The sequence below is a fragment of the Eupeodes corollae genome, chromosome 3, assembly GCF_945859685.1.
Source record: "Eupeodes corollae chromosome 3, idEupCoro1.1, whole genome shotgun sequence".
Taxonomy (NCBI): domain Eukaryota; kingdom Metazoa; phylum Arthropoda; class Insecta; order Diptera; family Syrphidae; genus Eupeodes; species Eupeodes corollae.
Window position 1 is genome coordinate 87,159,291 of NC_079149.1, and position 107,004 is coordinate 87,266,294.

General features: G+C 35.3%; 9 protein-coding genes across 11 annotated transcripts; 6 read left to right on the forward strand and 3 right to left on the reverse strand.

The window, feature by feature from the left end:
- Positions 1–970: 970 nt before the first annotated feature.
- On the forward strand, positions 971–26,346 carry LOC129952964 (lipase member H-A-like). 2 transcript variants are annotated; one of them, XM_056065950.1, is made up of 7 exons: positions 971–1,179; positions 24,802–24,865; positions 24,938–25,004; positions 25,068–25,475; positions 25,550–25,764; positions 25,834–26,002; positions 26,068–26,346. In XM_056065950.1, exons 2-7 carry the CDS (start codon positions 24,841–24,843, stop codon positions 26,207–26,209), a joined length of 1,026 nt encoding a protein of 341 aa, XP_055921925.1. In that variant the 5' UTR covers positions 971–1,179; positions 24,802–24,840; the 3' UTR covers positions 26,210–26,346. The 2 variants fall into 2 exon arrangements, with proteins under 2 accessions (XP_055921925.1, XP_055921926.1); XM_056065951.1 differs by lacking the exon at positions 971–1,179 and adding an exon at positions 1,865–2,138.
- A 5,264-nt stretch (positions 26,347–31,610) lies between these two features.
- On the forward strand, positions 31,611–33,022 carry LOC129952963 (mitochondrial ribosome-associated GTPase 2). Its single transcript, XM_056065949.1, has 2 exons — positions 31,611–31,849; positions 31,908–33,022. Exons 1-2 carry the CDS (start codon positions 31,715–31,717, stop codon positions 32,913–32,915), a joined length of 1,143 nt encoding a protein of 380 aa, XP_055921924.1. The 5' UTR covers positions 31,611–31,714; the 3' UTR covers positions 32,916–33,022.
- An 86-nt stretch (positions 33,023–33,108) lies between these two features.
- Positions 33,109–34,297, reverse strand: LOC129952965 (WD repeat-containing protein 82). Its single transcript, XM_056065954.1, has one exon. It carries the CDS (start codon positions 34,118–34,120, stop codon positions 33,167–33,169), a length of 954 nt encoding a protein of 317 aa, XP_055921929.1. The 5' UTR covers positions 34,121–34,297; the 3' UTR covers positions 33,109–33,166.
- A 5,892-nt stretch (positions 34,298–40,189) lies between these two features.
- On the forward strand, positions 40,190–43,701 carry LOC129952959 (alanine--tRNA ligase, cytoplasmic). Its single transcript, XM_056065944.1, has 3 exons — positions 40,190–40,353; positions 40,622–41,620; positions 41,679–43,701. The coding sequence occupies exons 2-3, from the start codon at positions 40,623–40,625 to the stop codon at positions 43,585–43,587; spliced, it is 2,907 nt and encodes a 968-aa protein (XP_055921919.1). The 5' UTR covers positions 40,190–40,353; position 40,622; the 3' UTR covers positions 43,588–43,701.
- LOC129952966 (haloacid dehalogenase-like hydrolase domain-containing protein 2) lies at positions 43,589–44,776 on the reverse strand. Its single transcript, XM_056065955.1, has 4 exons — positions 44,554–44,776; positions 44,198–44,491; positions 43,926–44,145; positions 43,589–43,867 (listed from the first exon to the last, which is right to left on the reverse strand). The coding sequence occupies exons 1-4, from the start codon at positions 44,769–44,771 to the stop codon at positions 43,697–43,699; spliced, it is 903 nt and encodes a 300-aa protein (XP_055921930.1). The 5' UTR covers positions 44,772–44,776; the 3' UTR covers positions 43,589–43,696.
- An 8,780-nt stretch (positions 44,777–53,556) lies between these two features.
- Positions 53,557–54,458, forward strand: LOC129952968 (uncharacterized). The gene is made up of 3 exons (XM_056065957.1): positions 53,557–53,715; positions 53,801–53,971; positions 54,036–54,458. Exons 1-3 carry the CDS (start codon positions 53,677–53,679, stop codon positions 54,291–54,293), a joined length of 468 nt encoding a protein of 155 aa, XP_055921932.1. The 5' UTR covers positions 53,557–53,676; the 3' UTR covers positions 54,294–54,458.
- A 7,571-nt stretch (positions 54,459–62,029) lies between these two features.
- Positions 62,030–70,452, forward strand: LOC129952967 (CKLF-like MARVEL transmembrane domain-containing protein 8). The gene is made up of 4 exons (XM_056065956.1): positions 62,030–62,473; positions 69,261–69,403; positions 69,577–69,843; positions 69,902–70,452. The coding sequence occupies exons 2-4, from the start codon at positions 69,272–69,274 to the stop codon at positions 70,037–70,039; spliced, it is 537 nt and encodes a 178-aa protein (XP_055921931.1). The 5' UTR covers positions 62,030–62,473; positions 69,261–69,271; the 3' UTR covers positions 70,040–70,452.
- Positions 70,453–82,193: 11,741 nt separating this feature from the next.
- On the reverse strand, positions 82,194–84,058 carry LOC129952962 (COP9 signalosome complex subunit 4). 2 transcript variants are annotated; one of them, XM_056065948.1, is made up of 7 exons: positions 83,846–84,058; positions 83,713–83,792; positions 83,406–83,661; positions 83,160–83,345; positions 82,814–83,100; positions 82,556–82,741; positions 82,194–82,466 (listed from the first exon to the last, which is right to left on the reverse strand). In XM_056065948.1, the coding sequence occupies exons 1-7, from the start codon at positions 83,926–83,928 to the stop codon at positions 82,339–82,341; spliced, it is 1,206 nt and encodes a 401-aa protein (XP_055921923.1). In that variant the 5' UTR covers positions 83,929–84,058; the 3' UTR covers positions 82,194–82,338. The 2 variants fall into 2 exon arrangements, with proteins under 2 accessions (XP_055921923.1, XP_055921922.1); XM_056065947.1 differs by having other exon boundaries at positions 82,556–82,759.
- A 3,560-nt stretch (positions 84,059–87,618) lies between these two features.
- Positions 87,619–97,598, forward strand: LOC129952960 (T-cell activation inhibitor, mitochondrial). The gene is made up of 9 exons (XM_056065945.1): positions 87,619–87,793; positions 87,863–88,010; positions 88,072–88,198; positions 88,265–88,523; positions 96,138–96,358; positions 96,440–96,531; positions 96,595–96,839; positions 96,909–97,040; positions 97,099–97,598. Exons 1-9 carry the CDS (start codon positions 87,771–87,773, stop codon positions 97,325–97,327), a joined length of 1,476 nt encoding a protein of 491 aa, XP_055921920.1. The 5' UTR covers positions 87,619–87,770; the 3' UTR covers positions 97,328–97,598.
- The last annotated feature ends 9,406 nt before the right edge of the window (positions 97,599–107,004 follow it).

Below are 107,004 nucleotides of genomic sequence, written 5' to 3' on the forward strand. Positions count from 1 at the left end.
ACGTACACACGCACGCACAGACATCTTTCTAAAAATCTTTTATTTCGACTCTAGAAATAACGTCGAGAAATTTCAAAATTTTCAATTCGACAAATTGGACCCATTACAATAACTTCCTATGGGAATTTAAAAAGATTTAAGTATGGAGTACATTTAGACCCTATGAATGACGTAAAGCAGGGTTATTAGACTTCCAGAAATTGCATAAGAAAAAAATACGCCAAAAAAGCCCTCAAATAAAATTCTAGATCCTTAATCCTTTCCTTAATCACCCAAAAAACCTATTCTATTGGAAATCTTAATTTTCAATAAAAATTTAATTCCGTCGAAAATTCATTTAAATTTATATCGATAAGAAAACTTTCTCTTGATTTGATTTAACTATGAAATTTACTAACGAGTGCAATAAATTTATTTGTTTGAATATTGTTCATGAAAAAGTCTATTTTTATTTTTAAAAAATGCGCCTATGTCCTTCTCATAGATATTCTGAATAGTTTAAAAAAGAAACATAAAGTTAATTGATAAAACATTACACGTAAAAACACAAAATATCTTTTTTTTCTCAAATATCTTTCCTCAAAGAGTTTGAACTCTAAACCTACGCCACTGTCTAATATCTTTACGATTTGAGAGCCAAACAATATTAACGTATAATTATTATTTTTCTAAAGCAAATATCACAACCAAAATTGATCGAAAATAATTACGAAAAGCTTTTTGTTTCCATAAATCTATACAAATCTACGTTATAAGCACAAGAAAGACTACACTTATCATTCCCAGCGAGATCTAAAAATGTAAAAGCTAAAAAAGTCTAAAATAAACATATTTAATTGATAAATACCAAGCAACCTGTTTCGATAGCCCGGCTTTTTGCTTTTATAGCTTCTTGATTGTAATTCTGTGTCTTGTGTGATCGCTGCTGGCGCTCTGTTTGATGACTGTTGTAGACGGTATAGCTCTCGAGTTTATAATAAGACTTCGTTCAGATCGGTCGTTGCTTTTCTATCCGCACATGGTCATACTCTAATTGAATTAATTAAAAAAAAAACATTTTCATTTCATAAAAAGATTATGAATTAAATTTATCAAAGTTAAACGTTGAAATCTTGTGAAGTCAAGGAATTTAATTAATATAGAGTTCAAACTTTAATAGTTTATTATTACAAAGTGAAGGTAAAGGTTCATTTGAAACTTTGTTAAGACGTACCGTAGATATAATACGTTTCTTACATAATGAGAAACTAAAATAATTGTCGGAAAATATTGTTGTTTTATGTTTTGTTGTTGGTTTGCAGCGGAACTGCTTTCCTGTTACTATTATTAAGCTCTTTACCACCTGCAGAGTTTGTTTTTATTTTTATTTTCTGATAGCGAAGCACAACTTTGTTTCTGTGTTCTCGTTTTTTTTTTATGAAAACTAAAATAAGCTTACAAGTTATTCATTTAAGTTATAACATAAAATTTCTAAAAGTATTGTTTATGTTTTTATCAAAATGATTCTCATTGTTTAAGATGATGCTTAATACAAGTTTACCTTTTTATTTCCAAGTGCGTGCTAAAAATACAAAAACTGATGTATTGAAATATTGATTGACGATCAATTAAATATAAGCAAACCAATTGCTTCACAATTGATATTCATTTAAAATTATTATTAGAAGATAAAATATTATAAATTTTTGTATAGGTACAGTGTTGTGGAGTGAATTTATCGCGTGTAAATATTGGCATGGTGGCGTGATCGTGTTACAATATAAAAATTTGAATATTTAGTTATTGTTGCGAAACTGTTTGTATAGCTACATATAGAGTGAAACAAGTTTGGTAAATTCAGCATTTTCGTAAGGTGTTTTAACCCATAAGTCGTTGCTGATGCAACAAAACCTACTTTTTCCATCTAAATTTCGCTCATCATATTCAAATATAATGCAAATATTTACAAGTCCAAAAAGGTTGCTTCAAATTGTACCATCTGATGATGCTGAGTCAGAAGAAGATAAGTCGGGTTTTTTGACAAATACGAACATATTTAATGAACCTAAAAGTTTATAGTTTTATGAACGACTTGCGTTTAGTCATGAACATGATTTTTGTGAAAAAAAAACAATCAAATATTTTATTACTTTTCCAAGGTGAGTTAAGGGAGCGTACTTAGTTTATAGGTTCGTACAAAACTTAAAGCCCTTAGTTTCATAAAAGATTCATTTGACAATGTTGAGCAGCCCCTCGCCGCCACGCCGGGAAGAAATAATAACAAAATAACCTTAGTTTTGATTTGTTAAAGAAATTACAACATTGAACTCTTTTTGAAGATCGTGAACGCCCGCACAAATAAAAGAATGTATAAATTATTAACTTGACTGAAACTGCAATTAAATAAATCAAACAACAAATGTTGTATTAGTTTCCCGAAGTAAGTTTGAAGTCGCTTTTATTTTTGGTGATATTTTTTACCAAACTGGGTTATTTTTCCAAGAGTTGAAGAAATGTTTGCTAATCAGCCTTATAGGAATTTTTACCTTACCGGGAGCAAGTTCCTACTATCAAGAATTCCCCCCGAATTTTTTTTTCTTGGGAACAAATTTCGCCAACATTAGAATAATGAGTTTATTTTTGAACATAGTTTTGGAATGATTTGACAGTCGGTTCTTAGTGAAAAAATGGTTTGTTTTCGTCCTAGACCTAATCCTTAGTTTAAAATGCAAGGTATTTTCTTTTTATTATTAATCCATAAGCCGATTTCAAGTAAATGGAACTAGAGCTTTGTTTTAACCCTTGCTTTAACCTCCTTTCTCATCGCTTCCATTTCAAGGTTGTGCCTTGAGGTTTCATCCAACATCTTCTTTTGTAACTCACTAATTTTGTGATTGGACCTTAATGTTTTCTTGAAATGGTATTCCATTTCTTTTTGAAGTTGCTTCATAGCCTTAACTGCCTCTTCAACCTTATTGCAGAGTTCTTTTGGGATTTCAATTTCTCGTTCCAAAGCGACATCACAAGTTATTCCTTTTTCTGGCTTTTTTCTAGGAATAGGAGTTGAAGTTCTGTTTTCAATGTTTAGCTGGGAGACCAAAAGTTCCACCGATTTTTCTAAGGCACAAATTCGTATTATCGTTTCGTCCAAGGCACTCAATTTATACTCCATGTTTTGGCCTCTAACGCCGGTTGCTTTTATTGTCTTTTGTTTTCAGACATTTTCTTAATCACTTACTTTTTTTTATCAAGCCATACCTTAAATTTAATGGTCATCAACTTATCACCTACTTTTTTCCATTCAGAAATAGATTTTGTTGGTGGGCCCAAACTGTTAAGTTCTTTTTCTACTTCTTTCCAAAATTTTGATACATCTTCCTTAGACCGATTTGTTGTGAAACCATCATAAGCAATATCTTGTTTTTTTTTCCATAAAACTGATCAAAACGTGAACTTGGTGAGTCTTTGTTCATTTCGACCTTAAAAAGATACATTTTTATTAATATTTTCATTATTATTTTGTTGAGAATTGCTTACGTTGTTTGCTCCGCTTTCAATTCCGACAACTAAATGACAGGGAAATATTCAGAGAGAAAAACACAAGATTTTCCCATGAAAAAAAGTTGCCGATAGGTATTTTTCCACAGGATTTTTTTTCCCAATTTTAAAAAATTCCCGATATCAATGTTTCGAATAAGGAAACAAATTCATAGGAAAAAAATTTCCCAATAACCCCAAATGTGTCAACCTTTATAGCTAGACCCTCAAGGCTAAGTTTACTCAATGGCTTATAAAGATCTACGAAATTGATTTAACATTGTTGTATATCGATTAAATATCAGTTTTTCGAATTAAACCGTGATCGATTTGTTTTTACAAAATACAGACCATTAGATTAATCTCAAAAATAACGATGAAGTATCAAAGTCATAACTCTTGAGTTCGACACGATTTGTTTGGATGTCCACCATGAATCTAGCACCTCTGAATGGGTCGAACCGTTAAGCAAAAAAGAGGCTAGTTAAAACTTTAACAAAATATTCATAATAATTGGAAGTCAACATCTTCCTTTTTTTCCTAATACTTGGGTCGAAAACCCTTTCTTATTAGCCTTTTGTTTTTTTTTTTGTAATTTAATAAAATAGGTTTGATATTTACATATATGTATCTGTTTTATTTTCCGGGGTTTTCAGTTGAAATTCAATTTTTGACAATTTTAGTAGTATTTTTTGAAAGATTTTTTTGAAGTCATTCGAATATTTCATCTTTTCTCGAAATATGTACTCGAATCGGACATCAGTTTTTACCAAAGTTTAATATACAGGGTTATCCATTTTGGAATTTTAAAAGTAAACGTAAATAAAACATATATATATATAAAGTTATTTTTTTTTGCATGATATTACTTACTTACTTACTTAAGCTGGCGCAACAGTCTGGGGCGGACCTGGGCCTCAACCAACATGCGTCTCCAGCCACCTCGGTCCCTAGCTAGCTGTCTCCAGTTTCACACGCCAAGTTGGTTGAGGTCCTCTCCCACCTGGGTGCGCCACCTGAGTTGCAGTCTTCCTCTACTGCGCCGTCCCTCCGGATTGGATTCGAATACCTTCCGGGCTGGAGCGTTAATGTCCATTTGCTCTACATGACCTAGCCATCTAAGCCATTGGACTTTAATTCTGCTAACTAGGTCAGTGTCGCTGTACAGCCCGTACAGTTCGTCGTTATATCTTCTTCTTCATTCTCCATCTATACCGAACCGAAAATCACCCGAAGAATTTTTCTCTCGAAGCATCCTAAGACTCTCTCATTTTTCTTTGACAGGGTCCAGGCCTCGGGGCCATAAATGAGAACCGGGATGATGAGTGTCTTATAGATGGTGATTTTAGATGCTCGAGAGAGGACTTTACTTCTCAATTGCCTTCTAAGTCCAAAGAAGCTTGCAAGAGTTATTCTTCGTTTGATTTCAGCGCTGGTGTCGTTGTCTCTATTAATAGCGGTGCCTAGGTAGACAAAGTCTTTAACTACTTCAAAGTTATAGCTGTCCATGGTGACGTTTTGTCCAAGACGTCGTCTTGGACAAAACTGACATCACGCTTTTATCTTCCAATTATGTCAATATCATCTGAGTATCCGAGTAATTGGATGGACCTTTGGAAGATTGTGCCTCTAGTGTTGACGGTTGAGTTTTGCACAATTCTTTCCAGAACGATGTTGAAGAAGTCGCATGACAGTGCATCGCCTTGTCTAAAACATTTTTTGACATGAAATGCATCGGTGAGATCTTTTCCGACCTTGATAGAGCAGTGTGCATTCTCCATCGTCATTCTGCACAAACGGATAAGCTTGACAGGGATGCCAAAACTAGACATTGCTCGGTAGAGCTCTTCCCTATAGATGCTGTCATACGTGGCCTTAAAATCGATAAAGAGATGGTGGGTATCGATTTGAAGCTCCTGGGTTTTTACCAAGATCTGCCGTAGTGTGAATATTTGGTCGATAGTGGTCTTTCCTGGTCTAAAGCCACACTGACAAGGACCAATTAGGTTGTTGACGATTGGCTTCAGACGTTCACATAATACGGCAGAGAGGATCTTATACGCATTGTAAAGGAGACTGATCCCTCTGTAATTGGCGCAGTTAAGAGGGTCTCTTTCTTATGTATGGGACACACTATGCTTTCTTCCGACCATATTTTGCAGATGAGTTGGTGCATGCTCCCTACCAAGTCATCGCCTGCTGCTTTGAATAGTTAAGCAGCGATGCCGTCAGCTCCAGCAGCTTTGTTTCACTTAAGTTTAGATATAGCTATCTTCACTTCGTCAAGGTCGGGTAGGCGGAATTGTTGATCTGCGTCGCCTAGTTTGAGCGGTTTTATTTCCCTTACAGCGGAATTCGGTTCGTCATCGCCGTTATATAATTTGGAGAAGTGATCTTTCCATATTCTCAGCATCGACTGCGGTTCTACTACGATGTTCTCCTGATGGTCTTTACAGGCTTCGGTTCGTGGCTGGTACCTTTGGGAGGTTTTTTTTACCTTTTGGTAAAATTTACGAACCTCATTCCTGTTGTGACATCCCTCTATCTCCTCGATCGCGCCCGTCTCATGCTCTCTTTTTTCCATCTAAGAAGCCAGTGTTCCTCTCTCCTCTTCTGCTCGTAGAGCTCGCTACCAGCTCTGGTCCTTTTGTGAAGCGCCGTTTTGTATGCCTGCTGTTTCGCTGCGTGCGTTTGCCGGCATTCGTCGTCAAACCAGGGGTTTCGCTGTGGTGGCCCTGTAAAACCTAGCACTTCAGAGGCGGCATCTCTGATGGGTGCAAGGCAATGTTGCCACTGGTTTTCAACGCTTAATGCAGGAAGCATAGGACTCCTTAGGAGGTTATTAGAGACTCGATCGGAAAAGGACGTGGGAGTCTCTTGCGATTGTAGCCGTCTAACGTACAGTACTTCCTAGGATCGGGATATCCGTAGCCGTACCTTGGCTACAACGAGGTAGTGGTAAGAGTCAATGTTGGTCCCTCGGAATGTTCGGATAGCCTGTATACTGGAGAAGTATCGTGCGTCAATCGCAATGTGGTCAATCTGGTTGACGGTTGATTGATCAGGAGATTTCCATGTCCCCTTGTGGATATTTAGATGTGTGAACTGTACTAGCTAATAGAACGTCTCGCCCCGCAGCGTAATCGATCAGCCTAAATCCGTTGTCGGAGGTGGTGTTGTGCAGGCTGTATCTCCCTTGGCATTAAAATCTCCTAAGACAATTTAAATGTCATAGCCACGGCACTGCTCATATGTCTTGTCCAAGAGCTCGAAGAATATGTCTTTGGGGGCTTCATCTTTCTCCTCTGTTGGGGCATGCGTGCATATTAGGCTTATGTTGGTGAATTTAGCCTTAATGCGGATTGTCGTGATGTGCTCGCTCACACTGTTGAATCTCACGTCTTTTTGCCTGAGTCTAGTTCCAACAACAAATCCACACCCAAATAGACATTGTCTTTGTTCTAGGTAGCAGTCGCCGTAGTATATATCGCAGTCTTTTAGTTTGTGTTTGCCCGGTCCATCCCATCGTACTTCTTGGATGGCGGTAATAACTGCCTTGCAGCAGTTTAGGGCTTCAGCTAATTGTTCGGCTGCACGTGGTCTGTTAAGGGACCTAACATTCCACGTACAGATCCTAAGTTCGTTGTCCCTATTTCGTTTGCGTGGCTTGTTGGTGCCTCGCACTAAAGGTATTTTGTACGTGGGCAGGAAGTCGCCCTGACGGCACAACCCCAACCTGGTGGGCCAGATTCTTAGTATAACTCCAAGGAAGGGGAGCCGGAGAAACCGCTCCTTACAGACCTGGGCTCCGAATATGTCGAAGAAGCCCTATAAGGGGTTCACTAAGTAGTTAAACTAACTGGAACTGTAGACGCCACCGTTGATTCCATCTCGGGAATTCCTCCGCTGCCAACTGGATAAGGAGAGGTGCCTTAGTGGAAACACCTCTCTCCCTCTCTCTTTTGCAACCCCCAACAACTTTCCACTGGGGTTGGAACCCAATCTCCAGTTGAGGTACTAGGCACCCGATGTTTACCACGGGGAGGTGAGAGTAGGAGTTGATAAACAGAGGTGGGTTTTAAGAAAAACCAGTGGATGCTTTTGTCCTCTTGAATGCCCATGTCCACCATTTAAACATGATATTACTTTTTTATTATAAAGTTGAAAAGTTTACATTATGTGTAAAATACTACATGGTTTAAATGACCACCACGCCAATTGTTATAAGCATCGATTCTTCTGAGGTAATTTTCGACTACTTTTTGACACATATTGGGTGGTATTTTAGCTATAACTTGACGAATTTTGGTTTCTAACAGTTAAAGGTTTATCTGCATAAACACGGTCTTGCACGTAACTTCACAAAAAAAGTCCAACGGTGTCAAACCGCATGATTTTGGTGGATAGTTGATATCGCCACCACGACGACGTCCGAGAAATTACGCAACCAAGAAATGTCTCTTGCAACAAAGCCATATTCGCTCGAGTTGTGTGTTAGATCTAATGGCGAATGAACCATATGAGGAAATTTAAAGCATATGTATAAAAGCAAAAGTTTAAAAAATAAATTAAATGGAGTAAAACAAAAATTGAAAAGAAAAGTAAATACAAAGCTTAAGCGTTATGCTATACTTTAAAACAGATTTTTGGCCATCGAACTGTTCATTTCAAGGAGCCATCTTTTTACTGATTTCAAAAATAAATTAGGATATTGAAGTGTTTTAGTTTCAAAAGGCAATTGAATAAAAAGTTAAGGTGCTGTTGCAATGTAAAAATTCGAGAATTGAGTTCTATTACTCATTGAAATATTAACTAAAAAAAGAGTTTAAATTCTTAAGCTATGTGTATTTGAGTTTCTGAGTACCTGACTGTATCCACATCTTATGAAATAAACTTTAAGAACCTTATATACATAAAGGTGTTTCAACGGCAAGATACGACGATCTTTAAATAAAGGCCAACTACTTGTTAACCTTGATTTCGTACAAATGATTCGGACAATATGTTTCTGCGATGTAATTATGGGATCAAGCGTGCTTTGATATGCAGCTTCTCAACTAGTTATTCCATACTGTAGCTTAGAATGAATGAGCCCAAAGTATATTGATGTTAATAGCTTTTTATTGAAGTTTGTTTTAATAAGATCATTTTACGTGTTACGGACATTTAGTATTTTTTTAATTCCCCAGTATGTTGTTTCCAATTTAAATAGTTGTCAATTGTAACTCCTAAATATTTAAAACTATTAACGAATTCGATTTCAAAACAATCATTGGAACAAGGTGTCATATGTTCAAAGCTGGATTTTCCACAAGAATGTGTAGCTAAGCTAAGTTTCTTACATGTTCCTGAATGGAAGATAACATTACAGTAAAAGATTGGAGCTGTTTGTTTTAAATTTCAGGCCATTATTTTTGTTTTCTCACTTAGAATGAGCTCATGTCTAGAAAATCATTGTCTTTGTACATTTAAATCTTTTTGTTACATAGCGATCAATTCAAATAGCGAATTGCTAGCATTTGTCAAAGCCATATCATAATGCTGTTTTTTTGCTAATTGATGATTGTTTGAAGACAGAGTTTGTGTATATCAAAAACAATATTGGACCTAGTACAGATCCTTGAGGAACACCGGTAGTAAGCTCCTGAACATCGCTAAATATTCCATCGATTCTAACTCTTTGAAAATGGTGTTTCGCCTGTTTCGACGTATCTACAACGACGTTGTGAATGGGCAGCTGGCTTCAGTTGTTGTGTGAGCTGGACTTTATATTAATAAAGGGTAGATCCAAATACAAAATACGCCATAATGTGCCGTAAAACAGTTCTAATTCATGAGGTTTTTCGGTAACACTTTCACTTACAGCAGCGACATTTTCAGCGGTACGGACGAAGCGATGACGCACAGTCCTAACAATATCTGTAACCAATCCAGTCTCTTCAAATTTCTTCACAATTGCTGGCGTAGTTGGACGATTATGTAAACCATAGTTTTCTCTTAAATCGCTATAATGTGGCTGTGGCAGAATCACCATTTTTGTAGAAGGTGTTATGATTTATGATTTATGTTTGACACAATTAAGGGTCACAATCGATTAAAGAAATTAAAGATGATAAATTCAAAAGTTTTTCGGGACACCCTATGTCTTTTAAACTCTTGTCTAGTCGCTTTTTTGTACAACTCTCACTATGCAATCTTGTCTGTTGAAATAGTAAAATGATAAGAACTTATGATCTTTTCAAGGGGCCACATTCTATGTTTAGTTGATACGCCTCTTCGAGATGCAGCATTCTTTAATTCCAAAGTACACAAGAAGCGCACATCATCTTTTACCAAATGATTTATTTGTTTATTTTGTTTGTCAGATAATTACATTTGGTTTAAATAAAGGTTAAGATGTTATCATAAAATTTCTTATCATCACAGATAAAAGCAAACAACAAGAAATTGTATTTAAATATATTTAACATTTTTTGTTACTTTTTGTATATTTAAAGCTTTACACAAATTTGTATTCGGTGAATAATATTTGCATTGTGTTTGCATTGTTTGTTTGAACAATAATTATTTATATAATTTTCGTGTATATTTTTGTTTAAATTGTGCCTATGGTTAAGTTTTTGAGTTTAAAATTGTATTTACATATTTATCTTAAGCCAATATTTGTATGTTAAATATCTTTTTTAACGATACTTGTCGTAAAGGTTTTCTTACTGGCATTAAAATTGCACTTTTCCAATGGTTTTTTATGGCGCTAATTCAAATCCGACTTCAAAACTAATGTACCACGTCAAGTTTTGAGATATCACTTTTTAAAATGAAAAAAAAAAAACAAGTATATAAGGCTTTTTGAGTCTGTCTTAATTTATGAAGCAGCTTTTTTTTATCTGTGATGGTTTTCCAAATCTATAATCTTCTTCAATACTCAGTTAAAATATTTATATTTTTTCAAAAGTTGTTAGATTTTACCAGTCTTACAAAAATCTAAAAATAGTTTTTAATAAAAATAAAAAGGCAAAATTGTTTGAAAGTAAGTTTGGATCTTATGACGAATCTGTTGTCTACACAATTCTGTTATATTAAGTTTTTGAAATATATACAAAAATTAGAGTTTGGATTCAAAATCAGCACTTAAAATTAAGTCCAAAATGTATTTTCCAAAACTAATAAAATATCAAATACAAGCTAAAAACTTCATATGAATTCAAATAAAGACTCATAACTAATAAGAATTTCTGGAAATTATGCAAGGTACTAAAATGCTATAAATTGTATCTTAAAGTGCAAGATTTGTACTTTTTAAAATTTTTTGTTAAGATATATTTTGAGTTTTAAATAAGGATTAAAATCACAGTCTTTGGTTTGTGTTTACCATTTTTATAAAAAACGGACTGTTGGATTTTTATAAAAAACAATTCTGAATATCGAATACAATATTTTCTGTGAAATTAGAAAAAATTTAAACAATATTTTAACGTTTTAAAAAGCTATTTAAGTCGAAAGTAAATTTTGACCAAGATTTTTTATATTTTAATTTTTTTTAAGAAAACTGTCAATTCGATTATTCTCAAAATTGTTGCGAATGTTGAAAACAATATTTTGTATAAGTTAAAATTAGTTAAAACCATAATCCCAAATTTTTAAAAAGATATTTGTGTCGAAAATCAATTTTTACGAACTTTTGTTAATTTTTAACTTCCCATAGGAAGTCCGATTTGTCAAATTGAAAATGTTGCCATTTCTCGACGTTTCAAGGTTCCTAGAGTAGAAATAAAAGATTTTTAGAAAGATGTCTGTGCGTGCGTGTGTGTGTACGTTTGTGCGTCCCTACGTTCGCGACGTTTTTTTCGTCCTCCATAGCTCAAGAACCAGAAGAGATATCGACTTCAAATAAATTTTGTTATACAGATAATAAAGCAGAAAGATGCAGAAAGGGCTCTCAAGAAAATTTCGTGGGTGGTTTTTTTTAACCATAGCAGTTTGAAAAAAAAGGTGAATATTTTGGTTAACCCTAAATATCTTACGAACCCAAAACGCTAGAGACTTGAAATAAATTTTATATAATAAATTGTAACGTGATACCAAACAGGTATATTTTTTAAAAAAAAATCAATATAACGGTTTTTTTTTTATAAATCAATAAAACTGAAAAAAAAAATGTGTCACCTCCAAAATTTTACGACTGAAATATGATTTCATCTCTAAAACAATTTTTTGCAACGAAAGATAATGTTTTTGACATCTGATAAAATTTTGAGAAAAATCGAATTGACAATTTTTTTTATAAAAAATAAAAACCTTAAAAAAACATTACTCAAAGTTCGTAAAAATTGAATATCGATTCAAATATCTTTTCAAAAACTTGAAATTTAGGCTTCAAGTTTATTTTATCTTATAAGAAATATTGTTTTTAATATTTTAAAAAATGTTGAGAAAAATCGAATTGACAATTTTCTTACAAAAAAATAAAAAACTAAGAAAAAATGTGCAAAAGTTGGTAAAAATAGATTTTCGACTCAAATATCTTTTCAAAACTTTGAGATATTGACTTTAATTTACTTTTATCTTTTAAAAAATCTTGTTGTCAACATTTAATTAAAGTTTGAAAAAAATCGAATTGACAGTTTTCTTACAAAAAATTAAAAACCGAAAAAAAATTAACAAAAGTTGGTAAAAAATGATTTTCGACTCAAATATCTTTTAAAAACTTTGAGATAATAGCTTCTAACTAATTTTTTCTTAAAAGAAATATTATTTTCAACAATTGGTAAAATTTTTAAAAAATTCGAATTGACAGTTTTCTTACAAAAAAAACAATACTAAAACTTGATAAAAATTTACTTTCGGCTCAAATAGCTTTTCAAAAATTAAAAATATTGGCTTCAAACTTATTTTATTTCACAGAAAATATTGTTTTCGATATTCAGTAATTTTTATATAAAAATCCAACAGTCCGTTTTTTCATAAAAAATAAAATCTACAAAAAATAGTACGCAAGTTTGGTAAAAATTGATACGAGCACATATAGACAAACTTTTAAGCAAGACAAATCGACACACGGGATGGGAAGTTATCAGTGTGGGTCGCAGTACAGCCTCTTTTTATTTTTTGTGAAAAATCTGTCAATTAAATATTTCTCAAATTTTTTCCGAATATTGAAAACCATATTTTTATAAAATAAAATTAGTTGAAAGCCATAATCTTAAAGTTTTGAAAAGATATTTAAAACGAAAAATTATTTTTTTTTCAACCTTTGTTAAATTTTCTTTTTGTAAAAAAATCTGTCAATTCGATTTTTCTCAAAATTTCTCCCAATGTTGAAAACAATATTTCTTATAAGGTGAAATAAGTTGAAAAGATATTTGAGTCGAAAATCAATTTTTACCAACTTTTGTTAAATTTTCTTTTAAGTTTTTATTTTTTGTAAAAAACTGTCAATTTTATTTTTCTCAAAATTTAACCAGATATTAAAAACTTAATTTTTCGTGGCACAAAATTGTTTGGAGATAAAATTATTTTGTATTTGTAAAATTTTCGAGGTGATACATTTTTTTTCGCACGCACAAACATCTTTCTAAAAATCTTTTATTTCGACTCTAGGGACCTTGAAAGGTCGAGAAATGTAAAAAATTTCAATTTGACAAATCGGACCCATTACAATAACTTCCTATGGAAAGTATATATGCCTTTTTTAGGCTATCTAAATTTATGAAGAGGCTTTTTTTAAATAAAATCTGTAATAGTTTTCTTAAATCTATAATCCTTTTTTTCAATATTCAGTTGAAATATTTATATTTTTTTTTTGTATAATATTAGAAAACATTTGTCAAAAGTTGTTAGATTCTACCTGTCTTACAATAATGGAAAAGAAGCAATAAACCCTATTTAATTAAATGGTTTTTAATAAAAAAAAAAGGCAAAACTTTTCTAAAGTAAGTTAAGATCTTGTGACGAATCTGTTGTCTAAAAAATTCTGTTATATCAAGTTTTTGAAGTATGTATATACAAAAATAAAGTTTGGATTCAAAATTTGCACTAAAAATTGAGTCAAAAATTTATTTTCCAAAACTAATAAAATATCAAATTCAAATTTTTCTCGAAACTTCATAAGAATTTCCAGAAAATAAACAACGTATTAAAATGTTTTAAATTGTATCTAAAAGAAAAAGATTCGTGCTTTTCATAATCATCATACAATTTATTGTTAAGACATATTTTGAGTTTTAAATAAAGCTTAAAATATCCGTTTTTGGTTGTGTTTACCATTTTTAAAGGGTTATATTTTAAGAACCTGATGTGATAGACAAATTTAAAGGCGAGAATTGAATTAAGGACATCTTAACCCTTTAAAAAAAGTATTATTTTGTTTGTGCAATAGAAAAAAAGCGTAATTTTGTCGACCAGTGTAAATAATTAAAAACCAGACAGTATTTTAGTACCTACTGATTTAATTTGTTTTTAAAATTTCTTTTTAATGGTCATTAGGAATTCCAGACAGTCTTGTTAATTCATTCAGTAAATAATCTTATCTTATTCATAGAATCTATAAATTATCACTTGTTTCAGTTTGAATGCATTCACTTTACAACTTATTGAAAGCAACACATAAATACACGATTGTGTAATGTTAAACTTTATTGCTTACAATTGTCAATACAAAAATAAATCATTTAAAGTGTACTTATGCACTACCATGGAATATATTTGAGTATTAATACTTGTCGAAAAACAAGTTAAACTTCCTGGGGTAAGCCTCTTCTCTCTTAACATTTCATTCTAAATTAATTACCTTTAACTTTTTATTAAATATATACATGTTCATAAAGCGACCCAATTTAATTTGTTTAGCAAATAAATTTGAATAATTCAGCAAAACCAGATTCTGCAATAATTTTTGTTTTGTAAGTGGACACAAATCATACGAAATAAATTACAAGTTTGTTGCAAAATGTTGAATCGATGGAAGTAAGCGGTTCAGCACACCTGCACTTACCATCGACAAAAATAGTCCGGTTGTTAAAGTTAGTTTAAAATAAAACATTATTAATTCGACCCAATGACATTAGCTGGAGCTGTAAATATTCAAGTACCAGGATACCGTGGCTGGAAATTGAAAATCAGTACTCTAATATTTGTACTTAAAAATAAGTTAAAACCGCCAAGTGTAGGGTATTTACAAACTACATTCTACTAGCCCAATATTTTCTTTTCATTACTTATTAAATTTCCATAGGAAGTTATTGCAATCGGTCCGACTTTTCGAATTGAACATTTTGACATTTCTCGACTTTTAAAGGTACCTAGAATCATCAAACAAAAAATAACGTATTTGAAAATTTTGAGAAAAATCTAATTAAAAGTTTTTTTACACAAAATTAAAACATATTACAAAACATTCCTAAAACTTGATAAAAATTGATTTTTTAATCAAATATCTTTTCAAAAATTTAAGGTATTAGCTTCAAAGTAATTTCAACTTGTAGAAAATATTGTTTTCGACATCTGGTAAAATTTGTTCATACAAATTTAAATCTACAAAAAATAGTACGCAAAATTGGTAAAAATCTATGTTCGATTCACAACGTTGGGTGAATAAATTAAAGTATTGCCTTTAAAAAATGATTTCATTTTGTGCAAAATTTGCAGGGAAAAATTTAATCTTCATTTGTTTATATAAGAATTAAAAACTTTCAAGAAATGCTTATTAAATTGGTAAAATATTGTTGGTAATTTTAAATAAATTTCTTAGACAAATTTTTCCAACACCTTTTTTAATAAAACACGAAAACTTCCAAAAAGATTCAAGCATTAGGAGAACAAAAAAAGATATTGACATCAAATTATTTATCTCACATAAAATATTGTAATAAAAATGTTGTTAAAGTTTTAAGCAAGACAAATCGACAGACAGGATATGTGAGTTATCAGTGTGGGTCGAGTCCTAGCCTCTTTTTCATTTTCTTAGCACAAACTATAGTTCCTGAAACTCGTCTTCAATTTCATCTTATTTTTACTTGCGACATGTAGGAACTTTATGGCAAGATTTGCATTCGTAAAAAATTTGAACTCGAGGTTTTGGTCAAACATGACATTACGATGTTAAAGAAGTCGAAAAAAGTGGGTCTCCTAATTCCGTTCGTCTGTCTGTCCCAGCTCCTACAGCCCAAAGCATTGGGTTAATTGAATTCAAACTTTGAAATTAAGGTTTTAAGCTGGTTTTGCAATAGACGTTTTTTTCGTGTTTTTAAAGGCTAAACATAACAGTAGTCCACATATAAATTTGTTGGCCAAAAACCGAAAATTCAATTTTTCTTAAAAAACAAAAATCAAGAGATGTTTACTAAACTTACTACAAAACTTTAACTTGGCTTCTTTAAATAAAAAACGAGTATTTTTCGATTGCTCTAGAATGGGGATACCCTTCCGTTATTAACTTCCCATAGGAAGTTACTGTAATGGGTCCGATTTGTCAAATTGAAAATTTTGACATTTCTCGACGTTTCAAGGTCCCTAGATTCGAAATAAAAGATTTTTTAAAAAGATGTCTATGTGTGCGTGTGAACGTACGTCCGTACGTCCGTACGTTCGCGACGGTTTTTTTGTCGTCCATAGCTCAAGAACCAGTTGAGGTATTGACTTCAAAAAAATGTTGTTAAACAGATAATAAGGCAGAAAGATGCATAAAGGGCTCTTAAGAAAATTGCGTGAGTGGTTTTTTTACCAAAGCAATTTGAAAAAAGGTGAACATTTTGCTTAACCCTAAATATCTTACAAATTATATAAATTTTATATAATATATTCTAACGTGATATCAAAGAAGTATATTTTTTTTAAATATCCAATTACCTTTTTTTTATAAATCAAACAAACTGAAAAAAAATGTGTCACCCTCCAAATTTTACGACTAAAGTATGATTTCATTTCCAAAAGAATTTTGTGCAACGACAAATAATGTTTTTGACATCTGATAAAATTTTTGAAAAATCGAATTGACAGTTTTTTTTATAAAAAATAAAAATCTAAAAAAAAATATTACTCAAAGTTGATAAAAATTGAATATCGGTCAAAAAAAAAAATTAATTTACTTTTATCTTTCAAAAAATATTGTTGTCAACATTCAGTAAAATATTGAAAAAATCCAATTGACAGTTTTTTTACAAAGAATTAAAAACCGAAAAAAAAATTAACAAAAGTTGGTAAAAATTGAATATCGATTCAAATATCTTTTCAAAAATTTGAGATAATAGCTTCTTACTAGTTTTTACTTATAAAAAATATTGTTTTCAACATTAGGACAAATTTTGAAAAAAATCGAATAGACAGTTTTTTTTTACAAAAAAGAAAAACCTAAAATAAAATGTATAAAAGTTGTTAAAAATTGATTTTCGACTCAAATATGTTTTCAAAAATGGTAGATATTGGCCTTAAACTACTTTTATCTTTCAAAAACTATTGTTGTTAACATTCAGTATAATTTTGAAAAAAATCGAATTGACAGTTTTTGTACAAAAAATTAAAAACCTAAAAAAAATTTAACAAAAGTTGGTAAAAATTGATTTTCGACTCAAATATCTTTTCAGATATTTGAAATATTGGCTTCAAACTAATTATATCTTATAAGAAATATTGTTTTCAACATTCGATACAATTTTGAAAAAAATCGAATTGACAGGTTTTTTTACAAAAAATAAAACTCTAAAAAAAAAAACAATACTAAAACTTGGTAAAAATTTACTTCCTACTCAAAACTTATTTTATTTCACAGAAAATATTGTTTTCGATATTCAGTATTATATAAATTATTTATATAAAATCCAACAGTCAGTTTTTTCATAAAAAATAAAATCTACAAAAAATAGAACGCAAATTTGGTAAAAATTGATACGAGTACATATAGACAAACTTTTAAGCAAGACAAATCGACAGACGGGATGGGAAGTTATCAGCGTGGGTCGCATCCCAGCCTCTTCTTTCGTTTTTAAATTTTCTCAAGAACAAATGAACTGATTTCAATTATTTTGTTTTCTGATAATAATAAGTAACACTTTTATTGAACTAATGACTAATTGAAAAATGTCATAAACGTTTCATATCTATTTTAATAATTTAATATAAAATGTTTGAATGTCTTGAAAATTAAAGTGAGAAGAGATTCTGCCACTTGTAATTTTTTTAAATGCCACATTTTAGTTTCTCTACAAATTATTATTTTAAATTATTTAATTAAATTTAAGATATAAATAAATTTCTTTCTTGATGTTTAAGTTTTGTTTTTAATTTAACTTTTTGCGAATTTGTTTTCTAGCATCATTTTCAATCTAAGCAGAATGAAAATGATATTAAAAATAAACTCTCGGGAATTACGTCAGAAGATAATACGCCAGAAAATTGTTCGTTCTAGATTCTGTTTTAATTTCCTAGGAAAAAAGATCAAATTTTTCTGACAAACCTTTTCATTTTCTGGCTTTTCATATTTTTTTAGCATTTTTCTCATTTATTAAAGTAACTGCGTTTTTTGGTATTTGTATATACAGTATAGAGAGAAATTGCCGACAATACGATCAGCAGTAGCCAGATTTTTGTAATTAAAAATTGGTACAACTGCAAGAAAATCTGTCAAAATAATAATAAAAATACACAAAAAAAAACTAACTAAAACTAATAAAACGGACAATTTTCAAAAAAAAAATGTTAAAAAAACATCTGGAAATTGAGATTCTATTAAAAAAAGTTATTTTACCAATTGCTTCAAGCAGGGGGCTTGTTCGTAGACTATAACATTAACATTTGGTGTTGAAACGATCTTGAAGCTTGCCTCAATTCCTAATATACCTGAATCGAGTTGAAATGAGCTTTGATTCGCCTCGATTCTGGTCGGGGATCGGAGTCGAGTCAAAATTTGCGAAGAAAAACATTTGTGGAGGAGTTGGTTTTACATATAATGCGTCATGGTCTGTTTATTTACACGTTTGTGTTCAAAAAATATAGTTTTGGTTTAATCAAAGTAAAAAAAAATTGCGTATGGAGTAGGTAAAATATTCTTATACGGTGCTGAACTATTCCGTTTTTCGTTGTTTAACACGAATCAAAGTATCTCACTTGGACTTCATAAGAAACATCGAAACACAATTTGCATTTTAGAAAGTGCTGTCAAACGTAATCATTTTTAAATCTTCTTGTGCGGTGAAAACATAATGAAGATTTATTCTTAACTGAGATAAACCTTTGGTGGTAACATAGAAAAATTTAATTATCTTAATTATCCCAGTTAATCCATTTTCACTAACAAAACTAAATAATATCAACAGTAACAGATTGATTTTTTCTCCAATGGAAAACACACATAATTCCAAATGCACAACTACTCAACGAACACAGCCATCGAGATACAAATGCAATCAATCAATCGTAACAACATTTGAGAACGAAATCACGGAAGATCTATTCGAGACTCGTATAAATGTCAAAAACCCATCCATAGTAAGATTCTAATCTAAGTTTTATCGGTGTGATTCATACTATGGATATTGTTTTTGTTATTCGTGTAAAATCCTACTATACTATGGATAGATTTTTCATAAAAACACGGGTAATGACAACAAGATCAGAATACATTCTGGCCTGGTCACATTAGTCCTTAAAATATGTAAATGCAAGGTTAAGATACACATGATGTTATTTTAATTTTGTCAGCGCCCTTTACAGAACATTTTTAAGCGGTGCCTAAAAACTCTTTTTTTATGTAAAGAGTATGACCCCTTCCTAATTTAAAGTCTAGATCCTACCTTGCCAGAGCTTAAGATAACAAACATGCATATTTTAACACATTTTTTGGCTACTGATTTATGCAGATTAATGGATAATTAATATAATCAGTGAATATTTTAATAATTAAATTGATAACACTCATACAGAAATGTTTTGTATTTTGTGCCTACTTACTTTAAGAATGTGTTATGTATTTTAAAACAACTTCGTTTATGGTGATGACTTTCTATTCCATTTCATTCGTGGTTGTTCTTTTGATAGTAAATATACTTCATATACTAATCTTATCTCAAAATCTATATTACCCTCTTGGTGCCTTCGAAATAACAAGTTCAAGTGCACCTTCGGTTTAAAATAAAGATATGAAAACGTATGATCAACATTAGTCATTCCTCAATTTGCAAATTAAACGGTCTTTGAACTCTAGTGAAACAGATTTCTTCATATACATCATGCAGATACGATTTTTCAAAATCAATGTGTTACGCCACAGTAGTTTCAGTGATGATTCAATTTGAAAAAAACTCATTTAATGTAGCGAAATTGTGATAGCAATAAATATGGACAACCTTGACTTGTTAACAGCTGTAAAATGAAGTAAAACTTGATTTCAAGGCTTGTTTGCTTCGAGTGTAGAATTGTCAGAGATGACCGTAAATTTAGCTGATAATTTTTCATGATTTTTTGTATGTATCTCTGGTCTATGACTCTGCGCCCAAAAAGAAATAGAAGATTTATTAGGGAAGCCTTAAAGTGTATGGACGTAATTAAAGCCTTAAGGAATAAAATAAGAAAAAATCATAAAAACCTACGTTGAATACTTTCTATTCTCTCAATATGAACGAGATAGTATAGCCTCAATTAAACGTAAGCGTCTTAAAAATTGCCCTGACAAAAAAAAACATACAGAATTATAATAACGTATAGATCCCAGAACTCACGGGAAAATCTTTTGACGAAACCAAGTGTTTTGTAAACGTAAATTTCGAGTCTAGTGGAATTCAAATGGTAGACATGCGCATTCAAGAGGACACAAGCGCCTGTCTATCAACTAATACTCTCACCTCCCCGCGGTGAACATCGGGTGCCTAGTACCTCAACTGGAGATTGGGTTCCAACCCCAGTGGAAAGTTGTTGGTGGCAGCAAATGAGAGAGAGGGGGGAGAGGTGTTTCCACTAAGCACCTCTCCTTATCCAGTTGGCAGCGGAGGATTTTCTAGAGATGGAATCAACGGTGGCGTCTACAGTTCCAGTAAGGTTGAACTACTTAGTGAACACCTTATAGGGCTTGTTCGGCATATTCGGAACCCAGGCCTGTAAGGAGCGGTTTATCCAGCTCCCCTTCCTTGGAGTTATACTAAGGATCTGGCCCTCCAGATTGGGGGTTGTGCCGTCGGAGTGACTTCCTGGCCACGTAAAAAATACCTTTAGTTTCGAAGCACCACAAGCCTCGGATACGGACGGATTCACCGTTGGCAACCCACGCAAACGAAATAAGGACAACGAACTTCGAATTTGTGCGTGGAATGTTAGGTCCCTTAACAGACCACGTGCACCCGAACAATTAGCGGAAGCCCTAAACTGCTGCAAGGCAGATATTACCGCCATCGAAAAAGTGCGATGGGATGGGCCGGTCAAACGCGAACTAAAAGACTGCGATGTTTACTACGGCAACTGCTACCGAGAACAAAGACTACGTCTATTTGGGTTTGGGTTTCTTGTTGGAACTAGACTCAGGCAAAAAGTTTTGAGTTTCAACAGTGTGAGGGAGCGCATCTCGACAATCCGCATCAAGGCTAAATTCGCCAACATAAGCCTAATATGCGCGCAGCAGTGCCCTAGCTATGACATTAAAATTGTCTTAGGAGATTTTAATGCCAAGCTAGGAAGAGAAGACATCTTTGGTGGGATAATCGGGAGATACAGCCTGCACGACACCACCTCCGACAACGGATTCAGGCTGGTCGATTTCGCTGCTAGTACGCAGTTCACGCATCTTAATATCCACAAGGGGACATGGAAATCTCCTGATCAATCAACCGTCAACCAGATTGACCACATTGAGATCGACGCACGACACTTTTCCAGTATCCAGGATATCCGAACATTCCGAGAAGCCAACATTGATCAGACCACTATCTCGTTGTAGCCAAGGTACGGATTTCCCGATCCAAGCCAAAACAATGAAGTACTGAGACTGCCATGTCCTTTTCCGATCGAGTCTCTAATATCTTCTTATGGAGTCCTATGTTTCCTGCATTAAGCATTGAAAACCAGTGGCAACATTGCCTTGCAGCCATCAGAGATGACGCCTCTGAAGTGCTAGGTTTCACACGGCCACCACAGCGAAAACCCTGGTTTGACGACGAATGCCGGCAAGCGCACGCAGCGAAACAAGAGGCATACAAAACGACGCTGCACAAAAAGACTAGAGCTGCTCGCGAGCTCTACGAGCAGAAGAGGAGAGAGGAACACCGGCTTCTTAGATGAAAAAAAAAAAGCATGAGAAGCGCGCGATCGAGGAGATAGAGGGATGTCACAACAGGAATGAGGTTCGTAAATTTTACCAAAGGGTAAAAAAAACTCCCAAGAGTACCAGCCACGAACGGAAGCCTGTAAAGACGATCAGAAGAACATCGTAGTAGAACTACAGTCAATGCTGAGAATATGGAAAGATCACTTCTCCAAATTATATAACGGCGATGACGAACCGAATTCCGCTGTAAGGGAGATAGAACCACTCAACCTCGGCGACGCAGATCAACAATTCCGCCTACCCGACCTTGACGAAGTGAAGATAGCTATATCTAAACTTAAGTCAAACAAAGCTGCTGGAGCTGACGGCATCGCTGCCGAACTATTCAAAGCAGCAGGCGATGACTTGGTAAGGAGCATGCACCAACTCATCTGCAAAATATGGTCGGAAGAAAGCATGCGCGATGAGTGGAATCTCAGCATAGTGTGCCCAATACATAAGAAAGGAGACCCTCTGATTGGTCCTTATCAGTGTAGCTTCAGATCAGGAAAGACCACTATCGACCAAATATTCACACTACGGCAGATCTTGGTAAAAACCCAGGAGCTTCAAATCGATACCCACCATCTCTTTATCGATTTTAAAGCCACGTATGACAGCATCTATAGGGAAGAGCTCTACCAAACAATGTCTAGTTTTGGCATCCCTGTCAAGCTTATCCGTTTGTGCAGAATGACGATGGAGAATGCACGCTGCTCTATCAAGGTCGGAAAAGATCTCACCGATGCATTTCATGTCAAAAAATGTTTTAGACAAGGCGATGCACTGTCATGCGACTTCTTCAACATTGTTCTGGAAAGAATTGTGCAAAACTCAACCGTCAACACTAGAGGCACAATCTTCCAAAGATCCATCCAATTATTTGGATACGCAGATGATATTGACATAATTGGAAGATCAAAGCGTGATGTCAGTGGAGCGTTTGTGAGCATTGCGACGGAAGCGAAGAAGTTTAGTGGTCAAGGAGGGCAAGACCAAGTATATGCTGTCATCAAAAAAGGACACTGAACAACAACGTCTTGGACAAAACGTCACCATGGACAGCTATAACTTTGAGGTAGTTAAGGACTTTGTCTACCTAGGCACCGCTATTAACACAGACAACGACACCAGCGCTGAAATCAAACGAAGAATAACTCTTGCAAATCGCTGCTTCTTTGGAATTAGAAGGCAATTGAGAAGTAAAGTCCTCTCTCGAGCATGTAAAATCACCATCTATAAGACACTCATCATCCCGGTTCTCATTTATGGCGCTGAGGCCTGGACCCTGTCAAAGAAAGATGAGAGCGTCTTAGGATGCTTCGAGATAAAAATTCTTCGGGTGATTTTTGGTCACGTACGCATAGATGGAGAATGGAGGAGAAGATATAACGACCTAGTTAGCAGAATTAAAGTCCAACGGCTTAGATGGCTAGGTCATGTAGAGCGGATGGACATCAACGCTCCAGCCCGGAAGGTTCTCGAATCCAATCCCGAGGGACGGCGCAGTAGAGGAAGACCGCGACTCAGGTGGCGCACCCAGGTGGGAGAGGACCTCAACCAACTTGGCGTGCGATACTGGAGACAGCTAGCTAGGGACCGAGCTGGCTGGAGACGCTTGTTGGTTGAGGCCCAGGTCCGCCCCGGACTGTAGCGCCACCTTAAGTAAGTAAGTAAGTAAGTGGAATTCAAAATGTATGTAACCATATTGTCTTACACTTGTCAATATTTAGAATAGAATGGTTTTTATTGCACCATTCCTAAATTTGATGCCTTCTTGTAGCTCTTTACAATCCTTGTTGGAGTTAATAACTTGGAACATTTTAACATCATCTGCATAGATTAGCGATGTAAAGTTATTGAAAATAAAAGGCAAATCGTTAATAAATAAAATAAACAGCAATGGACCAATGGACCAAGGACCCTCCCTTGAGGTACACCAGAATTGACTTTAACTTGACTTGACATAGAGGGTTACTCCTGAATATATATGGAAAATATGACAAAATCGACTTAAAGAAACGGTCGTGCAATCCAATTTGAACTAATTTATTAAGAAGAATTGTATGACTTAATTTGTCAAATGCTTTGCTAAAGTCTGTAAAGATGTAATCGACCTGTTTTTCAAATGCTTCCAAACAAAAAGAAGAGTATTCTTATGAATAAGTACTTGTAGATTTGTATTTACTAATCCATTTTGATTTTCACATAAAACAAAACAAAACGAAAGAAACATAAATGGATCCATGCAACTTCGGAATAGCAGACAATTCCACTATAGGACCTTATGATTCCTGACTAAATGTTAGAACCTTTTTTATGGACTTGAATCAGGTATCAGTCTTTCCAAAGATCTGGGAACTAAACAAATTTCAGATACTCGTTGAACAGAAGAATCAATGTATAAGAAACATAAGGTACACGTTTTTTCAGTATAAATATGGTATTCCTTTAGGCCCAGAACTAAAACAAATTTAGCTTTAAAATGTTGAAACCTATATCAAAAAATTGATTGATATAAGATGACTATAATCTTTTGTTAGAAAAAATAAGAGAAGACTTGCTTACAGACGAAAAATCTTCAAAGACAGTCTTAAAATAATCTGCGAACATGTTCAAAGTCCATTTTGAAGAACTTTGAAAGGTCGTACTAGCTAGATATCAGTCAAATTTAAGTTTACTCTTAACGCATCTCCAAAACATATTAGGAATCATTTTAAGATAACACTCACAATCAGTGTTCGAAGTGAATTGAGAGTACAAATAGTTTGAATAAGTCACAAAGTCGTATTGCAGTTTTTGGAAACTTTAAGCGTCTCATTACTTTTCGATACCTCAATTTTATAGACTTTCTGTTTTACTCAGAAAAAAAATATGAGGGATCCTATTAAAGGTTTTTAAGACTTTAAATCGTATTAAAATATGAAAAATATATAATTAAATTTTCTCAAAACATTATAAATTTCCTTTTAAAAAATTCTAGCTTCTTCTTTTATTTTCAGTATTTTTCATATGCCTTTTGGACTTTTTAAAAATCCAACATGAAGAGTATTAAAATAAAATCAAGTAAGTACCCTAAAGTTGTATATTTAAGACAAAATGTTAAGGAACATGAATTAAAATACATTTTTCTTTAAGGATTATTTCTTGGAATGGTTAAGGCGCATGCTGATCTAACTCAAGCCAAATTTGTATTCTTCTATGGGTAAGTTTTTTATTATATCTTTTGTAAATATAACTTTTAACAAATATTGTTTATCATTTACAGACCAAATTTTACAGATTCAGCAACATTTGAACTAGATGACGGTATTAGTTTACTCAAACACGAAAAGTTCGACAAAACCAAGAAGACCGTCCTCTATGTTCATGGTTATCTAGAAAACCTAACAGTTGAAAGCATAAAAGTTATCGTCGAAGCATATCTACAGCGAAAAGATGTGAATCTTATCGTTTTGGATTGGGGTGAATTGGCTGATGGAAATTATATGCTTGATGCTGTTGTAAATGCAAAACAATTAGGTCCAGTTCTAGCAAAGAAGCTTATTGATATGTTCGATCAAGGCTTAGACATTAGCAGTTTCCATCTAATTGGACATTCGTTAGGTGGACAAATGTCTGGAATTGTTGGTAGGGAGGTCTATCGACGGTCGAAAAAGACAAAACGGTTAAGGAGGTAAGTAAATAAAGACTATAAGGCTTTATGTACGTTTCCTTTCAAGGCTTTTACATATGTTTGTATGTCCTCAGAATTACAGCTCTTGATCCTGCTTTTCCACCATTTTATACTTGTATCACAGCGCATCTTAATAAAAAAGATGCAGATTTTGTTGATGTCATTCATACAGATGCATGGATTTATGGAGCTCCAATTAGTACTGGAACCGCCGATTTTTGGCCAAATAGTGGGAAAACTCTTCAGCCTGGTTGCCCTAAGAGAAATTACAAGATGCTCACAGACAACGGTAAAGTATACATGAAAATGAGAAGCTATTTTATTTTACTTAAAATTAATCTATGTCATTTTCAACCAGATCTCTCAAGTCATCGAAGATCGTGGTATTTTTGGGCAGAAAGTGTTGCTGGAAAATATAACGAACAGTTTGAGGCTGTAAAGACAAAAAATTGGAACGACTTTAAATCTGGAAAGATCAATGAGGATTCCGATTTAAAAGTTGTCATGGGGCATGATTGTCCAATAAAGTAAGCCAAAAATATTTTTTGACCAAATACATAACTGTTTTTTATTGTCTCTTTGATTCTTATAGCATTAGTGGTGATTATTACTTACAAACAAACGGGCTTCCACCATATGCAAGAGGGAAATCAGGTACTGTTTACATTGATCCTAATGAACTTCCGGGAAATTCTCCAGCTGAAATAGCACAACTTGCGAAGGAATTTATTTAATAAAATTGTAAATATTAGTTTCATAATTTAAACTTAAGATTTATTTAAAATTAATTTTGATAAAATGTAAATAGCAATAAGTGAATGGTAAGGTTACATTACCCAATAAAAGAGCTAATAATGAAAAATTTAAAATATGTCTTAAGGTGATTTTAAATATAGGTCTTTTCAAAAAGGGTAGGTGGATGTTGTGTGTAGATGGCGTGGCGTTTGCTGTGTAGGACGTAGTGCCATCTTGTTGGAACCACATGTCGTCTATAGGTCCATATGGTTTAATTTGTTCCATAGGAATTTAGTTATCATCGTTACGTAGCGCTGTTGACGGTGACAGCCTCTTTAACGTCGCTTTCAAAAAAGTACGGCCCAATTGCGCCGCCGGCTCGGTCCCTAGCTAGATGTCTCCAGTTTCCCGCTACAAGTTGGGTGAGGTCACCTTCCACTTGTGCGCACCACCTGATCCGTGGTCTTCCTCTACTGCGCTGTCCTGTGGGTGTGGATTCGAAGACTTTCCTGGGCCGGAGCATTGGTTTCCATGCGCTTTAAGTGACCCAGCCATCTTCGTTGTTGGACTTTTACCCTTCTGGCTAAGTCTACGTCGCTGTACAGCACGTCGAACTTTTCTCCCGAAGCGACCTAAGGTGCTTTCACCCACTTTTATAGTCCATGCTTCTGCACCGTATATCAGGACGGGAATGATAAGGGTCTTACATAGCAACACTTTGGTCCCTCGAGAGAGGATTTCCCACTCAATTGCTGTTTTAGTCCAAAGAAACAGCGGTTAGCAAGAGTTATTCTGCGTTTGATCTCAGCACTGGTGTTTTTTCTGCGCTTACAGCGGAGCCTAGGTAGGTGAAGTCCTTGACTACCTCAAAGTTACGTCTGTCGATGGTGACATTTTGACCAAAACGCCGGTGTTTTAGGCCCTTACTTGACGACAGCATGTACTTTGTTTTGCCCTCATTAACCGTTAAACCCATTTTTGCCGCCTCTGCCTCAATACTCACAAAAGCCCCATTGACATCACGCTGAGTTCTTCCGAATATGTCAATGTCATCAGCATATGCCAGTAATTTGACAGACTTTTGAAAGATAGTTCCTCTAGTGTTGACGTGTGAGTTTTGCACTATTCTTTCAAGCACGATGGTAAAAAAATCACATGACAGCGCATCACCTTGTCTAAAACCTTTTTTGACATCGAAAGGTTCTGTTAAGTTGTTTCCAACCTCTATGGAGCAGCGTGAATTCTCCATGGCCATCCTGCACAAACGGAAGAGTTTGACAGGGATTCCAAAACTAGACATGGCTCTATACAGCTCGTCCCTGTATATGCTGTCATATGCGGCCTTGAAATCGATCAAAAGATGGTTTGTGTCGATTTGGTGTTCTTGGGTTTTTTCCAGGATCTGCCGTAATGTGAATATTTGATCAACTATGGACTTTCCTGGTCTAAAACCACACTGATAAGAACCTATCAGGTTGTTGATGATAGGCTTTAGACGTTCACATATTACGGCAGAGAAGATTTTATAGGCGATGTTAAGTAGACTGATTCCTCTATAGTTGGTGCAGTTTAGAGGGTCTCCTTTTGTCAGGATCGAGCAAACAATACTGAGGTTCCATTCATCGGGCATGCTTTCTTCCGACCATATCTCACAGATAAGTTGGTACATGCTTCTCACCTACTTATCTCCAGCTGCTTTAAAGAGCTCGGCATTCAAGCCATCCGCTCCAGCGGCTTTATTAGACTTCAGCTTAGATATGGCAATCTTTACTTCGTCTAAGTCGGGAGGACGGGATTGTTGGGTTTCGTAGTCTATGTTGAATGGATCATCCTGCCTGACAGCGGAATTCAGTTCGTCGTCGCCGTTATACAGTCTGCAGAAGTGGTCCTTCCATATCCTCAGCATTGACTGCGGTTCCACTTTGATGTTTCAACTTTCGTCTTTGCAGCCTTCGGTTCTAGGTTTATGCACCTGTGAATTTCGTTTCACCTGTTCATAAAACTTTTGAACTTCATTACTATTTTTAAACCTCTCAACATCTTCGACCGCACGCTTCTCATGCCCTCTCTTTTTCCTTCTGAGAAGTCGGTCTTCCTCTCGCCTCTTCTGCTCATAGAGCTCATGAGCAGCTCTCGTCCTTTTATGCAGCGCCGCTTTGCGTATCTGTTGTTTGGCTGCATTTGCCTACCGATATTCCTCATCAAACCAGGGGTTCCTTGTTGGTGGCTGTTTGAAACCCAGCACATCAGAGGCGGCTTCTCTGATTGAATCTTGGCAATGTTGCCGCTGGTTTTCGATACCTTGTGTTGGCAGCAGAGATCTTCGAGAGAGGTTACTTGTAACTCGGTCGGAAAAGGATTTGGCGATCTCTAGCGATTGTAGCCGTTCGACGTTGTACCTTCTCCCAGCACCTCCCTGTTTTGCCTTGGGTGTGGAAATCCGAAGTGCTACCTTGACTACAATCTGGAGAAGTTTAAGTTCCTTTGTGGATGTTGTGGTGTGAAAAACGCGTACTGGCTACCATGACGTTTCACCCTCCAGCAAAATCTATGAGCCTGAATCCGTGTCGGAAGTGTTGTCGTGCAGGCTGTTCTTCCCGATTATTCCACCAAAGATGTCTTCCCTTCCTAGCTTGGCATTAAAATCGCATAGTACAATTTTAATATCGTAGCTAGGACACTGCTCATATGTTTTGTCTAAGAGCTCGAAGAACATATCTTTGGTGTTGTCATCTTTCTCTTCCGGGAGGGCGTGCGCGCATATCAGGCTAATGTTGCCGAATTTAGCCTTGATGCGTATGGTCATGAGGCGCTCATTGATGCACCAATAGCCCAAGACTTCTTGCCTAAGTCTGGGTCCAATGACGAAGCCGCATCCAAATATGCGCTGTTGGTTTTCGTGATAGCAGTCACCATAGTAAATATCGCAGTTTTTTATCTCTTTATGCCCATCCCATCGTATTTCCTGGATGGCGGTGATGTCTGCTTTATTGCAATCTAGGGCCTCCGCTAAATCTTCGGCCGCACGTGGTCTATTATGGGACTTAACATTCCACGTGCATATCTGAAGTTCGTTGCCCTTAATTCGTTTACGTTGGTTGTCAACAGTTAATCCGTATGTATCCGAGGCTTCGCACTCTATAGCTTATACAAATGGTGTAAGAATATATTGAGTGATTTTTTTTAGAGGTAGGCATACAACTTTAAGTTACCAACTGGCAGTGATTTTGCCAGCTGTCAAGTAATATATTTTTAGTTTGGTTTGGTATTTCAAGAATTGAAGCCACAGGCTCAACTGTCAAAGCGTATATATATTGGATGAATGATCCTCATTTTCCCAAGTGAATAATCCTTAAGTGTATGGTAAAACACTGCTTGGTACGATTTATGGCTTGGTGGAATAAAATAATAATACAAAAAATGATGTCCAAAATGTTACAGTTACCAATACTGACTTTTTCATTTATAAATTGGACGGCCATTTTAAATTGACGACGTACTATGTGACACAGCTCATGCCACAATGAATTAATTAAATGAAACTTTAAGTAGCTGCATGGTTTCAAATTACGGACCCGTAATTTTGCCTCCAAGATCGTGCCATTTAACACTTCACTATTTTCTATGGAGATTTGTGAAGTCACGCCGACAAGCCCCAAACGATTGACTGCTTGGAGGACACTATTCGCCACGTTAATACCGATGTACGACCACAATTGTGTCCAGATAAGACTACATTTGAGCCAGCAGTGGCGATCATCAGGCAAAAATAATATTTAAATGCCAGATAATTATCTTTCAAATAAAAGTAAATTTCATGTCAATTAAAAAAAAAAAAAAAGCACCCTTTTTATGGTTAAATACAATTTTATTTAGAAAGAAGAAAATGTTTTAAGCGCTTATGGATACAAATTCGTGTATGAATCTCTTTCCCCTGACTAGAAGTCTTGTTCTAACCCTACCTTCAACATCAGTAAAATGTTCAAAATCGGTTGATTTTTGACAACCATAACCATTACCTTATGGTCGAAAATTGTCTACGTTTAAATCCCCACATTTGTTTTTACCATCTGAATGATGTGTTCTTGTTAAACGATTCACTATCGTAGATGGCAAACATTTAACTAATAACGTGGCAAATGACAGCTGAGTTTGACAGATGTCAAACTCAAAACGCTACCAATTTGAATTTACAAAGCTTATATCAATCTATATTCCTGTTCTTGTTAAACGATTCACTATCGTATATGGCAAACATTTAACTAATAACGTGGCAAATGACAGCTGAGTTTGACACATGTCAAACGAAAACGCTACCAATTTGAATTCACGAAACCAATATTTCCAGTGTAGGTTTGTACAAAATAATTTGCTTACATACAATTTTACTTTGTGGCGATTTTCTTAATTGATTTTTAAAATAGGTTTTTCAACAAAAATAAAATTTGATATAATGTATTTGTATAATTCTTGTTTGTTAACGACGAAATATGAACTGGCCCCAAGGAAGGTGGCCAGAAACAACGTTGTTCTTGATATTTATAAAATGTCAGTGGGCTTAAAATTAAAATGCCGATGATTATTGTTTACGGATCTTCATCTTGATTTGAATCTTTAATGATTTGACGTTCCAGATATGGCCTGCTAAACCTGCGCCAACTTCGCGTTACTGTTATCTATTTCTCAACGCTAGGTTCAGCGGTAAAATGGGGAAACGTTTGAACTTTATTTTTAGATTTTGTTTATTTTGTCAGATTTTATAATAAGTCTCTTCGACAAGAAAAGCTTTTTGAAGCAAAGAAACAACAGATGGCGTTTGAAAATGAATTATAATTTTTTCCGTCAGATATACAAGAGGACAAGCATATAGCAAAATAGGTGATATCAATTTTAAGGGGGGTTTCGTATGAGAATTGTGGTGTTTCCCATGGGTGAATTTAGATTCCTTCAAAAATCGATTTTTTTTAGTGGAACACAATTGGATCTGTGTTTTTGTTTGTCATTATATTTATGTTTCTTCGTGTAAGCGGTATGTGGTGCAGTACTGCTGTCAAATTCCAAGCTTAAGATTTTTTAAAATGTAGACCTACAGATTTGATATTAAAAATAAAAATTAATCAATTTATTTTGCTAAATCGAATGCAAAAACAGTGAAAATATTTTGTTTTGACAGATCTAGATCATAAATAATTTGATCTATTTTCCACATGAGGTTTACCATGTTAGTATCGATTTGAAGTTCATATCTAGTATATCAATGCCTCAATGCATTTAACGTTTCTTGACCACGTTTTCTGTACAACAACCCGCTGTAGATTTAGCAAAGCTTATGTTTTTTCTTAAACGAACAGATCTTTCTATGAACAGCTGATTTGAATTAAAATTTGGCATGACTTCACTCATAAATATGAACACCATGCAATTTGTTTGTTAAAATTGTTTTATAAGTTTGCTTTTTTTATTAAACAAAATAAAATATTTCACTAACTTTATTATATATCGAGATGTTTGGAATAATCTCCAAGAATCTCTACCGACAATTGTATACAGCTGACATTTCACATAAGCTGCTAACTTCTGTGAAATATTCTCAAAGAGTTGCTCTACGTCCAAAAAAATCCAAATCTGACCGAAAGGAGGTAAGAAGGCAATTTTCTTGTCCAACCAACAACAAGTTTCACAAAGTTTCCAATTTAGATTCAATATTTTACTGATGCAAAACAAGTCCGGGTATTGGGTGGCAAAGGTGGTGACGGATGTATAAACCTGCGTCAAGTGTGGTGTAACGAACGAGCTGGCCCCGATGGTGGTGACGGAGGAAATGGTGGTCACATAATTTTCGAAGCTTCAAATGACGTGAGGAACTACAACCATGTCACCAGTATACTCAAAGCCGACGAAGGAATTCGAGGCAATACAAATGAATGTCATGGCAGGAATGCTAAACACACTGTCATCAAGGTTCCTGTTGGGACAATCATACGGGATGCTGATGGAAAAGTTGTCGGAGATCTGGACAAGGAAAAAGTTATGTTTGTGGCTGCCCGAGGAGGCAGTGGGGGAAAGGGGAATAAGTTCTTTGCCTCTGCTCTGCATCAAACACCGAGGATCTGTGAATATGGGGCAGATGGAGAGGACTTAACCTACACACTAGAGTTGAAAAGTATGGCTGATATTGGATTTATTGGGTTTCCGAATGCTGGAAAGAGTACCCTCTTAAGAGCGATATCTAGAGCCAAGCCAAAGGTAGCTTCATATCCCTTTACGACCTTGAGACCACACATTGGAATGATACAATACGATGATTACGAACAAGTGGCAATAGCAGATCTGCCAGGTCTCATTCCCGATTCCCACAAGAACAAGGGTCTGGGTATACAGTTCCTTAAGCACGCCGAACGGTGTTCGGTGCTCATGTTCGTTCTAGACGCTTCCGGAGAGGAACCCTGGAAACATTACGAGATTCTCGACAATGAAATCAATCAGTTCAGTAAGCAGTTGGGTCAACGGCCGCGTATAATCGTTGCCAATAAAATTGACGAACCCGATGCGGAATTTAATGTCAAGGAAATTGAACAAAAACTTAATCAACCCGTGATTGGAATCAGTGCAAAGATGGGAACAAACCTGGCGCAACTCTTAAAGGTTATTCGAGAGTACTATGACGCTCAGAGGCGGAAGAACATGGAAGGAAAATCAAATTAGTAGCACATAAAAAACTCTTTATGTAATTTGAATCTAGGTTTTTAGTTATTCGTTTATTCTAAAAAATAGGAAAATAAAGTATTTGAGAAGAAACGTTTGGCAGAGAAGGTGTTTGTCTATTTGAACTTTAAAGTACCCTTTTTAATCACTTTTGATATTTTTATGGGAAATGTTAGAAAAAAAAAAGATCAAGTCTTTTTTCTGTTTTTGTCATTTTATTAGAAAAGTAATAATACATATTTTTTTGCCGTTTACAATCCTTCCTCCGAAGTGGGAAGCCAAAAAGCCATATTGGTACACGCCGAAGCCAACATCATGTATTTCGGGTTAAATTGTACACATTGCACCGGACCCGGATGATCTCCGTTGAGTACGCACATTTTATAACCTGTGTCTGCATTCCAAACATGCACCCGACCGTCAGTGCTTCCGGAGAATATAAACTGTGAATCTGGGCTGAAACTGGCCTCGATGGGGATGCCTTTGTTATTGGGATAGCCTGTAAAGGTCTGCAGAGGTGTTCCATGGAAGGCATCGACGAGGCGGATGATAGAGCCATTAGTGCTTATAAGAATTGTTTTGCCGTCACGCGAGAACTTCAGTCCTGTCCAGTCGCACTCTTTTTCTTGATTTAGTTTAAATGTCACAAAGGGTCCTTTGTCGAACGAACGCAAATCATAAAGCTTGATTGATTCGGAATTGACACCAGCTGCAAATATAAGACCCTCGGGATCGTAAGCAGCTACAGGTCGACCGGAAAGATGCATTAAACCCTGACAATTGGGCGAACGCAGATCCCACAGACGCAGTGTCTTATCTAAGGAGCCAGACAGAAATGTGTCTTCTACTGGAGATATGCACAGTGAAATAACTTTTTTCGTATGGCCTGGGAAGTAGCGGAGGTATTTGTTGTCATGAAGACTCAAATACCGAATTGTGTCATCGACTTTAGTTGAACTGTGGATGGCTGTGTTATTGGCGTGGGTAAAGTGTATCAAGTCGACTCCGTATTTTTTCGAGTTCACTGTTCTCGATTGTGTACCTTTTTCACAGTCATAGATGACGATTTGATCGTCTTCGCTGCACGATATTAAATGTTCTCCATTTGGACTGAAATCGATGGCGTTTATTTTGTCGGTGTTTTCACGAAATACCTTGGCCACTTTGAAGGACCGCACCACCGGATCGATTAATTTCATCTTCATTGTGAATGTTTGTGTTTGGAAATTGTGTTGAGAAAAATTTTAAGGAAGATTTGTTTTTGTATTTTTATGGAGTTTTTCCTCAATTTGGATTCTTTTATTATTTTGTATTGAACTAGAAAATTTCGCAGCCAAACAAAATTTTCTCACTTCTTCGTTTTCTTATTTTTCTTTAACCAGTGTGAGCACGGATAAGAAGAAATGTCAGTAGAGCAAAAGTGATGCCAAGAAGACTTAATTTTTTGCGGAGTTTACACTCGGGGTATATTCAAATAATGTTTTTCGTTTTGTATTCTTTTTTGTATGTATTAAATTATCTATTGACATTCATCTGTTTTGTCTACTCCTTATTAAAAATAGTTAAAATCCATATTTCTACTAGAAATTTGTTTCCGTTAACATCTTTTAGACTGTGTTCACCACGGGTACTACTAAAATGTCAATTTATAACTGGTAGTAAATGAGAAACCCAAAAGCTTTAGGGTTCAATTCGCTTGTGATGGCTTTTAATGTTATTAACTTACCCTGAAACCCCAGATAGTGTTAAAACTTAAGTTTCAGTACATTACTTTTGAGATGTATTTTTTAATGTTAAATAAGGATGTTAAAGCTCAAGTCCACTTTCTCCTTATTTGCTGAGCTTGATACGGTTCGGTTATCTAACAAGGACAAAAAATCTTCACATACGAGAGCTTGCCATGTTGGCCCATTTATAATAGTTTTGTGAGCGGATATAGTGGAGAATAAGGTCTGTCCAGCAGATTTTTTTACAGAAGACCTAGGGCCAACACAAATTTGTATATAATACTTATAAATTTAAATTATGAACACCTCACCTAGATCTGCATTGATATCCAAAGTTTATAGAACTGTGACATTTAAAAGGCTCCAAAGTTTATAGAACTGTAATACAGGGTGTCCCACGGGAACCGGACGAAAAGAAGGGGCCCTTTCTCCTCACTGGTGGGCTCGTTTGAAACCTCAGGTAGTGCCGTTTAGTTATTACAATGGATCGTTGGGAAGCGGTTCATTGTGTCTTTGCACTGGAGGAATTTATTGAAAATAATGAATCGGTGTTGGCAGTGCAGCGGGCTTTTCGAATCAGATTCGAGCTGCAAAGAGGTTATCAAGGAGAAAGAGGTGAGCTTCCGGCGTTTTAAAGCCAACCCAACTGAGGAAAACCGGAAAAAGTTTAAGCAAGCCAGGAAGGCCTGCAACGCCTATATTCGAAGGACCAAATTTTTACATGACCAAAAATTACGGCGAAAAATACTGCAATGTCCCAAAGGCAGTAAGAATTTTTGGTCATTTGTAAAAAACATGAGGAATTCTTCCTCTTCCTTGGTTCCTACGCTTGTTGTCAATGACACTCCTTTAGTTAGCTCTATTGATAAAGCTAACTTATTTGCAAGGCAGTTCGCCGAAAATTCCACCTTACCAGATAGTGTCATGACTCCTCCAATTCTTGAACGCGTAAATGAGGAACGGAAGCTTCTTAATGACCGGCAATACGGCTTTCGTAGCAATAGGTCCACTGGTGATCTCATGGTTCATCTCACCGAACAGTGGAACAGATCTTTACATCGTTTTGGAGAAAGTAAGATTATTGCACTTGATATTTCAAAGGCATTTGATAAAGTTTGGCATCTTGCTCTCTTATCGAAAATGCGTGCTTTCGGTATCGACGAATCTCTTCTTCGTTGGATTAGAAATTTTCTTTCGAACCGTTCAATACAAGTTGTTTTGGACGGATTCAAGTCTGAAACTCATAAAATAAACGCTGGTGTGCCCCAGGGCTCCGTTTTGTCTCCGACCCTCTTCCTCATTTTTATAAATGATCTCCTGTCTGCTACTTCTAATCCAATACATTGTTTCGCTGACGATAGCACTCTTAGCTTTTCATATTCGTTTCCAGACTCACAACCCTCCTCTTCGGATGTGGAACTGCAACGACAAAATATGATTAGCTCATTAAATTCCGACCTACACAGCATTGTACAATGGAGAATAAAAAATCGTGTGTAATTTAATGCTTCGAAAACGCAATACTGTCTTGCTTCGTTAAAGCGAGATAAACCGTCTTTGCCACTATCTTTGAGTGGCACTTGCATCAACGAAACAGAAAAGCTTGACATCCTCGGAATGTGCATCAGCAACCACCTTTTGTGGAGCGATCACATACGCGATGTTGCCAAAAATGCCGCAAGATGTCTAGGTTTTCTGAGACGTTGCAAGAAATTTTTTTTCTCGGTCTGATCTGGCTACAATCTACAAAACCTATATACGTCCGAAACTTGAATATAACTCTCATCTCTGGGCTGATGCTCCAGTAACTTATTTAAGCCTCTTGGACAGTATTCAAAGAAGAGCTTTTAAAATGATTGGTGACATAAACACCATCAACTCGTTTACATCACTCGAACATCGACGCAAGGTTTCTTGCCTCACCCTTTTTTACCGTTATTTTAACGGACTATGCTCTAGTGAAATAGCCAGTTGCATTCCTCCCCTTAAACAATTTAACCGTAATACCCGCGCTTCTAGGAATGCCCATCAGTTTACCCTTGAGCCCAACTTCGGACGTACTATGAAGTACAGAGATTCTTTTTTTAGCCGTACTACGCGAATGTGGAACGCCTTGCCACGCTCTATCTTTCCCTGTCATTGCAATGTTCAGAAATTTAAAACCAATGTACACCGACACCTCCTATCCAACCCTTCCCTCTTTTCCTAATGCTCACACTGTGTCTTTGGCATATTAAAGGTATAAAAAACCCTTTTAGTGTTTGCTAATTATAAAAAAAAAAAAAAAAAAAAAGATTCAACATTGGACGTCATGGTGCTGTTCCTTCAAGAAACACAATTATGGGAAAGGTAACTTCTTTTCGGAGTACGGGCAATGTAATGAAAAAGAAACCACCTGGCCCCGTACGGACAGCTCAACTGAACAAAAAGTTGACCGAGTGAGGGTAGCTGTTCTCCAGAGCCCTGGCTGTTCCGTGCGCAAGCGAGATCAATCACTGCATATTTATACTCTTCAGTAAGTGAAATTATCAAGCATAATTTAAAGTTTCATGCGAACAAGTTGGCAATCGTTCAGAATTTGCAACCTACTGATTACGCACAGCGTTCTTCATTCGCATTGAAGAGGCTCTCGTTGTTTGAAGTGAATGATGATATGTTGCTGCTCATGAGCGATGAGGCGCACTCCCTCAATGGTTCTGTAATTCGACAGAACTGCCGCTATTATGCCCCTCAGAACCCTCAACGCCTCCATGAACGACCACTGCATAGCCCTAAAGTAACAGTGTGGTGTGCAATGTCAAGAAAATTTCAAGAAGAAGGAAACACCGTCACCGTCAATTCTATCTGCTACATGGACATGATAAATAACTTTTTGAGACCCCAATTACGCAGAAGAAGACGAATTGTCAACCAAGTAGATGTTTGGTTTCAGCAAGATGGGGCCCCCTCACACTTCCAGACCCACAATCGCCCTCTTGCGTGAGATGTTCCCCAACCGCCTTGTGTCACGCTCTGGGGACGTGCCATGGCCCCCGAGGTCCCCTGACTTGACGACGTGTGACTTTTTCCTTTGGGGATACCTAAAACACGCGTTTATGAGTCGAAACTCCCCACTTTGGAAGCCTTGAAGGAAGTAATAACGTCTGAAGTTGCGTCAATTGAACAAGACTGCGCGTCCACCGAAACTTCTTGTACCGACTTGCCACCTGTTAGGAACAAGATGGACACCATTTGTCCGACGTTATTTTTAAAACTTGAAATGGCATTTAAATCAATACCTTCTGATATTAATTACAAACATTTAAGACTTTAACTTTTGAAGTAACATTCATTTGTTTTTGATCCGGTTCCCTGTATCTTAAAGGCTCCTGAAAATTTATTTCGATTGACATTAACTATTTCTGGCTGTGATTGCAAAAGTCTAAAATATTTCACTAAGAAATTATAGGTCCAATCACACCTCCGTTCCAAAGAGCGTACCAAACCGTGACTTTTTGTGGATGTAATGGCATCTCTTCGTAGTACCCGTAGCATGATGGTTAGTGCGTTGGACTGTCATGCAAGGGGTCTTGGGTTCAATCCCTGCCTGTGCCACCTTAATTTAAAAAAAAAAAAATTTTCTCGGGTACTGCCTCTTGCGAGGAATTGACAAATCCTTCAAGAGTAATTCTTGTCATGAAAAAGTGCTTTCTCAAATTATTCGTTCGGATTCGGCCTTAAATTGTAGGTCCCTTCCATTCCTGACAACAGTTCTCGCACACAGGAATGGTTGAGAGTTGTAAGTCACTAGGCCCTGGTTCACAACGGACTGTTGCGCCACCCCATTTGATTTTTGAATGGCATCTCTTCAATTACTCTAGGATTCTCAGAACCCCAAATAAGACAATTTTGTCTATGGATGTAGGTGTAAATCCAAAAAAAAAAAACAGCATAATGTGAAACCCCAAATAAGACAATTTTGTCTATGGATGTAGGTGTAAATCCATAACAAAATACAGCATAATGTGCAGTAAGACAGTCACAATTCCTAAGAACGATGACGAATCGACATATTCGGGTCTTTGGTAACACTTTTACTTACTTACTTTAGTTTGCGCTACAGCGCATTGTGATCCTGGGCCTCAAGTAATAACTTTCGCCAGCTTACTCGATTTTTAGCTTGCTGCCTTCAGTTTCGAATACCAAGTCGAAATCTATCTCCACCAGAGATGAAGCTTGCCTCTGCTTCTTTTTACCTCAGGGTTGGCGTTGAATACCTTACGGGCTGGAGTTTTCATGTTCATTCGCTCGACATGCCTTAGCCATCTTAAACGTTAATCAGGTTTTGTACAGTGTCTCTTTGGTACTTCTCAATGGAGCGCAATTCCTCAACTGCTTGCTTAGGCCAAAGAAACAGCATTGGCAAGGGAAATTCTACGTTCGATCTCCTCACTGATATCATTTACAGAATTAACAGTGCCCAGATAAACAAATTCGTTTTCCACCTCGAAGTTACGCCTTTCATTTGTCAAGTTTTGGCCAAGTCTACAGTGTGAATCGACTCTATTTGACGACAGTAAATACTTCGTTTTGTCCTCGTTAATGTCAAGACCCATTTTCTTCGCCTCAGACTCAATATTAGAGAAGACACCCGTCACTGCTCGTTTGGTTTTTCCCATGATGTCGATGTCATCTGCATATCCAAGGTATTGTGTGATTTTTTGTAATATGAAGCCACTTGTATTGTCATTGGTGTTACGCGCCACTCTTTCAAGAACAATATTGAAGCAGCTACATGACAGCGAATCACCTTGTCGAAGTCCTCGGGATGTTTCGAATGTTTCGTTCAAGTCTCTTCCCGTTTTGAAGCAGCAACGAGCATTTTTACTTACAACAGCAATATTTTCAGTGTACGAGCAAAACGATGATGAACGGGCCTTAAAATATCCATAACCAATCCAGTCTCTTCAAATTTCTTCACAATTTTACCAATTGATTCCGTAGTTGAACGATTCTGGAAACCGTAATCTACTGTTAAAGCACGATATGTGGATGTGGCAGAATCGCCATTTTTGTAGTAGATTTTAACAATTAGTATTCATTGTGCGATCCATTTTCGTTAATGTTAGATTTTCAACTAAACAAAATTGGTTTAACAACTTAGTTTGATAGATGTCCAAATCTAACCATATACTTTTGAAAATGAAAAATGAATAACCCGTTATATTAAATTTTGAGTTATCTCACGAGACATCAAATTTTAGTACATAGATAGATGTTTAGTTGCGTTGGTGATCTTTCCTTAATTTCAATAATACGAGAAATAGTCACTTCTCTATATCAGAGTACCATGGTCTTATATTCGAAATAACTTAACTACTTTATTATGATAATATGTCAAAATTTCACTTCGAAAAAGTGTCTTATGTGAACACGGTTTACTATTATGAGAACTTGGCATCACTCTTAATGAAGTGTCAATCAAAAATAAAAAAATGTTTTTTTTCTATCTCTTCCTCCTGTCATTCCGAATTCCGATTTTACTATTTCAAAATTCCGATTCAAAATTTGTCATCACTTTATGTTCACCGCTCTCTTCTTGACTGAGGGACTGTGGCTCTTGCACTTTGATAAAAAACGTGTTTGTTTTCAAGTCCTAGACTGTGAAAAATTTCAAAATTAACAAAAATAATCATTTGTGAATTTTTGTAAAATTAAAAGAAAATCAATAAGTAAGTTTTGAGTTATATAATTTTAAGAACTTTGTTCGTTTCTCGATTGGCGATTGGTGAAAGTAAACTCGACGTGGCTTCGATGCACAAGAGAACAAAAAAGAAAAAATCAAAAGCAGGAGGAATAAATCTGTCGACTTGGCTTAATCTCTTGCGTCTTAACCATTAGGTCGAAGTCACCCGACAACTTAGATAACCTCCTCACGTACATCGAGTCTGTTAGCGTGTCATTGATTTGTTTTCTTTTCGTTTTCTATTTAAACTTAAGCATGAAGACATCACTCACAGCCAAGGAAATCCGATCATTCTTCTTGGATTTCTTCAAGGAGAAGGAACACACTTATGTCCACTCGTCCAGTACTATTCCTCTAGATGATCCAACGCTCCTGTTCGCCAATGCCGGTATGAATCAGTATAAACCGATTTTCCTGGGTACGGTCGATCCGAACAGCGAAATGGCCAAATGGGTTCGTACGACCAATACCCAAAAGTGTATTCGTGCCGGTGGAAAGCACAACGATCTCGACGACGTCGGCAAAGATGTCTACCATCATACATTCTTCGAAATGTTGGGTAACTGGTCCTTTGGAGATTACTTTAAAAAGGAAATCTGCACCTGGGCATGGGAATTCCTGACGGAACGTTTGAACTTGCCGGCTGATCGATTGTACGTTACCTACTTTGGTGGTGATGAAAAGTCTGGCCTCGCTCCTGACAACGAATGTCGTCAGATTTGGATTGATTTGGGCTTGAAGCCAGAGCATGTTTTGCCCGGAAGTATGAAAGACAACTTCTGGGAAATGGGAGAAACCGGACCATGTGGACCGTGCTCTGAATTGCACTACGACCGTATCGGTGGTAGGAGTGTCCCAGAACTCGTCAACATGGACGACCCAGATGTCTTGGAGATCTGGAATTTGGTGTTCATTCAGTACAATCGTGAGCCCGACAGCAGTCTCAAACCGTTGCCCAAGAAGCATATCGATTGTGGAATGGGATTTGAGCGTCTGGTGTCGGTGATTCAAGACAAGCGATCCAACTACGACACGGATCTGTTCATTCCTCTCTTCGAAGCAATTCAGAAGGGAACCGGCGCTCCCGATTATCAGGGACGTGTTGGAGCTGACGATTCCGATGGCATTGATATGGCTTACCGAGTCTTAGCTGATCACGCTCGAACCATTACCATTGCTCTAGCCGATGGAGGTATGCCCGATAACACTGGAAGAGGTTATGTCCTGAGAAGAATTTTAAGACGTGCCGTTCGGTGAGTACAAAATAAACTACTAACAACTTTTGATAATTTAAAAACGTGTCCTTTTTAGGTACGCAACTGAAAAACTCAATGCAAAGCCAGGATTCTTTGCAACTCTTGTTAACACTGTTGTGGAACTGTTGGGCGATGCATTCCCTGAGCTGAAGAAAGATCCACAGCACATCATCGACATCATCAACGAGGAGGAACAGCAGTTCTTGAAAACACTATCACGCGGTCGAAACCTTTTGAATCGCACCATAACCAAACTTGGTGATGCCAAAATCATTCCTGGCGATGTTGCTTGGCGTCTATACGACACCTACGGTTTCCCTGTCGATCTAACCCAACTAATGGCCGAAGAGAAGAACATGGAAATAGACATGGAAGGTTATGAGGCCGCCAAGCAAAATTCCTACATTCTTTCGCAAGGCAAGGGGTCGAGTAAAAACGACGAAATCAACATTGATGTGCATGGAATCTCGGAGCTGCAAGGCAAAGCCATAGCACCTACAAACGACTCATTCAAATACCAATATTCCGCCAAGTCGGATGAACGAGAAGCTGAATACGAATTCAGGCATTGCAACGGCAAAATCGTCGCTATCCGATATGAGAATCAATTTGTCAACGAAGTTACATCGGGACAGAAATGTGGCCTCGTATTGGACAAGACGAATTTCTATGCCGAAAGTGGCGGACAGATATTTGATCAAGGTGTCATGGTCAAGGTCGACGAAGAGGAGAACGAGTTCTTGGTCGATCGGGTGTACAATCGTGGTGGGTACATCCTGCACATTGGAGTGGTAGAGGGAACACTCAAAGTTGGAGACAGTTTGAATCTTCAAATTGATGTGGCCCGGAGAAGTCTGACCATGAAGAATCATTCAGCCACTCATGCTTTGAATCATTGCCTGTTGCAAGTGCTGGGCAAAGACACCGAACAGAAGGGTTCTCTTGTTGTGCCCGAGAAGTTAAGATTCGATTTCAATACCAAGGCAGCCATGACCATAGAACAGGTTGCTAAGACGGAGCAACTGACTCGTGATATGGTCTACAAAAATGTGCCCATCTATGCAAAGGAATCTAGTTTAAGTGTCGCCAAGTCGATTCGTGGACTTCGTTCTGTATTCGATGAAGTCTATCCGGATCCAGTGAGAGTTATTTCGTTCGGAGTTCCTGTTGAAGATCTGGAGGCCAATCCAGAAGGTGACGCTGGTGAAAAGACATCTGTGGAGTTCTGCGGCGGCACCCACTTGCGTCGATCCGGCCATATTGTGGACTTTGTTATCAGCAGTGAAGAAGCCATCGCTAAGGGAATTCGCCGCATCGTAGCGCTTACTGGACCCGAAGCCGTAAAAGCACTCAAAAAGACTGAAAGCTTTGAAAACGAAATCAACTCCTTAAAGACGATCATTGATGCCGACAAAGAGGGCAAGAGTTCCAAGGATCACGTGAAGAGGATTGTAGAACTTACCGAGACCATCTCACAGGCCCTCATTCCGCACGTCAAGAAGGACGAGATGAGAAATGTCTTGAAAAACTTGAAAAAGACCCTCGATGACAAAGAACGCGCCGTCAAGGCTGCCGTTGCAGTCACTGTTGTCGAAAAGGCCAAAGAAATTTGCCAGGCCAATTTGAATGCTCCAGTGATTGTCCAGCAGTTGGAAGCATTTAACAACACTAAAGCTCTCGATGCTGCCCTCAAACAAGTACGTGCCTTAAGCCCAGAAAGTTCGGCTATGTTTGTTTCAGTGGATGCTGACGCAAAAAAGATTTTCTGCTTAACGTCGGTGCCAAAGGCTGCTGTCGAAAAGGGTCTCAAGGCAAACGAATGGGTTCAACATATCTCAGCAGTTCTAGGAGGCAAAGGAGGTGGCAAGGCTGAATCTGCTCAAGCATCTGGACCCAACTACGAGAAAGTCGACGAGGTACTTAAGCTAGCATCGGAATTCGCACAGACTAAGTTGAGCGCTTAAATTCTTATCAAAATATTTACCTTCTGCATTTTATTTTTCTCAAAAATTATACACAATACACAGCTTTTACATTGAATAAAATTCGTTAAGGCTTTTCTTTTATAACTATTTAAACCTGAGCGTTCTGATTTTCTTCAAGCCATTGTACGGCTTGGGCGAAGTTATCTGCTAATAGCGTCGGTGGGGGATCTACCACGACATGGGGCAGGTATTTTCCAGTTTTTACGAGGATGCTCTTCATTCCAACGGCGAGGGAACCTTTGCAATCGTCATTTGGATCCTACATGAGAAACTAACGAAGAATCTGTTCGAGATACAAAGACTTAAGGTAATCTTACATCACCAATCATAACACATTCTTCGGCCTTGACTCCCTCCGGTATTGCACTCTCGAAGAAGTACCGATTTGGTTTGCCAATGAGGACCGCATTGACGGAAGCTGCATATTCGAGGCCTTTGACGAAGCACCCAGGACCGAGTGCTAAACCGTCACCGCGTTTGTAATACTTCCCTTGGTGAACTGCAACTAGTTGGCTGTCTTTGTTGTCCATCAAAATCCTAAAGTGATGATAAAATCTTATCTCTGTTTCTCAAAACATATGGAACTTACCTAAATGCCTTGTTCATATTTTCATAGTGAAATTCATTCGGTGCCAGTCCCACAACCACAGCGTCGTAATTGTCACTTGTTTCTGGAGGGAAGTCTTTCCTTGCATCCGCACTGACCAGATAGAAAGGATTGAGATTCTTTGTCTTCACGTAGTTTGCTGTGGCACTTAGGGAACTGTAGATTTCTGCCTTCTCTAATTCGAAACCCATTTTGGTCAAACGATTGTAAAGGGTTTCACCAGATTCTTTGGTAGTATTGGTAACGAATTTTATGTGGATTCCGGTCTTTCGGAGTCTTTAAATTTGGAAACTTAGTTGAGCAATTAATCTCTTAACTATTTGTTAAGTAAGCAATACCTTTTTAACGCTTCGACGGCATCGGGGGTCGGATCGTCTTCTACGTGCATTGTACCACTTAGATCGATAAGAGCAGCTTTAATGCCCATATTGATAATTCTCTGTCTTGCAATGTAGAATCTTCGAAATGAAATAAGAAGATTTAGTTGCCTTGGATAAGAAGTTCCAGTTCCAGCAGCTGATGCTTGAAATGAAAATGACCTTGCCAAACTTAACATGACAACATAAGAAATGACAGCTTATGAATTATGACAATTGTGTTTTTGAAGTGAAGCCAATATACAAGTGTTTATAAATATTACTGCAATACAGGGTATGTTGGACTTAACGAAGAAAATATATTTTTCTAAAAATCTAATTTGCTTGTATAGGGTCCGTCATCTAACTTTTTTTTTTTAAGAAGTGCTTATTTCTTGAATAGTAACACTAAGCTCATGTTTGATTTAACAGATAATTAGTTTTATCTTTCCGCAGAACGAATATGGTTAAGCATACGCTTAAACAAAGTGGAAACAACGCTTAGAGAAGGTGCCAATTTTGCCAAGCTAAATCATTTTTTCAGTTGAAAATCATTTTGATCTTGGAGGGTAAGTAAACAAGTAAAATTGTTTCGTGCGGGGCACTAAAAAACCCGCACACATATATTGAAAAGTCGATGCACCCTAAACACATATATTGAAAAGTCGATGCATCCTAAACGAGTCACCATTGCCATTGGTGCGAATTTTGGCCAGAGGTATAATTGGGCCATTTTCATTCGAAAATGAGCAAAGTGTGTGGCGTTTGCATTTAATGGCGATCGTTATCGGGCCATGTTAAGCGAATTTTTGTTCACAAAAGGAGGAAGAGAATATTGGCAACATTTGGTTTCAACAGAATAGTGCTACGTGCAACACAGCCGAAGCTACACTCGATGTTTTTATAGCATTTTCAAAAAAAAAAGTTATTTGGTGGACCCTATATATACTTTTATTATACATATTTATTTGGCTACAAAACACTGAAATAAGAATTGTTTTGTGCTTAACCAGTTCTTGACATTAAAGGTGGGCTAACGCTGTTCAATGCTTAATTAGGTTTAAATAAAAATGGCGAAGAAACCATTATGGGAGAATGGCTACGGTAATCGAAATGAAAGAGGTAGTCGTCTTATCCAATACATTTGGCAACAAAAACTTATAGTTGGAAACTCGTTATTTAAAAAGAAACCGCAAAATCAATGGACCTGGAATTCACCAGGCCAAAAGTACAAAAACCAAATAGATTTTATTCTTTGCAATAAAAGATAAATCTTTAAAGATGTGTCCGTACTTAATAACTTTCAATTCGAATCAGATCATCGGATAGTACGCGCGGAGTTGTTAATCAACCATAAAACTAGACAACTTCATAAAACTACAAGAAAAGTATTAACAAAATCGATAAGTACAGATATCATCAAAAGTTATAATGCTGATCTTCAACAACGATATAACATTATATCAAGGTTAAATGAACCTACTCAAATAGCATATAACAAAATGGAAAAAACTATAAAATAATCTGCAGACAGGTATATTCTCACTGCTGTTTCTCAAAAACCGCAAAAACTATCGAGTGAAACTCTAAATATGATAGCACTTCGTGATAGTATTCGAAAAAAGACCAATCTGAATGCCCAAGAAAAACAAGATATGAAAAATATACGGAAGAACATCAAAAAACGTTGTTAAGAAGACATCCAAAAATTCAATGACAACCTCTTAAAGACAGTAATCGAAGAAACGAGATCAATAAAAAAGGCAAAGAACGCTATCCAAGATTATAAAGAGTGGATAACAGCAATGGCGGATAATGATAAAAGAATTCACGAAAGGAAGAATATCAACCAAATAGCTACAAACTTCTACATTCATCTATACAAAACACGCATAGTAGACACTGATGATTATATTTCTAGAGCGACAAAACTAGGAAGAAGATTTTCCACCATTTCTTAAAAGTGAAATAGAGCGAGCAATAAATAGTTTAAATAATGAAAAAAGCAAAAGAAACGATGGGATATTAGCTGAATACCTAAAGTTCGGCAACTTTTCACTGGCCAATTGGTTGACTACTATTTTCAATCAGGTTTTGGTCACCAAGGAAGTCCCAGACCAATGGACGAAATCGGAAATAATTCTCATACATAAAAAAGGGAACAGGGACGATATCAACAATTATCGCCCGATAAGCATAATATCATCGATATACAAGGTTTTTGCGAAGTTTTTATTTGAGAGAATGAAAACCACTCCTTATTTAAATCAACCTTTTGAACAAGCCGGTTTTAGATCAGGTTTTTCAACAATAGATCATTGACAAACCGTTAATCAAATACTTTGTCTTCATCGATTTTGCAAAAGCGTTTGACACAGTAGAGCAGAGATTTATTTGGAAGGCGCTTCTCAATCAAGATGTAGACGAAAAAATAGTTCGAATCCTAAAGAAAATGTATGACAGGAGCACATCCCACAAAAAAAACGGAATGCATCGGACCAGATTTTAAAATATCCCGAGGTGTAAGGCAAGGAGATCCAATTTCACTAGCATTCTTTTCCGCAGCCTTAGAAGGAGTATTTAGAAAGCTAGACTGGGAAGACAAAGGATTGAAGATAAATGGCAAATGTCTCTCAAACCTCCAATTTGCCGATGACATTATAATTATCGCAAACAGCAGTGAAGAACTTTAAACGATGCTGAACGAACTGTGCTCGGAATGCGGAAATATTGGGTTGTCAACAAATCAACAGAAAACTAAAATTATGACAAATGGTGCTTATGATCCAGTTAGTGTTAATAACAATGGGCCTTACTAATAATCAAACGCTAATGTCGACTATTAGTTAACTGGAAGGTTAAAACAAAGTGCTGAGTTTAAATAAATTGGCACCAATAAACAATTTAATTATCTCACTAACTAGTCTCAAGATTTTCCTTGAATCTATTACAAAATCTACTACAAATAAGAACAAAAATTGCTTAAACTATCAAAGATCAATTTTTTGTTATTATGCAAAAGCAAAAATATAAGTTTTGAAAAATGAGTTCAATTGACTAAGGTCTGTTTCTAGATTTTGAAATAATCGCAGAAACTTTTTCATCTCGTAAAGTGAAAATGTATAAAGAAAGGATAGATCCATTTACGAAATATGATGAAAATGAATTCTTTGGTCACTACAGGTGGGTTTTGGTTTATTAGTTCCCTTCTTATTATTTCAAATTATTTTCAAGTCTTTATCGTATCTACAGATTCACTAAACAAAATGCCAGATTCATCATCGAAGCTGTGAGCGACGATTTAGCCTCCCGATCAAACTGTGGAGGAACACTTTCCCCTGAGCTCATTGTTCTGGTCTCGTTACGATACCTGGGCAAAGGATCGTACCAAAGTGATACCGGTAGTTGTCTCATACGTCACGACTGTTTTTTCCAAATTTCAGAACCACAGGCACAAAATACAGAACAAAAAAAAACTTCAAAAACACTTCAAAAACAATTGATTTGAAGTGTCGGAGTGATTTTTAGATTAAATTTTAATTTATAACACCATCTTTTTCACAAGGAAATATATTTCTTAAATATATAAAACTTAATCAACAAATTAGCCACGTATTTAAAGTAAAATCAACGAACGTAATACTATAACTCACTAAATATGTAAGCAAACATTACATAATCTCTCCATAGCCCTTTTTTAGTATCATATTCGATCATTTGAAATATATAAATTACATACTGCTGTGTAAAGCCCCAAAATACGAAAATAAGCGAATACAATTAAGTCAAATGATGCGTTTATAATTGCGTTTCGTTGCTTTTTGTTCAGTTTCAGTAGGAATGAAAAAAAGAGTATACAACATGGGTAACTTCTCCTTTTAACTGTCCCGAGAGCTTCTTTTCGATTCGCAAGATGGAGTATAAAATTTGTCTGTTGTCGTTGTCAGTTTGGAAGAAAATGTTTCAACGTTACACTTTTGCAATGATACTACATTAATTGCATCGAATCGTGAATACCCCTAATAAATAAAGTGCTTCTAAATTAAGTACTTCATTTTTACTTTAAGCCTAGAACGCAGATCGTGCTAAATTTTAGCTCCCATACAAAATTCTTTTTGAGATAATTTTGTATAAAAGCTATAATTTAGCGTGATCTGCGTACTAGGCTTTAGAACAAAAATCTGAAAGTGGCATAACCTTATTTAGAAAAATTGGCTTATTTTGTCTCTCATATTTTTGTCTTAGGGAAATACATTATTTTAAACAGTTTTATATTCTTGAATATCTAATTTTTGCAAAAAAAAATATAACTTTACTATTTTCAAAGCTTATGTGCTTCTTTTAGTCGGTTCAAACCCAATTACAAAAAGTGGGATACACCACTTTGCATTCGCAGCCTCAAATATACCTTTACCAATGGAAATCAACCAGATAACTTGAGATATAAATACAAATTTACGTACCATAAAACAGCACTTAGGCAACAATTTTTTTTAATGCTCGACTTTAAACATGGATTTCCGTGTATTAAATTTTGACGTTTTGCTAACGCCTAAACTGGATATTAGATTCGTTATTGGTATGTGAATTTTCTAAAGTCTGGAGATTTTCTTTTAACCTTAACACTAAATTTGATTATTAGTAAGGCCCAATATATTGGAATACGTTGAAGACTACACATACCTTGTTCAGATTATCTCATTCAAATACAAAGAAAAAAAGGATATGAGCAGCGAATGACGAACGCTTGGAGGCAGTTTTTTAGTTTTAAACCTTCATTGAATTATTTGTTTCTTGTAATTTAATTAATTTTACGTACACATACTTGTTTAAATGTAATGTAAATATATTCAATCAAATGGTAATTATAAAATTATAATAATAAAGCTTGGAATAATAATAATAATAACACTGTTCTACACACTCAAATCTGTACGAAAAAATGACGTTATTCTTTAAAGTTAAGCAAGACCAGCTTTAGGTCAGCTTAATATCTTACTTAAGGATAACACGCAGCTCGATCTAATATTTAGTTCACGTTTTTAATCCAAACTTCAGCTTAAACCTGAGCTTAATTTTTACAGAATAATCAATTGAGCTTGTGACAACTATAACGCTTTTCACACCAAAAAACCTACATCGAAAATACAAGTTATATCAAACAAATTTCGTAAGAAACAAGTTTTCGTAAACAGCAAGTTTTATTTAAAACATGTCGAAAGCTCGTAGTAAGTCAAAGATGAACTAAACAAACAAACCTTCCGAAACTTTCAGCTCTCAATTAAATGTAAACAAAACAGCTGATGGTTGTTAATTATTTAACTTTGATGTTTTGAATGTTTGTCTGCAATTCCAGAAATTTGAATTTAAATAAACCTTGATTTTTTAGTGTATTTTAAATAATTACAATGTAAAATAAGTATATGTTCATATTTATGTATTTTAAATTTTAGAGATATCAATATATACTGGGAAACGTTCTATCATATTTACATTAAGTTTAGCCTTTGATGCTTTGGGATCTTCTTCGCCATTCTGTTGATGGTTTTCAATGATTTTCTTTAAATCTTCTTCAGTTCCGATGTTTTGCGTGAAATCATTTGGTAACTGTAGACTTACCTTAATTTTACATCCAAAAAGGGCTTCATAAGGAGTTTGCTTGATGCTAGCGTGAAAAGACCTGCTTTTCACTAGTTGAACAAACCTTAAACCCTCACTCCAATGTAAATTATTAAGTCAATATGTTTAATATTATATACGCCACCTTTTCAGTTCGTTTAGATTTTAGTGGTCTTAGTACCATAGATTTTATAAGATGGTCTTGATAAACAAGTATATATTTGTACTCACCATCGCGGGTTGCGTTTGGAAATCAATTAAATATACTTGGCATCCACAGTTGAACTCAGATGTTTTAATAGGCTTAGCTACGATACCCTTTTTAAACCCTTTCTGCTTTTGTTGACATGGCTCAAATATGAATATATGTTTCAATATCCTTACGTGTTATGTTTTTATAGTGACTCCAGATATGTGGTAGTAAAGTATATTGCCTCAAGGTTCTTAAACAAGAAAAATAAGTTTACTTTTTTCTTGAATGTGAGTGTCAAAACTCATTTCGTGCGTCGGGCGTCCGTTTAGATCGATCTTGAACCTATGAAAAAACCGTTAAATTTTTCCTTTGGTAGGAAAGGTAATTCGCATAATTATGTACATGTGTTTTGTCCATATAGACAGTGGTTCGTGATGTATGTAAAGGAGGAGAAAATAAAAAGTGAAATCATATATTTATTTCATACATTTCGTTCCAATGTTGTTATTTGATGCATTTCCTTTCCTTTATATACAAAAATCAAATGGGGTGGCGCAACAGTCCGTTGTGAACCAGAGCCTAGTGACTTACGACTCTCAACCATTCCTGTGTGCGAGTACTGTTGTCAGGAATGGAAGGGACCTACAAATTTAGGCCGAAAATTCAAATTCTAGTTTGAGAAAGCACTTTTTCATGACAAGAATTACTTTAGAAGGATTGGTCAATTCCTCGCAAGAGGCAGTACTCGCGAAAATTATTTTTTTTTTAAATTTAAGGTGGCACAGGACGGGATTGAACCCAAGACCCCTTGCATGACAGTCCAACGCACTAACCATCATGCCACGGGTACTACTTTATATATACATTTCCGATAAAAAGAGGAGAAGTATAAAACCAAGGATTTATATACAGGAAATGTATAGAATTTCTATGCAATGTGTATAGCAAAAAATGAATTCACACATTTCCTGGCGATTTTTGACATTGTATATATAATTATATATATCGACGGATTAAATACATTTCCGGTAACATATTTATTAAAATGACTATTTTTGTCTACTCGTTCTAAAATGTTGTTAAAAAACTCATCATTGTTTGCCAACATTTCACGTTCCCATAAAGTCCTCAAACGAATCTGCAGAAAATATTTATCCTTTTCGTTGAATTTTTATAACGAGTTACCTTTTACCAAATATTTCTTTATCGATTATGATTTTCAGTTGCATCAATTCATGCTTTTGTTTTGTTTTGAAGTTTCAGAATTTTCAAAAGAAAATTACGTTTATTTCTAATGAAAGATGCTAGAGATGATGAAAAAAATCTTTATATTTTGTTCAACTTTCTTTTGTTGAAAAACCAAATGGATCAATATAGCCAAACTGAGCTATCTCCGTTTCCTCACACACTGTTCATTTTTTATCGGCTCGTGTTCATTTGGTACTCTGTCGTGTATGGTCACCCATAATATGAAGAAACTTTTGAACTTGATTTATCTATTGATTCTATTTTGTCAAACTTTATAAAATAAGATGTCCGAAGTTTCCTTTAAAAAAAAGTGTTGAGGCAAAGCAAAAATTATAATTTTTCCACCAAATCTACAAGAGGGCAAGGATAGCTAAAGAAGTGGAATCACTTTTAAGGATGATTATTTATGGGAATATAAATCGTTTAGCAGTCCATATTATCTAGTATACGAATGGTTGTTACACTTTTATCATTAGTTGCAAAATGTGTCAAAATTCCTTCATAGGTTTTCTATTAGATCGACATTACGACATTCAAGTTTAAAAAAGGCTGTAAATATTTGTCATTTAGATTTGTTACCGAACGAATCTATTACAAAAGTTGTTTAAATTTTAAGGGCCGATGTTGAATATGAATCACACCTAAAAGTGAAGTTTTGTTCTGCATTTCTCAATTTCACACTAACTCAATTCGAACCATCAAAAGATGCACCATCGAGCAACGCCTTAAATTTATTCAGGCTTATTATGAAAACGGACGCTCAAATCAAAATGCATATTGTGCACTTCGTGATTTTTGGATTAAATTAATCGTCTTAAAATGGTAGAAACAAAGTGCCGTCCATCTCAACTTTTCGTCGTGCCCAACAATTGCACCTCTCACGCCTGTTGTTGATCAACACTATTTATTAAGACTTGGATTTACATTGCAATTGACTCAAGAACTAAAGCCTCTTCACCATTTCAAACGTCGTCAATAGTCAGAATAGTGGCAAGAAATGAAAACAGTAGATGATAAAAATTTATAGAAAATCATCTTCAGTGATGAGGCACATTTTCACCTAAGTGGATTCGTCAATAAGCAGAATTGCCACATTTGGACGAATCATAATCCAAAAGTTACTGTCGAAAAACCAATGCATCCAAAAGGAATGTCTGTTTGGTGCGGTTTATATACTTGCGACATCATCAGGACGTATTTTACACAAAATTAGGACTGTCAGGCAGTAACTGAGAATACTGATAGCTATCTTGAAATGATAACGATAATTTTATGGCCCGAAATGTAAGATATGGATGTGGACTATAAGACTAGGCGCACACACGAAACTTTTAGTTTCGAAACTGTTTGGTTTCTAAACTGAACACTATAGACTTATATGAGAGTCCACGCGCATGCAGAAACCATTCAGTTGCCCATGCGGGCAATTTTTAGACGATCACCTCGAACTAATTTCTTAGTTTGTGTCACAAGGAATTAAAGGTAACTGCCCGGACATTCAACTAAATCGTTGAATAATTGTTTCTAAGTGCAAGAGAGAGACAAATTTAGTCAAATTTAGAGACAAATTCAGTTAGTGAGTGGTTTCGACAGGACTTTGCCACATGCCACACACCTAGTAACAATTCAAGAGTTAAAGAATGAGATAATTCGGCATATTAACGGCATAGCATATTAATTATATTATGGACCATCGGATGGAAGTATGCCGCCAAGGTCCAGGCTATTGAACAATACCGATATTATAATAAAATAGAAAGATAATCATTTCCTAAGTTTTGTTTTGTGTTTTGTTTTATTTAAAATCAACATCGGCCCTTAAATTTTAAACACCCTTTAAGGCCAACGAACATGGTTCAATTCGTCTGTAAACAGCCGCTGTATATTTAATTCTGCGCTGCTACTTGAAAATGAAATGTCAATTGTCAATTATTTACCGCTACTTTTTTAAATAAGTAAACAATTCAATTTCTTCATTTAATGATTTTAAAGTTCACCTGAAACAATATTTTTACGAAAAAATAATACAAATTTGTTATTTAAAAATGACTGAAGACCAAAAAGAAATTGTGATCTGGCAGAAGGTAAATTAAAATTTTGTTCAATTTATTGAAAGACGTTCCTGAGAACTTTATTATGAATTATGTTTATATTTTAAATCCCAAAAAGAACTTCTTTCGCCGAACTATGAATATCTATGAACCACGAGGTCCAAAATACCATTGCACGCAATGCAATGAAGTACTCAACACAAGGCTCAGCATATTTACCCATTCCAAGATGCATTTGAAACCATTCTGTATTGTGTGCGGTTTATACACTCAAAATCTAGATCAAATGGTAAAGACCATAAATTGAGTACAACATAATAATATCAACTTCCCATTTATAAACATCTATTTAGCAAAATCACATGAAACATGCCCATCGAGGATTGGTAGATGTTATACCAATAATTCCTTCAATAAAAGATGAAAATCAAAATGAAACTATAAGCTTGGATGTTGGGAAAAAGGAAAAAGAATGCAGACCCAAAAAACTGAAGGCCTCACCTCCAAAAAGGAACTTTTTTGGTTATAAGGGACAGCTTAAAACCGACAAACAGAATTTGGTTTCTCGCTTCGGTCGTTGTATCAATGTTAAGATTCCAGCAGATTTTTAGTGAATGACAACTAATTGTATATATTATCTTTTTCAAATTGTTTATTTTTGTTTTGTTTGATTTATTATTATAAACAATGAATTGTTATTTAATTCTAAGGTTATTTTGAAGCTTACATCTTATTTATATGTACCAGCATATTATGAAATTATATACCTAGTTAGTTTTTATTAATACCAAAAAATATATAAAATTATTATTTGCCTTCAAATTTTAAAATGACCTTAGAAGTAATTGCTTATGTATATGGAATTGTTTGATATTGTTGGTATTATATCTCTACCAGTCTATGAATTTTGAGTCCCAGAGTATGAAGAAGAAGGAATCCTCACTTATCGCTTCAAACATGTATGTCCAAGACATTTTGGGTGCAGCCTTCTGCTTGCAAACCTCATTTTTATAATTTTTTAATAAAACCCTCATAATTTTTTGCTTTGACATATTGTAATCAAAAAATAAGAACAAAGTCCCTGATTATAAGAAATATGTCTCCAAGACATTTTACATTCAGCCTTCTGCTTGCCAGACATATTTTAAGCTTCTGCATTTTTCAACTTAAAAAAACTTAAAATCCCGATGATATAATTAAAAGCATGATACACCAAAACATCAAGAATTTATTTGCACATTATATTAAAAAATCGCCCATAAAGTAAATGAATGTTTTACAAAACTTGTAAACGAACTTGCGGGGCTAATTTAAAAAAAAACATTAAAAGTTAGTTAAGAGTTTTTAATATTTTTGTAAAGTAAACTACATACATGCTGAAACATTTTGTCTTCTGGGTTTGTAGGTAGTTTATAGCCGCAAAGTAGAAGCGTTTTATTGCAACAAATAAATCGGTACAACTTTATATGTAGGTATACCAAATTTGGAACAATGCATGAATAAATACAGGCATAAAGCTTTTCCCAATTCAATGTGTCTGAACAATGGAGGATAACATATTAAAACTGAAATGGTTTAACGAAATTGCGGTCCCAAAAACCATTTAAAACTTTGTGAAAGAAAATCAAAGCGAAGACTGAAGCTGATGATGAATGATTTTGACTAAAAAATCAATTTTGTAATACAATTTTGAGTTTTCATTCAATTTGATGATAGGTATGTGACTTTTGTATTAATTGGCATTTCGGCATTACGATTCGAACAAGAAACTATTGGATGCTTCCATTGTGTTCAGAATTGACAATGTCATTGCATGTTAGTTATCATTTTGAGAGGTCGGCAAACGTTGTTGAGAACGATCTTGTTTCTGGGTTATTCTATTTTAACCACGAATATTTCAAAAGTGGATTTATACCTCCCGAGGTTTTCTTGTTTCTTGATGTTATTTGTCCGACTCAATGTACGTACCGATAATATACCACATGACAAGAAGAGCTGCAGATAAAAGAATACTATATGAACCTTCTGAATTAGTAAGTGGAAATACGAACCTAAGATACTGCGTAAGCATACCTCAAAGAGATGAACAAAATTTCGATCGTTATAATCGCGAAATATATTGGTGGCTTGACTAGGTCGTTGCAGATGCGTAGTCCTTTTTATCATAACGTTATGATATATGGTTTCTAATCGGTCGAGAAGGTAAGCTAGATGATTGGAAACAATTATCGATCGTGCTTATATGTTTTGCGAAAGGTTAGAGATCATATACCAGGATACCTTCTATTAGTTAGTTTTTAAAGACTAGTTTGTAAGAAAAATAAAGATTTCAAACAGTTTTTTTAAGTCCTATTCCCCTCTAATATAAAAAAAACATAGGCACAGTTAACAACAGTATGTAAATAATAGTTAATTGTATTAAAAATTAAATATTATAAAGTATGTACAGCTGCGAGCAACAAAATACAAGTGCATGAAAAATTAGTTTAAATAAAACATAAAAAGGGCTTTACATTGACGTTTCATTGACTCCACAAGTCCCTGACACCTTGATGGTGTTATTGATTGCCAAGCCTGCTCAGCAACGCTCCATAACTCTCTGTTATTTTTTGGTTTTTCTTTTATAATATTTGCCATAGATTCTCGATGGGATTGAGGTCAGGAGACTGTGCCAGCCACTCCATGACCTCAATCCTATTATCTTGGAACCATTGCCTGACTGCTCTGCTGGTATGCTTTGTGTCATTATCCTGCTGGAGGACCCATTTCAGCGGCTTATGACAGCATTGTGTTTTGAAAGATATGAACGTAAGAGTGCTGATTCATAATGCTTTTGATCCAGTATGTTTGGCCGACTCCATAATAGGAGATGCATCCCCAAACCATTATACTGGATCCCCCATGCTTAATTGTTTTTGTGGTGTATTTGGGTTATATTCTATGTTCGGGGGTCTTCTCACAAACTGCCAAGATCCTTTACCACCATAGAGAACCACCTTGCTCTCATCGGCCCAGAAAATGTTTCGCCACTTTTCAGGAATTGCGGAGCATGCACCAACTCATCTGCAAAATATGGTCGGAAGAAAGCATACCCGATGAGTGGAATCTCAGCATAGTGTGCCCGATACATAAGAAAGGAGACCCTCTAAACTGCGCCAACTACAGAGGCATCAGTCTCCTTAACATTGCGAATAAGATCCTCTCTGCCGTATGATGTGAACGTCTGAAGCCATTCGTCAACAACAGTGTGGCTTCAGACCAGGAAATTCCACTATCGACCAAATATTCACACTACGGCAGATCTTGGAAAAAACCCAGGAGCTTCAAATCGATACCCACCATCTCTTTATCGATTTTAAAGCCGCGTATAACAGCATCTATAGGGAAGAGCTCTACCGAGAAATGTCTAGTTTTGGTATCCCTGTCAAACTTATCCGTTTGTGCAGAATGACGATGGGGAATGCACCCTGCTCTATCAAGGTCAGAAAAGACCTCACCGATGCATTTGATGTCAAAAAAGGTTTTAGACAAGGCGATGCACTGTCATACGACTTCTTCAACCGTCAACACTAGAGACACAATCTTCCAAAGGTCCATCCAATTACTCGGATACGCAGATGATATTGACATAATTGGAAGATCAACGACGGAATTGAAAAAGATGGGTTTAGTGGTCAATGATATTTCGTTATATCATTGTTATGGTTATATATTATAGGAAAAAAGTTATGAGGGTTTTAGGTTCAAAAATATAATTGAAAAATGATAAAAGATTGAAAGGCTGAAAGTAAAACGTCTTGGACACACACTTTTGTAATCAGGGAATTTTGGTTAACTCCCCACTCCCAAAATTTGCTGCCGGATCTGGGTCTAAAAGGCAAGAATGAAATTTCTCTCGTGTTTTTTTCTTTTCATGTTTTGAATAAAATTTACTCGATAGGTACCTTACAAAAGTTCTATGGATAAATTTTGTTGCTCCTCCATTGGATCACAAACTACTGCTTTGGCACACTATATGGTTTGGGGTAGGTTTGAACCCGCTTACACAGGAGGGGCAGTTAATTGGACCGGCTTGGACGCATACTTGGTGATGACCAATCGAATAGGATACCGCACGAGTTGGAGAGAGCTGAATTATATCTCCAGAAATCGTACACGAAAACGTTAATAAGTAAGTAATGTTTTTTTTTCAATTCCTGTCTAGGTCCATTTTTAACATTTCCTGCTAAAATAATTACATATTTTCTGTCTGGCATATTTTCGGTGACCGATAGTTAATTGAAAATGTTTTCATCTTTCTAAATAAAGAAATTTGTGGCGCAACTAGGGCGTAACGACTTACAACTCTCAACATTACTGTGAGCGAGTACTATTGTCAGGGATTGAGGGGGCTTACAGTTTTAAGCCGAATCCAAATGGTTACTTTGAAAAAGCACTTTGCATGACAAGAATTACTCTTGGAGAATTTATCAATTCTTCGCCAGAGGCAATACCCGTGAAAAAAAATTTGATATGGCACAGGTAGGGATCGAAGCCAAGACCTCTGGCATTACATTTCAACATGGGTACTTCATCTTTCTATCTTGTTGAATAAAATAATAATTAATCGTTCTATATTTTGTAAGGGGATCACATAGTCGACATCTCGAAAGATGTTGATAAGTTATTAGGTTATATCTGGCTAAATTACAAAGCTTTTATTCATTCGAAACTTAAGTTAAATTCTCATATTTGGGTCGGTGCCCAAGTAATGTACTTGAGTGTCTTGAATAGATTCGAAAAGAGGGCTTTAAAAATGATATATGATCATTATCTTACTGAGACTTTTTTAAGATCGTATGCCATTCAATATTTTATCGCTATTTTCATAAACAATGCTCATGTTAAATAGCCATTTGCATTTCTCCATTACAACAATTCAACCGTAATACTTAGGAATGCTCTTCAGTTTACATATGAGCTTTCATTTAATCATATGCTCCTTTTTTAATTGCCGCACTGTGCTTTATCATGATATTATTGTATTCATAACTTTTTGAAAGCTTGCACAATATAAACAAAAAAATTGACCGGCTATGAAATTTTATGTATAATTGTAGTATTTTTTTGACTGAATTCAGATCTTCCCCCTGTATTTATAAACACAACTTATTTATTCTATCTCCCATGTTTAAGGCAACTTCGCTTGTGGAGAAAAATATTCCAGATTTAAATGAAGCACTAATCGATTCCCTTTATTTTGAGCCCGGTCAATTCTTATATTTTATTGTGTAGCTGTCCTGAACACGATAGCTGAAATAAGTACATGTACTTTAGTTTATAAGTAAAGCAGTAACCTAGACTATGAAAAGGTACTTATGAAAATTGTCGAAATAAATAGATAAAATATTAAATATGCCGTAAATTAATGTCGCATATATGGACTACTTGTTTTATCAAACACATTTTATCTCAAGAACTTGTTTTCGGACAATAAGTTCCTTTTTGTAGTTCAGGTCACATATGAAAAAATTTAAATTATGTGCTCTTCTATTGCGATTATTAATATTATTATTGGTTGATATGTACATAATGAAAAAACATTAAATATATTTAGAAACAAATGAACACTAAATTATTGAGCTTATTCTTCCTAATAATAAAAATTAAATTTGGTGGTTCAGTATCAAGTTCCAAAAATATTAATATTTGCTTTTTAGTTGTTAATTTAGATCACGCAGTGGTCATATTTATTGAGTTCTTCGATCGAGTATCAATGAGCCCTTATGTATAATCTTGGAGCCAAGATAATGGCTAATTTTAAATAACCCTTTTGAGTGTTCTGTCACGTATAGAGATTCATTTTTTAGCCGCACATAAAGAATGTTGATTGATTTCCTTAAATCTATTTATTCCATCCGTTATTAATATTCAAAACCTTCACACCAAAGAGCGTCGTTTTCAATGTCATAATAACACTCGTAGTGTAGTTAAACTTTAAGTCTAACTTTACGTCTTATTCCTTCTATAAAAATAATTCTTCCAAATAAATTTTACTTTGTTAAACAGAAGATGGTTTTGTGAATGAATAAAATTTTAATGTAACAAATTTGTTTTTAAAACACGTAGAAACAAAAAAACACGTAGGTCAAAAAGTGTTAGTAGGAGTTAGGAGGTAAATGGAACAATTATTCCTGAAAAAAAACGACTTAGGCCACTCTGGTATGTTCCTACTTTTTGAGTTGAATAGTGGACATGTGCCTGATTAAGATCGGAAAGCTATGTTTGGTAACAGCGTACGTTCATTACCTGTCGGCATAATGTGTTTTCCAACTTTATTTTTTTAATGACTTGATTTTATCGTTAAAAAAAGACTAACCAATAAAGTCATTCCTTCACGGAACCCACAACTATCCCCGTTTATTAAATTGTTTAATTATTAAAAACTTTCAAACGATATGGGTTTTAAAGTGTTAAACGTTACACTGGCCAGGCAACATAAGAGAATTGAATGTAAGGCAAGTTTCTGGCATCGATTGGCCAGCTGACAAAAAATTGTCTTCTATTTAAGGCAAATTTATAGGAAAGATAGTCAAGAAAAATCTCCCAATTATGTTATAATGGGCGGTTTCAGACAACTCAAGGGTACATTTTGACCAATGCAATTAGTTAGTTGGTATAGTGTCATAAACTTCAAATTCGGAACTTTACTTGGTGAAATAATTTCTACTCTTCTTGTAGTTGATCGTGGAGATGCTACTAAAAATAAACTACAAAAAAAAATTCTCAGGCAAGGTATAAGTCCATCTAGACTTCTATTTTAAATAAATATTAGGTACTTATTCCTTTCACAATTTGATAAGGATTTTACATAAAACAAAAATAGAATTGTGCAGTATATAAATAAATCACAAAGTAATAAAGTTGAGCTTTCAGTTGAATGGAAAAATATGATCAACTGTCATATATCATAAGTGGACTTGACTTGATAGTTAGGGAGATTTTTCTTGACTAACTTCCCAGTCAACATCCAATTGGAAGACATTTTTTGGCAGCTGTCAGGTACTAGAAAATTGACATCCTTTCCAGTCCCTTATATTATATTATATTACACCTGCCCAATGAAAGTTAATCATAGCTATTAATTCAATTGAGAGCTGAACCTTATTACTCTGTGATTTATTAACTTTCTGCACGATTCTATTTCGTGTTTTATGTAAAACGAATCTTTGTCAAATTGGAAAAGGAATAAGTAATATTTCTTAAAAATACAAAATTCAAGTCGAGTGGTGTTTTGTAGACAATTAAGTTTTTGGTAGCTTGTGCACAGTCAACTAAAGGTAGAGGTAGGTGAAGTAAAGTTAATGACACTTGCAAAACGTAACTAGTTGCCTTGGTCCCTTATGTTGTCTGAAGTTTTATAACTGGCAATCAAATAATAAAATTTAAGGGCTTAAGTTTAAATTCCACTTTAAAATCAATTCGTCACGTTAAGTTTTTGAGATACAACAACAACAAAAAACCTAATATTAGGCTTTTAGAGGCTGAAGTGCTTTATTTTTAAGGTTCTCAAAATCTAAAATGCCTATTGTCAATATTCCCTTTAAATATTCTTTACGTTTCAAAAAATCCCAATTAGTTGTAAGTCTTAAGGAAACACTAAAACTTGTATGCTAAAAGTTTTACTAACAGAAAAACGCGAAAAATAACCTTCTTTGTAATGAATTCTTCTTCTAGACAAGCTTATTACATTCAATTTTTAAAATATATCAAACAATTTATGTTGAAAATGGTTATTTTTAAATCTGTGCATAAACGGAAGTTTAGATCCGGAAACGCTTAAAACGCTACTACCCTTAAACTTATTTTTCATAAATCATATTATAACTAATGACAATTTCCAAAACCCAACCAAAGTCATTGTAAGTGAAATATTTCAAAACCTGACCTAATAGAGAAATTATAAGGTAACGAAGCACTATGCTCCCACGGCTTGCCTAATGTTTTTACAAAGTTCCTTGCCCCAATCTCTATAAAGTGATTTCCTTGAAAATATTCTTTTTACTAAAATTTTATCTCAAAATCAACACTTTAATTCAAACCATCTCTGCTTATGCACTTAACTAATATAATTTTCAGCTAAAAACTGTTATAAATGAGTTGAATGGAGATGGTATTGTTTTTATATCCCATGATTATAGCACAATTCCTATAAAAATTGTTAACAAACTAAATTCAAATGAATTTCTTTTATCTTTTTGATTCATTCTCTGTTCTCCATCTTTTCATTTTGTTCCCGACCTGTTAGACTTATAGTATGTGTATCTAGTCAACAAGACCAAAGACCACAACAAAACACTGAAAACCAAAACAGTGACGAACGCAATCTGTCCGTAGTCGTTGTCGTAGTCTTAGTCGAGTCGCCCAAATAGCACCGCAACCGCACCAAACGGCGCGGAGTAAAGAACAAAATAAAATACCGCAGAGAGAAAACGCCTCCTCCGGACTTGTTGAAGACGAAAATTTTCTTTTTTTTTTTAATACATAAACATACTATTATAAGTTCGTAAATAGGCTTGCATCTTATTTTGTTAAATAGTTTGCTCTAAATCCGTGCTTCTAAGTCATAGCTTTTTTTTGTTTAGTTCAATCTTTTTTAAAGTGGAAATAAGTGGAACAACATCGCGTAGGAATTTCACACATAATAATTGTGAATTTGTGTGTTTCTAATCTATTGAGAAGTTTCAATTCTATACTAGCGGTTTTACGAATCTCTTAATATTTTTACGCCCCATTCAAGAATTTAGATAAGGTAAGGACTTGATATTCAACTTTGTTCATATTTTGAATAATCTCAAAACAGGGTTTGGCTAAGTAGAGACAACAACAAAAAAAAATCAAACAACTTTGACTCGATGTACCTACACATTCCATTTTCAAAAACAAATCCATGATTGAAGGCTAAAGCGATGACGAAAGTGTCTTATTATTAAGTCATCGTTAATAATTATTTATTAAAGTCAGCGATGAGCTAATGTGTATTCTTAAACAACTATGCGCGTTAAATGTGCATCTAAAATACTTTTGTAAAGTGATTCATGAATCCCATAAGAAGGTGTGATGTATGAATTTTGACCTCGTACCCGATAAGAAAGTTATCTTTTCTATGATTTTTATCGTTGCCGATGTGCGGCGTACTTTATTTTGAAATGCCCTCTTTTTGTCATACTTTTAATTTCCCTCAAGCTTATATGCAGGTGGTTAACTGGGTACGCTTAGTCAATACCAAATCAATCGATTGAGCTTCGATTTGCTTTGATATTAATGAGGTATACTTACTTTCTACTTGGTGCTTTATTTTTACTTGCAACTATCTATTTCCACGATTATTCATCAAATATAATAAAACTTAAGAAAGATTCTATAAATACAAAAATCTTTTGCTGTATATTGTTTCCAAAATATATATTTTTGTATTTAAATTTTGAATTAACATTGAGCGAGCTAGCTGACGTTGTCTGGTGTCGGGAAGTCTGTCTATCCGTCCCTCTGACGATCGGTCAGTTTAGTTTCGTGTTCGGTTTGTTGACCACATTTAAAATAGAGAGATGGCAGATGGTGCGTGTTTTATGTTCCTATTTATTTACCTATTCCATCTGGTGAGAGGAGATATGGGGAAAAGTGTTCCTACCACTAAAATGTTTAGATTTAAATAAAATTAAATCAGATAGAATTTTAGATGTGAGTCTTGAGCTCATTTCAGCGCAACAACATCGGGATCTTTGTACAAATGTATATACATATGTACATATGTTCTGCCCTTGAAGACTTTGTTTATATGTTGTAGGTTTATTTTTGAGGATACTTGAAATTTTACATTAGCATAAATATTTTTTTTTAAATTAACGATTAAATCAAAAGTAATGTTAATTTTTCTTCCTAACATGGGACTTAGCTCATCTCTTTAAAATTGATTAGTTTTTTTTGTCTATTTATTATTACCAATAAAATCATGTCATACATATATTAAAATAAATTCTGTCATAAGAGAGTTTAATTTAAATATAAATAGATTTTGTCTGATTTAAAATCCCAATAAAATAAAAAAGAATTAGAGTGATGATGATCTCACAATATGAGCTAAGTCATCTTATTTTATTTTTAAAACAATTGCTTGTCGATTTTGAATGAAATTATAAACAAATTTTACTATATTTTATACATCTCTATAAACATACAGCAAACAAAAACAATAAACTTCCAATTGTTGTTGATGCATGGATGGGTTTACAAGTAGGCATACCTTTATCAATTTTAAGGGTAAAAGTGAAAGCTGTTTAAGCGCTCTTGTTTCTGGTTGTGCATGTGAATTATTAGTTTTGCCGGTTACGCATAATACGTAATAAAAATGATTTTATTTTAATAAAACAATAAGAAATTGGATAATTTGTATTTATTTATAAGATACTGATGGTGATTTCGTAGAGAAAATCATAATTTTATTCTGATTGGTGTAGTGGATAAGCTTTAAGTTATGTAAATCGCACTTGAATTTCTAAGTTTTTTACGTAAACTTGGCAGATGAAAGAAATTATTTATTCATAAAGTAAATTCTTGAAGGTTAAGCTAATTTGACTCGGTTTTAATTGCATACTCTTATCATAACTCTAACTTTTATCAGCTTATACAAAACTCTTGATTGTTTAAATGGATTGATGTGCTGACGGGGTTCGGATGAACTCATTCTGCGTAACAAATTTTTAAGTCTTATCGTTTTAATTCGTTTTCTAAAAAAAAATATTTAATTTCTTACCATTCCTCAACATCAAGTGATGTTGTGATAAAGTTATTTCTTTGTTTATATTATGTGTGTAGAAAAGGGGTTATGAACACCCTTGTATAAATTAGACACGGTTCGAGCAATAAGGAAAGAAGCATAGGATTAGAATGGAGAAGCCGATGCAAATTGATTTTGAATGTTTTCCCATTGTATTGAGTGGTAATCAGCCTCTCAAGTTTCGTAAGGGACTCAAACTGGTTCCCTTGAGCTTCGGAAGGAGCCTCAAGATTCATGTGGTATCACAATGGGCCATTAAACTGGCCTAAATGTGTCCGTTTCAATCTTGGACAGCCACTTCAACCTTACCTAACCTATTGAGTGGGAAATATATTTAGACTGGCTAAGCATTTCACATTCGTGTAGTGCAGTTAAAGAAAGAATCCCTGCACTTAACAGCACGTCCGAAATTGGGCTTTAGTTGATGAGTATTCCTAGAAGTTCGGATGGTTGAATTGCTTGAGGGGATGAATGCAACTTGCTATTTTACTAGAGCATTTTTTATAAAAATAACAATAAAACAATGATATCCAAAAGACTCAAGTACGTTATTGGGGCACCAGCCCAAATATGAGAATTATACTCGACTTTAGGACTAATAAAAGATTTGTAAATTATAGCCAGATTAGAAGGGGTAAAACAATTCTTAGAAATCGTCGGACAAAATCTAAACACTTAGCAGCACTTTTACCTAGAACTAAAAGCTGTTCAGTCTCCTCGATGCAAGTACGACCCATTGATAGTGGCATTGGGGGAGGGTTACGCTATTGTGACAGTAGACAGCATTGAGTTTTGGAAGCATTAAATTCTACACGGTTTTTGATTCCCCATTTGATAATCCTGTCAAGATCAGAATTTAATGAGCTTATCATGCGCTGCCACATCCGAAGAACATGGATAAGAATTAAAGCACGAATATGAAAAGCTGAGGGTACCATCATCACGAAATGATTTCGTGGGTTAGAAGTTTCAGACAAAAACACATTTATAAAAATAAGAAAGAGCGTCGGAGACAAAACGGAGCCCTGGAGCACATCAACGTTTATTTTGTGAACATCAAATATGAAAGGTAGTTTCTAATCCAACAAGTAAGAGATTTATCATACCAAAAGCACGCATTTTCGATAAGAGAGCTTAATGCCAAACTCTATCAAATGCCACTCAAGGGGATATTACTACTCTTATTATGCAGAGGAATTCCTGAATATTGCAATGGCTGGGAAAAACAGAGTGTGATAAGTCATTCCACATTCGCGTAATACGGCTAAAGAACGAATCTCTGTACTTGACAGTACTACCGAAGTTGGGCTCGTAGGTATACTGATAGCATTCCTAGAGCGCGAGTATTACGGTTGAAGTGTTAAGGGGAGGAATGCAACTGGCTATTTCTCTTGAGCATAAATCATTATAATAACGGTACAAAATCGTGAGACAAGAAACTTTACGACGATGTTTGAGCGACGTAAAAGATCCTATGAGATGAGAGTTATACTCAAGCTTTGGACGTGTATAAGTTTTTTAGATAACAGCCAGATCAGAGGGGGAGGAAAATCTTCTAGCATCACCTTAGAAAACATCTTGCGGCATTTTTGGCGACATCGCTTATGTGATCGTTCCACAAAAAGTGGTTGGTGATACACATACCGAGAATATCGAGAGTTTCTGTCTCCTCGATCCAAGTGACATCTATGGATAATATGGCAAGGAGGGTATATCTCGCTTTAATGATACAAGACAGCATTTTCGAAGCATTAATTTCGATTTCTTATTCCCCATTGTACAATGCTGTTTAGGTCGGAATTAAATGAGCTTATCATATTTTGTCGTTGCAGTTCCACATTCGAAGAAGAGGGATGTGAATTTGAAAACGAATATGAAAAACTAAGAGTACTATCGCCAGCGAAACAATGTATTGGATTAGAAGTTGCAGACAGGAGATCATTAGTAAAAATTAGAAAGAGTGTTGGAGATAGAACAGAGCCCTGGGGTACACCAGCATTTATTTTGTGATTTTCAGACTTAAAACCATCCAATACAACTTGTATTGAACGAAAGGTGTGTTGCGCCACCCAATTTATTCAATTTTATTTTATTTTGCCCTCTAAGCCAGTGTTTTTCAACGTGTGGGCCTTTTAAAGGGGTCTCGAAGATTCTTACGAGGAATTCTAAAAGGTTCAGAAAAAACGGCAGCTAAACATTGGTTAAGTTAAAAAAGAAAAATGATAGTTAAAGGAAATATTAATTTTTGTCAAATAAACTAAAAATAAAAATAACCTATGAGATATAATCCATCACATTTGTATCAAATTAACAAAAAGTTATTCTTAATGCGAGGGTTGCGCTTGTTTTTCAGAAATCAATTTCAAGGTACGAGGTGGCAAATGGAATCAAACACTTCAAAGCCTCTAATGTTAATCGAGGATATTCTAATATCCTTTTTAACCAAAAGATATGCAAATTAAAAGACTTAAATTCCAATTGCTGTATTCCATCAGCAGATACATCTATCAGACTTTCCTTGAGCTTGATTGCCAATTTTTCCTCATTTACAGCTGCATTTAAAAAAACATTGAGAAGTAAGACACATTTCTTCTTTCAACTTTTCTAACACCATTTTCATACCAGGTATAAATTCCTTGATATTTATCAGACATCTTCAACAAAAGATTGTGTCGAGGAAAATGAATCTAAGTGGTTTTTGATTGAGACGATGACCAAAATTCAATTTTGTTTGTAAAGTCATGGTTTTTGTCTTAAGCAGTGATGACATTTTCATCCCGCCCTTAAAGACTTTTATTCAAGATATACAAGCAAAAAAGTTCGAGATGTCAAAGTTAAAATGTATGAAAGAAAAGCTGTTAAGACTGTTGCTATTATTATTATTTTATTAAACAAAATTCGAGTTATCGAAGTTCGAGCTACGGAAAAAAAGCAATGGATTTTGGGGGCGCGAAATATGTCTTCGTGCTAAAGGGTCCGTTTCATGTAAAAGGTTGAAAAACTCGGCTCTAAGCTGTTGAATTATGGAATCATTCGTTGATTATCTACTACCGACTTTGTTAAAGTTATGTATTTTCAGCCTTCTCAAGTCAAAGTATTCTAGGTTGTTTTTGACATTTCATCTTAAATTGTTGTCTTTTTCAAAATGAGTATTCTGAGACTGTTTCTGTATTTGAGCTCGACTTAAGCCTATGTATAAAAATAGTCAGGATTTAACAGTATATTTTATAATAAGGTTAAATCCTGGTAGATAAAACGAATTTAATACTAGAAATGGAGGCTAACTTACACATACTGAAAAGAGCTATTTGGCTACGATTCAATTTTTTTTAGTGGATTTCTAATCTTTGTCGGAATAAATTTGTGACATGCATCAAATCGCCAGCTTTAGTGTGACTAGCAACTAGCATTAATAAGCTACTGCGTTGGAACCACTCGAAACTCAATCTTAAGATACCAAATTCACCAGATTTTTATTAAAAAAGATAAACATTTTATATCAATTTTATGATTTCTTCAAATTTACGCCTTACGTTGTATTAGTACATACATATACCTGAAATCCTTGGATTGATATTTTGACAACACATCTTTTTTGGATGAGCTGTTTCTTTACACGGAAAATACTAACAAAAAGGTATTCAGACACCCTCCCGGTCTAAGATTGAACGCAGACAATGGTGGTGGCCAAAGGCCGTGTCATAGATTATGAATTATATATGTGTGCATATGAGGCTCAAATAGCCTCAACAACAAAGGTATTCCAAGATTAACAAATGCAACAAAATTTATTCGTGGTGGGAGCACTTACAGGCAAATGGTTTCATTTTTCCTTCTTCTTTTTTTGTCCTTTGTGGAAATGCGGAAGAAATCAATTTATATTTCCTTACGAAAATCCAAACATCCACAAGTCAGAAGACTCAAAACATTTAATTAATAGGCCATCTACGGTTCAGCCCTTATTTGGCAGGTAACAACTCTAATGCGGTGTTATTTCCAAAAACGGTAGAAACGATAAAACGATTTAAAATCACATTTTATTGTATTATTACTGTTTTGCTGGAAGTATAAAAATCAGCTCTCTCATGTACGGCCTTTTGCTCAAACAAAAGATTACATAGGTTGCAATAAATTCCAAACTAATCAATGTTATTTTTAAGCTCTCATTTTTGCTAAAACCAAAAAGAACTGATAAAAGTATATAGGTTGACCATCCATTTCGTTATCGCTTCAGAGCTTAGGTCTTAGAGCAGTTTGAATTGGATAACGATTTTTGGGCGAAAATCATGATTTTTGTTAAGTCAAATTTTAATCCCATAGGATACGTTTATTTACTAAATGTTAACCGACTTATGTTTTTTTTATAAAATATAACACGACCTTTGGTTAAGGCAAAGCGGTCCAATGCTACACAGCCTATGACACAACCGATCGTCTAGTCAGTCGGCTTGACGATGTCAATTTGCTCCTCAGAGCTGTGATTTCTGTGTCTTTATTGTTGGCAACCGATTCAAGACTTAAGTCCAAAATCACCAAATGACTCAAGAAATCCATGAGCTACATCCCGAAACCATCACAAAGTTTTTTAAGAATTTAAGCGAAATTCTTTGGCAATACTTTCTTCCTACTATATTTTATAGATAAGTTAACGCTTACTCTGAACCAAATCCTTTTTAGCCACTTTGAAATAGAATTGAATATACAATGAATTTAAAACATCAAATATGTTATAATAAGCTAATGTTTTCTTTTCTTTTTCTAGATCAAATTATCATGGCAGATCCAGGTTTCCCCGGTCGTCACACGACAACAACCCAGGTTACTCAAACATCAGTATCGCCTCAGTTCCGATTTGATAAGTCATACATTCACACAATTCCTGGCATGATAAAAATCGCCTGCATTGTACGTTTTCTATCTCAAGTCAAACTAAGATAAAAGGCACAAGATGCATGCAAATTTAAGAAAGTTTGAAAAAGCGACATGTTTAAGCTTTTGAAAATTGTCATGCATTTAGTCAGATTTTTAATTTTTAAATATTTATGCACTTGATTTGTATAAAGTTTATTTTCTTATAGGTTTTTAACTTATTAGGATTTATAAGCATTCAAGTCAGTGCATTTTCACATCATTCCCGTGGTAGCTACTTTAGTTCAATAGCCATGACAGGATTTTGGTTCACTGTTCTTATGTTGGCTGCCTACCTGTTTCATGTGTGCGAGAAGTTCTACAAAATTCCTTGGTTGAAGATAGAAATGTACTTCTGTGCGCTTTGGACGGTTTTGTATCTATTTGCTGCTTGTTTTGCGGCTACATTCGCAAGCGGAGCGTATAAAGTTGGAGCTGTAAGTTTGTCTAAACCATTTAAAGATTGTTCAAATTTTCAAACTATTTTATTTCTAGCTCTTTGGATTTATCGCGATGTGCCTTTATGGATATGATGCTTTTTTGAAATATAACGCTGTTCGAAGGGGTGAAATCGCCCAAGGAGTTCGAATTGTGGAGCAACGTCAACAACAGACAACTGTAACAATTGCATAAACAATAAACAAATACCTTTTTTGGGTATTTAAACATTTCTTAACAAACAAAAGAACACTCTACTTATAATAATGACGTTGTGCAATTATATATTTTTTTAAATGAAAAGCGTTTTGTGCCTATCTTTTTGATTATACTTACATATTTTCACCCTTGATGTTAAATACTTTTTTTTGTAAAATATATACTATACATATTTATACATTATACTATATTACCGCAAATTTATAACTGATTTTAATAAGTTAAGAAAATAATAAAATACAAGAAACAAAACGAGAACAAGTACATATTAACAGAAATCTAAACTAAATGGGCACTTGAACAAAAAGCTCAATGCTCATCGATCTTATTCAATGTACCACCAATCTATTGATGCCTTTAATAATAAAAAGAGAATAATATATAAAATATTTGTTAAGAAATGGAAATTCCTATTACCAACAGGGTTTGCTGCTTGACTAAATTAGCTCTGGAATGCCGCAGAGGATACCTGCAATTCATAAAAGAAATGCTGGTGTCCCCCTAGTGCTTCCTTATATTTATAAACCATCTCTTGCCTGCCACTTCTAATCTATTAAACTGTTTCGCCGACAACAGCTCTGGAAAGCTGTTTTGGTACCATAAACTCGTTAAACCTATGTATTGAAAAATATAAATATAAAAAGATAATATTATGACGGATTTATATTAACAAAATTAACAATTTAAGAGCCATTCCGTCGCATTCAGGAAAGAAATCAGGTCTTTGATTTTCACCTCGGTCTTTATGGAATGTCCTTCCGAAGCTTAACATTCTAGAACTGGCCAGGACAGGACATCTACAGAGAAAGCGAATCACAGTTTTTGTATCATGTTGGTCTCCGTAGCTATGGTAGTGAATATTGTGAGGGATACCCAGCTTTGCTGCATGCTCTTATATCTGCTAATGTCCGATACACATTGCAGGCCCCTGGCTATATCTTGCCTGGGGCCTCATTATGAGGTTCAATTCTTTTATTTTCTTCATCTCTGTTTAATGGAAGGAATCAAGACTATGTTTTTTTTCTCCCGCTCTGCTCATCCTTACAGTACTCATCTTCTCATGACGATGTTTGCTTGGAGTAGTTTTCATAGTAGAAAAACCGTAATCCACTTACGAAACCATTGAGTCACCTAACAATGGAAATAATTTGGGATTTCTGGAACTTTTAGGTGAATTTGATTCAATCATCGCAGACCAAAAAATGTGGGAACTCAGGAAAGGGATACACTTCCCGTTTATCAGCAAATATTTGCAACGAATTCATTGATATAATGGGAAAACAAGTCCTAATGAAAATTTTAGGTAAAATTAAATCGGCAAAATATTTGTTCCTTTGTGTTGGTAGTACAACCGTAATTCGGTATGTTAAAAATTGTGTTCCCATCGAAAGGTTCTTAAAATGTATACCTATTTAAGACCATATATCTGAATATTTGGTGAAACAATCTTGACAATCAAAAATCATCACATTTCAATAGAGGATTGTAGAGGACAAAGCTATAAAAATGCGTCTAATATTTCGGGAAAATATTCTGATTTGCAAGCAAGATCAAAAGAAAAGTTCGAACTTGCTACCTTTGTACCTTGTGTAGCACATTCTCTTAACTTAAAACCAGCAAGAGCCTTCAAAAAGAAACAATAACGATTGACGTTGCTGCCTTCTTTGGTTTGTTCACTATGTTCCTTCATAAATAATCTAAGGGAGAATTTTGATAAATTTGAAGCGTGTGCCAAAATTCAGAATCCGGATGGTAATTATAAAGACTTAATGCAACGAAAAATAGCACGAAGATCGCGTGTCACCATCCGTCGAGCTGATGGGGAAAGAAAAGTTTAAAATATTAGCTTTTTTTCCAATTATTGACACTATTAGTTTGCAATTAAATTGCCATCAAGAAATTAATGCATTGTTTGGCTTTTTTGTCGATTACAATATTTGAATTCAGTGGAGTTGCAAAATTCTTGCAAACAGGTAGAATGCCTGCACCTCGTACAAAATTTTAAAAAATTCAATGAAGATCTTATTACAATATCAACATTGTACAGTGGATGAAATTGGGAACACATTTTTCTAAATGCAGAAACTGCCTGTAGATTTTTGTATCTTTAATGGTTTGAAACTGCAGTGGAGAGCGTTCATTTTCGAAATAAAATAAAAAATGAACTTCGAAGCACAATGCTACAATATGGACTTAACAGCTTGTCAATTTTATCAATTGAAAACAAATTACTGCAGTAAATTGAATTTGATAAATTAGTTCATGATTTTGCAACTGGACAAAGCCAAAAAAGTATGCCTACGAAAATATTTTATTGTATACTTAAACTTACATAATTATATGTATGTATATCTATAAAAACAAATATAAAGAAATAACCTTACATAAAATTAAAAAAAAATATTAGAAGTCCCCAAAAAAAAAACAATACAATTTATCAAAAATCAACTATAAATATATATTACACCTGCTATTTTTGGCCCCCAAATCCTATTGGGCCCAGGACCCACACAAATCTAAAGACGCCCCTGATGCGGCCGAATTGATGGTCATAATAGCTGGCACATTCAGGTAGCCGGAAAGACTTAGAAGCATTAAAGGAATCAGAGAAGATTACCCACCCAATTTCACACTCCATCTTTGACCAGTTAGTAAAGATGGTGGTATTGAAGTCTTTCGTAACCATGTCATCCTCTCTATCCTTTTTGGCGGAAGAGATACCTTCAAAACCTTTACTGCGGTTCAAGTCAGGGGTGCAGTAGTCGGTGTCCGTCGCAAAAATATCCTCTAGAATCAGTTCGTCTGGAGTACCAACCTTTTGATTCCATAAACCTTAGCGCGCTGCACGATACTAAATATTTAATGTGTATCCTTACTGGTAGGAGGTGCAGAATAACATTTAAGGAATCTGTTGGGCAGGATCTAAGGGCCCGTGTAGTGCCGACACTAGGTATCCTTTGAATCTTCCTTTGTTTCGCGATATTGTAATTCTTGTTAAGCGCAGGCCAAAACACAATCGATCAAAAAGTTTTTCTTAACCAGTTCTTCAAGGTTTACAGCATCGGAAGTTAAAGTGCTATGAATATTCCCCATGACGGTCTCCTGGCTGGAGGTCAAAAGGCTAGGCAGTTCGCCGCCAATTCAACGCTGCCAGTGAGTGTTATGAATCCGCCTGTACTTGATCGAGTTAATGAATCTATTGGGCAAATCTTTTTTCGCACTCGTACTTAACCGAGAGTCCTAAAAGATCTTAACATACACAAATCTGCTGGTCCGGGTGGTATCCCCCCCTTTTGTTCTGAAGAGGTGTTCTTCATCGCTGGCAAAACCACTGCTTAAGCTTTTTCATCTGTCCTACTCGTCAGGTCTCGTTCCGAGCGGATAGAAAACCGCATTTGTCCAGCCTATTCCCAAAAAAGACGAATTTTCCTCACCGTCTAATTATCCACCGATTGCACTTACGTCCCTTCTTTCCAAGGTCATGGAAACGCTGATTAATTATCAGCTCAAGAAATATCTTGAAGAACGGAAGCTTCTTAATGACCGACAGTATGGCTCTCGTAGCAATAGATCTCATGGTTCATCTCACCGAACAGTGGAACAAATCTTTACATAGTTTTGGAGAAAGTAAGATTATTGCACTAGATATTTCAAAAGCATTTGATAGGGTTTGGCATCAGGCTCTCTTATCGAAAATGCGTGCTTTCGGTTTGCATGAATCCCTCCTTCATTGGATTAGTAATTACCTTTCGAATCGTTCAATAGAAGTTGTATTGGATGGATTCAAGCCTGAAAACCACAAAATAAATGCTGGTGTGCCCCAGGGCTCTCCAACACTCTTTCTCATTTTTATTAATGATCTCCTGTCTGCAACATCCAATCCAATACATTGTTTCGCTGACGATAGTACTCTTAGCTTTTCATATTCGTTTTCAGATTCACACCCCTCTTCTTCGGATGTGGAACTGCAACGACAAAATATGATAAGCTCATTAAATTCCGACCTAAACAGCATTGTACAATGGGGAATAAGAAACCGCGTGGAATTTAATGCTTGGAAAACGCAATGCTGTCTTGTATCGTTAAAGCGAAATATACCCCCCTGCCATTATCCATAAATAGCACTTGCATCGAGGAAACTGAACATCTCGATATTCTCGGTATGGGTATCACCAACCACCTTTTGTGGAACGATCACTTACGCAATGTCGCAAAAAATGCCGCAAGATGTTTGGGTTTTCTAAGGCGATGCAAGAAGTTTTTCTCCCCCTCTGATCTGGCTGTCATCTACAAGACTTATATACGTCCAAAGCTTGAGTATAACTCCCATATCTGGGCTGGTCCTCCTGCAACTTACTTAAGCCTCTTGGATAGTATTGAACGTAGAGCATTTGGATTGATTGGTGATATTACCATCATAAGATCATTTACATCACTTGAAAATCGTCGAAATGTTTCTGGTCGTACCCTCTTTTACCGTTATTTTAACGGTTTATGCTCTAGAGAAATAGGCAGATGCATTCCTCCCCTTAAACAGTTCAACCGTAATACTCGCGCTTCTAGGAATGCTCATCAATATACCCTCGAGCCCAACTTCGGTCGTACTGTCAAGTACAGAGATTCGTTCTTTAGCCGTACTATGCGAATTTGGAATGCCTTGCCACACTCTGTCTTTCCCAACTATTGCAATATTCAGGAATTCAAAACCAATGTGCACCGTCATCTTCTTTCAAACCCTCTCTCCCTTTCCTAGCGCTCACATAATAATATCCCTTTAAGTATGCGTTCTTTATAAAAAAAAATCTAGTCATGATCCAAAAGTTATTGTAAACATGTTTGCAATCTATTTCAAAGTAGTTTTTGAAGAATCTAACTTAACTCTGTTCTTCTTCTTCAGTGTTTAACTTTCAAAATCTCTAAAATATTAATTTTGAAATAAAAGAACATTCTGTTGCGTTTTTTATTTCTCGTACCCTTTATATGTATGCATGTTCTCTTCTCTAGAAAATCTCTCTTCAACTATCTAGAAAAAAAATATAATTAATAAGGCTTCATATCATATACTTCAATATGTTAATGTAACATTTCTTAAATTAAATCTTGGTTGTTAGGAACGAAAAAGCAAAGATTGGGCACGTGTTGGTCATATCAAATGACTTTAGGATGTTTTTATTGCAAAGGACGAGTTCTTCAAGAAATAGTTATTGTAATCGTAATACAATTTTAGTACATCAATAAAACTTTTATTTTTTTTTTGGACATCCAAAATAAGACTAGGGCACAACTTAAAACATTAACAAACAGAAAAAATAAAAAGCATGACTAGTTCGCATGAACTCGCTCATGTATTCAAGTAGATGGTGTGTAAAACTATTTCCTGTATTGAATTAAAATGTACCTGCAAAAAAGTTTGTTTTCAAAAATATAAATGCCATTTGATTTCTCAAGAAAAAATAAACAATTTTTAAATTTGCGTTTGAAAATCGTTTTTGAATTTTAGTTTAATAATATTTTTGGTATATAATTTTGAACTTATTATTAGACGACTGGCATTTCAATTTTGTAAAAAATGATAACCCATTTTCAAGAAATCAAATTTCGAAAAAAATAATATTTGTTTTTAAATTAAAAATAAAAACAATGATAATTTTGGCAGAAAAAAAATAGTTTAGTTCTTGAGAAAACTTAAAAACAAAATAACGGTTCTAGCTGGGATGGGATAGCCTTTATATATTTTTATATTGTAAGAAGCTATTCTAATAACACAAATTTTAGCAAGAATTAAAAAAAATCTATCGGTTTGTTTTGAAAAAAAAATCGAACTATCGATTTTTGACCTCGGGGGACCACTTTTTTAGTCTTCTCTACCATCTTAATGTCATGTTTGAAAACAATAAATAATTTTCGTCTATTGAAAAGTGAAACGATGAGAATTAGGGGCATTATTTTCTAAAATGAAGAAATACGGCCTAGACATTTTCAATAGCCCTTTTGACTAGAAATTATGATAAAGGTCCTTCTAGACCCTTTCATGTATGTCGAAAATAACAAAACGGTTACACTAGAATACATTAGATAAACGTAACTTCACTGCAAATAAAAATACTCAAGCGATTTTTAATTCTCTAGAAAGTTTTAAGACTACATACAAGAGTGAGAGAAAAAAGGAGTAGATTCAGTCTATTTTTATTAAAATTGAAGTAGGTAAAAAACCAGATATTGAAAATGAAGTAGATTTCAATATTTTGATGATGGTGCGAAAAAAGAAGTAAATCTACTTCAATTGAAGTAAAGTGGTAACGCTGTCCTGATGGTTTTGAAAACATTATAGGAACTTTTGCTAATTTATTAAATTGTACGTCCTTTTGTTCAGATGTTTTTGAGAAACAAACAAGTAGATTTTGCATTTACTAAGCTTAGTAAAGCATTTGATAAGTTGTGTCATAAGAAACTTATTTTTAAACCGTTTCGTCAAGGTTTTAACGAAAATTTGTTAATATGGATTTCAACCATTCATTGAGTCCGTTTATTTTGAACTCTGGTGTTGCCATATGTAAAGCCATGAGCTTTACACGCAAAAATGTTCCAATTTTGTTTCCTTGAGTAAAGTATATATTTTTACTGGTCAAATTAGCTTTGTTGTTAAAAAGCAAATAGAGTCCTCAGCTTAATTAAGAAATTTGGTCGTTATTTCCGTGATCCTTATGTTTTCAAATTACTATTTGTTTCATTTGTGAGTACAATTCTGGAATATACCTGAATAGTCTGGGAACCTTTATTTTTTACACAAAATTAGAATGTATGCTATTCAGAGAAGGTTTTTGAGTTCTTGTCTCCGTTCTTTTCCTTTGTGTAGTTGAAGTAATCTACCTCCTTATTCACAAGGTCTCCCTTTTATTAATCTTCCTTCGTTGACAAACCATAGAAAATATGGGTGGCGCAGCAGTCCGTTGTGAACCAGGGCCTAGTGACTTACAACTCTCAACCATTCCTGTGTGCGAGTACTGTTGTCAGGAATGGAAGGGACCTACAATTTTGTCTGCAGCAATAATAAATGGAACAATATCATAACCATCGGTTCTTATTTCAAAGACCACTAAATAGATCGTACTACGGTGATGATAGTAGATTGAACTATGGTGCTTATAGCCCTCTAAATCAATTAATTGAAATATTTCTTGTAAGTTCACAATTTTAAGAATTTCAAATTGAAAACAATGTTTTATAACAGTTTAGAATAAAATAAGATATTAAGTGTTTTTAAGCATTTGTTCATAAGCATTGTTCACGCTAGCATTGAAATAAATAAACCTATGGAGACACGAATTAAACTGCAAACATGCAAACAATGTCTTTATCAATTCGAATCGATTGCATGTGGTGTTAGAAATCTTAACTTAGGGTCTCGATTTGCAGATACAAACCTTCTCTAAACAACATTATGTGATACACTGGGTGGTTCGAGATAATCTGAAGGTATTGTTGCAAGAGTCCTGGTTCCTATAAAAAAAAAACTCTCAATACCGATAAGTCAGTGTACTAGTGTCTTCCAGGCAAAAGTCTACATTATATAGTGAAATGTGCTCTTTGCGAAAAAACTACATAAGCTAAAATATTGCCATCATGTTAAGCCGCATTAAAAACACTAAGGTTCTATTCAGCTAAGCATCTCTGTACGGCTTCAAATGGGTATAACTTTTGACTTCAGCTTAATTGGGTTAAAATACATAGAAAATGTGAAAACAAAGAAAATTGTAAAATAAACAACAACGTACAAATTGTTTTCGGCTTAGAACTACCATTTTTATCAATAGTTCTTGAAAAAATTCTTAATACGCAGAAAACACGTGACTAAAACTATGATTACACAGTCAACGAAATCGGTCAATGCGTTGACTCTCTGACGTAAAAATGACGTCACAATCTGTCCCAAGAGTGTCACTTCGTGTGATTGTCAACGAAAACTGGTGTCATTGCGTTGACGGGTACGATGACACTCTCGTTGACACATATTTTTGGGTCAACGCATTGACTTTTTTCGATGACCGTTCAATCTCTCTGTCAACGTCATTGGGACGCGTTGACGGAGTTGTGTCATCGCAATGACCGTGTCCCAGCGTTGACGGGGCAGAATTAAATACCGTGTCATCGTCTCAGTTTGACTGTGATTTTTATACATATAAAAAACAACATGGCCCTGGTTTTTTTACATCATTTAATTCAAAAAATAAAAAAACAAAACAGGACATACATATATTGAAATTTTAAAGTTGCTGTAAGTTTTTTGTTTTTTAAATAAAGTCCCTTTCTTTGATAAAAAATTTATTAGATTATGATGGAAGATATCGACGATCGAGGAGTCACTTGCCCAAGATGAAGACCAAAAAAAGAAAAAAGCGCAACGCAAAAGAAAAATTGCATACGCTTGGGCCAAAAAAACTGAAATATCGGCGTTGATTTCAGCTGTCCCTGTCCAAAAGCGACCAGCGCTTTGGGATGGAGGATGCAGCAATTATAAGCTGGCTCACATAAAATGTGAGTGCTGGAAACAAGTTGCTGAGGAGGGATCCAAAATGTCGATAGCTTTGAAGCTAAAAACAAATGGAACGCCCTTCGTAGCCTCTTCAAGGCAAATTTAGGCAAGATCCGAGCCAAAAAATCGGGCCAAGGCACTTCGGAAATAGCGACCGTGTCATGGGCTCACTTTTCCGAAATGATGTTCATTGAGTCTGCTGAAGTGCTTCAATCAGTAGAATCAGTAGAATCAGCTTGTTAAGCTTATATTTTTTGTATAAATTCAATCGTAAAATATACATACATATATTTTTTAAGGAGGGAGCCTACACGGATGCTTGTTCGTCCACTTGGTCAAATGATTTGGTTGGTGCGTAATGCGTTCTATTAGTAGTCATAAGAAAGTTGTGCAGCACTGAGCATCCGAGCACAACTTTCTTTACTTTTGAAGGTTCCAAATGAATGGGCTTACGAAGGATACGAAAACGTGCAGACATAATGCCAAACACATTTTCAATTATACGACGAGTTCGGCTCAGTCGATAATTGAAAACACGTTCTGGTAAGGTTAAATTTCGGTGGGCAAACGGTTTTTGTTCGCAATGCAAATGCATCATCAGTCACAAGCACATATGGAACGGTCCTTTCTCTTCCAGGCAGCGGTTTTGGAGCAGGTAAGTGCAAACGGTTGCTGTCTAGTGCTTGTTCAAATGTACATCTGTTGAATACACCACCATCCGAGAATTTTCCGTTGCGGCCGACGTCAATGTACAAAAGTTTGTACTCGGCATCAGATATTCCCATTAGAACTGTGCTATGTGTCCCTGTGGACAAAAATAATATAAATACGTTTATAATATCAATGTTAAAACAAAAATATCAAATACCTTTATAATTATAGTACACGCTACCGGCATGAGGTGGTGCGACTATGACGACGTGTTTTCCGTCCACTGCACCTACGCAATTCGGGAACTGCCACGCTTCGTTGAATTTTTCAGCTACTGCCTCCCATTCAGATTCACTCTTCGGAATCTATCAAAAAAAAAAATCCACTTTAATTCTTTAGTTAACCATTTCTGCACTTTATGAATAACTAAACCTTTATAAAGTCAGAACCAAGAACATTGAAAATCGCGTCAAGAACTTGTGGAATAATAGAGGAGATAGCTGGTTGGGAAATTTTAAAAAGGTACTGCAAAGATCTGAAATTTTCGCCAGTGGCCAGGAATCGCAGTGTGAGGACCAATCGCACCTCGGCAGAAATGCTCGTCCTAATTTTTGTATTTTATTTTGTATGTGAGGCTTCACCAGCGCCAGCAAGTAATTAAACTGTCTTGCGCCCATGCGGAGGAAATTTCGATATAAAGTTGGTTCCTCAGCGCGCAATTCGCTTAATAATTTTACATCAAATCATTCTTCCTCCCGGACCTTCAACCAATTTTTTGTCCAAACCGAACGCTGTTTTCGTGAAGGCCTTGCATTGCGGATGTCGTCCTCGTGCTCATCGTCCGTGCTGCTTTCTAAAATGTATGCGGCAAAAACCGCTATCTCCATATTTCTTTTTGTCATTGCTATTGGTTTTTATCTGAAAATGAATTGCACTTAAGTTAAAAATATCTATATAATTATGTGCATTAATAAACTCACAATATTTATTTTATTTCCTCAAAATAACTTTGACTTGTGCTGACGGCTTTTTTGCTTTGTGTCAAACCGTGTGATCATCAAAGTTTTGCGTGTCAATGCATTGACACTGATGAGTAAGTCAGGTTGACACACCTGTGCGTCAACGTAATTTGGGACAACATTGACCCAATAGTGTCAATCGTGTGATAGTCAATGTCTTAAGTGTAATCATAGCTTACGTTACACGTTACGAATGTTATGGACTTATAAAAAATGCACCCCAATAAAAACAAGAAGGATGATGGCATGCTGCAAGAAGGGAAAACATACTTAATAGGATGTTCCTCTAAAATTGTAGCCAATTTCATAAAATACACCGAAAGACGCAAAACGATAGAAAACGAAAAACGGCTGTTGTAGACGACAGGAGTATTGTCTGGATGAGCAAAGTTGAGCCTTCTGCATCGTCGTTTGAAATACAGAATGCAGGTCCTATCATTCCCAGACTTATTTTTTTTTTATATTATGAGCGCACTTAAGGGGATATGAATACCCTTATAATTGTCCCGAAATTAAATTATTTTAGAATGCGAAAAACATTAAAAACAAAAATCATCTGTGGACAAGTTGGGTTAAAATTGACTTAAAATAAAGGGTGTCCCAAAATTAACGCAAGATTTGAATTAAATAGAAAACGCCGTTTTTTTTCTGAAAGTCACTGAAAGTTATATTTTTATTGACTCGTAAAGTACATAGGATAGGGTTATGTATGGAATAACACATCGGGCAAATGGCCTCCACGGCTTTGCATGCACATGCGCACTCTTTTGTTGAAATTTTCCATGACCATTCTGCATAAATGTGGCTAAATTTCGTTGATGCAGCGTTGAATCTCCTCCTTTAATGCACGGGTGGTTGTGGGCTTGTTGACATAGACTTGTGATTTCAAATAACCCCATAAAAAGAAGTCTAATGGTGTTAAATCACACGATCTATTAGGCCAATTTTGATCAACGAAACGAGAGAGTACACGACCTGGAAATGTCTCATGCAGTAATTGAATTGTTTCACGGGCTGTATGACATGTGGCACCGTCTTGTTGAAACCACATATTGGACACATCAATATCATCCAATTTTGGCAGAAAGAACTGTGTAATCATGTGCTTCATCGCTTAGGATGATTTTGCTCGAAAAATCAGGGTCCATTTGTTGATGTTCAATAATCCATTTAACGAACTCTCTTCTCTGTCCATGGTCATTAGGCTTCAATTGTTGTGTTAATTGAATTTTGTTAGCATGAAGACACAGATCTTTGATGAGTATACGCTGTAGAGAGGTTCTTGAAATTTGCAATTCTTGTCCACGACGTCGAACTGAGGTTCCTGGATTGTCAGCAACACTCTCACGCACTGCTTCGACATTCACGTTTGAACGGCTTGTTTTTGGACGACCAGTGTGTTTGGCGTCTCCAACGGATCCAGTCTCCATGAATTTTTCAATTAATCTTTTCACAGTTGACGAAGTTAAAACACTATTCCGACCATATTTTGTATGAAATTTTCGAACTACAGCCGCCAAGCTTTTACTATTTTTGAAATATTCTTTAATAATGAAGACACGTTGTTCTATCGTGTAACGCTCCATTTTTAATAACCCTATACTGTTAGCTATCAAATTGCTTTTTTTCAGGGTTGCCAACACTTCACTGCACAAATGGCGGCAAAATCAAATCTTGCGTTAATTTTGGGACACCCTTTAGGTGTTTTTCGAAATTTCATTAAAGCAGTCATTACTCGTTACATGTTGATTCAGTATAAAAAAAAGTTACTAAAATGCTGAATGATCATCACTTGGCCTTTCGCCATATTCTGGTTGAGCCATCATTTAATTTTTTAACCATCGTCTAAAACGTGTTGTATAAAACTAAAATTGTAAAGCCATTGTTCTGAATTCATTCAAGGTTAAAAAGAAAAACACCAACCAAGTGACGCCATCGTTTATTTTCGTTTTATTTATGTTGCCTTGGTGAATAATCGACACAATAAATCACGTTTAATAGTTTTAGTAAAGTTTTTTTTCTGTTATATTAATAGTTTATTCATTTTCAAAAATAACAAATCTTTTGATCAATCAATCAACTCCATCCAAGGTTTTAGCCATCCATTCAGGTTCAGCAGCTGCAATTTTTTCAATTATCGAATTGACCTGATAGCAAAGTGATTGAATTTGTCGGTCCCACAACGGCAGAACTTCCCGATCTTAAAGAAAACAAACAAAAAGACAAGCCATGGAAACATGTACAATTTCTAATCATAGACAGTTTAAAAAAAAAAACAGAAAACTTTACTTTCAAAATGAACTATTCCGGCAATTTGATCAATATGTCCATTCATACGACCCTCTGTGATCATCTGGCTGGCAATACCCTCAGCTTTGGCTGCAGGAATTTCCAGCAGAGCACCGAGCTCTTCGAAAGTTATGTTATTGTATAACTTGCTGGCCGACAAAAGATTGTGTTCGAAAACAGCGCGATCTAGGATAGACGAACCATCTACAAGTCAACTAATTTTTTTAACCCAAAGCAAAGGAAAGCAGTTTTATCTACCTAAGGTGCTTGCTTTCTGGTGCAGTTGCAGCAATGCTTCGAACTCCTGCAGCTCCGATCGGCGAATGATTCGATCCAAGTACATTTTTTCCAAGATCGAATAAGCTGGCAGGTGCTGGCAACGTTCGTCTTTGAAAAGAGTGGCCAGCATCCGAGATCTCTGTTGTCCAGCTGATGCTAGAACTGTGCAGATGAGGGCCTTTTTAAGGGCAGTCATACGCTCTCCTTCTTCGACAATGGAACGGTAGGATAGTTCGTTGTAGCGCTGAGCAGCCTCGATAAATTTCCTTTTGTTTTATAAATGATGAAAGTGTAAACAAATGAAAAACAAATAAAATTGACTTACCTCCTGTAATCTAAAACTCGTGCATAGCAGACTTTATACAATACTTGAAGTTCTTCGCTTTGTGTTTCTGCCTGAAGGAGAGATGCTCGATTGATGAACGCTTCAGCTTGAATGGGATCATCGTCCTCTAAGTAGAGCCGAGCAATTTTCAAATACGTTTCTAGCTTATAGTCGACGGTGTATTGTCTGGAAAACGTTATATCGTAAAAAATTATCATTGAACTTAGCTCAAAACTATTTCCATACTTCTGTCCAGTTTCCAATGGAATGCCAACAAGAACATTGGCAGCTTCACGCCAATTCTGATTCCTCTCATAGATGTCAGCCAAATGTTGACGAATTCCGGCAACTTGTTCCTCGAAAGATATGACCCTTGGTTGGACTTTATCAAGAGTGAAATGGGACACAACTTTGGAGATATCATCGGGAAGTTTTGAGAGCTGTACTCCGACGTCCGTCAGGATTTGTCTCGAGATAACAAGGCTCACGTGTTCGTTTACAACTGCAAAATTTATTTCAATTGGTTTTGTAATTTCAGTGTACTACAACTTACTGGCTTCAACAAAAAGCTTAAGGGTATCGATGAGTTCATTGCCGGTGTTGGTGAGAAGTGCTTCCAGCAATTGCCGGTACCTAGAAAATTATATTCCTCACAAGTTCTTAAGAGAATGTTGATGTTTAATTACCTATCTGCTTGCTCTTTGTGAGTTCCTGAGAAACTGGTAAGTGCAACAAGTTGAGAACGCAAATTACTTGCAGTTAGGACCATTTTTTAACTTGTTTATTGTATTTTAATGTATTTAAAATAAATTTATATTTTTAGGTCCTTTGTTTTTGTTAAAAATTTGTGTGCACTTTAGCAAAATTTGATGAAACGTCAAATATGACAGCCAAGCAAGAAAAGTTAAACAATAATTTAGTAATAGAGCAGCACTATGGCATTTGCAACCATAGATTAGTTTTTGGGTGTGTTCGGTGATATATTACATTAAACTTAGTGCAAACCAAACGCGATTCTTTCATGTACTAAGAAGAATAAAATCTAAAGTAGTATTCACATGAGCGCGACCAACGAACGACGAATGAATTACAAAATGTGAGTTTATATACGTTTGAAGACATATTTCCACACAAATTCTTAACAAAACGATAGCAATATAGTTTCTATTTGATTTATGATACATACTTTTACTTTTCAATATAATATATTAATAAATTTAAGAAAACAAATTTATTCGTCGCGAAAAATATTATAGTTGATACGAACTGTCAAATTTTATTCGGGTTCCACATTATCCACACTCCCAACGAATAAAATAATCGCGCGTACTTAACCTAAAAATCATTCTTATTTTGGTTTCGGTGGTGAATGGTGTTCGGCTGTGGCTTCATTCGCGACGAATTAAAAACTCTCATGTGAAAGAAACGTCAAAATCGACGAATATTCGTTCATTCGTTGGTCGTTGGTCGTGCTCATGTGAATAGTACTTAAGAGATACATTTTTCTCGAAGTTAATTAATTAAAAAATGTTTTTTGTTGAGTGGTATAATTTATTTTACTTGATAAAATAAAACAAACTGTTCTGAACCAATTGTAAAATTCAACACAAGCTTTAAATTACATGGGGAACCAATGAAACTATATTTTGTTGGCAGTTTGACAAGTACACACTATGCCATTGCTAAACTGAACGAACATTTGACAAGTAAAGACTACACTATTGATAAAATGAACGAACATTTTTAAGAATTCATTGAAAATGTCAAAATATCAATTATTTCGAAAACAGAAAAGTTTCCTAACCGTCTTATTTCTCGAAGCGGTGATGCCTATTTTCCACAGAGATCTTGTGATTTAAAACTTATTTTGCTGGGGCCAAATGCAAGATAATTTGTATGCCAATGATCCATAATTGATTTAAGATTTAAATGATGCAATTCACGGAGCTATCGAGGACATACAGCCAAAAATATGAACATTTGACATTGATCATTTTATGAAAAGAATATGTGCTGCCACTGTTGGCCATGGTGGAATACTGAACCAATAAGCGAGGAAACAGTCTTAATTTTAAGATTTTTTTTTTTAAATAAAAGCACTAATTACTGCTTATTTATATTTTTGTCAAAATTATACTTTTAAAACCTTAGAGCCCTCACACGGTCATGAGTCAACAAAAATGGATGAAAATGTTGGCTGATGGAATTATGCATTTTGAAGCAATGATTATTACGTCATAACGCTCCAGTTTGCTCAGGGCGCTATGTTTAGTACGAAGTTAAAATAAAAGTCTGATTTGCTTCATTTAATTCAGCTAATATTATGTCCTTACACGCGAGAAATGAAAATCACGTTATCAATGAACAAAATCTAATTTAAAATTCATTTTTTATTTTAAAAAGTATAGGGCTGGAAATCGACATCGGTGGGTATGTTATTAAACAAAATTTTCGTATTTAGGGTTTTTAGACTACTCAAGTAACTGAAGATAGGCCATTACATTCACAAAGTGTCTCTATTTGGTGCGCTCTTTGGTCTGGAGTTGTAAGTGGGCCTTACTTGTTCTACTGCTATTCAAGAATATGACTTGGAGAATATGTGGTTTCATTAAGACGGTACTACATGCCACACAACTCGAGCGAATATGGCTTCATTGCAAGAGATAGTTCCTGGCCACGTTATTTCTCGTCGTGAAGATAAAGCGATTTAACACCACTGGACTTTTTCGTAGGGTTAATCGAAAGCCGTGTTTATGCAGATAAACCTTTAACTCTTCGTCACTTAAAACCAAACATTCGTATCGCAAATATTCGTGTCAAAAATTTGTCTAAAATTCTCTCAAAAGAATCGATGCTTACAACATTTCGCGTGGTGGTCATGATGTCAAAAATAGCTCCTTTTGGAACAATTGTTTTGAGCCCTATAAACAAATATCTTAGGTTTATGCAAATTGCAAGCAAATTTAAATAATCTGTCATGAATCATGTAAATCTGGCTTAAGAAATCAGAGTATTAAAAGGCGAAGGCAGTGGAGAGTTCTCATCATCCGACCAGATTCCAGTTCTATTTTATAAATGTTTACCCGTTGTATATAAGACCTCCAACACCACATTTCGGCTGCGGTGACCTTTAAAAACAATTGCTCCATGACAATACTATAGGTTATAAATACAAATATTTCATTTAAATTTACATAGAAGCCACATTTGTTGAGCTATTAACAGCAAACAGCAAATAAATGTGTTACTACACTCAAAGGTTTTTAGAAAGACGCAAATAAGTGCGAAAGAGAAAGAAGGTGAAATAGAAATCCTTTAAAAAGTCTCAACCCGCAGAATTCTGGGTTCAGGATTCTTGGATGGATTTTGACTTTTCGCTATCTTGCCTTTCTTTGTTTCTTGGCATTGCTTTATTATTCCTTCTATTGTTACCGAATTGTAGTACCCGTGGCATGATGGTTAGTGCGTTGGACTGTCATGCAAGGGGTCTTGGGTTCAATCCCTGCCTGTGCCACCTTAATTTAAAAAAAAAAATAATTTTCGCGGGTACTGCCTCTTGCGAGGAATTGACAAATCCTTCAAGAGTAATTCTTGTCACGAAAAAGTGCTTTCTCAAACTAGCCGTTCGGATTCGGCATAAAATTGTAGGTCCCCTCCATTCCTGACAACATTACTCGCACACAGAAATGGTTGAGAGTTGTAAGTCACTAGGCCCTGGTTCACAACGGACTGTTGCGCCACCCCATTTGATTTTTATTGTTACCGAGTAAACAAGAAATATTCAGCCGGAAAAATTTAAGTGGTGCAAAGACCTTATAATGAAATTAAATGAAAGAATGATTAAAAGAGTCTAGTTTGGTAGTTTAAGCTTTGGAATGTTGGAACAAAGTGATAGCCAACTTTGCTGGCCCTCAAAATTGTATTTTATTATGTCGTTTTCAATGAGAGCAGGTTAAAAGTTTCTTCACTCATCCTTTTATAATTTAAAAACGATGGTTTATCATTTGATTTTAGTTCTTCTGTCAAGAAAATGAAGGATTCTCTCCAGATTTCAATCCAGATTCTATTTTTACATTATTCGGAATTATTATCCGTATTTATGATGTCAATAATCATTGCTGTAGTAAAAAGTGCAGTTTTCTTTAATTATTTTCACACTTTGATTTTGTGGATGACAACAAAAAATAAAAGAGAAGTGTCAAAAACACGCAATCGAAAAACATCCAAGGGTAATAATGCGAGATTGATAGGATGGGTGTTCAAAAGAAAATATGCGAAACACGCAGCATACGAAAGTCCGAGTGTAGTAACACACTTACTCACTCATGTAACCTTCGTGTTATAGGAATCGTTCCAAAATAAAACAATAACCTCAGTAACATGCCTGACTTCGATTCTACTACAATATTTCATTATATCATTCTTATCAGACGTCAGCTGATTTTTCTTTTCATAACAAAATTGACGTTTAGTCGCTTAAGTGTTTCTGTTTAGTCGTTTAAGTAATTTCGCTTTTGTTTTGTTGGAGAACTACGCAAAATTTTAAACAAACAGCAAAAAATAATATTTTGAAAAATAGTCGTCTGTTCTGTGTTTCCCTAAATTTTAAATATGTTTCCTCGATGCTTTGATTGGTAAGTTCCGGTTGAAAATATTTTCATCTGAAAATTCATAAAATTCATTATCTACATAAATGATGACAGTCTAAAGATGAAGGCCATCCGCTCGTCTACCTTGTGTCTTCAAACCCCAATAATACGCAACATAAGTACAGCGGAAATCGCTGCAGCGTTGAGGCCCTTTTATTTTGCAGTTCATCCCGATTTATTTGGACAACATCCAGAACAAAGAGTAATTTTCCTTCTAACATATTTTTAAGGGTTATCTAAATTTTATTTGGTTTTGTTTTCAGAATGTTAATGAAGAATCGCTCAAACATTTAAGTGCTCATTTTCAGGCCATCAAACAAAGAAGACTACCCCACAATGTTCCTAATGTTTTAAAATTCTACATAAGAGATTCAGATTCAGAAAAAAGAGGTATACAATAAAATGAGGTTTAAGTTATTGTTCAGGATAACTGGTTTCTGGTTTTCTTTGATATAGATTCATTTAAGTTGATCCAAGTGCGTATGGAAAGAGCTCTAGAACCTAAATTAGTGATAATAAATCTTTTAAAATCTTGTGATTTGCCTACGGACCACATTGAAAATATTAATACCGTACAAAAAAGCAGCACACAAAGTGTTGCTGCTGCTTACGGAAGCAGCACAGTTCCATTTGGGGACATACATTATGGAGCGGAATTTAGTAATTTCGAATTTACATTTCATGAGAAAAGTGTAAATGACCGCAAGGAGCTAAGGTAAGTCGCAGATAAGATGTAAGTTAACTTCCATTTTGTAAATTGTTTTAAGGTTGCACCCGTGACGTGATGGGGTGTAGGACTGTCATGCTAGGGGTCTTATGTGGTCTTAGTTAGTTGAGAGAATTCTCTCTCAATTTATTTAGTTAAATTTGCTATTAATAATTACAATAAATATGTGATAAATAGGGATATAAAATATATGTTATTTACAATGTCATTGGCATTTTAATAGATTATTTAACATTTAATAGATTATTAAACAAAATTTATTATTTCTTTTTTAAATTCGAACTTATTAGTTAATTGTTTAACATTATTTGGTATATCATTGAAAAATTTAAATCCTTTATATATCAAACTATTTTGAGATCTTGCATTTCTAAATGTTTGCAGTCTAAAATTCTCTCAATTTCTTAACAAATATGGTTGAACATCTCTGACGTAACTTATATATTTTGACAAGTATGTTGTAAAACATTGAAATAAATACGCTGTTTAACAGACAACCACAATAAAGTATTTAACATAACTACAATAAAAGTATATTTACTACATCGGAGGTGGTGTTTTGTCCCCTCTCCAGTGGAACATAGTGGTTAACGAACTACTTATATCCCTTGAGAGGGAAGGCTACAGAGTGGTTGCATATGCCTATGATGTTGCTATCGCCGTCACAGGGGAACATCTGAGGATATAGATACAATTTGCAATAATTTTGCCTCATTTTTTCAATCAAACTTCATAAAATTAAATTTAATTTACGATGGAATGGCGCATTATCATTCTTTCAGCGATATGGATGCTCTAAATTTATCTGTTGATGATGTGCTAGCGTCTTTATCCTCCCTTGATAATAATTACTCAGTAGCACCTGATAATTTCCCACCAATTCTCTTTAAGGAGTGTAGATACAACCTTGCTGGTCCACATTTTTAACCTATCTTTAAGCCAAGGTATATTTTTAGACACGTGGAAGTCTTCTATAATCACTCCACTCCATAAAGCAGAATCTAAAAGCTCTGTCGAAAACTATAGACCTATTGCTAAGCTACAGTTAGTCCCTAAAGTACTTGAAGCAATAGTGAAAAACAAATTATATTCTTTAGTTAGGAACTTTATTTTTGAATTCCAACACGGATTTATGAGTGGCAAATCGACAGCAACTAACTTATCAATTTTTACAAGCTACTACGATTACAGGTTGACACTATCTATACCGATTTTTCGAAGGCATTTGATCGTGTCCAACATAATATTCTAATAAGAAAACTTGAATTGTTTGGATTTCACTCTGTGCTTCTTAAATGGATTAAAAGTTACTTAGTTGGGCGAAAACAACATGTTAACATTGGTAATATGTTTTCTAAAGAAATAATGAACTTTTCCGGCGTTCCACAAGGTAGCCATCTTGGATCGCTCCTTTTCATTATTTTTATTAACGACCTACCGCAATATCTTCTACACACAAAATGTCTTTTGTATGCTGATGATCTTAAACTCTTCAGCAGCATAAGATGTCTTGAAGATGCGGAAAATGTCCAGAATGATCTAAATGAAGTACTTTTTTGGTGTAAATTAAATGGACTTTTTTTTAACAACGGTAAATGTAGTGTTGTTACTTATTTAAAAATCTTAAATCCCTTGTTTTTTGAATACAAACTTGGTTTTTATTCTTTGCAGAGACTTTATAGTCAGAAAGACCTAGGAGTGATTTTTGACTCCAAAATGAGTTTTTCACTTCATATAGATCATGTCATTTCCAAAGCTAACTCAATGTTGGGCTTCATAATTCGAAATACAAAACTTTTTAATGATCCTTATACACTTAAAACACTATACTTATCTCTTGTTAGACCGCTGTTAGAATATTGTTGCGTTATATGGAATCCCTACACTCAATCGAGCATTTATCGTATTGAAAAGGTTCAGAAAGAATTTACAAAGTTTGCTTTGCGTAAAATGTATAAAAATTCAGATGTTCCATGTTATGAGACTAGATGTACTCTTATAGACTTTAGGTCTCTAATCTTTGTCTCAGATAGCTCACCAAGTTCTTGAAGAATGCTTTTCCAAAGCATTTCATTCTGGTGTTTGCCAAAGCAGGACATTTGCAAAGGAAATGGATTATCGTTTCACTTTCTCTTTGGTCACTACAGCTACGGCAAAAGGTGTTGTAAGAGATACCCAACTTCTCTGCATGAACTCCTATAGGCCAATGTCCGGTACAAACCACAACAATCTATGTCTTGCCTTGGACTGCATAGAAGATCGTTTGTACGGGTTTTGTTATAGGTGGGCCATATCTTCCTAGATATAATGCAGTTGGGTAAATTGCTCCACCTTCGGTTTGATTCAGTTTGGTAGATAGAAAAGATTTTACTCTTAATAGCACCAAGAGGAAGGTTAACCATTTCCGCAAGTGAGCTATGAAGGGCCGATCCTTGTCTGGCTAGCTGGTCAGCCCGTTCATTTCCCACGATACCACTATGGCCCGGAACCCAGATCAGGATGACACCGAGGTTAAAATTCAGGTTCGCAAGCTCATCGCGACATTGCTGCACCAATTTAGATGAGGATATGGCCGAGTTAATGGCTTTGACAGCTGCCTGACTGTCTGTAAAGATAGCCACATTTCGGTTTTGGTTTGGGTTTTGTTGAAGTATTTTACATGCCTCCCTTTTGCCAGCAGTTCAGCCTGAAAAACGCTAGCAGAGTCAGGAAGCCTAAAGGATTTGGCTACATTTAGGGACTCAGAAAAGATCCCAGAACCAACTCCGCACTCCATCTTTGAGCCGTCAGTAAAGATGGTTGTGTCGAAACCTATCGACACGATGTCATCCTTCCAATCTTCTCTCGATGGAAAAATAACCTTAAAACCCTTACTAAGGTTCAAAGTAGGTTCAGTAGTCAGTGTCAGTGTCAGTGTCAGGACCACAGAGACATCACGGGAAATTGTAGAGCCGATGAACTCGCTAAAAATGGAACCATCATGCCTGTTTCACCTGAAAAAGAAGAGATAGGTATACCGATAGCTACATGTAAACTTTTGCTAAAAGAAACAGCTTTTGCGATAGCAAATTCTAGGTGGCAATATTTACCAACATGTGCAGCCACAAAACTCATATGGCCTTCACTGGACCTAAAGAGCTCTAAAGACTTGTTATCTCAAAGCAGACTCCATATTAGCTCCCTAATAGGTGTCTTTACGTGACACTCACTGTCTTATAGGCAGACACGCAATACGACTTGGTGTAGTCCTGCAGGAGCTGTATGGACGAAGAAGAAGAGGAAACAATCTCTCACCTTCTCTGCACTTGCCCTGCTCTTTCACTAAGACGCAAACTTCATCTGGAAGACTACTCTTTTGATAATCCTAGTAAACTAGCTAAAAAGGATATCAAATATCTTCTTCGCTTTATAAAAAGCTCAAAACGGTACGACTAGTAAGAAGTAATTCCCTAGACTCATGTGGTATCACAATTGGCCTTTCTTTTGGCCTAAGTGTGTTGACTGTAATCCGTAGCCACGTTTACCTTACCTAACCTAACATCGGAGTATTGCACGCATTGCTTTATTTGAAACTGCTATAGCAACGTCCTCTGCATAGTCTACCACTCTTAAGCCCTACGCATCCAGACTAGTTAGGATTTCATTCACCACTAGGTTCCAGAAGATAGAACACCACCTTGCGGTGTCCCTCTACTAACGAATCGTCTAATTAATTATTCTGCTAGTAAGCATTAAATAAATTAACTCCCGAAGCGAACTCTCCACATTTAGAGATGTTAGTGCAGATGTGATTGCAGATGTGCCTTCGATGTCAAGGAAAGCAACCATAGTGAACTCTTTATGATGGAGGGAATATTCGACGATGCGTACTGAAGTGTGTAACGCTGTTTCCTCCGATTTATCTTTACAGTAGGCATGTTAAGACGAAAACAGAAGTCTTGTATCAATACTTGCCCTTACATGGATATCAAACAATCTTTCCAAGGTCTTAAGAAGGAATGATGATAGACTTATAGGTCGTAGATCTTTAGGATTGACTTGCGAGCATTTACCTACTTTGGGTATAAAAACAACTTTAACTTTTCTCAATACCGAGGGAACATGGACCAGGTAAAGACAGCTGGTAAAAATTGCCTCAAGGATTGGTGCAATTATGTCAGAAGTCTTTTGGAATTCGGCTGGTATTATTCCATCTGGTCCTGCCGATTTAAATGGTTTGAAGCTGTGGAGAGCCCATTGTAGCTTATCCCTTGTGATCAGACATTGTAGATATGTTGTATTTGAACTTGAACGTATAGTTTCGGTAAGAGAACTACCAGGAAAGTGAGTGTCCAATAGTAAGTTCAGCGATTCATTACTTGAATTTTTCCAGGAGCCGTCTGTATTTTTAAAGCAGCTTGGCATAGCTGGATTAGTTGAAAGAATTTTTCGTAACCTAGAAGCTTCAGAAGTTTCTTCTATCATGCCACAGAAGGATCGCCAAAAAGATCGCTTGGATTTCCTTAGCACCTTCTTGTAGATTCTTAGGGATTCTTTGTAGGAGTCCCAATGAGAGGCTAGTCTTGCAGCTTTGGCCGGGTTGAAAAGTTTCCTGCATTCCTTCCTGAGCGAGTCAAGCTCTGAGGCCTACCATTGTGGTTTCCTCTTTCCTCTTATGTGTATAAGTGGACAAGCAATTTCTAGCGATCTGTTCATAGCTGAGGTAAGGTCATTATTGTTTGTTGTCAATTTCATTAGCGTTAGAGAAAGGATTAAATAGCCCAGGTAAACTCTGTAATGAGTTCCTGTATGAAACCAAGTCAGTTTTTCGATAATTTCGAAATGTCAATGGACTCGGGTTATCATCCACATTTATATTGAACTGGATATATCTATGATCGGAGAACGAGTGTTCTTTGGATACTTTCCAGTCCAAGATCATATGGTGTATAGTATCTGAGACAAGAGTTATGTCTAAGACTTCTTGTCAAGTTTTAGTTATGAAGGTTGGTTCATTTCCAACATTACTGACTAAGAGGTTAGTACCAATAATATAATCAAAAAGAGACTCACCTCTGTCGTTGATATTCGTACTGCCCCATACAGTATGATGAGCGTTAGCATCGCTCCCAATAATTAGGCGGATCCTTTGCGTTTCCGCTTCAGCGACGACTTTCTCCAGGGTTTTTCCAGGGAGAGGGCCAAGGTGGTCATGCCCAAGATACACCGATACCAGCCAGAAACTTCCCTTGGTTGTTTCCAGCCTAACTACGCTGGTATCTTTGTCAGTGAAATGATGGAGTAAAAATACATTAATGCTACGTTTCACTAGTATGCAAGATCTAGGTTCACCTTTATCTGTCACACAAAGTGTGTAGTATCCAGGGGTCCTGAGTCCTCGAACAACGGATCCTAGAATCCATGGCTCTTGGATCAGGACAATGTCTTCCCCGTTACTCGCCAGACGGAGAAGAAGTGAGGCCGAGGCCTTTATGGAGTGTTGGAGATTAATCTGTACTAACTGCAGCATTTTGGCTACAATTAGTCAGATCAACCTCCACCACGGTTTTGTTCTGATCCTCTGAGTCTGAGGATGTACCCAAGAGTTCGTCCTCGCTCAGAAGGATGATGTTAAGGTCGTCCTCAGTCTCCATTAAGGATGGACTGTTTAAGACTTTTGTAGATTGTGCAATCGCGATTGGAGAGGACAAGGGATCGTCACCCTCTGTTAGGAGAGAAGACGACGTCCCAGGTTCACCAACCGCTAGTTCACCTTCGGTAGTTTTTGATGGCCCGCTTTCCGCGTTAACCTCATCTTTTTTATAAATTCGAATTTTAATGGATTCGAAACCATTGTTTATGGAGCCCTCGTTTAGGGCTAGAGGAGCCAAGGATTCTTTATTGAGTACTACAATGGCGCTCCTATAAAGACCCTTCACTTCCTCTAGCTTGGCTATTTTCCAGTTATGCGTTGGAAGGGACGGGTTGCATACTTTGACCATCTCGAGAATGTCCTCGATACCAGCAGGTCTGCTAGGAATGTCTTCCTCAGCGACAACCTCGAGCTTCGCACCTGGCCAAACTTCACCTAACCGGCTGACAGCAAGCTTGTAAAGGTCACAAGATCTCTGGTCGTCACAAACCATGAGTTTGACATGGCCTTGATGCCAACCCCCATCGCTTATGGAAGGAAGTGGTCCTGGAAGCTCTCTCAAAATGCTCAAAAAGCCAACCGAGAGCTTAACCTTGACCAACTGCCAACGATCAGCCGATATTGTGCCATCATCATCGCTCCTGTCAATGACCGCAACCACGACTTTGCCCTTCGCGACGTCACTGAAACTGGATTGTTTCCAGATGGGATTGAGGGGGGTGCTGGTGTTATGCTCCCGAGGCCGTTTTGGTGTCGGTGCGGCCACCTCAAGAGACCTTTCTCTTTTGGACGTAGAGTCCTTATTGGATCTTATTGAAGCAAGTATGCTTTTGGCCCATTCGACGCTAGCGGTTTGCTGCGGTGTCTTTTCAGCCCCCGATGATCCACCAGAGGCCTTCAAGATTTTCGCCGCTTGCCGCCTTTATCTATAAAGACCTTTTGAGAGTTTTCCATTTCTGGAAGTATTCTCACTAGTAGTGGCAGGGCCATTTTTCACAACCCTGTCACTACTGAAATTAGGTATCGCTACCTTTTTATTCTCGTTGCTACCAACAGCAGAGGAGGGTCCATGGTTAGCCACTACTCCCTTCTCTGTCTTGGCCGCAAGAGATACGACAGCCTGCTTTGACACCAAGCTGCCGCCCGGTCCTAAAGAGATACCGGTCTCACATGAGTTATTGTTTTTGTTTTTGTTGTTTGTTTGTTCATATTTGGTCCCACGAGACGCGAAGAAAAAAGGTTCATCTGCACAGAGATTCGCATGTACAGATAAGGCTAGTTAATCCGGAGGTCGCCAGGTATCCGGTTACTCCGTTAGAAAATGGGCTATTTTTGAATTGGGCCCCCAGCCAGGTTGATCCTCGGCACGGGTCGTTTAACACCTTAGATCCAGCCCAATAATGATGAGAGGTGGTTGGGGAGGAAGAGAAAGGAGTCGGTTGATGTTAATTCATCATTCTGACGTGTAAGGAAAAGATTGGGATTCGGTAACAGCAATTCAGCTAGGTTACCTAGAGTGAGAAGGAGTATAGGAGATAGGACCGTTGCTAGCTTTTTCGCCATTACAAACGTAGGAGGTGGAATGGGAGTTGGTGACATAAACGTAGGCTGGTATGCCTTGTTTATGTGGGAGTAGATGATGATTTTGGGAAGGTAGAGGGATAAGAACGTCCTTTAGTTTCAGGATTCATCTGGAGAAAATTCTCGAGAATGATTGACCTTACTCAGCTTCTACAACTCGACAAGTTCGACGTTCAGAGTAGAAGTCTGGTCGGCATTAGGTATGAATATTTCCAAAGATCTGGGAACTTAAAACATTTGAGAGACTCGTTAAAAACACATTTTCAATATAAAAGATGGTATATCATTAGGACCAGCAAATATACATTCATAAAGCTTTAAAATATTGTCAAGTTTAGAAATACACATATTCCTCTTTTTTTAATATATTTTTATTTGGTCATCATCAGATCCTGGTTAAGGGACAACAAATCCGATGCACTTTCTCGTAGTAAAGAATTAGAAGGGCTGAAGGAAGAAGTTACAAAATTACAAAAATCCCTTGCGGAACGTTTAAAGCTCAAAGAAGTTCGTTACGACTGCGGATGGAATTACGAACACTACCGTGGATGTCTTAAGACACTAGAACGTTTAGCAAATATGCATGGCAAACATGTTAATGTTTTAAAAGGTACTTCCTCCCTCTATCTCTCTTAATTGTTTTAAGTTTACTGAAAATTTAAAAACTAATTTGTATAACATTTAACTACAGGAAGAATTGTTGTTTTTGCTTCATTCACTGGAGTCAGTTTAGAAGGACATGTTATGCTATTTACTGGAGATGTTCTCAATAACTGGTTGGACGTAAGTTACTTTTATTATTTTTATAGCTTTTTAATTTGTATTAATTTTATTTATTTCATAAAGTTTATCAAAAATATTTCGACACACGATAGTTTTCTAAAAATGATTCCAAATTATGAAACAGCCTTGTCACAAGTTCTGAGAAATATGAAAATCGGAAGAAGAAAATTTATGCCAAAACAACAAGCCGTTGACTATGCTGGACATCTTACTAAAGTTATAACAAATCTCCTGGATTTTCTGTCAACGAATCAATTCCCAAAGGCTTGGCCTCAAGATATGTCTCAATTTGAAATTGTTATTGAATCGTAAGAAAAAAACTAAAATATTTCTTTTTAAAATGTTCATAATATTTAAATTTCTTTTTCCTCTTAAAGTGAATCTGGTCCACTTATGGTAAGCCCGACGGGACAACTCATTGCTCCCTCCACATGCCCTGGCACGATTCTGGTTGATTTCATTACCAATCATCTCGAAGAGGCTAAACTCAAAATGGAGCAGTATAATAAGTACACAAAAAATACATAATTCGAAAATAAATAAATTTGAAAAACATTTTTTTCCCAGGCATAAGCATATTGAAAAAGAACTGCATGATCGCTGCATTAGACTTTTGAAGTTGAGTTCGTTGACGAAAGATGATTCCGTAACGCCGGATAAAATGATTCAAACTCTTGAAAAACTAATATTGGCAAATTTGAAATCTGTAGAAAAAATTCATTTGCACATAACGAATTATTACTCAGTTCACACAGATGGCACGGTTTGCATACCTTGGGATTTTGAATTAGATTAACGTGGATTTAGTTCAATTGTGATTGTTAAATAAATATACATACATTGTTAGAAAGTTAAATTTATTAGTTTCGTTTTTGATTAATAAAAATATGTTTTTGATGGTTTTCCATTTAGAAAAATAATTTTAACACTGTACCTGTATTAAAAATTGTTACTAATGTATACAAAAATAACCATATAAACAAGATCGAAACTAAATTATTCTAATTAAATAGAATAAAATAGTTTTGTAAATAAATTATACCCAAGCATAATTTAAATTAAAGATATTTGAATGTTACGTTAATATTTTCTAGCTATAGCGAATGTTTTACAGCGATTTTCAAATTACTCACCTGTTAAGTATGGAGGTCACAACAGGAATGAGGTTCGTAAATTTTACCAAAAGGTAAAAAAGACCTCCCAAGGGTACCAGAGGGCCGATTCCAGAAAGCGCGGCGGATCGCATTGAAAGCGAAAATTCAATTTCGACCGTCTTCGCTTTGAGTTAATTTCAAAAGCGAACATGGAAGAAAGCGATCCTTCCATTTTTCCAGCTTGAATGTCAAATATTTTCAATCCATTTCCATGATATTTTCCAATTTTCCATTTATTTGTCAGCTGTTTCCAAAAATATGACATTTCCTTCCACCAAAACTAATTGTTTTTCTCTGAAAAAAGTATCTTAATGTTTGTAGTTATATTTTAATATTATTGTTGGTTTCAAGTAAACAAAACTAGTTTTCAATGGACTCCATAAGTGTTTTTTTAAATGCAGAAAGAGAAGAAGCAAGAAAAGAAGCTAATTATTTAAATATTCAAAGAAAACTATTTAGAAGTGGGTCTTCGCCTCTTGATGTTCCCCCCAAAGAGTGTGTATTTAATTATCTTTTACCAAATCGAATTTTTTTTAATGATTTTTGTTCAAAAAGGTTTATAAAATTGTTTCGACTATCGCGAGAAGCATTTGTGTACGTTTTTGAAGAAATCAAAGATGATTTCAAACGAGAAAACACTACCTCTTTGCCTTCAATACTCAAGCTTGCCGCTACATTGCGATTTTTAGCAGAAGGTTCGTACCAAAAGAGCGTTGGACAGGACTACCGAATCGCTATGGCTCAACCAACGGTATCAAAAGTTTTGAGTGAAACTCTGGACATACTGGAGAAAAAACTTTGCCCAAAACACATAACGTTTGAAATGACAGAGGAGGAAAAATTGAAGTCAAAAACTTATTTCTTCCAAAAAAGTGGGTTTCCTGGTGTTATAATGTGTGTCGATGGGACTCATATAAGCTTAGTCCGTCCTTCAAAGAATGAACATCATTTCTATAATAGAAAAGGATAAAAGGATAGCCACCAACCAAAGATTGTGAAGACGATCAGGGGAACATCGTAGTAGAACCGCAATCGATGTTGAGAATATGGAAATACCACTTCTCCAAATTATATAACTGCGATGACGAACCGAATTCCGCTGTAAGGGAGATAGAACTACTCAACCTCGGCGACGCAGATCAACAATTCCTCCTACCCGACCTTGACGAAGTGAAAACAGCTATATCTAAACTTAAGTCAAACAAAGCTGCTGAAACTGACGGCATCGCTGCCGAACTATTCAAAGCAGCACCCGATGACTTGGTAGGGAGCATGCACCAACTCATCTGCAAAATATGGTCGGAAGAAAGCATCCCCGATGAGTGGAATCTCAGCATAGTGTGCCCGATACATAAGAAAGGAAACCCTCTAAACTGCGCCAATTACCGTGGCATCAGTTTCCTTAACATTGCGTATAAGATCCTCTCTGCCGTATTATGTGAACGTCTGAAGCCGTTCGTCAACAACCTGATTGGTTCTTATCAGTGTGGCTTCAGACCAGGAAAGTCCATTATCGACTAAATATTCACACTACGGCAGATCTTGGAAAAAAACCCAGGAACTTCAAATCGATACCCACCATCTTTTATCATCAATTTATCGATTTTAAAGCCGCGTATGACAGCATCTATAGGGAAGAGGTCTACAAAGCAATATCTAGTTTTGGCATCCCTGTCAAACTTATCCGTTTGTGCAGAATGACGATGGACAATGCACGCTGCTCTATCAAGGTCGGAAAATATCTTACCGATGCATTTGATGTCAAAAAGGTTTTGGACAAGGCGATGCACTGTCATGCGACTTCTTCAACATCGTTCTGGAAAGAATTGTGCAAAATTCAACCGTCAACACTAGAGGCACATTCTTCCAAAGGTCCATCCAATTACTCGGATACGCAGATGATATTGACATAATTGGAAGATCAAATCGTGATGTCAGTGGAGCGTTTTTGAGCATTGCGACGGAAGCGAAGAAGATGGGTTTAGTGGTCAATGAGGGCAAGACCAAGTATATGCTGTCATCATAAAAGGACACTGAACAACGACGTCTTGGACAAAACGTCACCATGGACACTGAACAGCTATAACTTTAAGGTAGTTAAGGACTTTGTCTACCTAGGCACCGCTATTAACACAGACAACGACACCAGCGCTGAAATCTCTTGCAAATTGCTGCTTCTTTGGACTTAGAAGGCAATTGATAAGTAAAGTCCTCTCTCGAGCATCTAAAATCACCATCTATAAGACACTTATCATCCCGGTTCTCATTTATGGCGCCGAGGCCTGGACCCTGTCAAAGAAAAATGAGAGAGTCTTAGGATGATTCGAGAGAAAAAAACTTCGGATGATTTTCGGTCCCTTACGCATGGATGGAGAATGGAGGAGAAGATATAACGACGAACTCTACGGCTACGGTACAGCGACACTGATCAGTCAGCAGAATTAAAGTCCAACGGCTTAGATGGCTAGGTCATGTAGAGCGAATGGACATCAACGCTACAGCCCGGAAAGTCTTCGAATCCAATCCCGAGTAGAGGAAGACCGCGACTCAGGTGGCGCAGCCAGGTGGGAGAGGACCTCAACCAAATTGGCGTGCGAAACTGGAGACAGGTAGCTAGGGACCGAGCTACATCGCTGGCCTACACTAGATTTAAGCAGATCGTATATAACCTCGATAATTGATGTCATATTTCAAAAACTTTTCGAAAAATCTTCATTAATTTTGAGGGTTCACTTGTCCTAAAAAAAATTTAAAAAAAAGCATTGAACCATTTATACTAAAATGCTTTTTAAAAGCAAAAGGCAAAACATATAGAAAGTAACTTTTTATTTTTTAAATATCGAAGTCACATCAAGTTTTTTAAATATATTGAATAAATTTTATATTTACTCCGAAAACGGTTAATTGTACCGAAAATGCAAGAGACATTTTTGTATTTATTTCACCTCTGAGAAATAGATCGCGAGATATTTGCGAAAAACTGATTTTCTCGACCTTTTGACCTGTATAACTTTTTTTAGCCGGTATTAATGTCGATTTTTCACATCTTCATTACAATGCCTTAATAAAGGTGTATACAAAAATTTAGCTCACTAGGAAGTTTTCCGCAGATAGGGGTTCAAAATAGCTAAAATGACTAGACTATAACTCTTAGGCATATTTTACAGTACCATGAACATTTTTGAAAACTTAAAAAAAAACTTAATTTTTCTTATTTGTCTTTAATAACTTTGTGAGTAATGTTTTGAAAAATGTAGTTCTGGAAATTTGTTCTTGAATCAAATTAAATAGGTCTGAGTTTTTGAAGGGCTCAAACGAGACGAGTGTTATATAAAATTAGAAAGATGAGATAAATGGAAAATAAATTTAAGAACAATTGAATTTATTTATTTTACCAAAGAAAAATTACATAGGCTGGCAATCTTTTTTTCGATTTTTTTTTTGACAGCTATCAATTGATTTATTCTCAGTTTTGTTTGGCATTGTTGTCTTCCCGAACAACGCTTGCAAATCATGTAAACAAACAATCAATTAAATATGCTTAAATTTACTTGAGCCAGCCGCTGTGGCCACTTGCTCAAAGTCATTTTTAAAAAAATACTATCAAACCCTTATCTTTACAATAAAGCTAAACTATTTGCCATAACATTAAAATAAAATTGCCAGTCTTAAAAAAAATTATATCCTACTCATAGACATATATTTAGCGACATCTGTTTTTATTTAGTTGAGATAAGCTTTTTCTGACATAGAAAGTATTGACATCTAGTATAATTTGTTGAAAAAAAACGATGCCATGTTTTTTATGTTATTGAAAAATTTTGACAGTTCGTTCAAAATGAGGCAGAAGAGGGCTGCGCGCTGTGAGTATTTTGTTTAATTTATAGTATAGTATGTCAATGTCGTATCCCTTTTGTAGTACTAAAGTTTTCTAATAGAGGACCCTATTGCACTTTATGTATAATAAAATAATTTGACAGTTGTCAGCTGTGAATTTATAATCTCTTTTTTTTATTTAGCTTTATATTATTTTGAAATGTATTTACTTCAAGTCTTAAATTATTATTGTCAATTTACTTTTTTCTAACTTTAAGAAAAAATAAACAACTCAATTCAATTCGATTGAACAATGGACAGGTTCAGCTTATATAAGGGACTTAAAAGTTAGGCAAGTTTCTATTATCTGATTGGCCAGCTGCCAAAAAATTTACCTTCCAAGTAAGGCAACTTTAATGGAAAGTTTAAGTCAAGTCTACTTTTATCAAAATGACAGTTGATCATGTTTTTTCATTCAACTGAAAGATGAACTTTATTACTCTATGATTTATTTATTTTCTACAAAACTTCATTAAATACTTTCGGTAAAAGAGTTCCTTGTCAATAAGTGCGTTTTTTTAAAATTATATTCCATATATAGTGCAGTGAGAAATTGCCAACAAAACGATCCGCAGTAGCCACATTTTTGTATTTAAAAATTGGTAAAAAAGATCTGTCAGAATTATAATTAAAACAAAAAAAAAAAAACACTGAAATAGAAGAAAGTTTTGTGAAAATCAAATGTTAAAATAAACTTAGCAAAAAAACTAACTAAAACTAATAAAATGGACAATTTTCAAGAAGAAATGGTAAGAAAACATCTGGAAATGGATTCTATAAGAAAAAGTTCATTTAACAACTGCAGATTTGACATAAAATATAAACTTCAAGAAGGGGGTTTGTTCGTAGACTACTACATTAACATGTGGTATTAAAGCGAGCTTGAAGCTCGTCTCAATTCTTTATATAACTGAATTGAATTGAAATGAGCTTGATTTACTCGATTCTGGTTCTTGTGGAGGAGTTGGTTTTACAGATAATGCATTATGGTCTGTTTATTTGCATGTTTTTGTACAAAAAATATAGTTTTGTTTTAATCAAATTTAAAAAAATTGCACATGGAGTAGGAAGCGTATTCTTATAAGTTGCTGAACTATTCAGTTCTTCATTGTTTAACATGAATCAAACTATCTGAATTGCACTTCATAAGAAACATCGAAACACCATTTTCATTATAGAAACTTATAAAAACTTAACATTTTTAAATCTCCTTGTGCGCTGGATACACCAATAAGATTTATTTAATCGTAACTGAGAGAAACCTTTAGTAGAAACATAGCAAAACTTAATAATCTTTTCTATTGTTTTCTCTTGCAAAAACAGCCCAGTTAGTCCATTTTTATTAACAAAATTAAATAATATCAACAATAAAAGATTGATTGGTTCCCCAATGTAAAACAAAAAAAAATTAAAAATGCAACATCAATCGTACCAACATTTGAGAACGAAATCACATAAAATTCATTCGAGACTCGTATAAATGTCAAAAACCCATCCCTAGTAAGATTCTACTCTAAATCCTACTATACTATGGATTAATTTTAGAAGAAAACACGGGTAATTTTGAAAAGAAATAACTAATATTTCTTTGCAATACAAAATACAAATCGTGATAGACTTGTAGCTTGCCTAAAGAGCCTTGCACATGAGAGCGAACAGCGAATGGACGAACAAACGTGATTTTGCACATTTCAAAAAGTCAATTTCAAACAAAAACACAAATAAATTATAAGAAACCAATTGGCACTAATGTTAGGATAGTAAAATTTGCATTTTGTTCTCTTAAACAAGACAATTTTGTAAAAACAATTTGTTAGCAACGAATTGCAATGTGGTTGCTACGAACTGTCAAACTCTATTCGCGTTCCACATACAATCCACACTGCAACAAATAAATTGTTCGCGCTCAACTTAACCTCAAAATTATATATCTCTTATTTTGTTTGTTGAAAAGGGTAATTATAAATTGACAGTTCGTCGCTGTCTGCGAATAGAAACAAAGCTCATGTGAAAGAAAAGTCAAAATATGCGAATATCCACAGTTCGCAGTTCGTAACTCATGTGCAAGATACTTAAGGAGTGTTTTGTAGACAATATTTTGTTGGTACTTTTTGTACTATGAACAGAGGTTTGCGAAGTAAATTTTTGAATGTGAAATTCATGACACTTGAAAAACTAACTATGTAGTTGCCTTGGTCAAAATGTACGTTCAAAGAATGAAGTTGGCTGCAAATGAAGTCCCTTTTTCGATTAGAATTGTCAAAATTAATTGTTGCATTTATGGAAAATGAATATCAATTTATGAAAAATCACCTCAGCTGAATCCACCCCTGCATTTGTTTAAACTTCAAGGGCCGAGGCTAATTTCTGAGTACAACACAAATATTTCGGAAATTATTATATTATATTATTTATATAATATCGGTATGCTTTAATTATATATAGAACAAATGGTCACCTCCATCCGGTATGGTCCAAATTTTCGATGACTCTGAGGAATAATTGAGGTTTCATGCTTTTTAATGTGCTAAATTATCTCATTCCTTAAGCACTATTCACATGAACACGTCCAACGACCAATGACTGAACTAATTTTCGTCGATTTTGACATTTCTTTCACATAAGAGTTTTTAATTTGTCGCGAATGAAGTTTGACAAGGAGTCACAGCTAAACACAATTCTCCACCGAAACCAAAACAAGAATGATTTTTTTGAGGTTAAGTACACGCGATTATTTTATACGTTGCGATGCGAGTGTGGATAATGTGGAACGCGAATAAAGTTTGACAGTTCGTATCAACTACAATTTTTTTAGCGACGAATACATTTGTTTTCTTAAATTTATTAATACATTATAATGTAAAGTAAAAGTATGTATCATAAATCAAATACAAACTATATTGCTATCGTTTGTTAAGAATTTGTGTGGAAATATGTCTTCAAAAGTATGTAAACTCACATTTTGTATTTCATTCGTCGTTCGTTGGTCGCGCTCATGTGAATACTACTTTAGCTCTTGAATTGTTGCTGGCTTATCGACGCACGTAGGCCTTTATTATCTTCTGGGTCTGATTTTTCAAATTGAAAATTTTGACATTTCTGGACGTTTCAAGGTCCCTAGAGTCGAAATAAACGATTTTTAGAAAGATGTCTGTGAGTGCGTGTGTATACGTACGGACGTACGTTTTTTCGTCGTCCATAGCTCAAGAACCAGAAGAGATATCGATTTCAAATAAATGTTGTTATACAGATATTAATGCAGAAAGATGCAGAAAGGGCTCTCAAGAAAATTGCGTGGGTGGTTTTCTTACCATAGCAGTTTACCCGTGGCATGATGGTTAGTGCGTTGGACTGTCATGCAAGGGGTCTTGGGTTCAATCCCTGCCTGTGCCACCTTAATTAAAAAAAAAAAAATTAATTTGCGCGGGTACTGCCTCTTGCGAGGAATTGACAAATTCTCCAAGAGTAATTCTTGTCATGAAAAAGTGCTTTCTCAAATTAGCCGTTCGGATCCGGCCTAAATTTGTAGGTCCCTTCCATTCCTGACAACAGTATTCGCACACAGGAATGGTTGAGAGTTGTAAGTCACTAGGCCCTGGTTCACAACGGACTGTTGCGCCACCCAATTCATTTATTTATAGTTTAAAAAAATGGTGAACATTTTGGTTAACCCTAAATATCTTACTTACCAAAAACGCTAGAGACTTGAATTCAATTTTATATAATATATTGTAACGTGATATCAAAGAAGTATATTTTTTGAAAAAAAAATCCATTTTACGGTTTTTTCTTATAAATCAAAAAAACGGAAAAAAAATTGTCACCTCCAAAATTTTACGACTAAAATACGATTTCATCTCCAAAACAATTTTGTGCAACGAAGAATAATGTTTTTGACATCTGATAAAATTCTGAGAAAAATCGAATTAACAGTTTTTTTATAAAAAATAAAAATCTAAAAAAAACATTACTCAAAGTTAGTAAAAATTGAATATCGATTCAAATATCTTTACAAAAACTTGAAATTTAGGCTTCAAACTTATTTTATCTTATAGAAAATATTGTTTTCAACATTCTGAAAAATGTTGAGAAAAATCGAATTGACAGTTTTTGTACAAAAAATAAAAACCTAAAAAAATAATAGTTGGTAAAAATTGATTTTTGACTCAAATATCTTTTTAAAACTTTGAGATATTGGCTTAAATTTACTTTTATCTTTCAAAAAATATTGTTGTCAACATTTAGTAACATTTTGAAAAAAATCGAATTAACAGCTTTTTTACAAAAAATTAAAAACCGAAAAAAAATTAACAAAAGTTGGTAAAAAATGATTTTCGACTCAAATATCTTTTCAAAAATTTGAGATATTAGCTTCTAACTAATTTTTACTTATAAGAAATATTGTTTTCAACAAGAGTACAAATTTTGAGAAAAATCGAATTGATAGTTTTTTTACAAAAAATAAAACTCTAAAAAAAACAAAACTAAAACTTGGTAAAAATTTACTTTCGACTCAAATATCTTTTCAAAAATTTAAAATATTGTCTTCAAACTTATTTTATTTCACAGAAAATATTGTTTTCGATATTCAGTAATTTTTATATAAAAATCCAACAGTCGATTTTTTCATAAAAAATAAAATCTACAAAAAATAGTACGCAAATTTGGTAAAAATTGATACGAGTACATATAGACAAACTTTCAAACAAGACAAATCGACAGACGGGATTGGAAGTTATCAGTGTGGGTCGCATCCTAGCCTCTTTTTTTTTTTTTAATTAAATCCAAAGAAAATCCAATTACGCCAAAATACATGATCTTGGTGGACAATTGACACCGCCACCACGAGTTAACACGGCAATTGAATTTGTTATGCAAAAGAGCCAGTGAATGCTTTCGTGAGTTGTGTGGCAAATGGCACCGTCCTGTTGAGACCACATATCGTCTAATCCATTCCTCTCAAATTCGTTATCATCTCACGACAGCGAACACCATTCACAGTTACGGCCCGATGAACACGAAGTACATGCTATGCATTTTGATTTAAACGCCCATTTTCATAATAAACCTGAATAATTTAACTAGTCGATGGTGTATCTTTCAATAGTTCAAATTGAATTAGTCTGAAATTGAGAAATGTCAAATGAAATGCAGAAAAAACTTTACGTTTAAATTTAACCACCCTTTAATATGGAATGTAAAGATTCGACATGAAAACGATTGATTCGATTGAAGATATTTATATTCCGTCGAATTTAAAAATGGCCGCTTAATTGACCCGAAGAAACAAAAATAAGAATTGTGAAAACATCTTTTTTATTGTACTATAATTAAAATCCTATTGATTTGACAACTTTTTCAGGCTCTCGCCGGTTTGTTCTTTTGTAGTTTAACCATTTTTCATTCGGGACTTCCGGTAGGGGGCAAAATTACACAAAATACC

What these genes read in the sequence shown, in the direction of transcription:
- LOC129952962 (XM_056065947.1), bottom strand. Translation starts at nt 83,928, where the DNA reads ATGGTCCTAACTGCAAGTAATTTGCGTTCTCAACTTGTTGCACTTACC. An exon ending in CACAAAGAGCAAGCAGATAG is followed by an intron (nt 83,793 to 83,845) that starts GTAATTAAACAT and finishes ATAATTTTCTAG; the next exon opens with GTACCGGCAATTGCTGGAAG. An exon ending in CCATTGGAAACTGGACAGAA is followed by an intron (nt 83,346 to 83,405) that starts GTATGGAAATAG and finishes AACGTTTTCCAG; the next exon opens with ACAATACACCGTCGACTATA.
- LOC129952959 (XM_056065944.1), top strand. Translation starts at nt 40,623, where the DNA reads ATGAAGACATCACTCACAGCCAAGGAAATCCGATCATTCTTCTTGGAT. An exon ending in ATTTTAAGACGTGCCGTTCG is followed by an intron (nt 41,621 to 41,678) that starts GTGAGTACAAAA and finishes TGTCCTTTTTAG; the next exon opens with GTACGCAACTGAAAAACTCA.
- LOC129952966 (XM_056065955.1), bottom strand. Translation starts at nt 44,771, where the DNA reads ATGTTAAGTTTGGCAAGGTCATTTTCATTTCAAGCATCAGCTGCTGGA. An exon ending in GCCGTCGAAGCGTTAAAAAG is followed by an intron (nt 44,492 to 44,553) that starts GTATTGCTTACT and finishes CCAAATTTAAAG; the next exon opens with ACTCCGAAAGACCGGAATCC. An exon ending in AATATGAACAAGGCATTTAG is followed by an intron (nt 44,146 to 44,197) that starts GTAAGTTCCATA and finishes TCATCACTTTAG; the next exon opens with GATTTTGATGGACAACAAAG.
- LOC129952967 (XM_056065956.1), top strand. Translation starts at nt 69,272, where the DNA reads ATGGCAGATCCAGGTTTCCCCGGTCGTCACACGACAACAACCCAGGTT. An exon ending in TGATAAAAATCGCCTGCATT is followed by an intron (nt 69,404 to 69,576) that starts GTACGTTTTCTA and finishes ATTTTCTTATAG; the next exon opens with GTTTTTAACTTATTAGGATT. An exon ending in GAGCGTATAAAGTTGGAGCT is followed by an intron (nt 69,844 to 69,901) that starts GTAAGTTTGTCT and finishes TTTTATTTCTAG; the next exon opens with CTCTTTGGATTTATCGCGAT.
- LOC129952964 (XM_056065950.1), top strand. Translation starts at nt 24,841, where the DNA reads ATGAAGAGTATTAAAATAAAATCAA. An exon ending in CAAGATGCTCACAGACAACG is followed by an intron (nt 25,765 to 25,833) that starts GTAAAGTATACA and finishes ATTTTCAACCAG; the next exon opens with ATCTCTCAAGTCATCGAAGA. An exon ending in GGGCATGATTGTCCAATAAA is followed by an intron (nt 26,003 to 26,067) that starts GTAAGCCAAAAA and finishes TGATTCTTATAG; the next exon opens with CATTAGTGGTGATTATTACT.
- LOC129952965 (XM_056065954.1), bottom strand. Translation starts at nt 34,120, where the DNA reads ATGAAGATGAAATTAATCGATCCGGTGGTGCGGTCCTTCAAAGTGGCC.
- LOC129952968 (XM_056065957.1), top strand. Translation starts at nt 53,677, where the DNA reads ATGACTGAAGACCAAAAAGAAATTGTGATCTGGCAGAAG. An exon ending in AAATTGTGATCTGGCAGAAG is followed by an intron (nt 53,716 to 53,800) that starts GTAAATTAAAAT and finishes AATCCCAAAAAG; the next exon opens with AACTTCTTTCGCCGAACTAT. An exon ending in CTCAAAATCTAGATCAAATG is followed by an intron (nt 53,972 to 54,035) that starts GTAAAGACCATA and finishes ACATCTATTTAG; the next exon opens with CAAAATCACATGAAACATGC.
- LOC129952963 (XM_056065949.1), top strand. Translation starts at nt 31,715, where the DNA reads ATGTTTGGAATAATCTCCAAGAATCTCTACCGACAATTGTATACAGCT. An exon ending in CCAAATCTGACCGAAAGGAG is followed by an intron (nt 31,850 to 31,907) that starts GTAAGAAGGCAA and finishes TTTCCAATTTAG; the next exon opens with ATTCAATATTTTACTGATGC.
- LOC129952960 (XM_056065945.1), top strand. Translation starts at nt 87,771, where the DNA reads ATGTTTCCTCGATGCTTTGATTG. An exon ending in TTCAGATTCAGAAAAAAGAG is followed by an intron (nt 88,199 to 88,264) that starts GTATACAATAAA and finishes TCTTTGATATAG; the next exon opens with ATTCATTTAAGTTGATCCAA. An exon ending in AAAATGGAGCAGTATAATAA is followed by an intron (nt 97,041 to 97,098) that starts GTACACAAAAAA and finishes TTTTTTTCCCAG; the next exon opens with GCATAAGCATATTGAAAAAG.